This window comes from Nuphar pumila, chromosome 7 (genome assembly GCF_984573655.1).
Source record: "Nuphar pumila chromosome 7, dmNupPumi1.hap1.1, whole genome shotgun sequence".
In the NCBI taxonomy this organism is placed as follows: domain Eukaryota; kingdom Viridiplantae; phylum Streptophyta; class Magnoliopsida; order Nymphaeales; family Nymphaeaceae; genus Nuphar; species Nuphar pumila.
The window spans coordinates 108,532,473-108,661,263 of NC_143255.1; the positions used below are offsets into that span (position 1 = coordinate 108,532,473).

The 128,791-nt window shown below is 36.5% G+C and overlaps 1 protein-coding gene and 1 long non-coding RNA gene across 2 annotated transcripts; both read right to left on the minus strand.

The window, feature by feature from the left end:
- Nucleotides 1-4,366: 4,366 nt before the first annotated feature.
- LOC149832854 (la-related protein 1C-like) lies at nucleotides 4,367-77,832 on the minus strand. Its single transcript, XM_090013318.1, has 6 exons — nucleotides 77,269-77,832; nucleotides 76,623-77,142; nucleotides 76,380-76,545; nucleotides 76,136-76,226; nucleotides 5,124-5,195; nucleotides 4,367-5,032 (listed from the first exon to the last, which is right to left on the minus strand). Exons 1-6 carry the CDS (start codon nucleotides 77,713-77,715, stop codon nucleotides 4,739-4,741), a joined length of 1,590 nt encoding a protein of 529 aa, XP_089869444.1. The 5' UTR covers nucleotides 77,716-77,832; the 3' UTR covers nucleotides 4,367-4,738.
- Nucleotides 77,833-118,042: 40,210 nt separating this feature from the next.
- Nucleotides 118,043-119,367, minus strand: LOC149832855 (uncharacterized). The gene is made up of 2 exons (XR_016433135.1): nucleotides 119,211-119,367; nucleotides 118,043-118,346 (listed from the first exon to the last, which is right to left on the minus strand). It is a non-coding gene; the product is annotated as an uncharacterized LOC149832855 (long non-coding RNA).
- Nucleotides 119,368-128,791: the final 9,424 nt, after the last annotated feature.

Consider the following 128,791-nt stretch of genomic DNA (forward strand, 5'->3'; position numbering starts at 1 on the left):
CTAAATACTTGGGATGTTGGTTGGCAAGATCTCTCTCTCTCTCTCTCTCTCTCTCTATATATATATATATATATATATATATATGAGAAATAGAAACATACAAAATATGCACGGTGCCAAATGAAAAATGATATTGTATTTTTGTTATTTTTTTCAAAATTCTAATACCATAGATACGTTGAGCTTGATTGATTTAACTATAAATGGGCACTTGGATGATGCATTTTGGATGGAAAAAAATAGTATTTAGAGCTTCAAAAATTTATGAAAATTTTTGGTTAATGATTTTTGAGACCATATAAAACCTATCTATTCATGTGAAATGCAATTGCTTCAATAAGTGATTCCTATAAAAACAAGCATAAATCCATTAGCATATTTCATTGAGCATAGTGTTCATTTTGTAGGTTATTATATATATATATATATATGGCTTGGAATGGTTTGACTTGACTGAGGGGGTTGACTCAGAACTCCAAGGACGTGAGCTAGCACTGTCGAGAAAAAGATGGGAGGTTGCAGTTGGACCAATGTGGGTCGGTCAATTTCGTAAGTACTTGGGTTGAATTCGCCATGCTTGCCAGCTAGCCCATTTTTGGTGCCATGAAGCTCACCATTCAAGATCAATGTCGGGCTTGGGGGACACGAGTGACTTGGCCATGTTCAAGAATTTGTGTTGGATGAAAAAGAAGTGTAATTGTAGAGTAAACCGTAACAGTGGACGAGCAGATCGTCCACTGTCGTGTCGGACACTCGCCCGCCACTGATCACCAGCGTGCTAAGCAAAAAAAAAAAATAGAATTTAGCGGTTGCCGTGACTGCTGCTAAATCATGTTTTTTCTGCTAGATCATTAGTGAATATCTATAAGATAAGAAGTTGATCTTAGATAAGACTCTAGGTTTCCCTTGTTCAAAAGATGCAGTTCCCTACGTGACAAGGCCTTTATTTTGTAGTGATTGCACTTGATAAGGATTTGTATCTCTTTGCATAAATACATTAAAGGCCGTGTGATCTTTTCTTGTGTGCATCGTTCTCGTTGTGTGTGGCTCGATTTTATAGTATCAAAGCTTATACCCGGGCAAGCATGGCGCAGTTGACACCCTTATCACATTCAAGCAGTCGATAGAGCTAAGTTCCTTTCTTCCTCTGCTACTTGCTCATACTATTCAAACACTTCTTCAGTACCAAGTTGACCTCAAACAATAATTTACTATGGGAATCACAGTTCATCCCACTATTGAAATCCTATGATTTATATGATCTCATTGACAATTCAAAACCACCACTAGAAAGATTCATTACTCAAGATGGGAAGTAGGTTATTAATTCTGAGTTTGTTACTTGGCAACGTCAAGATCAACTTTTGTTGAGCTAGTTGATCTCTTCATTTACCGAACTTGTGCATACGGTTGGTTTAAGGACCTCCTATGAAGTGTGGGCTGCATTGAAAGGTTCATATGCAGCCCACTTCAGATCACGTATTTTGCAGTTGAAAGATCAACTGCACACGTGGAAGAAAAGTGAGAAAAACATAGATGATTTGTTTCAAACAGCGAGAGCTCTATCACACCAACTCGTTATGGCCAGAAACCAGATTTTGGATGAAGACTTTATTCTATGTATTCTTCCTTCTCTTCCTTCAGAATATGCAGCATTCAGGGTCTTCGTGTCCACTGGGTTTGAGCCTATTACCATAAGTGATCGTCATAGTCTTCTCCTTACAGAAGCACATCTTGTTGAGTCAGTTGACACCGTATAGTTATTTAGACGTGGATGTCTCCTATTAAAAACGTATTCCCTTGGTTTTTTTTTTATGATATTAGTTGGAGGATACTCCACAGGCCTCTCTCTCTCTCTCTCTCTCTCTCTCTCTCTCTCTCTCTCTCTCTCTCTCTCTATATATATATATATATATATATATATATATATCCCAAGTCTGGAGAATCACCAAGTAGATACTCAGGCCTGACAAGGGATTACCCGGCCAAAATGACTGATTTTATTCTCTTAATTGGTCCAGCTAAATCTTGATATCTTTCACCAAGTCTTCACCAAGAACACGGAAAATGTTGGACTCAATGGGAGTCTGAAGTCACTCTCAACATTCATGTTTGGCTCGACTGAAGATGACGCTTCTGAAGTACAGTCACAAGTTCAATATCACAATCTCTGCCAAGAGCCCTTGTCTTATAATGTAGCTGGATTATCCCAAGTTTGAAAGTGACATTTCTAATGTCCAAATACTCCAGCACCACACCACAATCTTAGCTGAGAGGTCTTGGGTTCAGAATCTAACACGATTATCCTCACATTGTGCAGCTGTGTAGCAAAGAAGCTTAGAAAACCAGATAATTCACCTATCCTTATCAAACTCCAGGAGATCATATTATGATTAGATGCTCCATAAAAGAAGATGGTTTCGGTGACCCATCCATGCTCACTAATGGTGGAGATCATAGATCAAGGGATGACAGACTGCAAGGCTCATGGCTTAGAAGTTCAAGCTGCTCCCAATCCTATCCAATGTTGGTCTTTCAAGTGGTAATGGAGAGGAATAGACTTGACAGTTTAATAATATACTATAAACTGATTCCCTTGCTTAAAAGAGATATTCATGGGAGCTCTATTCTTTTGTAACTAGAACTTAGGCCTTCAATAAATGAAGGAATAGATATCATGTGTGAGAGAGGGAGACAACAACAACAACTACGCCTTCATCCTAAAACAATTGGGTTTGGCGATATGAACCAAAAAGAAAATCATTCTGGGTCTTCCACATGAATCCTTCTCCTCCAATCATTTCTATCCAATGCCATGTCCTCAGTGAGGTTCAAAGCATTCATATCCTTTCCTATCATCTTCATCCAAGTCTTCTTAGGCCTACCCCGACCTCTTTTAACTAATATATTTTTCTATTTCTCCATCCTTCTAACTGGAGCATCGAATATGTCCAAACCACCATAAACTATTCTCTCATCTTATTTTCAATGGATGCAACGCCTACCTTCTTACATATCTTCTCTCGTTTTGAATCTTACCTTTTATTGTATTTTCACACATCCATCTAAGCATGCATACGCATCTCAACTACACTCATTTTTTTTAATATGATGTCTTATGAGAGAGGGAGAGAAGAGAGAAATTGCCAAACCCAGAGCACAAGCTGGTAAATAGATAAAGTCCAATGAAGGAGGATGGAAAGATCTGGATGCTCCCAACAGTATCAGTTGCGTACCTTATATTCAGGGACAGCCCCAAACCATGTCTTTCTGTGCATGCACTAAGGCTACAATATGCTTCCCACAGTCATAATTGAAGGGCAATCAAAAGTTTTAACATGGTTCAGAGTTCCCTGCTCTACTCTTTTCTCCTGTTTTCCCTTGGGGTGCATTTGCAATGCACATAAAGAGGGACAACGCAGACAGGCCCGGAGAGATGATCAACAATCCATCTCACGATGAACAACACCATGACAAAGTTTGAGAACAAATAGACGAGATTGACCACAATATCATGTTGCAGAAAAAATTAATATCACGTCTGCTTTGTAAATCTGGATGCAAAGATGGCAAAGAACGCAATGGGTGGAAATTCAGGAAAGGTAGTTACAACCATTAGTAGGGGACCCTTTTCTCATGCCTCGTGATATATGATTAAAGCAGGTCTAAACAGAAAGGTCCCAACTTCATGCTAAAGACTTTCAATTCCACAAACTAGACAAGCTATAACCACCACTCAATGCTCAGCAGCAATATAGAACCCATGAAATAGAATGAACGTGCTTCTACATCTAGGCAAACTGCATAATTGCTTAAAGTAAACAAAAGCCAGAGAATTGGCTTGAATTATTATAGAATCACACTTCAAGTGCACACATCAAACCAATTTACAGTCTGCTTTCAATCATTGTGTTTTATGAAAAAATAATACTGATGATGAAGTTTCAAGGGAATATTAAGTATCAATGTATCTATCTGTTTTCTAATTTTTTTAACAGAGGAATAAAGGGGATAAATGCCCAGGGATGTCTTTAGTGAGAAGATAGACATCTTGCCTCCAAAAAAATCTCCATTCACAGCACTCACCCAAGAAACATCCCAAATTGTTGGAAAAAATGCTCACTTTTCAAACTGCCAATTTTTTTTGCCAAGCAAGCAAAAATAAAGCAGCATGGTTTATGTTGGGAAATCACTTAATATGATCCCATAACACCCCTAACTTGTAGCACCATGCCAAATCAAACTATACAACCCAAAAATCACTCATCACAACCTACGCTCAACCTTCTCTGCTTTTCTTTTTTCCCCTTGTTTTTTCTTTTTTTTTATTTTCCTTTTTTCCTTTTTTTTTTGGGCATGGGAAATCACTTAATACGATTCCATAACACCCTTAACTTCTAGCACCATGCCAAATCAAACTATACAGCCCAAAAATCACTCATCATTTACTCATCACCACCTACGCTCAACCTTCTCTGCTTTTCTTTTTTCCCCTTGTTTTCTCTTTTTTTTTCTTTTTCCTTTTTTCCTTTTTTTTCTTTTGTCATTCCCCTTTCATGGAGGGGTCCAGCTGTCGACTCTGCCTTTTAAGTAAGCTGTATAAAACCTCAACTTTTTACACAAGGCCCAAAATTTTCCATTGCTCCCCCAATAGCATGAGTCTCTTCCCTTTCCTCTGCACTTCATTGTGTGGCATGGACTCAAAGAAGTTGATGACGAAGATCAATGCTGGTTACATTCACTGAAAAGAACCAATGCAGTTAGCTGGAGGCATGCACTGTCCTATCATCTCCCTGCTAGAGGAAAATGACTGGCTAGTGAACTCAGATGATGATCTGCTCAGCAACTCATGATGAGTTTCTCCAGGAGGAACTCCTGAGCCAGTCTGTTGTACATACCCATCTAGTGCAACTCCTCCCATTCGAGCAGCCAAATTATCAATGTTTGAAATAGCAGATACATTGGAAGCTGATGAAGAGTGTGGAGGCAAAATCCAATTGATCCAATCATTCTGCCTCCTTATTTTATCTCCCTACATGCGGATCAATTATAAGTTTATAACCCAATAGGAGCAGTTACCACATCTTACAAACAGATTGTTTTCAAGACCATAACAAGCGTACCTGAATTTCTACCACAGACGAGCCTCTCATGGAATCCAGTATGAATGGAATGTTGTTTGTTAACTGCCTAACCTGCACAGACATGCTAATGAAAAAAAATTCCCTTCCATAGATGACAAATAATATGAGCAGATGAATGGCATTGATGCCCAAATCTCTCAAAATGGATGACAGGCAGAGCGTTGACATAAAAAACTAAACCATCCCAAGTCCAACATAATGGAAAACAAGAATGCTCATGCAAATCAACCATATCATACTTGCAGAAGAAGCAATACATGAAGTCCAAAGAATCAATATGATTAGAAAAGTAATTAACAGTGTGATTAGAAAATTATGTTGGCGTAATTGGTAAATGACATGCCCATGTCAGACAGTGAATGGATCAAACATATGGGGAGATCAAATGGTTATGAGTGCCACAGTTACAGGTCTTTAGTAGTATTATCAATTTATCCTGAAGTTAGTCCAGTGTTAAGCTAGATAAATTCATAAAAAAAGCATAAATGTGGAGATTAAAGAATCACAAGCTCCTCCTCCAGAAGGCATTTCTAAAATTTCTTCTTTCCACAAACATATATATATAATAACAGAATAGTTTAAAGATAGCATGTAAATATAGGGTTTTAGATATCAAAATCATAAATCCAATAAGCACGACCAAATATTAGTCAGTCATCATTATTTAGCATCATTGCATCTAAGAAAAACTGAGTTGCTCCTGTTAGAGAGATATCATGTCCCTTGCTCCATGGTTATCAAACTTTTCTGAGGTATAAAAAACAGAACAGCCAAAAAAGACTAAATTTGTCATTATATTTTTAATTACCATTTTAATAGAAGATATGCCATCATCAGTGAAAAGAGATGTTGGAAATGAGGATAATCCAGTACAGAGCAGGTCAATCAGTAAAACAGCTGCAGGTCATGACTTCTTCAGGAAGCTATCAAATGGCCAAGCTGGCAAGCTCCTTTTTAATTTAGTCAGAATTGGATCAGATCAGATGTACAAGTTCAGATGCCCTACAATTATTGAAGAAATAGTTTAACTTTTAAGGAAAATATTTAAGCTAATTAATCATGTTCCAATAAAATATGAAACTCCCACATTTCAATAGGAGTGAAGGCCCAGAAAGGGTCTGCACACCTGGCTAGGTAGGTTGGCTTAATGCATTCAAGTTGACTTGAAGGTGTCACGAGTTCAATACCAGGGATATGCATCCCTTTGCCTTAAGAGAAGGGCAATGCAACAGGTAGGTGGGCAACGGTGGAGCTGAGGGGCTTTAACTGCTTGGAGGTGGGTCATACTGGCAGAACATAAAACTCTACTAGGCTCCACCACCTAAAAACCGGGTTTTCCCCTCAATAAATATCAAAGAGAGAAAGAGAGAGATACTCAGGTTAGTGTGGATAAATGGGAAAGTTCTAACAAAAAAATATCTGCAATTTTCATAGAAACCAATTTAAATGCTTTTGCAGCTATGCATGAGCTTACGAGATCAATTATGATGGGAGATCAATCGACATCAAGGATCTCTTTTAAGCCCTTTCCTATTTGCTATAGTGATGGATGAGCTTACGAGATCAATTCAAGAAAATGTGCCGTGGTGTATGTTGTTTGCTGATGATATTGTTTTGATTGATGAGTCTAGAGCTGGGGTTAATGCTAGGTTAGAATTATGGAGACAGACATTGGAAGCAAGAGGTTTTAAGTTGAGTAAGAGTAAGACAGAATACATGGAATGTCGATTTAGTAAGCAACGAAATAGAGATGGGAGTGTAGTGAAGCTTGGTGAGCAAGAAATACCGGTAGATGATTCTTTCAAATATTTGAGATCTATCATTCAAAAGTATGGAGAAATTGATGGAGATGTAAATCATAGGATAAAGGTTGGGCGGATGAAATGGAAGAGTGCAACTGGAGTGTTGTGCGATCGTAGAATGCCATTGCGGTTGAAGGGAAAGTTTTATAGGACGACTATTAGGCCCGCTTTATTATATGGTACGGAATGTTGGGCTGCCAAGAGACATCATATTCAAAAAATGAGTGTAGCTGAGATGCGTATGCTGAGATGGATGTGTGGAAATACAATAAAAGATAAGATTCGAAACGAGGAGATACGTAAGAAGGTAGGCGTTGCACCCATTGAAAATAAGATGAGAGAGAATCGTTTACGGTGGTTTGGACATATTCGACGAAGGCCTAATGATGCTCCAGTTAGAAGGATGGAGAAATGGGAAAATATATTAGTTAAAAGAGGTCGGGGTAGGCCTAGGAAGACATGGATGGAGGTGATAGGAAAGGATATGAATGCTTTGAACCTCACCGAGGACATGGCATTGGATAGAAATGAATGGAGGAGAAGGATTCATGTGGAAGACCCAGAATGATTTTCTTTGTTGGTTCATATCGCCGACCCCAATTGTTTTGGGATGAAGGCGTAGTTGTTGTTGTTGTTGTTGTTGCAGCTATGCATGTCTACCCTTTTTTTTTAATGACCAAGGAGAAAACCACCAATTTTCTGGTTGCCAGCAAGTACTATCATTTGCTGAGACCTGCTTCTGGATCACCTCGGTGTAAATAAAGGAGGGTTGGCATTAACAGCAAACAGCTATAAAACTCTAGCCACATTTTATGAATATGATGATACAATAAGAGATGCAGTTGTATCCAGTGTTATTAAAGACGCGCCTCATGGCACAAAAAGCGCGCCTTGCCTCAAGGCGAGGGCCTTTGTGCCTTGAGGCGCAGCATAAAAACGTAAATGCCCTGAGGCATATGCCTCATACGCTTCGAGGTGTATGCCTCGGGGCGAGGTGCGCCTCAAGGTGAGGCGTACATGCCTTAATTTTTTGGTCAAATGGGGGCTTTGACCCCAAAATTAGGGTTAATATATCGAGGGCCCTCATTCTCTGCTCTCTCACATCTCGCTCGTCTCTCACTCAGGCCCTCTCTTGTCTCTCTGCTCGTCTCTCACTCACTCACTCGTCTCGATCTCTCCTCTGTCTCTCTCATCTGTTAGCCTAAGAAGAAGAAGAAAGGTAATTTTTTTACGATGCATTTTGAGTGGGTTGGGGGTAAGGCTGGTAAATGAACCAAACAGCTCATGACTCTGCTTGGTTCGGCTTGTCATGAACTATGTAATATGGGTACTTCATGAACATGCCGATCTGTGTCAACAGAGGTATTGGTACTGGTACTTCAATGGGTATGGTCTGATCAGTTTTGGATTTGACCAATCAAACACAATCCATTACCTAGTTTTTTAATTGTTTGATATTAAGTTATTTTATTGAATATTCTTAGATGTTAGTGTTGTTGTAGTCAGTGGAATACTTTTTATAAACCTTGTGTATGTTCCAAACAAGAGATAACTCTATTATGACCTTATTGACTACATCCAGATGACAATATTTGAATTTGTGGTTTGTAAGCAATACAACCATCCTTAATCCTTGTGGCTTGAACAAGATACAAATGGAAAATGGTAGATTAGTTTTACCATGTTGGCTTATCGTGTTTCGGATGCCAGATTTGGGAAGAGAAACAAAAAAAATGAGGCTTGGAGGAAACCCTTAGACAGAAAAGGTTTGGAAGTTATAATTCAAAAGATACATATATAATGAAAGTTTAGTGAAACTAATGAGGGGGTTGTTATGATTACAAGACTGGGGTGAGGGGAGGAGAAGAGTAATATAACCGAGCATTTGTGGCCGAACTGAGCATGAATAATTGTTGTTCAACTCTGTTAATTCTTGTATAGGTTCATCTATATGGCTTATATAGAATTGAATGAATGCTCATATTAAATACTTACGTAGATCAAGTTGTTGTATTAATGTTACTTTTACATGTTAATCTCATATTTTTCAGTATTTATTTGAGATTTTTTATTTATTGTTGGTTGTTGCTTTATCAATAAAGCATTTTTTATTTATTCATAATTTTAGATATTTTTTATAGTCTTTTTTAAGTTTTCAAAAAAAATTGAGGCTTACACTTTACGCCTCGCCTCAGATTTTGGTGGCCTCAACGCTTTTCACAACATTGGTTGTATAGTATGAGTCAACTGCACCAAAACATATAGTTTTGGATGAAACTTTTTTTTTCAGCCAGTTTTGGACAAATATTTTAGATCAAATAGGGTCATCTTCACACCATTTTCACGTCCAACACACTAAAGAGCTCTTTAACCTCCCATTGTAGGTTCATACCCCCAAAAATAAGGTTCTTAAAATTTGCCCTAAATTGACCCCTACAGGTTCAATTTATACAAGATATATGGGAGTTTTCCCTAATTCAACCTTTGGAAAGCCCTAGTTAACATATGAGGTTCAATTTGCATTTTTAAAGGTGGAAGAGGCAAAAGCAAGAGATAAGAGGTTAGATCTATTATTTTTAACGGAATTGTCAGAAATCTTTTCTTTTTTATCAAAATGAGCTTACAAGACCCAACTTGAGACCATCATGTTCCTATACAAGAAGAATAGATTGGCTATTTGATGCAACTACTGTAAGGACTAAGGACTTTCCTATAATAACTTAGAGAGAATAAGTTGATGATTAGAATGCTATGGACGAGAAGACACAAAACCCCACATAATTTGTGTATGTGTGTGAGGCTAACACACTTCAACCCTTATTGATATGGGATGCCCTAATGTGCAGAATACAAAAAGGCATAAAACTTGTGGAAAATAACAATGATGCCATGTGGTATCTTGTATATACAACAATAGGATTCAAACAATCACTATTATATTACATCGAATGGAAGGAAGATAACTAAAATACCACCAGATTCATTTGAATAAAGCAATCTATGGGTTGAAATAAGGAGCAAGCGATTTCACAGATTTTACCAAGTGGTAAGACGTCGATTGCCCTCTTTTTATATATAAATCAAGGTTTTAAAACCCGTGACTCGAAACTCGACTCGTTCTTTATTGACTCGTGACTCGGACCGGGTTTTGTTAACTTTTGATTTTAAAAGAAAAACAATATATAATTTGTCTGAAACCATGTTTTTGAGTAAACATAGTCTCCAAATGTCTGTAAGAATATAAAAACAACTGCAAAGAGCTATAGAGGTTTGCTTGAATAATTGAATTTGATATCTATACAAGCACTTTGACTAATTCATGATTTGAATTAGAGGATTTGGTCACCATGAGTTCAGTCTGCTACTACCTAAGGTTCCTAAAATGGCCAATCATATATGCTAGCTTGTTATAAAAGTTTTAATTTCCTCTCTAACAAATCCATAAATGTAAAACAGGGATATATGTGCATATTGAAAGTTTACAGAATGCCCAATATCAACATAAATAAGCAATTTTCTCATGTATAAAACTATGCAGGAAATATATTAATGGCACAACTATAAAAAGGCTACTAATCAGTGTTGTTAAAAGCGTTGAGGCGTAGCGAGGCGCTCCACCAAAATCTAAGGCGAGGCGTAAGCTTCGAGGCGCAAAGCGTAAGCCTGAAAAAAAAAATTAACTTAAAAAAAATTATAAAAATTATCTAAAATTATAAATAAATAAGAAGTGCTTTAGGTTCCAGTCATCCATATCACCATTCATGTCTTTAAGACCTCACTGATGCAAGTTGTTTTCATCAAATTGGACCCTGTGTATGTGATCTACATCATCCATTTAGTGAAGATCGGCATTTGAATAGACAAAATCCGACTTATGTGCAAGACTTTTTGCTGATTCAAAAATCAATAACCATTAATAAAAACATGGTTTTTTTGTTAAAGAACACTGTCAAAATAAATTGAAAATCATGTTTTTTTTTTTAAAGAACACTATCAAAAGATTGATTTCTATTAAATCAACCGTGTTGAACACCTCGATAGGGCCAGATTGATCAAAATAACTTAGTACCAATGAGATCCCAGAGGGAGTTATTACCACAGAGGATGATATAGGGATGAGTGGAGCCGGGTTCCCCATAAACGTAGGTTACACGGTTTCACAAAGAACAAATGACAAAAGAAGAAGCTCTGGAAAAACACACAGATCTTCGTCGACCCATCACGGAGAAGAAGAAGCAAAGAAGTTTACCTGTCATTGGAAAACGCAGAGGTCGCCGGAATAGACGGCGGTGGCGGTGAGTTGCTGGCCGATGACGAGTGGTGGCCGGCGGCGAGTGGTGGCTGGTCGCCGATGCCTTCTCAGCAGAGGAAAGAAGAAGGTGGAAGAGGTGGTGGTCGGCGGCGAGTGGTGGTCGGCGGCGAGTGGTGGCCGGCGACAACAGTGGCGGGGGACGAGAGGGGACGGAGTGGAGAGAGAAGGGGCGAGGGCTTTCCCTCGCCCCGAAGCGCCTGTCTTTTTTAAAGACAGGTTCTCGATCTTTCGAGAATACGGGCCCGGATCCGGGTCGAACTCGGGTCCGGGCCATCCGATTTCTTAATGCACGCCTCACTTTGAGGCGCGCCTCACCTCAAGGCGTACGCCTCAAGGCGCATGAGGCGTGCGCTTTTGCGCTTTTTAAGTGCGCCTCAAGGCGAAAAGGCCCTCGCCTCGAGGCGAGGCGCACTTTTTGTGCCTTGAGGCGCGTTTTTAACAACACTGCTACTAATATTTGAATATGTACAATGCTTGTTCACATAACAAATGGATGATGAAACCTAAATGTGACTTCCCATAGGCACAGTTGACCCGCCATATATAGTGAGAATCATTTCTTTAAAATATTTTGCTAGAATAAGATGATAACACAGGGTGAACAGTAGTTCGAACAACATGGCGATTTTATTCTATGGATTTAAATGCTTTTTTATCTTTAAATGATTTTTATTTTCTTTTTTATACAAAAATCTGGGGGTAACCCTTGTTAAAATATATGTACTTATATATTTCGAAACTGTAATTTGAAACTCAAAAAACAAATTTCAAACATCCCAAAACTCACCCGAGTCAGGCCGAGTCAAGCCGAGTCAGGCCGACTCAAGCCGAGTCAGGCCGAGTCAAGCCCGAGTTTTGGTAAACCGAGTTTGCCTTGCCGGGTTGACTCGCTAGAGGGGCGAGCCGAGCCGAGTCAGCCGAGTCAACGAGTTGACTCGGCGAGTTTTAAAACACTGATATAAATAACATGAGAATATATGATATTGTTGTATGTTGCTGACAGATTTATTATGTACAATGGGTCACAAATATCATGTCTTAAGAAGATTTTACATGATAAATTTCAAATGAAAGCCTACAGTGAGCTACATTAACCTCTTGGGGTTGAAGTAGGCAAAAAAGATGATTCTTAGACTTTGACTTACCATACATATGTGTCAGGTTTGATTAAGTGTACAGGGATGACCAACTGCAAACCTATGTAAACTCCCATAGCACTTGACACACACTTAAAGATTAAAGAAATCATTGTCAAAGCCAATATATATATATATATATATATATATATGCAATGTTAATGCACTACAGTACTTGAGCTTTATACAACCAAGATAGTTTATGCATTAAACAAAATATTGAAATTTACACATGCACCAAGAGTTACTCATCTCAATGCTATTGGCAGGAGATTGAGATATATCAAAGGAACATCCACAAAAGGTCCAATATGCAGGCGGTTGTATTCTCCTCAACCTACACAAGAATTCACAATGCCTAGGCGGAAGACCCTTAAAAGGACTAGTCGAGGCCTAGGCGAGACTGTTATATATATATATATATATATATATATATATATATATATATATATATATATATATATATATATATATATATATATATATATATATATATTGTAACCGAAATACCCAGCAAGGGTATTTCGGTCTTTTCTCTGTAATAGGTGTCAGCCCATTAAGGGCTGCCAACCTTTTTCGCCTTTTTTACTTTTTGTTTTTTTATAATTTTTGTTTTTTACTTTTTTTTTTTATAATTTTCATTTTTTACTGTTGGGCCAGCTCCAATATAGCTGTTGGAGCTGCTCCCAACAGTCATAAATATGACCGTTGGGAGCAGCCCAACGGCCATATTGGCTGCCCCCTTTAGCCTCTTGTATTATAAATAGGTTTCATGGCCTTTGTATTATTTCATCTATTTTTCAAGAGAGTTTTCTATGCAATATACTTTCTCATTTGACCCTTGTGTGGGTGGTGTGATGGAACACTTGATTGAGGTGTGTTCTTGCATATTTCATCGGATTTGATCCACTTTATTACATGGTATTAGAGCTTGGGTGTTCCAAAAGCCGTTTTTAGAGAAGATTGTGACAGTATCAAGAGTAGGATCGTGAGCTTGGCAAAATACAACAAATCACAAATTGTTGCATCGGGAAGTGAACCACTTCGGAAAAAAAGTCTTGTATTTTCTTCCTCGTTCTCTTTCTTTTTCTTTCTCACTCTATCCACTTGTTGTAAATGGAGAGAGGGAGGTAATAGTCTCCATTCTCATTCGCCTAAATGACACAAACTATGTGATGTGGGCATCCATAGTAAAACATAAAATATGAAAAAAGGGACTTTGGGGATTGGTTGACGGCACAGAAAAGGAGCCTAAACTCATTCTTACAAAAATCGAGAATGAAAAAGAAGTTGCGCTTCAAGGAGAGGAAATGGTTAAAGCCATTTCCGACTATGAGAAAAGTTGGAAGGAATGGAGGATGGGTCATTCAAAAATTATTGGATGGCTCATCAATAGTGTGGAGATCCACAAGTGTTCTAGTTTGGCGAAGTTTAACTTCGCTAGTGATGCATGAAAATACCTTAAATACATGTATAGTCTTAAGGATATCGCACGTATATGTAACATCCAAAACAAAGTAAGGACTATGACTCAAGAAGAGATGAGCATAAGGGAATACTACAATGCACTCTCTCTCCTTTGGAATGAATTGTCTCTTTTTGAACCAAAGTGGCATTGCCCACAAGATGCTGAACTCCGCAAAAATCAAATCAAAGCGGAGCATTTCTATCAATTCATAAATAGGCTTAGGCCCGAATTTGAAGAAACTAAATTCGCTCTTCTTCATAGAGGAGGGGTCCCTTCCATAGTTGAAACTCTTGAAGAATTGATGATGGAAGAAAATATATTGAAAAAGCCATCCACTTCTAAAGATGAAGAATTCGTGCTTGATATGTCAAAGCCTGGAAATCATACCAAGAGCTATAAACCACCTTATTTTTTAAGAAATGAGAATGATAGAAATCTCAATTATGAAAAAAAGAGTAATCATGATTTTAAAAGGGTGAAAAAATTATTTGTTATCATTGTTATGAACTGAGACACATCAAACCTTTTTGTCCCAAAAGAAAAGAGGATCATAAAGAAGACAAAAGAGTAGCTTCGGTTGAAAGGAGTGAAATGGACGACTCCAAATGCATCGCCTCGCTCTCTTTAACTCAACTAATGGAGGCACTACAACCTATGCTTAAAGCTCAAGCTACTTCTTATTCGGGGACAGTCATATCTACAAGTGACAACCATGGTAAGACCTCTTGGATCCTAGACTCTGGTGCTTCATTTCATATGACCCCTAATGAGTCCATATTGACCGAATGCAAGTTTAATCCAAATGATTCTTGTGTTTCAACTGCCGATGACACATCTCTGGAAATTAAAAGTTTTAGTATTTATCAAAAAACACATATCTTTCACATACCAAACATTAGAGTAGTACCAAAATTAAATTTAAATCTTTTATCGGTTTCTCAAATTGCGAATTATGGTTACAAAATAGTTTTTTCATCTAATGATTGTCTAATACAAGATCTTCAGTCTGGGAAGCCGATTGGGCGAGGCCATAGAAGAGGAGATCTCTATGTCATGGACAATCTTAAATTACCAAAACAACTTTTTTGTAATTTTGTGGAAAAGAAATATATAGAAATTTGGCACAAAAGACTAGGACACCCTAGTGTGACCAAATTATAATTGTTTATATTTCTTTCAAATTGTAAAGAAAAAAAATTGTAGGTGAAGATTGCATTCTTGGCAAAATGAAGTCTTTACCTTTTGGACCAAGACACCTTAAAACTAAGAAATCATTTGAATTAGTGCATTCGGATGTATGGGGACCGGCTCCGGTTGTGTCCAAAGGAGGTGTTTCCTATTATGTTGTGTTTGTAGACGATTATAGTAGACACTCTTGGATATTCTTTCTAAAACACAAATCGAAAGTATTTGATTGTTTTAAAAGATTTCATATTTACATAAAGAATCAATTTAAAACTAATATTCAAATCTTTAGAACTGAATCCGGGGGAGAATTAGTGTCAAAAGAGTTTGAAAATTATCTTGACCTAAATGGGATTGTTCATCAAAAATCGTGTTCATACACTCCTCAACAAAATAAACTTGCCGAAAGGAATCACAGACACATTATTGAGACCACTAGAACACTTCTAGTATCTAGAAATGTTCCAAAAGATTTTGGGTTGAAGCCTCCGTTACGGTAGTATATTTGATAAATAGAATGCCTTCAAAAAATATTGAAAATGTCTCCCCTATTGAAAAACTTTGTAAAATGTATCCTTATTACAAAAGGTTGAGGGTCTTCGGGTGCAAGTGTTTTATTCTTACCAACAAGAATGATAAACTCTCTCCTACAGCAATTTCTTGTGTGTTTTTAGGCTATGCCGAAAACCAAAAAGGATATAGGTGTTACGACATTGAAAGAAACAAATTGTATGTTTATCAAAATGTTACATTCCTTGAAAATGAAAACGGTTTTAGCAAAGAAAAAATCCAAGAGAGTTGTGATTATTCATTCTTCTTTAACCTAGTCAATGATAAGTGTGAATATTCATGAAAGTGAAGATATGCATGAGGCAAATGAGAATGTGAAAAAATCTTGATGATATAGACCTATCTCACAATAATTTACAAACCTATGCTCAATGTACTGAAGGTCACCCACCATGTGCCCTAGAAAGATACTCTCAAAACCAAGAAAAAGATTCTTCTAGCCTTAGAAAATCTATAAGAATTTCAAAAGCTCCTAGTAGATTTGTATGATATGATTCTTTTGAACCAAGGTATAGACAATGCCTAATGGTCATTCACTCGTATTTTGAACCTCAATCATACCATGAGGCTAAACATCATCAAGAATGGGTTAAGGCCATGAACGATGAGTTAGAAGCATTAGAAAAAGCAAAAACTTGGGAAATCCAAACATTACCTAAAGGAAGAAAAAACTATAGGATGCAAATGAGTATACAAGGTAAAAACCAAGTACGATGGAACATTAAAAAGATATAAAGTTAGGTTAGTGGCTAAAGGATACAATCAAGAATATGGGATTGCCCCAGTCGCTCGAATGACCATTGTTAGAACTCTCATTGCTATAGCATCGATTAGGAAATGACCTATATTTCAAATGGATATTAAAAATGCATTTTTAAATAGTAATCTAGATAAAGAGGTGTACATGAAACATCTACCAGGCTTGGCTTTAGCACATGAGAAAACTCTTCGGTTACGTAAGGCCTTATATAGCTTGAAACAAGTCCCCAAAGCTTGGTATGATAGGTTTAGTAATGTGATGACACAACTTCATTTTAAATCTTGCTTTACTGACACTGCATTGTTTGTTAAGTCTTCTAATGCAAGAATGGTGATTCTACTTCTTTACGTAGATAATATGATAATCACATGAGATGATAAGCAGAGAGTTAACCATATCAAAGATATGCTTAAAGCCAACTTTGATATGACAGATCTTGTTTTTTTATGATACTTTCTTGGAATAGAAGTTGCTTACTCACATCGTAGTTATTTTTTGTCACGGACTAAATACGCAGTCGAGATCATTGAAAGAGCGGGACTCTCAGATGAAAAATTGGTCGATACTCCGAAAGTCATAAATGCCAAAATGAAGAAAGATGATAGAGAGCCCTTGTAAGATCCAACGCCCTACAGACAAATAATTGGAGCTTTGTCTTATCTTTCTATTACCCGTCCTGATATATCTCATGTTATTCATTCTACTAGTCAATTTCAGCATGATCCCAATACAGTGCATATGAGCGTTGTAATGAGAATTGTTAGATATATTAAAAAATCTATTAATCTTGGCTTGTTTTTATCAAGCTCCTCACTAGAAATCATTGCATATTTTGATTTTGATTGAGGAGGGAATGTCAATGATAGATGCTCAACCACTAGTTTATGTGTATTTGTAGGTGACTCCCTAATTTCATGTTGATGCAAAAAGAAGCAGAATGTGTCACTCTCCTCCATTGAAGCTGAGTATTGTGTCATGGCAACAACTACGTTTGAGTTAGTGTGGCTAAGACATCTTCTCGAAGACTTGGGGGTTCATATTGCAGAACCTTCAAGATTATGTTGTGACAACAAGAGCGTTGTATACATTGCAAGCAATCATACATTTCATGAAAGGACGAAACACATTGAGATGGATTGTCACTACGTTCGTGAAGAATTCCTGAGAAAGACCATCACATTGCCCTATGTTCCGTCTCCAAGATTTCACTTCTTACTTGGCAAACTCTCGGTTATTCCATCATGAGTTTGAGGGAGGGTGTTAAAATATATATATATATATATATATATATATATATATATATATATATTGTAACCGAAATACCCTTACTAAAATACCCAGTAAGGGTATTTCGGTCTTTTCTCTATAATAGACATCAGCCCATTAGGGGCTGACAACCTTTTTCGCTTTTTTTACTTTTTGTTTTTTTATAATTTTTGTTTTTTACTGTTGGGTCAACTCCAATATAGTTGTTGGAGATGCTCCCAACAGTCATAAATATGACCGTTGGGAGCAGCCCAACAGCCATATTGGCTGCCACCTTTAGCCCTCTTGTATTATAAATAAGCCTCGTAGCCTTTGTATTATTTTATCTTTTTTTCAAGAGAGTTTTCTATGCAATATACTTTCTCATTTGACCCTTGTGCGGGTGGTGTGATTATTCAATCAAGTGTTCCCACTTGATTGAGGTGTGTGTTCTTGCATATTCATCATATTCGATCCACTTCATTACATAGACTAGTCGGCCTAAGTGGGACCAAAAAAATAAAACATCAAGAAAAGCAAAAATATTACAATAAATAGTTAAATTTAGTAACATATGATTATAACTAGGGGTGGGCATCGAGCTGGGCCGGCCCGGACCGCTAATAGACTAGGTCGGCCCGGTCAACAGCCCGGACCATTTACTTTTGGGCCGGGTTTTGGCCCAGTTCTTAATGGGCTCAGGTTTGAAGAGAGGCCCATGACCCGGCCCATTGGCCCAACGCGCCAATGTGAGGAGGGTCGGGTCAGGGCTGGCCTGGGCAGGCCCAAATAAGATGATTCCTATACAAAATATTCCTAGCCAATTGTGTGTGCAATTAATGTGATTTGGTTAAATTAATTATTATTCTCCTAAAATTAGTGCAATTAATTAGGTAATTAAAACTACTTCACAAGTTCCCATGTACCCGAGTTATTATGTGATTTCTAGTTTCCATACAACAACAACAACAACAACTACGCCTTCATCCCAAAACAATTGGCGTCGGCGATATGAACCAACAAAGAAAATCATTATGGGTCTTCCACATGAATCCTTCTCCTCCATTCATTTCTATCCAATGCCATGTCCTCGGTGAGGTTTAAAGTATTCATATCCTTTCTTATCACCTCCATCCATGTCTTCCTAGGCCTACCCCGACCTCTTTTAACTAATATATTTTCCCATTTCTCCATCCTTCTAACTGGAGCATCATTAGGCCTTCGTCGAATATGTCCAAACCACCGTAAACGATTCTCTCTCATCTTATTTTCAATGGGTGCAGCGCCTACCTTCTTACGTATCTCCTCGTTCCGAATCTTATCTTTTATTGTATTTCCACACATCCATCTCAGCATACGCATCTCAGCTACACTCATTTTTTGAATATGATGTCTCTTGGCAGCCCAACATTCTGTACTATATAGTAAAGCGGGCCTAATAGTCGTCCTATAAAACTTTTCCTTCAACCGCAATGGCATTCTACGATCGCACAACACTCCAATTGTACTTTTTCATTTCATCTACCCAACCTTTATCCTATGATTTACATCTCCATCAATTTCTCCATACTTTTGAATGATAGATCCCAAATATTTGAAAGAATCATCCACCGGTATTTCGTGCTCACCAAGCTTCACTACACTCCCATCACTACTTCGTTGCTTACTAAATCGACATTCCATTTATTTTGTCTTACTCTTACTCAACTTAAAACCTCTTGCTTCCAATGTTTGTCTCCATAATTCTAACTTAGCATTAACCCCAGCTCTAGACTCATCAATCAAAACAATATCATCAACAAACAACATACACCACGGCACATTTTCTTGAATTGATCTCGTAAGCTCATCCATCACTATAGCAAATAGGAAAGGGCTTAAAGTAGATCCTTGATGTAACCCAACCGTTATAGGAAAATTGGTCATCACCCTTCCACAAGTGCGGACATTGGTTACTACTCCTTCATACATATCTTTAATTATACTAATGTACTTGAGAGAAACACCTTTCTTCATCATTGTCCACCAGCTATCGTAAGCCTTCTCCAAATCAATAAAAACCATATGCAAATCTTTGTTCCTCTCTCTATTTCTCTCAATAAGTTGTCTAAGAAGATATATAGCTTTCATAGTTGATCTTCCAGGCATAAAACCAAATTGATTCTCCGATATCATGACAATCTTCCTCAACCTAGACTCAATCACCCTCTCCCAAAGTTTCATAGTATGACTCATGAGTTTTATACCACGATAGTTTGTGCAATCTTGTATATCACCCTTATTCTTATATAGAGGCATCAAAGTACTCTTCCTCCACTCATTAGGCATCTTATTTGTCCGCCAAATCTTGTTAAAAAGATTTGTCAACCATTCTAAACCTTTCTCTCCCAAGCATTTCCAAGCCTCGATGGGTATACCATCTGGGCCAACTGCCCTTCTTGATTTCTAGTTTACATAAAAAATTAATTTTACTTTTTTTATATTTTATATTTTTTATTTTTTACAACTCAGGACCATCGGGCCAGTCCGAGCCCGGCCTGCAAATGGACTGGGTCGGGCCAGTTTCTAACAGGCTTGGGCCTAAAATCCTAGCCCAAAACCGACCCATGGCGGGCCAGGTCGGCTTGGCCCATCAAGCCACCCGGCTCGTTGCCCACCCCTAATTATAACTATGAATGAAGTGTTTAATTCAGTATAACATGCCGCAAAATTCATGAAATTGCATAATATTGAACATATACCAAAACCTGGGGCACACCACCAATTACTATATATATATATAGAGAGAGAGAGAGACAATGGGGATTATCCTGCCACTATTTCATTAGGTCACTGTTAGGACCCTCCAAAAATCATAGTTTTTAGATGTGTTTATGATTATTGCTTAATAAAAATAATTAATAAAACATCTTTATGCTCAGACGTGTATTTTAAAGAGGTAAAAAAATCATCGGTTGATATCGTACTAAAATTTCATGATAAATGTTCACATTTTTACATCAAATCAATTTTAAATAAACAATGTTTCTTAATAAATAAGTATTGATAAATACATCTAATGATTCAAATTGAGCATAAAACACCTAAAACTTTGATATTTGGAGGGTCTTAACGGTGACGTAAAGAAAAAGGGAACAGCATGAACCTCGTTCTCATATATATGTATATGTATTTATCTAATTATATATATATCCCCGATAAGGGTAAATCAGTCCTTTCTTATTTTATGCATATTTTTTTATAGAATATGTATGTAATTTTTCTACTTTTATTTCTTTTTTATTTTTTATTTTTATTCTTTTTGCTTTTAGCACATGGAGGGGCCCACACGATATGATCGTTGGGCCCTCCAACGGTCCTAATTATGATCATTGGAGGGGTCCCAACGATCATATTGGGAGCCCCTCCATGGCCTCCCATTTGTATAAATAGGGTGCTCCCCCTTTAGTTTTCTTTAAGCTTTTTGTAAAGCTCTTTGACATTCAATAAAGTTCTTTATTTTTCATGCTTTTGTGCATGTGTATCCATGCCCTTGTGCACGTGCGAGAGTTCTCCTTGTGCCTTTGTGCACACTTCTTGTTTCAAGTATTGTGTTTGTATACACATACTCTCTTATAGAGTTTTCCACATGCTATCAGAGCAAGGTTTTTGAAGAAAGAGGATTGTGTGCTTCTTCACATTGTCGGGTGCCTCGAAAGACGTGCCTTCAATTCATTTTTTTTCTATTGGTGATTGGCGTGAAGACTTTCTTCAATTCATTAGAAGAATACTACAACAAGATCTAAAATCTTATTGTGGTACGTATCTTTGTCTCTCTTCTCTCCTCTCAAATGGGTGAAAAAGATTTTCATTTCTCTCTTTACTTCAAGCTTAATGGCTCAAACTATCATGTTTGGGCCGAAAACATGGAAGCCCGTATAAAAGGAAAAGGGCTTTGGGGTTATATCCAATGCTCAATTTCGGAACCGGATCCTAAAATCACCTTGGTAGAAAGAGGTGAAATTAAGATTCTTGAAGGAGAAGAGAGAACTAAAGCTCTTGAAGAATATAACAAGAAACATGAGTGGGAAATGAAAAATTTCAAGATCCTATCATGGATTTTTTCATCCGTTGAAACAAAAACCAAAGCGAATATTATAAAGTTCAAAAAAGCATTTCAAGCATGGGAATACCTTGAGAAAATGTGCACTTCAAAGGACTTATCCCATAAGTACTACCTCCAAAAAAGGGCTTTGACCCTTCTTCAAGGTTAAATGATCATTAGAGAGTATTTTGCCGAACTCTCCTCTATTTGGTATGAGCTTGTCATGCTCGAACCAAAGTAAATCGGAGAAGCTATAGAGCTTAGACATAAACAACTTGAAGAAGATAAGTTCTTTAATTTTTTGAATGGGTTAAGGCCTGAATTTGAGCAAATTAGATCTGCTCTTCTATCTTCCTTCACTTCTCCCTCTCTTGAAGATGTTGTTACAAAATTGAGTGGAGAAGAAACTTATATGGGCATAAGCAAGCAAAATTCAAGTATTCTTGCAATGCCTTCACATCAAGAAGAAAATGATGGAGTAAATGTCGTTTCTAGGCCGGGAAACAACTTGAAAACATACAAACCTCTTCATTTTAAGAATCAAAATCAAGGATCTAATGGTGGACAAGGCGTAAGAAGGGATTATAGCAAAATCTTATGTCACTTTTGCAAAAAAACGGGGCACATCAAACTAGTTTGTCCCAAATAGAAGAAATTGTTGGCTATAGCAACCACATCCCAACCTCAAAATGAAGAGAGTTCATCTACTTTCACAAATGGAGTTCTCTCTCTATAAATCAAATTATGGAAGCTCTTCAACATCTTCTTAAGGGAGCCATTTCCAGAACCGTCGTGTCTACCTTTTCACCTCCAGGATCACCGGTCCAGAAAGTTGATTAGGGAAGGCTCTAGGAAGAGAGATTTGTACTATGCAATGTTGTGAAAAGCGTTGAGGCGTAGCGAGGCGCTCGACCAAAATCTGAGGTGAGGCGTAAGCCTCGAGGCGTAAAGCGTAAGCCTCAAAGTTTTTTTTTTAACTTAAAAAAACTATAAAAAATATCTAAAATTATAAATAAATCTTTATTGATGAAGCAACAACCAACAGGAAATAAAAAATCTTAAATAAATACTAAAAAAAATATGAGATTAACATGTAAAAGTAACATTAATGCAACAACTTAATCTATTAAGTATCTAAAAAATAAAACATGGCCATTCATTAAATTAAAAATCATTTCACTTTCTACAACTGCATGCTTTCTTGAATTAAAAAAAAATAAAAAATTTAAAAAAAAAAGATAAACATCGTACATCTGCGCATGAACTGCAGCATAGAATATCAGTAAGCATCCTTGTGGACAAAAAACAAACGAATTATTCTTTTCTAAAAAGAATCAAAATTGCTTTGGAACTTAACACATAGATCACTTTCTGTCAATGTGCTTAACACAGAAATTCAAAACTGTCATTAGGCTTAATGCATCTATATCTTGTCATGGAACTTAACATAAATAAATTTTTGTCAATATCCTTAATACAAAAATTCATCAAAACCGAAAACATGCAATCAATCAAATAAATCTAAGTTGAAAAATGAAATCCTATGTAATCAACATAGAATACTTTGTTTGTTGGGACCCAAGAATGCCAAAAATAAGAATGCACGAGAACTGTTTGTTGAAGTGTGCTACTCTTGGTTCTTTCTTATACCAGGTCTTTCTGACCCAGTTTAAACAAATTGAAATATTATGAACTGTATTTTGCAGTTGCTATTACTTCAAAAATAAGTCTGACACATTAGAGGAAGCTGAGAGAGCAATGTTGGCGACATATTGTGAGAGAGCAGATGTAAAAGATGGGCAGACAATTCTGGATATTGGTTGTGGCTGGGGATCTCTTTCTATATACATTGCTCAGAAATACAATAATACCCATGTCACTGGAATTTGTAACTCTGAATTGATGCAGGCCTTCATTTGGTATGGTGTTACTGAAACCAGGAAAGGCAAATAGTTGAATGAGCACTGGTCACCTCCCCAATAGATAGAGGTGGACTGGGCATCACCAGGTTAGATGTCTTGAACAGAGCCCTGCTGGCAGACTGGGGGTGGGTGTGATGCACTGAAGACAAGATCTGGCATTGGGTGGTTTCCAAACATGCCTTATTAAGTGTTGAGACTTCCCCTAGAGCTCACATGTTTTCATGGTTGGTCTCTCTTGACAACCCACTTTAACCTTAAAAAGAGACATTCATGTGGCCAGCAAATGCATTATGTGTGAACACGAGGAAGAAGACTATGCAGAGCTCCTACCTTAACCGGCGTTTGGGGCTGTTGTTGTTGCGAGAAGGAGGTCGCCGGCGACGGTGGTCCTGCTGTCGTGCACGAAAACGAGAGGGAGATGGGAGGCAGAGGGAGATAGGAGGTGCGAAAAAAATAAAAACACATAAAAGGGGTCGGTAGGGCTTTGTTTAAGCCCTATTTTTTTGGTCGAATGAGGGTTTTGACCCTCATTTGACCAAATAAATCGAGGCGTGTGCGCCTCAGTCCGAGGCGCGTCTCGCCTCAAGGCGTGCGCCTCAAGGCCTATGAGGCGCACGTCTCAAGGGTATTGTGCCTTATGCCTGTGCCTTAAGGCACAAAGCCCCTCGCCTTAAGGCGAGGCACGCTTTTTGCGCCTTGAGGCGCATTTTTAATAACACTGGTACAATGTGAACTCTTTTAAAATACCTAAAAACATTTTTTGTAATGTTGCCCGACATAAAGATGTTTGGCGCAAAAGGCATGGACATCCCAACATCACCAAGTTATCCTATTTACATTTTATCAAAAATCTTTATAAAAGTACTTTCTCCTGTAATAATTGCATTCTTGAAAAGATGAGAAGTATGCCCTTTGAATAAAGATCTACGTTTTTCACTAAACCTTTTGAAATTGTTCATTCGAATGTTTCAAGACCGGCACCCGTTGTATCAAAGAGAAGCTTTAATATTATGTGATTTTTGTGGATAATTTCTCTCAATATTGTTGGATATATTTTCTTAAACATAAGCATAAGTTTTTGCATGTTTTAAATCATAGCATATGATGATTAAGAATCAATTTAATAGCAATCAAAAGATATTTAAGACCAATTCCGGAGGTGAATATCTCTCCAAATGAATTTAAGAGGTATCTTGAATACTACGGTATTATTCACCGAAGAGCGCAACAAAATGGATTGGCCGAAAGAAAACATACGCATATCATTAAAACCACTAGAACCTTACTTATATCCCAAAGCATTCCAAAAAGTTTTTGGGCCAAGGCAGCTATTGCATCCGTTTATCTTATTAATTGTCTTTCATCCAAAAATTTAAATAAAATAGATTAAGAATTTTTGGATGTAAATGTTTTGTTCTTACGGACAAAAATGATAAACTCTCACCAAAAGCCATATCTTGTGCTTTTCTTAGTTATTCGAAAACACAAAAAGGGTTTCGATGTTATGATACTAAGAATGATAAATTATATGTCTCAAGGAATGTGATGTTTTTGAAAAATGATAGTGGTTTTGATAAAAAAAAATGAACCGCATTTAGAAAAAGTCGACTACTCCTTCCTATTTGACTTATTATCTAGAGATGATATTTCTAGCGATGATGAATTAACATGTAATAGTGATAATGAATTGGATAAAAACAACAATGATTCCAACCCCTCTACCACCCATCATCAAGAAGAAAGGACATCTAGAGATCCTATCACTTATATACATAGAGATAGAGGTACTTTTAAAAGTGCGATTGAACAATATAGTGAACCCATTGAATCTACCTCCACATATGATATAAAACCTAGGATAACTGAAAGAACTAGGAAAATTCCCTCTAGATTCGTATCCTTTGATTCATTCTCACCTAAATATCGAGCTTGCCTTAGTACCATTCATTCATATTTTGAACCAAAAAACTTTGAAGAAGCCAAAAAGTGTGTCGAATGGAGAGAAACCATGGAGAATGAGCTCAAAGCCCTTAGGAAAGCTAACACATGGGAATTTCAAATTCAAACCCTTCCTAATGGAAAGAAAATAGGATGCAGATGGGTATTCAAAGTCAAAACCAAGAGTTATGGATCTCTTGAAAGATATAAAGTTCGCTTAGTAGCTAAAAGGTATAGTCAAGAATATGGGATTGACTATGAAGAGACATTTGCTCCAGTAGCACGTATCGTCACTGTCAGATGTCTTACCACCATTGCTTCAATTAAAAAATGAAATGTTTTCCAAATGGACGTTAAAATTTCTTTTTTAAATGAGGATCTTAATGAAAAAGTTTATATGGATGATTCACCAGGTATGGAAATCCCTAAAAGTTAAGTTCTCTGTCTTCAAAAAAACTTTTTATGGTTTGAAACAAGCTCCCAAGGCTTGGTATGATAGATTTAAAAATGTAATGTTAGAAAATGACTTTTCTTCATGTTATATTGATATTGCATTGTTTGTCAAGAAATTTGATGCAGGAATTGTTATATTGTTATTATATGTTGATGACATGTTGATATGAGGTGATGATACGAAAGGAATAAAAAAAAATTTAAATCCACATTGACAACAAAATTTGAAATGTCAGACTTGGGATTTCTGACATATTTCTTGGGAATTGAGGTTGTCTATTCTCACTGAGGCTATTTTTTATCTCAAACTAAACTTGTTTGTGAGATTATTGACAGAACAAGAATCACAGATGACAAGGTCAGGGAGACTCCTGAAATAGTGGGTTCAAAGATGAAGATTGATGATGGAATTCTTTTAAAAGATCCCACCCCTTACAAGCAACTAGTTGGATCATTAACATATCTCAACATTACCAGACCTGATATCTCTCATGCAGTGCATGTTGCCAGTCAATTTCAACATGCCCTTACTACAGAATCCTTTAGTAGGAAAATCCTTGGTTTCCTGGAGATGCAAGAAACAACAGAAAGTATCTCTCTCATCCACCAAAGCTCAGTATAGAGCCACGACAACCACTACCATGAAAATTTTTTGAATTCGAAGACTGCTGGAAGATATGAATATACGAGTTCAAGGGCCCACAAAACTTTGTAATAATAAAAGTGCAATCTATATTGCCAAAAATCACACATTTCATGAGCGCACGAAGCATATTGAGATGGATTGTCACTATGTTCGTGAAGAATACTTAAGAATTATAGATTGCCCTTATGTAACACAGAATATCAACTGACAGACTTCTTCACCAAGGCATTGTGTTCTCCAAGATTTAACTTTCTTCTTGGCAAACTTTCGGTTATGTCACCCTAAGTTTGAGGGGGGGGTGTTAAATTGTATCATATCTTTTATATATGTATTTATATATAGAGAGAGATACATATACATATATATCTCGTATATATATGTATATATATATTTTTATATTTATACATGATAAGGGTAAATCAGTCCTTTCTCCTTATTTTATGCATATTCTTTTTTATAGAATATGTATGTAATTTTTTTACTTTTATTTTTTTTTTTAATTCGTTTTGCTTTTAGCACATGGAGGTGCCCACACGATATGATCGTTGGGCCCTCCAACGGTCCTAATTATGACCGTTGGAGGGGTCCCAACGATCATATTGTGAAATGAAATGGGGATCTTCGAAACACGAGCTTAGATTCACAAGGGCAAGTGTCAAGAATGACACTAAAGCATAACCCTTAAAAAGGGTATAACTGGAAACAAAATAAAAATAAAAATGTATTCTTTATTGATATGAAAAACCAATTGCTTAAGAAGCATTGGAATAAAATACAAGAGGGGTTGCACCCCTTTATATACACAGCTGGAAGATGACTCAATAGAGTTGTTGGACACAGTCCAACAGCTCTATTTAGAGATGTTGGAATGTGTCAGTCCAACAACTCTATTGCTAGTCAAGTCTGGACAGGACTTGACTAGCAACAGTCATTCTAGTTCAAACTGAACTAGATGACATAAAGACAAAAAAAAAATAAAGAAAAAAAATTACAGAAAAGAAAGAAATGAAAAATGTATTTATATATATATATAATAATATAATATTGTTATATATATATACAGTTTTACATTTTAACACTCCCCCTCAAACTTACGGTACAATGGGCGAAAGTTTGTCTAGGAGAAAGTGAAATCGGGGAGCAGCGAAAGGCTTTGTAAAGAAGTCTGCTAACTGATATTCTGAAGTGACATATGGCAGATCAATTATCCCGTGTGGATATTCCTCTCTGACGTAGTGACAATCCATTTCGATGTGTTTGGTGCGTTCGTGGAATGTTCCGTTACTAGCAATGTAGATCGCACTTTTGTTGTCACAACACATTTGTGAAGCCTTTGTTGCTTCAGCTCTCATGTCATCAAGCAGTCGTCGGAGCCAAACTACTTTCATGGTCCTGGTTGTCATGGCTCTGTATTCAGCTTCGATGGATGAGAGAGATACCTTCTGCTGCTTTTTACACCTCCACGAGATCAATGATTCCCCTAAAAAGACACAAAAGTCAGTGGTTGAGTGTCTGTTATTGGGATCACCTCCCCAATCAGCATCAGTATATGCAATTAAATCAAGAGAAGAGGAGGAAGATAAGAAAAGTCCTCGTGAAAGAGAGGACTTGATGTATCTGATAATACACATGACTGCTCCCATATGAACAGAAGTATGAGCATGTTGAAATTGACTTGCTGTGTGAACAGCATGTGCTATATCTGGTCTGGTAATGGATAAATAGGAAAGTGCCCCGACAAGCTGTCTGTAAGGAGTAGGGTCTGCAAAAAGTTCTCCATCATCAATCTTCATTTTAACATTAACAACTTCTGGAGTGTCAACTTTCTTATCATCAGTAATATCAGACCTGAAAACAATATCAAAAGCAAATTTAGTCTGAGATAATAAATATCCTCTAGGAGAATAAGCAACTTCAATGCCTAAAAAATATCTCAAGCCCAAATCAGTCATTTCAAAATGAGATTTAAGAAGTGTTTTGATTGTTTCAACTCCCTGTTTATCACTTCCGGTGATGATCATATCATCCATATAGAGAAGAAGCACAATGATCCCTGCATCAGAATTCTTAATAAACAAAGCAGTGTCAGTCAAACAGAATTGAAAACCAATATCAATCATAACACGACTAAACCTATCATACCAAGCTTTTGGTGCTTGTTTAAGTCCATAAAGAGCTTTTTCTAAGCGAAGGACTTTACCCTTAGGAATACTTAGACCAGGAGGGGGGTCCATGTATACTTCTTCAACTAGCTCTTTATTTAAAAAAGCATTTTTGACATCCATTTGAAAAATAGATCATTTTTTGATAGAAGCTAAGGCAATTAAGGTTCGGACAGTTGTCATACGAGCCACCGGATCAAAGGTTTCTTCATAATCAATCTCATATTCTTGGGCATAACCTTTGACTACTAAACGAGCTTTATATCTTTCAAGAGTATCATCGCTCTTGGTTTTAATTTTATAAACCCATCGACATCCTATAGTTTTCTTCCCTGGAGGAAGATCTTGAATATTCCATGTAGAAGTCTTTTCAAGTGCATCTAATTCAGCTTTCATGGCTTCTATCCATTTGATATCATTTTTTGCTTGAAAATATGTGGATGGTTCTTCATATGAGTGAATTAATGCAATAATTGCCCTATATGTGGGTGAGAAAGACTCGTATGATACAAACTTTTCTGGAGGCCTCGAGACTCGAGATGATTGTCTAGTTGGAATGTTAGAATATTTTTCAAGTGCACATGGAGGATTAGACTCTTGTCGCCTGGAATATTGAATACTAGCTATGTCACATGGGTGCGGGTGCGGGTGCGGGTGCGACACGGGTGCGGCGCAATTCCAAAAAATTTGGACACGGGGACTCGTATATATATATATATATATATATATATATATATATATATATATATATATATTAAAAATATATATTATAAATATATATAATTATATATAACAATAAATTAACGCATAAATATTGTAAATTTTAAAGCAAAAATAAAAAAGCAATTCTTAACAACACAAACTTACCAAAATATAACACATAAAGAAGCTTGTGAGTGTGATAAACAACAAAACTTATCATAAATCTGCCTCATCGTCTGAATTAGAGGAAAGAACAGGATCGAGGTAGTCCATGTTGAGAGTATGTAAATTATGTTCTCCCTCCAAGTCAAAATCTTCTGGATTTACATCTCAATTCTTGGATGGTCCACAACTGCATCAAAAAATGACTATATTAGTATCTAACTTAAAACTTTGAATGTAAATATTTAAATACAAACTTTGAATACAAAAAAAAAAGTACCTATACTCTTCTTTGGTACGGCGAGAAATTAATCGTAGATTTGAGTGAACATAAACCAAATCCTCTGCTCTTTTACTAGTGAGTTTGTTTCTTTTAATGTTGTGAATTTGAGCATATGTACTCCAATTTCTTTCACAACAATATGATGTAGCAGGTTGGGATAACAACTTCATTGCAAGACGTTGCAGATTTGGTGTCTCTGATCCATATGTTGCCCACCAATTAAGGGGATCTTTCTCGTCTCTTGCCACAAGTGCTGCTAAAGAATCAAATCTCCCAGTAGAAAACTTGCCAAACTCACTATTTATAACCTTAAACATATGAGGATCATTAAAAAGTCTTCCCAAATATTGTGAAAATCTCTACAAAAAGAGATTGTGTGTAACACCACAATACAAGAAATACAAAGAGTGCACAAAGGCACAAAGGAGAACACTCACAAGTGCACGAAGGCACGGATACACATGCACAACAGCATGAAACAAAATGAACTTCAATTCATAAGTTCCCAAGAGGGGCTTTACAATATTGCATATGCACTCACAAAAAAGAATATGTTTACAAGGGCCACTAAGGCCTATTTATAATGCAAAAAGAAGCCACAGGTGCAGCTCAATATGACTGTTGGAGCTGCACCCAACGGTCACATTTGTGACTGTTGGGGTAGCTCCAACAGCTATATGGAGTTGTCCCTTTCACAACAGTCAAAAAGAAAAAAAAAGTGTAAAAAGCAAAAGTAAATAAAAAAAGAAAAAGTACAAATGTTATCTCATTAGGGTGGCTGACACCTATTGAGTAAAAGGACTGAAATACCCCTAATGGGTATTTCAGTTTACAGTTAAAAGAGACATAATATTTTAACACTCCCCCTCAAACTTAGGGTGTCACGACCGAAAGTTTGCCAAGAAGAAAGTTAAATCTTGGAGAACACAGCGCCTTAGTGAAGAAGTCTGCCAGTTGATATTCTGATATAACATAAGGAAGGTCAATGGTTTTTCTTAAATATTCTTCACGAACATAGTGGCAGTCCATCTCGATATGCTTCGTGCGCTCATGAAATGTGTGATTTTTGACAATGTAGATTGCACTTTTATTATCACAACATAATTTTGTGGGCCCTTGAACTTGAATATTCATATCTTCCAACAAGTTGCGAATCCAAACAATCTCCATGGTAGTAGATGCCATGGCTCTATACTCAGCTTCGGTGGATGAAAGCGATACTTTTTGTTGCTTCTTGCATCTCCAAGAGATTAATGATTCACCTAAAAAAATACAAAAACCAGTGGTGGAGTGACGGTTATTTGTGTCACCTCCCCAATCAGAGTCAGTATAAGCAATTAAACTTAATTCAGACGTAGAAGATAGAAATACTCCCTTGTTTACTGTACCCTTTATGTATCTGATGATGCGAAGGATGTCGCTCATATGGACTGTAGTAGGTGCATGTTGAAATTGACTAGCAACATGTACTGCATGAGAAATATCAGGCCTGGTAATGCTGAGATACGTTAGGGATCCAACCAGTTGCCGGTAAGGTGTGGGATCTTTTAAGATAATCCCATCATCAATCTTCATCTTCGAACCTACTATTTCAGGAGTTTCGCAGACCTTGTCATCTGTGATCCCAAAAAATATGTCAGAAATCCTAAGTCTGACATTTCAAATTTTGAAGTCAAAATAGATTTAATGCTCTTGATTCCTTTGATATCATCACCTGTTATTAACATATCATCAACATATAACAATAATATAACAATCCCTGCATCAGATTTCTTAACAAACAATGCAATGTCTGTATAGCATGAAGTGAAACCATTTTCAGTCATTACATTGTTAAATTTATCGTGCCAAGCCTTGGGTGCTTGTTTCAGTCCATAAAGAGCTTTACGAAGACGAAGAACTTTATTTTTAGGGATTTCCATACCAGGTGGAGCATCCATGTAAACTTCTTCATTAAGATCTTCATTTAAAAAGACATTTTTGACATCCATTTGGTAAATATTTCATTTTCGAATTGAAGCAATAGTGATAAGACATCTGACAGTAACCATACGAGCTACTGGAGCAAATGTCTCTTCATAGTCAATCCCATATTCTTGACTATACCCTTTAGCTACAAGACGAGCCTTATACCTTTCAAGAGAACCATCACTCTTAGTCTTGACCTTGAACACCCATCGACATCCTATAGTTTTCTTGCCATTGGGAAGAGATTGAAATTCCCAAGTGTTAGCTTTCTTAAGAGCTTTGAGTTCACTCTCCATGGCTTCTCTCCATTCAGTACATTGTTTGGCTTCTCCAAAATTTTTTGGTTCAAAATAAGAGTGAATGGCACTCAAACAAGCTCGATATTTAGGAGAGAAAGAATCAAAAGATACGAATCTAGAGGGAGTCCTTCTAGTTCTTTCAGTTCTCCTAGGATGAGAATCATGAGTGGAAATAGTCTCACTAGGTTCACTATATAGTTCAATAGCACTCCTAAAGGTGCTTCTATCTTTATGTGAATAAGTGATGGGTTCTCTAGATACATTTTCTTCTTGAGGGGTAGAAGGGTTAGAGTTATTGTTGATCACAACCATTTCATTTTCACTATTATATGTTGATTCATCATCACTAGAGATATCATCATCCTTAGATAAAAGGTCAAAAAGAAAGGACAAATCGGCATTTTCTAAATGAGATTCATTTTTTTCAAAACCACTATCATTTTCCAAAAAAGTTATATTCCTTGAAACATATAATTTATCATTCTTAGAGTCATAACATCGAAATCCTTTTTGAGTTTCCGAATAACCAAGGAAAGCACAAGGAATGGCTTTTGGTGAGAGTTTATCATTTTTATCGGTAAGAACAAAGCACTTACAACAAAAAACTCTCAACCTATTATAATCAGGTTCTTTTTCATATAGAATCTCAAAGGGAGAAATTTTATCTAAATTTTTGGATGGAAGTCGGTTGATAAGATAGACGGAAGCAAGAGCCACTTCGGCCCAAAAAATTTTAGGAATATTTTGGGAAATGAGAAGGGTTCTAGTGGTTTCAATGATATGCCTATGCTTTCTTTCGGCCAAACCATTTTGTTGTAGGGTCTTAGGACACGATCTTTAACGGACAATGCCACAATCCTCAAGATATTTCTTAAACTCATTAGAGAGATATTCACCTCCGGAATCGGTCCTAAATATCTTTAAATTACTATTAAATTGATTTTTAATCATCATATGATATGTTTTAAAACATGAAAAAACTTCATGCTTATGTTTGAGAAAATGTATCCAACAATATCCTGAGAAATCATCTACAAAAATCACATAGTAAGCAAAACCACCTTTGGATATGACAGGTGTCGGTCCCCAAACATCCGAGTGAATAATTTCAAAAGGTTTAGTACTAAACATAGTTCTTGGTTCAAAAGGTATACTTCTCATTTTTCCAAGAATACAATCATTACAAGATAAAGTATTTTTACAAAGATCTTTAACAAAATGTAGATAGGATAACTTGGTAATGTTGGGATGACCAAGTCTCTTGTGCCAAACATTTATGTCTTTATGTTGGGCCACATTACAAAAGGTGTTTTTAGGAATTTGAAGAAAGTCCACATAGTACAAGTCTCCTTTCCTAGAGCCTTCCCCAATCAATCTCCCGGACCGGTGATCCTGTATTAAACATTTATTAGATGAGAATTGAATGTTACACCCAAGGTCCGTGAGTTGAGAAACGGAAAGCAAGTTTAAATTTAATTTTGGTATAAGTCTAATTTTTGGAATAAAGAAGTTTTGGGTTTTAAAATTTCCAATTCCCTTAATTTCTAGAGAAGTACCATCCGCGGTCGAAACAAAAGAAGGTGACACATTTTTAGAATACTCGGAAAGAGATGAAATGTTTGGGGTCATATGAAAGGATGCACCCGAATCTAAGAGCCAAGAAGTTTTACCTGGAGGAGAAGAGGGGGATACAGCGGCACCGGAAATAGCTCCCTTTAGAAGAGGTTGAAGAGCCTCCACAATTTGATTGAGAGATAGAGCTTCTTTTGAAGATTCCTCTTTGGATGGTTGAGATGTAGTTGCCATTGCTAGAAGTTTCTTCCATTTTGGGCAAACTGGTTTGATATGACCCGGTTCTTTGCAAAAGTGACACGAGATTTTGCTATAATCTCTTCTTCCTCCTTGATTTTGATTCTTAAAATGAGGAGGTCTATATGTTCTTAAATTGTTACCGGGTCTAGAAACGGCATTAACACCATCACATTCTTCTTGATTTGTGGACATTGCAAGCACACTAGGATTTTGCTTGCTAATGCTCATACGGGTTTCCTCTCCACTTAATTTAGTTAAGACATCTTCAAGAGAAGGAGAGGTAAAAGAGGATAGGAGAGAAGATCTTATTTGCTCAAACTCGGGCCTTAGCCCATTCAAAAAATTGAAGAATCAGTCTTCTTCTAATTACTTATGACGAAGCTCTATGGCTTCTCCACTCCACTTGGGTTCAAGCATGGCAAGCTCATCCCAAATTGAAGAGAGTTCCGCAAAATACTCTCTTATAGACATATCACCTTGAACAAGAGTTAACGCTCTCTTTTGAAGATAATACTTATGGGACAAGTCCCTAGAAGTATACATCTTCTCAAGATACTCCCACGCTTGAGAAGCCTTTTTAAACTTTATAATGTTGGCATTAATCCTTGTCTCAACGGAAGAGAAAATCCAAGACAAGATCTTAAAATTCTTCATTTCCCATTGCTCACGTTTCCTACTATATTCCTCAAGAGCATTAGTTCTTTCATCTCCCTCATGGATTTTGATTTCTCCTTCTTTAACCAAAGTAATTTTAGGCTCGGGTTCCGGAATCGAGCCTTGAATGTAACCCCAAAGCCCTTTCCCTTTGATGTGAGCTTCCATATTTCCGGCCCACACATGATAATTTGAGTCATTTAGCTTGAAACCAAGAGAAAAATGGGAGTCTTTCTCACCCATTAGAGAGGAAAGAAGAAAGAAAAGAATACGTACCACAATAAGATTTTAAATCTTTCTTGTTGTAGTAATCTTCTAAAATATTGAATGAAGAAGAGCCTCCACTCCAATCACCAAAAAGTTGAAGGCACGTTTTTCGAGGCACTTGATATTGAGAAGAATCACACCAATTTCTTTCTCCAAACAACCTTGATCTGATACCATGTGAAAATCTCTACAAAAAGAGATTGTGTGTAACACCACAATACAAGAAATACAAAGAGTGCACAAAGGCACAAAGGAGAACACTCACAAGTGCACGAAGGCACGGATACACATGCACAACAGCATGAAACAAAATGAACTTCAATTCATAAGTTCCCAAGAGGGGCTTTACAATATTGCATATGCACTCACAAAAAAGAATATGTTTACAAGGGCCACTAAGGCCTATTTATAATGCAAAAAGAAGCCACAGGTGCAGCTCAATATGACTGTTGGAGCTGCACCCAACGGTCACATTTGTGACTGTTGGGGCAGCTCCAACAGCTATATGGAGCTGTCCCTTTCACAACAGTCAAAAAGAAAAAAAAAAGTGTAAAAAGCAAAAGTAAATAAAAAAAGAAAAAGTACAAATGTTATCTCATTAGGGTGGCTGACACTTATTCAGTAAAAGGACTGAAATACCCCTGATGGGTATTTCAGTTTACAGTTAAAAGAGACATAATATTTTAACAAATATATCATTCTATTTCTTGATATCTCAGGATCTTCATTTGGAGAAACACGACCAACACCTGCTGTCAACCATTTTTTTGCATAGTATTTTGGATTGAGAGAGTGTGTCATGCAATGCAAAGGTGTATTGCTTTTATCCCATCTTCTCACTAAAACTGAATGTACATGATTGTAAAATTCTGAATCATCAAGTGCAATATCTTTTTTCTCATGTTTAAAAATGATACTTTGAACTTTTTCAATCATATTGTCTCAGATTTCATAAATTCTATGAAGCATGGGTACATCTCTGTCAATTTCTCTCAACATTTCCCAAATAGGCTTTGTAAATTCAACAAAATATGTAATTTTATCCCACCAAAAATCATCACAGATGCATTTTTTGATAGCTTGAGCCTTGACATTATCTTCAGTACGATAAAAATCTCAATCTTGATCAGCAACCATCACCATCAATGCATTCTTGAGTTGCTTAATTCTTTTTATCATAACAATGAGAGAAGCAAAACGAGTTTCAGCAACTTTCAGTAACTTGAGATCAGAATGCCTATTAAATATAGAAAGGGCATGATGATGGTTTACAACAAAATTTCTAATATTTCGAACATCATGTTCTATTTCCTCAATCCATAAGCACATTTCATGTGCATGTGCATCATCTTTTGATGGATTGCATATACTCTTAAGTATCAAATTTAAACTATGTGCTGCACAAGGAGTCCAAAAAATATGTGAATATGTATCTTCACTTACCAAATTAATTCCTGCACGACTGCAAACTGAAGCATTGTCAGTAATGATTTGCACCACACTTTCTTCACCCACTTCTTTTATCACTACGACAAATAATCTCTTTAAATATTCAGCATCTTTATACTCTCCAGATGCATCAACAGTCTTCAAAAAGATTGGCCCATTAAGTGAGTAAGCAATGAAGTTTATCAGTGGTCGCCTTTGTATATCAGTCCACCCATCAGAAACAATCGACACTCCATGTCGTTTCCATGCAAATTTTTGAGTCTCTAACAAGTCTTCAATTCTATTTTTTCCTCTGCAAGAATGATTGTTCTTAGTTTTTCTGAACTAGGAGGCACATAACCACTCAAATTGCAATTAGCCAAAGATGTAATCATATCTTTCCAGTATGCACTTTTAGCTAAATTAAAAGGAATTGAGCTCGAGTAAAAGAATCGACCAATCTTTTTATCAATTTCTGCTCTTGCCATGTTTTTGAATGACGTTTGTATTGTTTTATTGCTTTCTATCTTTCTTTTCTTTAAAAGCTCTTCTTGTATATCACTAGCAGTAGGAAAAGACAAATTAATCGAATCGCTTCTCATCTCTGCAATTTTCTTCTTTTCAGCTTCCTCTTGTTCTTTTTTTAATTGCTTTAACATGTCTTTGTCAACCCCAGAACATGCCTTAATTCCTTGACCACGAATATGCAAAAGATATGCTTTCACACGCGTATAAGAACCTGTGAAAACAGTCTTACATAGATTACAATGAAACTGCACATTCCCACCACCACCACTACTAGCTTTTACCGATTTTGTCACAAGCCTCCAAAGTGGTTGAGAAACTTCTAATTCAGGGTTAGAACTTGAACCAAATGTATTGACACTACCGCTAGAACTCGCCATTATATCTGAAAAGTGAAAACTGAAAAGAAAATAAGTAAATAAAATAAAGTTGATAAATACTTCAAAATAATAGTAATAGGAGCTACCCCCTATCTAACGCAAAAAAGGAGGGGCAGGGCAAGCCCCTGCTGAACCTTATCCGTGCCAGGGGCTTCGCCCTTGCCAAAAAGCCAAAGGCAGCAGGGGAAACAAGGAGGGGCCGAGCCTCTCCTCGTTTTCCTTTTGTTCGACAGGGGTAAGAAGGAGTGGGGGAAGGAGGGGGCTCGGCTGACAGAAGAGGGGCTCGGCCCTCCCTGCACCCTCTGCTCGCAGAAGAGGGGCTCGGCCCCTCCCTTTGCCTTCGATTCACAGAAGAGGGGCTCGGCCCCTCGTTTCCCTTCTGTCCGGCGTGGCAAGGCTCGGCCTGTCAGTCGAGCCCCCTCCTTCCCCCACTCTTTCTTACCCCTGTTGTTCGGCGTGGCAAGGCTCGGCCTGTCAGCCGAGCCCTCTCCTTCCCCCACTCCTACTTTCTACACCTGCAATAAAAGGGAAACGAGGAGGGGTTGAGCCCCTCCTCTATGAATCGGACACACAGGGAGGGGTCGAGCCCCTCTTCTGCGAGTAGAGGGTGCAGAGAGGGGGGGGGCGAGCCCCTCTTCTGCGAGCAGAGGGTGAAGGGAGGGGGGGCGAGCCCCTCTTCTGCGAGCAGAGGGTACGAGGGGAGGGGCCTGCCTGTCATAAGCGAAACGAGGAGGGGCCAAGCCCCTCCTTTGTGAATAGGAGGCACAGAGAGGGGCCGAGCCCCTCTTTTGCGAGCAGAGGGTGCAAGGGAGGCTGCGAGCAGAGGGAGGGTTGATCAACATACCTGTTGAGTGTTGACGGAGGGAGGGGGAGACGGTGGTTGCCTGTGTGTACCGTCGCCGGAGTCTGGATCGCCGGCGTGGGTGTAGGAGAAAGCTGCAGGGGCTGAAGGGGAGAAGCAAAATCGAGAGGGTAAGCCCCTCCCCCTGTCGATAAACCCCTTTTAGGGTTCGGCTGCAAAAGAAATTTGGATCTGGGTCGGGTCCGGCCCGACCCGACTAGATCCAAAATGTAATTTAAAAGTCGAAATGGACATTTTTGGACTCGGTCAAAGTTGACCGAGTCCAAAATGTGGACGGACTCGGCCTGGACTCGTTGACCGAGTCCGGGCTGAGTCCGAGTCCGCACCCGTGTCAGGGCGTGTCGACTCGGGTGCGGCACCTCCTTAGCCGAGTCCGTGTGACATAGAATACTAGTATCTCTATGAACTTCATTTTCAACATTAAGATCAATAATTCTTTGATCATCATCAAAGTTACAATCAAGGTCATATTCATCAGATGTTGATGTTAGATCTAGCAAAAAGGAGTACTCAGTGACGTCTTTTAATTTTCTAAAATCAAAGAAGCTCTCCTTTTCAAGAAAGGAAACATTTCTAGACACATATAGTTTATTATTTTTGAAGTCAAAACATCTATAACCTTTCTGATTTTCAGCATATCCTAAAAAGGCACAGGGAATCGCACGAGGGGAAAGTTTATCATTTTTGTCAGTAAATATGAAACATTTGCACCCAAATATTCTTAGTCTAGAGTAGTCTGGAGAAATATTCATAAGTTTTTCAATGGGAGTGATATTTTGTAACGAAGAAGATGGCATCCTATTAATGAGATAGGTGGCAGTTAAGGCAGCTTCTGCCCAAAAGTCTTTCGAGACTTGATTTGTTATTAATAAAGTCCTAGTGATTTCTATAATATGACGATGTTTTCGTCCTGCCAGTCCATTTTGTTGAGGTGTATAAGGACAAGATCTTTGATGTGTGATGCCATGCAATTTAAGATAATTTTGAAAATCTGTGGATAAAAACTCTCCTCCTGAATCTGTGCGAAAAAAAGTAATATCATTTTGAAACTTGTTTTTAACCATATTATGAAAAGTTTGAAAGTATGAAAATACTTCAGACTTATGTTTGAGAAAGTACATCCGCGTATGTCGGGAGAAATCATCGACAAAAATAACATAGTAAACAAATCCTCCTTTAGAAATTACTGGTGCAGGACCCCAAACATCTGAGTGTATTAATTCAAGTGGTTTTGAATAGAAAAAGGTTCTGTTTTGAAATGGTAATCTTTTCATTTTGCCGAGAATACAATCTTTACAATCAAATGATTCAGAGTTACAAAATTTTCCTAGATTTGAAAAATGTTGGATTTTGGCTATATGTGGGTGACCAAGTCTCTTATGCCACAGTTTCAACTCTATTTTTTGAATATTATAACAAAAAGCTTTCTTCGGCATTTCCAAAAAAAAAACATGTAATAGAGTCCTCCTTCTCTATGGCCTTCCCCAATCAGCTTGCCTGACTGGCGATCCTGTACCCAACAACCATAAGAAGAAAAAGAAATATTACACCCATAATCAGAAAATTTGAGATACAGATAAAAGATTTAAATTTAATTTGGGAACATGTCTAATTTCTGGAATAGAAAATTTCTTTGTTTTATAAATTTTTTCGAAATTTTTTATTCCTTCTATTTCAAGAGAAGTCCCATCAGCAGTAAACACTTTTGACACACTTGTTTTATTTTTAACACATTTGGATAGACTTTGATTATTTGGGGTCATATGAAAAGATGCACCAAAGTCAAGGAGCCAAGAAATTTTACCTAGATCAGAAAAAGATGAGGTTGTTGCGCCGGTTGAAGCTTCAGCTGAGGAAGAGGCACCTTTGATGAGAGGCTGAAGAATCTCCATTAGTTGGGCCAGGGAAACTGGTGCATCCTGATCTTTAGGCTCTGATCCAGCAATTGCAGCTTTTTTTTCTCTCAGCTCCTTAAGTTTGGGACATTGTAGCCTGTAGTGTCCCGGTTCATGACAGTGATGACAAATAACTTTCTTTTTATCATAGTCACCATTTTGTCGGTTAAAGTGAGGAGGCCTATATGATCGAACATGATTCCCTGGTCTAGACACGGCTAAAACGGAATCATCTTCAATTTTTAAAGAACCTTTCTGGAGACGATTTTATTCCATTGTTAACTCTTCAATAGTTTCAACAATAGAAGGAATTTTTCCCAGGTGAAGTAGGGTCGATTTAGTGGTTTCAAATTCCGGCCTTAATCCAGTGATAAACTGGTAAAAATATCCAGCATCGAGTTGTTTCTGACGAAGCTCGATGTCTTCGGCACAATGCCACTTTGGTTCTAAAAGGGAAAGTTCTTCCCAAAGTTCGGACAATGCATTGTAATATTCACGAATAGTTTTGTCTCCTTGTGTCATCATTCGAACTTTTTCTTGGAGGTTGCATACGTGTGCAATATCTTTAAGGGAATACATATTCTTAAGGTATTCTCATGCCTTATCGGCATGATCAAATTTGGCAAGACTTGAGCATTTTTTAATGTCAACGCTATTGATAAGTCATGACATTATCTTCGCATGAGATATTCTCCATTCTTTCCATTTCTTCTCGTATGAGGCAATAGCCTTGATTTTCTCTTCTTCCGATAGAGGGACCTCTTTATCTCCCTCCTTTTTAGTAAGAGATAGCTTAGGTTCCGAATCGGAACCATCCACAATCCCCCATAGGCCTTTTCCCCATATATGGTGCTTCATGATTGAAGCCCATGTTACATAGTTCGTATCGCTTAGTTTCATAGGCATGATGGTGACTTTATCATTGTCATCCATCGATTACAAGGAGAGAAAGAATAGGGATAGAAGAGAAACAAGAAGGAAAATAAAAAAGAAAGAAAAAAAATAATACCAGATGTGAAATCTTCCCCAATGAAGTGATAAAACACTTCTCTTCAAGTGGTGAACACTTTTGCAAACGAGCACGGAAACCGAAGCAGCTTTTCCTCAAGATTTAGTACTTCTGCGGCTCTAATACCATGAAATGGGAATCTTCGAAACACGAGCTTAGATTCACAAGGGCAAGTGTCAAGAATGACACTAAAGCATAACCCTTAAAAAGGGTATAACTGGAAACAAAATAAAAATAAAAATGTATTCTTTATTGATATGAAAAACCAACTGCTTAAGAAGCATTGAAATAAAATACAAGAGGGGTTGCACCCCTTTATATACACAGCTGAAAGAGGACTCAATAGAGTTGTTGGACACAGTCCAACAGCTCTTATAGAGTTGTTGGACTGTGTCAGTCCAACAGCTCTATTGCTAGTCAAGTTTGGACAGGACTTGACTAGCAACAGTCATTCTAGTTCAAACTGAACTAGATGACATAAAGACAAAAAATAAAAATAAAGGAAAAAAAATTACAGAAAAAAAAGAAATGAAAAATGTATTTATATATATATATAATAATTTAATATTATTATATATATGTACAATTTTACATTTTAACAGGGAGCCCCTCCATGGCCTCCCATTTGTATAAATAGGGGTGCTCCCCCTTTAGTTTTCTTTAAGCTTTTTGTAAAGCTCTTTGACATTCAATAAAGAAGTCTTTATTTTTCATGCTTTCCGTGCCTTTGTGCACTTGTGAGAGTTCTCCCTGTGCCTTTGTGCACACTTCTTGTTTCAAGTATTGTGTTTGTATACACTGTTAAAATGTATCATTCAATCTTTGTAATCTTATATATATTTTATATATATAAAGGATGATATATATACATATATGGTATATATGCATATGTATCTTCCTAATTATATATATAAAATATATATTTCTCTATTATTAGGCATAGGGGTAGTTTAGTCATTTTCCCTTTTTACGCATATTCCATTTGGAATATGTTTGTAATTTTATTTTTGTTTTTTTTTTTATTTTTTCATTTTTGTGGTTTGCGCCACCTAGGGAGGCTCCCCAAAGAGTCGTTGGGGAGCCCCCAACGGTCACAAATGTGATCGTTGGGGGCTCCCGACGACTCCTTTGGGAGCCCCCTATGTGGCTCCTCTCTTGTTATAAATAGGGGTCTCCCCCTTGTAATTTATTCACTCCTTTTGGAGGAGCTTTTGCTCCATGTAATGGGTGTTACACCCTTCCTCTCTTCAATAATATCAACTTATGCCTTATAGGCATTTTTGCCCCTTTGTGGGTTTATGTGTTAGCACATTATGTGCTTGTGTTTTCCCCTTTAGTGAGTATATTCGCACTTTATGTGCATGTGTATTGGTTCATTATTGAACCTAATATATTCAAAGTTGTTTCCTTACATGGTATCAAAGCAAGGTTGGGATCGAGTTGCTCTTTGTTGCATTGGGAAGCGTGTTATTTAAGAAATTTTAAAGAAGAATGGTGAAGTTCTCATTTCTCTCTTTTGCTTCTTAAAATTATTTGGTATGCATTATATTTCTTTAAGTATTATGCATTATGAAGAATTAGATATGTTTTTGCATATGTGTTTCTCTCTTTTGCTTCTTAAAATATTTGGTATGCATTATATTTCTTTAAATATTGAGCATTATAAAGAATTAGATATGTTTTTGCATATGTGTTCTCCATGTCATTATAAGTTTGGATTCTTAACAATTCCATTGAACTTTTTATATTATTCTCTTTCGTATGTCTTTTCTTGAAAAATAAGTTTTTTAAAGAAAGTTATGTTAGAAGTAAAATGTTTGTGAGAGATGTAGCATTGCTCACATACTCTCATCATAATTATTTCATATTAAAGGTATGTGTTTACCCTCTAAAATGTCCTATATGGGGGTTTTTTAATAACATGTGTCTTTGAAAAATGATGTTTTATTTTCCTACCTAATCAGTTCTTTTTCATACGAGCAATGTTTGATTAAGAAGGCATTTTTATAATATCGGTTGAATTAAGTTTTAAAAATGATCTCATAAAATATGGTTATTCTCTTTTCATTCTTCAATTCAACTTCAAGAATATGTTTTATTATAAGATTTATGGTCTTCATTAATGTTGCATACTTATTACATATGTTATAAATATTTCATGTTGTGTTTATTTAAAACATATTCATGCCATTGGTTATAATCTATTAAGTCATATAATATTATGAATTTTTGTTTATAGATTTATGCCATAACGCAATCCTAGTATTCTCTTTGGGATTTTCTCCACAACAAGATTTCATGATTGTTATGAGCTTCTTTTTAATAGTGGTTTTTTATGAGATTTTTTAAATATTACCATCTTTGTGAAAGCTTGAGAGTCTCAAGCATTTGCTCCTTTTATAAAATACATGCATTATTGCATGTTTGCTATTATTATGCTTTTTGCGTATTTTGTTCAAGTGTTGTGAGAGTGTCTTCGTACACTTCTTTTATAAAGTATTCATGCTTGTATGCGTATTGTCTATTCATAGACATTTTCACATGGTACTCTCTTTTCAATAAAGAGATGATATATATTGCCTTCCTTAGGGCTTGTTTTGTCCCTTAGTGGACTTGTGAGATTGTTTCTTTTATCATTATAAGTGCTTCTGCAATATCTTGTTGCATGCCTTAAATTTGCTCATTTAAGATTATTGTCATTCTACATCTTGGTATGCATATAATTGCAATTTATAAAAGCTTGATTCGATTCTTGGATTATTCCAAATCCGTCCTCACACATGACATTGCTTAAATATTTCATGTTGTGCTTATTAAGTCTTTTGATAATGATCATGATTGAACATAATTTCGTATTTATGCAAAATTATTATAAGGCATATTGTTGTGATTAATTATGTTGGACCTTTGAATCGGCCCTCTTTGTAAAATCACATATTTGGAAAATGATTTTCCTAAGTGTTCATTGCCTTTTTATGACATTTATTTTTATCCATCACAAGTTATATGATGCATCAATCCTTTTTGTATGCCCTTATTGTTACATTAGAGATGATTGTTGAGGTGAGTTAAGGACACCTTGTGTTATGTCATTTTAGATTGTCCAATTACCATATTAATGATGGTTGTTGAGGTGAGTTATGGGCACCTTGGGACTCTAGAATGATTTGTTATATGATCTCTAATTATGAATGTGTTACTCGTTTTCTTTTGGTCATTGATCTTATGGATGCTCTTATTTATATATAAATGTGATGGATATATGGTGTTTTGGAACCTTAAATGTTTTAAGGTATATTTAATTCAAGGGTGTTGGGGATTATTGCCCAACCTTTTATTGCTTATGAATCTTATGAGTGCATTTGCACATTTGTGATTTAGTGTTTTGTGCTTATGTGCACAAGTGTTCTAAGTGTTCTTGTTGTGCGTATGTGCACATATTTATTTTCAAAATATTGTCCAAGGTTTTATTTATATGTTTGTCATTACAAGTTTTATTGCCTCAAAAGTCTTCTCCTCTTATACCTCTTATCTAAGTGTCATCATATGTAGACAAGACATATTATTACACCATGGTGTGTTGGTAGCCCTTTGTTGGCTTTGTTCTCTTGGTCTAGTAGTTGAACACACTTGTCTTGAGTGTTATTATATGTAGACAAGGCACGTTGATTCACACCATGGTGTGTGATCTTTAGTCCATGTTGGCATTTGTGTCCTTGTTCTAGTCGCTGAGATGTATGTCCATGGTTGGATTCTTTCACTCATTTCAAGTGTCATTTTATGTAGACAAGAGATGTATTGTGTTTTAGCCCATGGTTGGCTTGATACTCTTGTTCTAGTAGCTGAAGATACTTTGTCTTGAGTGTATTTTTACGTAGACAAGAGATGCTTTTGGTCCATGTTGGCGTGTATTCTCTTGGTCTTATCGTTGATGCATTCATTTCAAGTATTATTACATGTAGACAAGAGGTTCTTTTTCACACCTTTTTTGTGTGTTCTTGGCCTTTAATGGCATTATATTTATGTTCTTGATCTAGTAGCTTATACACTTGATTTATGGGTTTTGGAGGACTAATGAGGTAGTTGCTTGTAATGGATGAATTATTGTTGAAATTTGTGAAATTTCATTCATATTTTGTCTTTTAAAGATACAAGTGAATCATATCATTAATATGCATATTTTAAAATCAAATTGATTTTTTGGTCACCTTTTATATTTGATATGCAAAATGAGTTTTTGTAATTGCAATCATTTGAGTGAGATGTTCCTAAATGTGTAAGGTTCTCTACTCAAATAACTCTCATTATTTTGCCTCTTAAGTGGACTTAAAACCTTTTGAACTTTTGTGTTTTATACATTTTTTTTTATGCTCTTGAGCATTTCCCTCTTGAAATCATTTTCAAAGGACTTGCTAAAATCAATAACACTTGTCTTTCTATCCTATCGGCTCATGTAATATTACTTGACTAAAGTATGATTGGAGCATGATCATTAATGACTCTTTTAGGTGTTGATTCATTTCATGATATTGTATGCATATGCTCATTATGGCCTTTTGCCCCTCATTCAATAAATTATGTGCAACTTATGCCTCTTCGTAGGCTTCTTGTGGTGTCCCTTGTGGACCATTATGTTATTCCTCGTTATGAGGTTATGTTTGTCCAATGTTGGACTTTATGAATGCATTATGCATTCTTGTAATTCGTTTCCGCTCCCTCTTCAACATGGTATATGATTATGAAAAATTGGTTTTCTAAAATCATTTTGCATACATAAATAATTATCTTGTTTCATCAAATCTTGTGATGAATTATGCATAGAATATCTTTTTGCACCATTACTTTTGGATGAATTATATGATATGATTTTTTGGTTAATTTATCTTATTTGAAATATTTCACTTGATTAAAGTGCAAAGATATCTTTTACTTGGACCTCTTCTTGATGTGTTCCACAGGATCTTGAAGATGAGAGGAAAAGAAGTACCTTGAATAGATCATGAAAGGTGCTCATCGTTAAAGACTTTGGAGGAAGACATTTGCAAATTTCAATGGCTTTCGGACTGAAGGCTCTTAAAGCCTTGAGATTCTTCCTCTTGCATTCTTCAATCTTTTCGTTCCCCCACGCAAAGTTTGAGGGGGGGTGTTAAAATGTATCATTCAATCTTTGTAATCTTATATATATTTTATATGTATAAAGGATGATACATATACATATATGGTATATATGCATATGTATCTTCCTAATTATATATATAAAATATATATTTCTCTATTATTAGGCATAGGGGTAGTTTAGTCATTTCCCCTTTTTACGCATATTCCATTTGGAATATGTTTGTAATTTTATTTTTATTTTTGCTTTTTTATTTTTTCATTTTTGTGGTTTGCACCACCTAGGGAGGCTCCCCAAAGAGTCGTTGGGGGCTCCCAACGACTCCTTTGGGAGCCCCCTATGTGGCTCCTCTCTTGTTATAAATAAGGGTCTCCCCCTTGTAATTTATTCACTCCTTTTGGAGGAGCTTTTGCTCCATGTAATGGGTGTTACACCCTTCCTCTCTTCAATAATATTAACTTATGCCTTATAGGCATTTTTGCCCCTTTGTGGGTTTATGTGTTAGCACATTATGTGCTTGTGTTTTCCCTTTTAGTGGGTATATTCGCACTTTATGTGCATGTGTATTGGTTCATTATTGAACCTAATATATTCAAAGTCGTTTCCTTACATACACATATTCTCTTTATAGAGTTTTTCACAACCCATCTGCTGCTACAACATTTCATAGGGATACTCCAACTTAATCCCATATCATGTCCCCTTGTATTCTATTCTTAATAGAAAATTTCACAAAAATGGCATGTGACGCAGCGGTTTTGCAATCACTACCCTGGCAGCATAAAACTCTTGAGGGCTTACCACCGAGGTGGTATCCCATGTGGTAAGCGGGTCCTATGCCAAGCTGAAAGCTAGAATCCCTCTGCCTCATGGGGCTTAAGAGATGGTTAGGGTCTGCCTAACCCCAGCTTGCCTTAAAAAAAAACAAAAGAAAAAAAAAACTCTGAACTTTCTCACCCCAGAGAGTCGCCATGCTTGGCTTGTGTAAAGGGGTTGCAGTCGTGTGAGAGAGCGTGAGAGAAGAGATGGAGAGAATCGAGATAGAGAGAGTGAGAGGAGAGCGTACCTGAACAGATTCATCGTCGGACGTCGGTGGAGGAGGTCACCGGAATTTTTGGAAGTCGTCGAAAGTCGATGGTCGAAAACTCGAGAGAGAGAGAGAGAGAGGGAGGAGTCAGATGATAGGTGAAAAACAAAACCCTAAGCCCCTTTCGGGCTTGTGTTTTCATGGGTTTTGTACAATGTCCATTTTGCCCTTATTAAGAAAATGTTTCCTTTAAATTTTTTGTTTTTCACGTGTTAATTTTTTTTTTTTTTAAAAAGGGCAAACTCGTCTTTCATGTGTTAAGCGTCCGAAACACGTCCCCTTTTAAAGGGGGACGTGTCCCCCTTTAAGGAGAAGTGTGTACCCCTTTAAAGGGAAGAGCATACCCCTTTAAAGGGGGACGCGCTTCCTAAATTGAACATGTGCTTCCCCACGCATTTCGAAAGCATCGCGTTTCGCACTTCCGAAGCGCGTCTCGGTTAAGCGCACTTCCCCTAGTCCATAGGCGTTTCCGATAACTCTGGTTAGAACTGTGTTTGTATGTAAAGGTAAAATGGTCAGATGTGTTTTGTATTATATTGTGATATGCTGAATGTATTAAGGGTAAATCAGTCTTTTGTCGCACCCTAATATAATGTTTATATGTTGATTAATGAAAACAGAATCCACAAGGAAAAATCGTGGGATTCTTGGCTGCACACCTTGTCTTCTTCCTCTCTCACGTGTATGCAAACCTCGGTGAAGGCAGACTTTTACTCACTTCTAAAACATCTCCATATTAATAGTATTCTTGATGACATTCCAACTATGTTCACTAATGCAAACCTCAATAAAAAATACCATTCAAATAGATCAGATAAGCATCTGTATTTTGGCTTGTAAATGGGTTGTCAGTAGTAAGATAAGGAAATTCAGCAAAGAGATGCAAATCAGGACACAGTTGATCTTTCTCAGGGAAAAAAAGATAAGCACAAAAGATATCAAGTGATCACAGGTGAACGGAAAGAAGGGAAAAAAAAGGAGTTGATTTTTATGAGGCTCCACAGTGATAATAGTTATTGGAGTCAACATTCTGGCATACAGAAGAAAGCAGCATAGTGATGTTGGACAGAGCCAATTTAGCCATCAGTTTCCTAATTGCATAAAGAAGATAGGTCTACAAAACCTTTGGCTTGTCCTAACAGGGTGCCCCACCCGCGACGATGCAGCGCGATGTGGGTGCGGGTGTGGCACCTGATGCGGTCAACATAACCCTGGGTGCGGTTGACCTCATCCAGGGTTATATTTGTCCAAAATGGACTCAGTCAACTCTGACTGATTCCATTTTGGACCATTAAAAAAAATTAAGAGGGGAGGGGGGGTTAGAGCATGACTCTCTCTCCTCCTACCCTGACCCCGATCCCTCCTCTCCTTCTCTTCCGGCAGCAGCAGCAATCCCTGACTCCTCCTCTTCCGATGGCGGAGACCCTCCTCGACCCCTCTTCGCCTGCTCTTCTGACGGCGGCAACGACCACAAAGGTACCTCTTTCTCTCTCCTCCTTTTCTTCCTTCTATTCTACTCTTCCAAACCCTCCTCGACCCCTCTTCGCCTGCTCTTCTGACGGCGGCAACAACCACAAAGGTACCTCTTTCTCTCTCCTCCTTTTCTTCCTTCTATTCTACTCTTCCGACGGCGGTGAAAATGTTTAGAACACTTAGCTTGAAACTTTCTAGAGGGTCAAAATAAACTCAAGTGTGGGGTCGAAGTCTAATTCATAGACTTATATTCCATGTAGGAAAATTCAAGAGTCCAGAAGCTGGGTAAATTTGAATGCAAATAGGATTTTAATTTCTAGAGTAATCTAAGATGAGTCTCTTAATCCTTTGAGGCCTATCAATAGAAATTTGGTTTGCTCTTCTAATCAACCCATTCTATGAATAGAGAGAGTTCCTTTGAGCTATTTGCTCCTCTCCTTGTGGATTTAAGGATTCCTTTATGCGATTTGTTCCTTCTCTTCTTTCCTTGTAAACTCAAAGGATCATCCTCCTTCCCTTGTGAATTCAAGGAGTGCCTTGTGCATTCAAGACAAAGTTTTAAAAGAGAAACTTGTGGATTCAAGACTAAGTCTTTAAAGATGACATTGTTTTTCTCCCGCACTTCCAGCTACATCAAGATGTTGATAAGAGTAATCTATTGCATCCATCTCTAGTCCAACTCCCTCTAATGTAGCATTAGAAGTTGCTAGGTGTGAAGTTAAGAGAAGAGAAGCAGAAATTGGAAGTGAAAATACAAACAGGAGAGAAGAAAAGGATGCTCAGGAAAAGCTAGATGAACAAGTGAGTGTAGCAATTATGACTCCTAAATGCATAGTTGAGGAAGTGAATGTTGAAAATTAGAAGATGATTTTTATGATGCATGCAGTCCTTCCAAGGCCGCAAATTCAATTTATTTTAAAGTGGCAACATCATGCTTAGTAATGACTCTAGGTATAAAATGACCTCATATCATGATTTGAGACGAAAGCTTCTTGATGCAAATGTGAAGAAATGAAGAATTATGGTGAAAAAAACAGGCATTATAATAAAATAGATGGACAGACAAGTAATAGGACAATGACCTTAACCATTTTTGTTGTATATTGTCAAATATAAACATTGTTTTTAAAATCAATTAATTTGCCACATTTGTTTAATACAATGGATGAATGATCTCGTGTTTGTCTGCTACAACTTGTGACTAAGGGAGAGGATTATAAATTTTATTTTACATTTTCATATTGACAAGTATGATTCAAAGCAATGTTTTGAATAGCGTTGAGGCGTAGATAGGCGTAAGATCCACTCATGAAGCGAGGCATAAGCCTCGAGGTGTAAGCTTCATAAAAAATATTAAAAATTTGACCAGATAAAAAATAAAAGTAAAGATGCACCATTTATGTACTATTATTGAATAATTGGATACTAAGTGGAGAATCTAAACTAAATTATAAAATAAATTCCAAGCAATAACTACAATGCAATAATTAAACTCATCCAGCAAAGAAGATGTGATTATTTAACCAAGGAACAAGAGACAATTAGTATAAATGCAACATAAAGAAATATGTGTGAATTGTGAAGTAAAAACTAATAAAATATTAGCAACTAGAGTTATTAAACATAATAGTTAATGCACTTTTAAAAATTAAAAGTGCAACAAAATTCACAATGTTTAAGTTACCGGTGATATACATTCAATATCATTATGAGAAATAAAACTAAAAAAACCAAAAACTCGAATAAAACTTTCCCATGACCCTATCCTCCATCAAGCTCCTCTTGTGTCTCATCATCATCAATCTCTATGTCATCATTTGAGTCATCCACATAAACCGGTTATTCTTCATCTTCATTCTCTGTTTTTACATTATCTGCACTCTCTTCTTTCACATCAATTGCTTGTTTCCTTTTTCCTTGAACAATAAATGATGCATCAAATTATGTGCAAAATACAAATAATAAAACAAATATTTATGTGCAAGAAAGTGAAATAACAAGTTTACCTTGATCGCTTGATAATGATGATGTCTTCCCCTTATTAGACTACGTTTGTGACCCTTGATGCTTTGTCACCTCTTTAATAGGTACATGTTCAATCGTACTTATATCAAATTTTGGGTTTAACCATGAATCATCTAATCAATTAAGACTTTCTGACAACACAGAGTCTTCCTTCTCTGTTATCCATTCAGCATCAGAGTCAACATTATCTAAATGTATAGTCTTTTATAGCTCCCCACTTGATGTGCTTTTATTTTAGCTTCATATTATACATAACAAAAACTAATGCATTCATTTTTTCTTGCTCTAGCCTATTTCTACGTTTTGTATGCACCTGTGACAATATAATTTCAAATCATGAATGATCATTAATTATATATTTAAAAGTTAAAACTACAAATGTGTTATGAAAACAATATACATGCCAATGAGAAAGTGCTCCAATTGTGCTCACAACCCGATGCACTACATGTCAGATTTAAAACCCAAATTGCAAAATTCTTAAACTCGGGAGCCTCATGGCCAAAAGAGATCCACCAATCAGTTTCATTCAAAAATAATATGAAAATAAAAAAGAATAATACGAATTGCATTCTTAAGATAAACCAAACAAATAAATTACAAAAAAAGCCAAAATAGTTGCAAATTTACCAAGACTTTTATCTTTTCTTGTTCTCATTTGTCATTTCTCGGACAAATGACCATTTTGCATTCGTATATGAATCTACTTGCCTAGAAATCTTCATTTGAACTCTACTATACACCATTAATTTTTCAATACAATCACAGAACCCATTCATAATCTCTTCGTCTACATTGAAATTGTCATCATAATGAAAATATGGATTCAAAAAGTAGCCTGATGTGTGCGAAGGTTTATGAAGTTGCACATTCCATCTTCGATCAATTATATTCCTTTATATGGGCTTGTACTTTTTTTCAATACGATCAAAAGGTTAGAAGTAATCTGTTCATTTTCCCTATCCATTGCCATATACAAAAAAGCCCATTGGAGGTCGGTCATCTCCATCTACTAATCTTAAAACTTTTACAGGAGGCATTGTTGCTTTGATTGCATATGTCACTGCACTCCAAAATTTGTGATCTTCAACAATAATGTGAAATACTTTTTTAGCTTCAGGTTTTTTAAAGTAATGATCAAAATTCTGGAGATGAGAGCATAAGCTTCAACTATTTCTTGTGACATGCAATGCTATGAAGGGTGATATATGATGTTGCAAAACGCGTAATTGCAGGGCATAGAAGATCCTTAATTGTGTGTTTTCTCATCTAGTTGAGCACTCATGCATGATTATATATGTATCTTGTAATATATTTTATATTTGCTATTATTCTCTTAAAAATGTTCATTTTGCGAATATCTTCAAGCATTAGATCCAAACAATCTGAAGCACATGGCGTCCAATAAAGTGGTTTATCTTTTTGCAACATGTTCCCAACAGTTACATAATTTGGTGTATTATCTGTGTGATGATTTACACCACATCTTTTGTACCAACCTATTTCACAACCTCTTCAAATAATTTACAAAGATTTGTAATTGTCTTTTGCATTGAGCTGGCATCCAAGGACTTCAAGAATATTGTTCCATATAAGCTATTAACAAAAAGTTAATTTTAATCCCTACCCATGAATCCAACCACCATGCATGATGCTACAATCAACCTTAGGTCATGATTTTTTTAATTCTTTCAACAACTAGTGTGTGTGCTCCACTTTATCTTTCAATATTCATTTCCTCATCTCATGATAAAAAGGTGACTTAAATCTTCGACCACAGTTTGCGACTGCTTCTAACATAAGGTCAAAATATAGACTATGAAAGCTAATGCATTTGCATAAAAAAACCTACCTATAGCACGACACACATCATTCTTCTCTTCTTTCTTAAAATCACTATTGATTGTATATTGTCGTGCTTTCTTGCTCACAAACTAATCTATTGGACCAATTGCACTTGTCTTTCCACTATCAACAACTTTCATTTCATTGTTGGTTGTTGATGATGTTGAACCATAATTTATTCCACTCATTCTAATTTCAAATAATTTTTGTTTCTTCTTATTTTTAACCTCTCAATACTCTTGTAAAAGCCTACGCAAGTTTCTTTATCGCTCACATTAGGACAAGCATAACATAGTTGTGCCTCGAGGCACCAAAGGTTGTGCCTCGCCTCAAGGCATGCCTTTTTTCCCTCGAGGCATGCTTTTAACAACACTAACTTGATGTGTTATTATCTGAATCATAATTGTCAATATAAAAATGTGAAATAAAATTATAATCCTCTCCCTTAGCCACAAGTTGTAGTGAACAAACACGAGATTATTCATCCATTGTTTAGACAAATGTGGCAAATTTTGATGTCATTCTTTGAATCAGTGTTGTTAAAGGTGCACCTTGAGGCGAGGCGAGGCCCTTGGTGCCTCGAGGTGCAACAATGTTGCACAAGGCAAGTGCCTCAAGCCGAGGCAAGGCGCACCTTGAGGATGAGGCACACTCCTCTTTAAAAGAAAAAGTGGGAGGCCTGATAGGGCTCTCTCTCTCAGTAGAGGAAGAAGAAGCTTGGAAGAGGAAGAAGGTTGGTACTCGGTACGTACCCTCTCTCTCCCTCCTTCGTCTCTTATGTTCTTCTCCTCCTCCTCCTCCTCCTCCTCCTCCTCCTCCTCCCTTTTCTTTTTCTTCTTCTCCTTCTCCTTCTCCTTCTCTGTCGATGTTTTTCCTCTTCTCCTTATTCTTCTTCCTCTGACAATGTTTTTCTTCTCTTTTTATTCTTCTCCTCCTCTTTCTTCCTCTGATGATGTTCTTCTTCTGTCCTTCTACACCTCCTCCATCTTCCTCTGATTGTTCTTCTTTTGTTCCTCCTTCTTATGTCGATCTTCTTCTCCTTCTTCATTTGTTCTTCTTCTCCTCCTTTCTCCCCCCTTCTTGTTCTGATATTTTTCTTCAAAAAAATACTTTCTCAATACAATTAATTAATTTATTTATATATACAATAATTTAGTAATTCATTGATTTGTTGCTTATTTGTGCTTTATACTAGTGGCATGATATCTGTATTATGTAATTATATTTACTATGTATGGTGTATAGCATTATGTTGTAGAGTCGTCATTGCTAGTTGTGATTTTCTTGAATATTGTTTATTAAATTTGATATATTTTCAATTTATTATTTTTTCAATTCAAAAAATAGCACCTAAAGACTCGACATGGGAACATTGAAGTAAAGTTTTAAATCCCACCAATGACAAGAGCCTCATAGGGCATATACAATGCAAATGTTGTTCAAAAGTAACTAAGGGTGGGGTTGCAAGGTTAAAACATCATTTGGTTGGCACAAGGCAAATAGTTCAGTCTTGTCCTAATATGAGTGATGAAGTAAGGAACTTCTTCCGTAGGCTTTTACAAGAATATAAAGAGATTAAAAACAAGAAGAAAGAAAAATTATTTGAAATTGGAAAGAGTGGAAAATATTATGGTTCAGCATAAGCAACCAATAATGAAATGGAAGTTATTGACAGTGGAAAAAAAAGTGCAATTGGTCTAATGGATAAGTTTGTAAGCAAAGAAGCACGATAATCTCCAATCAATAGTGCTTTTAAGAAATGGTGAATTATGTGTGTCGTGCTATAGGTAGGTTTTTTTTATGCAAATGCATTAGTTTTCATAGTCTATATTTTGACCTTATGTTGGAGACAGTCGCAAACTGTGGTCGAAGATTTAAGTCACCTTTTATCATGAGACGAGGACATGAATATTAAAAGATAAAGTAGAGCACACACATCAGTCGTTGAAGGAATTAAAAAAAATCATGACCTAAGGTTGGTTGTAGCATCATGCATGGTGGTTGGAAAGATGGAAAGAGATTAAAAATAATTTTTTGTTAATAACTCATATGAAACAATATTCTTGCAGTCTTTGGATGTAGGTCAATGCAAAAGACGGTTACAAATCTTTGTAAATTATTTGAAGAGGTTGGTGAAGAAAATATGGTGCAAATCATTACAAATAATACACCACATTATGTAATTGTTGAAACATATTGCAAAAAGATAAACCACTTTATTGGACGCCATGTGCTACACATTGTTTGGATCTAATGCTTGAAGATATTCGGAAAATAAGCATTTTTAAGAGTACAATAGAAAATGCAAAATATATCACAATATACATATATAATCATGCATGGGTGCTCAACTAGATGAGAAAACACACAAATAAGGATCTTCTATGCCATGCAATTACACATTTTGCAACATCATATATCACCCTTCATATCATTGTGTGTCGCAAAAAATAGTTGAAGGTTATGTTCTCATCTCCAAAATTTCGATCAAGTCATTACTTTTAAAAAACTGAAGCTAAAAAAGTATTTCTCATTATTGTTGAAGATCACAAATTTTGGAGTGCAGTGACATGCAATCAAAGCAACAATGCCTCTTGTAAAAGTTTTAAGATTAGTAGATGGAGATGACCGACCTCCAATGGGCTTTTTTGTATAAGGCAATGGATAGGAAAAATGAACAAATTACTTCTAACCTTTTGATCGTATTAAAAAAAAGTACAAGCCCATAGAGAGGAATATAATTGATCGAAGATGGAATGTGCAACTTCATAAACTTTCGCACACATCAGGCTACTTTTTGAATCCATATTTTCATTATGATGACAATTTCAATGTAGACGAAGAGATTATGAATGGGTTCTGTGATTGTATTGAAAAATTAATGGTATATAGTAGAGTTCAAATGAAGATTTTTAGGCAAGTAGATTCATATACGAATGCAAAAGGGTCATTTGTCCGAGAAATGACAAATGAGAACAAGAAAAGATAAAAGTCTTGGTAAATTTGCAACTATTTTGGTTTTTTTTGTAATTTATGTGTTTGGTTTATCTTAAGAATGCAATTCTTTTTAGTCTTTTCATTTTTATGTTATTTTCGAATGAAACTGATTGGTGGAACTCTTTTGGCCATGAGACTCCCAAGTTGAAGAATTTTGAAATTCGGGTTTTAAATCTGACATGTAGTGCATCGGGTTGTGAGCGCAATTGGAGCACTTTCTCATTGGCATGTAGATTGTTTTCATAACACATTTATAATTTTAACTTTTAAATATATAATTAAAGATCATTCATGATTTGAAATTATATTGTCAAAGTGCACACAAAACATAGAAATAGGGTAGAGCAAGAAAAAATGAATGCATTAGTTTTTGTTATGTATATTATGAAGCTAAAAGAGAGGTACATCAAGAAGGGAACTACAAGAGACACTATACATTTAGATAATGTTGACTATGGGGTTGAATGGATGGCAGAGAAGGAAAACTCTGTATTCTCAGAAAGTCCTAATTGGTTGGAGGACTTTGATATAAGTGCAATTGAACATGTACCTATTAAAGAGGTGACAAAGCATCAAGGGTCATAAAGGAAGTCTAATAAGAAGAAGGCATCATCATTATCATGCGATCAAGGTAAACTTGTTATTTCATTTTCTTGCCCATAAATATTTGTTTTATATTTGTATTTTGCACATAATTTGATGCATCATTTATTGTTAAAGGAAAACAAGTAGTTGATGTTGAAGAAGAGAGTATGATGGAGATGAAGACAAATTAATTTATATAGATGACTCAGATGATGACTTAAAGATTGATGATGATGATGAGACACAAGAGCTTGATGGAGGATAGGGACATCGGAAACTTTTATTAGAGTTTTTGGTCTTTTAGTTTTGTTTCTCATATAGATATTGAATGTATATGACCTGTAACTTAAACCTTGTGAATTTTGTTGTACTTTTAATTTGAAAAAGTGCATTAACTATTGTGTTTAATAACTCTAGTTGTTGATATTTTATTAGTTTTGCTTCACAATTCACATATTTATTTCTTTATATTATATTAATACTAACTGTCTCTTGTTCATTGGTTAAATAATCACATCTTTTTTGGATCAGTTAAAATTATTGTGTTATAGTCGTTGCTTGGAATTCGTTTTATAATTTAGTTTAGATTATCCACTTAATATCCAATTATTCATTAATAATATATAAATGATGCATCTTTATTTTTGTTTTTTATTTGGTCAATTTTTTAATATTTTTTATAAAGCTTAAGCCTTATGCCCCACTTCATGAGCGGGTCTTATGCCTCGCTACGCCTCAACGATATTCACAACATTGTATCAAATAATTACTATAAATACATCATTGCTAGAGGCAACTACAAAAGCTATCAGTACAATGCATAGAGAACAATTTGGTCCCATTAGCTTAGAAAATGTTTATATATTAAATGAACATGTTCAAGAAGAGTTTGGTCTGTTGAATTAAAAATGTAAAATGGAACAGAACAGCAGAGGTCGATGATGAAGAAAACTAATATGTTGACAATGATCTTAAGAAGCATGAGGCACACGAAGTTGATGATGATAATGTTGAATTTATTTAAAAGAAAACTTTATTTTATTTGGAAATTTAGATTGTAAAACTTAAACTTATGTTATGAGTTTGCTTTATTTAATTTGCTACTTGGATAATTTGCATTTTTTTCTATTAGTTGTGAAACTCATTATTAACTTGTTATATTGATTTGATATTTTAGGTGATTGCTCATTGCTCTTCACTTTCTGTTATTGACTTTTATTTTATAGTTTGTAGTCTTAATTATAGCAATATGAAATTATTGGTAGTTGTTGTTACTACTAGTAGCAGTAGTAGCATGCAGCATATTATATATGATCAAATACCATAAATTAGGATAGTATGAAATTTTTATACATTTATTCAATTTGGTTCACAATCACCATTATTAGTAACTTTTTCTTGTTTTCTTTTTCTAATGTTTTTAAGTGTGCACTTTTTGCCATACTTGTGATAACTTACAGTCTTAATTGTCAAAGGCGGTGCCTAGGCGCAACCCCACCGCCTGGGCTTTTGGGTTTGGACAGTGGGGCCCTTTTTTACCGCCTAGGCTGAGTCCACTTGGGCTTAAAGCCTATGTTTGTCCATTTTTTTTACTTGGTTGACCACTTGTTCAACCGTGCCAAAAGAGAGGTATAAAAAGGAGAAGGGCATAGCCCATCCCAATTTTTGCTCTCTCTCGCACCCTTTCGTTCTCCCTCTTGGTTTGTTGCAGCAAGAAGGTATGCACCTCTCTCTCATTTTTGCACTCTCTTTGTTTCTCGCTCTCTCTATTTCTCACTCTCTTTCTCTCGGTTTCTCACTCACTCACTCTCTGTTTCTCGCTTGTCACCTGGGTACGGGTGCAAGTGCAGGTACAAGTATGGATATGGAGGGTACGACACGGCAATTCCAAAAAATGTGGGTACAAGGACACGACTATGTATATATATATTAAATATCACATAAATACAAAATAAATTCAAGATAAACTGAATATATTCTAAATATATATGCCATATCTAAAATATATATTATATACTAAAAATATAATTATAAATTATAAATTGAATAGAAACTTGTATCATTGTATGTACGGAGGCTAAAATGATGTGTCCAGGTGTCGACACAGGTACGGAGGGCAAAATGAAGTGTTCAGGTACCATAGTCTCTCTCTCTCTCTCTCTCTCTCTCTCTCTCTCTCTCTCTCTCTCTCTCTCTCTCTCTGTGTACGATGTCTCCATCCCTCTCTTGCTTTTCTTCTTCTCTTCCCTCCCCCCTTTTTTCCTTTTTTTTCCCCTTTTTTCTTCTTTGTGTTTTCCTTCCTTTTAGTAGACTTGTATTTGTGCTTGTGCACGTTGCATTCTGCTTGTTTCATTGCATGGTATCAGAGCCGAAAGGCCTTCGAACAAGTTGTTTGTGGTGATCAAGAGATCGTGTGCTTGTGAAGATTGTGGTGGATGTGCCTTTACCAATCTTTCTCTTTATCTATTTTTTCTTTCTTTTCTCTCATCTTCAATATGAAGCAAGATTCTAAGATAGATCTCTCCTTAAAACTTAATGGTATAAATTATATGATGTAGGCCACCGTTATGGAAAACAAATTCAAAGAAAAACAAACTTTGGGGTTATGTGATGGGCACGGTTCCTGAGCCTCAACTAAATCTCACCAAGTTTGAGGAAGATCAAGGAAAGCCTCTTGAAGGAGATGATTGTGCTAAAGCCATTCATGACTATCTATGTCACATGGGTGTGGGTACGGGTGCAGAGCAATTTTAAAAATTTTGGACACGGGGACACGGCTATATATATATGTATATATATTTTTAAAAATATATATATATAACAATAATAAGACTCAGTCAAATTTGTGCCCATTAGGAGACATGACTATATATATATATAGATCAATTTTTTTTTAGTTTTTATACGTCTTTTGCCCTAAAATGGACAAAAAGAGACTCGATCAAAGTTGACCGAGTCCAAAATGTGGACGGACTCAACCCCGGTGCGTTGACCAAGTCCGACACTTGGTTGACTGTGTCCGCCACATGTTCGAAGCAGCACCCGTGTCGGGGCAAGTCGATGCGGGTGCGTCGACCTTAAAGTCGAGTCAGTGTGACTTAGATGACTATGAATCCAAAGTAGAAGATTGAGAGAGTAACAATGCGAAGATTCTTGCATGGTTTATGAATAATGATGATATTAAAATATGTATCAACATTGCCAAATTTAGAAAGACAAATGAGGCTTGATCGTTAAGAAAGGCATGTATACACAAAAAGATCTTGCAAGACAATACTTCTTGCAATAAAACGTTATAACCACCAAGCAAGGGGATATGAGTGTCCGAGATTACTTTAGTGTTTTATCTCATCTATGGGATGAGCTAACACTTCTTGAACCCAAATGGTTTGCCACCAAAGATGTGGAACTAAGGCGTGAACAAATGAAAAAAGAATATTTTTTTAATTTTTGCATGGTCTACGCCCCGAGTATGAACAAGTATGATCCTCCCTTCTACATGTATCTTCTCCATTACCTCTTGAAGATGTTGCCTAAATTTGCCAAGAAGAAATTTCTCTTCATATGTCAAGAGAGGGAGATGAAGTGTTTGTGGTATCTAGGCCTGACAACAATGTAAGGACCTACAAGCCCCCACACTTTGGGAGCCAAAATAATGGAGGTGATAGAAAGATTATTTATCACTTTTGTAATAAGCCAAATCATATTAAACCAGTTTGTCCGAAGCTTAAAAACAAGGTGGCTTCCATTGGAGAATTCACACCTAAGAAGGAAGATACAAGTAAAAATGGAAGAGATCTTAAAGATACTATTTCTCAACCAACAGAAGTACTTCAACAAATTCTCAAGTCTTCATCTACATCGAGTACCGTCATTGCTTCTTTTTCACTAGGTATGTGCTCCTGGATTCTTGATTTGAGGGCCTCCTTTCATATGACTCATGAAAATACTCTTTTCAATATATGCACTAACTCAAATTTATCTTATGTTTCTACCGTCGACGAGACTTCTTTAAAAATTAAAAGTACTGGAACCTTGGACACAAAAATCTCTTTAAAAAATTTGTTCCAAAAATTAGAATTATTCCTAAACTTAACCTAAATCTTTTTTCGGTTTCTCAAATTTTTTACCATAGATGTGAAATCTCCTTCTCATCTAACGGTTGTTTTGTGAAGGATCTTTGGTTAAGGAAGTTGATTGGGCAAGGCTATAGAAGAGGAGATCTTCACTACATAGATTTTTTGTCTCTTTTATCTAAGTCATTTTGTATTTATGTCCCGGAGAAAGATATAGAAACTTGGCATAAAAGACTTGGACATCCAAGTTTTTCAAAGATGTATCTTTTCACATTTGCGAAAACCTTTTGGAATGAAAAAGATATTGCTTGTAAAGATTGTTTTATTGAAAAAATGAAGTCTATTACTTTTCCACATAGAACTTTTGTTTCAAAAATACCTTTTGAGTTAGTACACTCATCGTATAGGGACCTTCTTTGGTCATATCAAAGGGTGGTTATTCATATTATGTTGTATTAATTTATGATTTTACGAGGTATGCTTCGGTCTACTTCCTTAACTTTAAGTTGAATGTTTTCTCTTTGTTTAAAGAATTTCACATGATGATCAAAATCAATTTCAAAGTGAAATTTTCATTCTTAGATCCGATTTGAGTGAAGAATACATGTCAAATGATCTTCAAAATTATTTAAAGAAAAATAGAATTTGTCATTAAAGATTTTGCCCTAGAACTCCTCAACAAAATGGGTTGGTGGAAATAAAACCTTACTCATTTCTAAAGATATTCTTAAAAAAATTGGGCCAAAGTCATTTTGACTTCAACATATTTAATAAATAGAATTCCATCTTTATCTTTGCAAAATGTTTCCACATTTGAAAAAATGTTTAAAATAACCGATTTCAGAGGATTATGGATTTTTTGTTGTAAATACTTTGTGCTTTCTAACAAAAATAATAAACCATCACCAATGGCCATTGAATGTGTTTTTATGAGGTACGGAGAAAATCAAAAAAAGTTATTGATGTTTTGATCCTAAAAACAATAAACTTTATGTAAACCTTTTAGAAAATGAAAATGGTTTTGATAAACAGAATAATAAAGAAGTAGACAATGTTTTTTTGTTTGATTTCTTGCCAAGGCAAGAAGTTGATAAATGTGAATCAAATGATTGTGAATTGAATCATAATGATAGTTTTATTTGTGAGCATTCCTTGGATAATGATGTTCTTGATGAAAATCATAATAGTAGTAGCATTTTGTAATCATCTCCTAATAATGACAATTTAGTTGATAATTCTTCTCAAAATATACAAGTCTATACCCGACATGAGCAAAGAAACCAACCATGTGCTTATGAAAAATATTCTCAAGATCCCCCCCCCATAGATGAAACACTCAAGCAAGATTTAGTGGACCCAACACTTAGGATATCTAATAGAATTTTTATTCCACCAAATAGGTTTGTATCCTATTAATCTTTTTCACCGAATTATAGAGTTTGATTGCTAACTCTTCATTCTTATCACGAGTCATTTCACTATAATGAAGCCAAAAATTGTCCCTATTGGATTGAAACTATGAATGTTGAGTTGGAAGCTCTTGTAAGGCTCATACTTGGAGATAGTGAATTTACCTTTAGGAAAGAAACATATAAAATGTAGATGGGTATTTAAGGTTAAAACTAAATGTGATAGAACTCTAGAGAGATACAAAACTAGGTTAGTTGCCAAAAGTTATTCACAAGAATATGAGATTGATTACAAAGAGATCTTTGCACCTGAAACTAGGATGACTAGTGTTAGAATCCTAATAGTTGTCGTGTCCATTCAAAAATGGCATATGTATCAATTAGATGTAAAAATGATTTTCTCAATAGAGAACTTAGTGAGAAATTCACATTGATGCTCCGCCAAGGTTTGGTATTGAAAAGGGAAAAACTCTAAAACTAAGAAAAGCTTTATGTGGTCTTAAAAAAGCCCTTAAGGATGACAGATTTAGTATAGTTATAATTAATTTGGGTTTTCAATCATGTTGTACTGACACTGCTTTTTTTGTCAAGAATAATTGTATAAATATTTTTATATTGTTATTGTATGTAGATGATACAAAAATTACAGGAAATGACAAAAAGGGAGTTTGAAATTAAAACTATTTTAAAGATAAATTTTGATATATCTAATAGGTTTCTTGAAGTACTTTTTAGGTATTGAAGTAGCTTACTCACCCAGAGGCTATGTTAATGAAGCTTGTCGCTGACATTTATATTAACTCAGGGATTTCAAATGACAAAAAGGTGGAGACTCTTGAGGTTGTCAATGCAAAATTGAGACTTAAAGATAGAACATTACTTTAAGATCCTACTCTGTATCGACAACTGATCGGATCCCTCACCTACCTATCTATCACCAGACCGGATAAAGAACATGCAGTTCATGTAGCCAATCAATTCCAGCATGCTCCAACTACTGTGCACATGAGTGCAATGTTAAGGATTGTTAGATACACTAAAAACTCAATAACTAAGGGACTCTTCTTATCATCTTCCTCTTCTTTAGATTTACTTACCAATATTGATGTTGTGATGTTGATTGATAAGGAAATCCTAATGATAGGATCTCAATCACGGTGTTTCTGTATTTTTTTAGGTGGTTCTTTGATCTCTTGGAGATGCTCAGCAGAAGGTCACATTATCCTCTATCGAAGCTGAGTATCGTGTAATGACTACGAGAGCAATGGAGCTAGTGTCGCTAAAGAATCTTCTCAAAAACATGGGAGTTGTCATCTGTAAACCCTTGAAGTTGTGGTGCGATAATAAGAGTGCAATACACATTGCAAGCAATCACACCTTCCATGAGCGTATAAAGCACATTGAAATGGATGGTCATTATGTACATGATAAATATCTGACAGGATCCATAGAGTTGCCGCATGTTACGTCCGAGTACCAACTTGCCAATTTTTTCACCAAAGCACTTCCTGCACCTAAGTTTATTTTTCTCCTAAACAAACTTTTGGTGATCACACTGTAAGTTTGAGGGAGAGTGTTAAAATGTATATATATACAGTTTTATATATATATATATATATATATATATATTAATGTAATTTGTATTGCCCTTCAAGGGTATTTTGGTCATTTCACTCGTGTAATAGGGACTGTCCACTAAGGACAGCGTTGTCTTTTTACTGTATTTATTTTCTAATATTTATTTTTGTCCTTTTCATTTAGTGTAAGGGCTCTATGATCTTTTGACCATAGAGTCATTGGGAGCTCCCCAAGGCCCATATGGTTGCATATATTAGGGGGTTTCCCCCTTCCTTTGTATTATGCTTGTCCTAAATATTTGTTATCCAATAAGATTTATATTTTTAAACTCTTTGTGTCTCTTTTGACTCTTTTGAAGCCTTTGTATACACTTTGTGCTTGTGTAGTGCCTTAGTGCTTTTGTATTTTCCCTTAGTGGACTTGTATTTGTGCCAGTGCAGTTGTTGCATTGTTGCTTTCTGCTTGTTTCATTACAAACACCTTGTTTATAATAAGGCCATGAAGCAACAATATTGAATAAATGGAACACTAACTCGTGAAAAGTTAAGATGTTCTTTTTGTTCTATTAACATCTGAAGAACGGAAGAGCAGGATATTCATGGAAAGAAGATTGTTTTGATGTACTGCAAATGTGCATATTATGACTAACCCATCGGAGCAGGGTGATCTTACTCCAGTCTGACGAGCAACATCTTTTATGTCGGATTGGAATAGGTCCATTATGTTGCCTGTCTTAGAATTTTGTAATTCTGCAAGGTTTTTCACAATGAATTTTGATGATAGTCTTAAGCTTGGTTTTTGGTCCAGTTTAATCCTTTGGCAGCAGTAATTACTTTCTCATTGGTTTATGTTAATGTTGCCTAGAACTGCTTGGATGTCCTTGAAACACTTTTTTTTGTTTAAAATTTTAAAAGTTCAGGGTGAAAACATATGGCCATGAAATTTGGACAGGGCATTTTTTTCCCTATATTAAACATTGATGTTGTAAGCATAACAGATGTTTTTAATTGTATTCATTTTTGCTACATAAAATAAGCACATTTAACCTGATTGGCACTAGAGTCATCTTAACTATTTCCCACTCATTGAAACTTTATGTCGATTGTATTCAAAGTCTGGGAAATTGAATTTCTTTCCGATGGTTTCAGCATTTTGGACATAACTTCTCTTCTTCTGCTTTCTAGTTGGCTTGATATTGTCATTTTTGTCAATATTGTTGTAACTTCTAGCATAATTGCCAAAAAATGGTATTAAAAAGGTGGTAGGCGGAGCCTAGGCAGTGAGCCCCTAAAAAGACTAGGCAAGGCCTAGTGACACTGGTTGGTACCCCAATTAAAAAATTAAAAAATATACACAAAATATGTAAAGTTGTAAACAATTCATATTTACAACATAAAATCAATCAACAATAAGCAATAGGCAAAACCCAACATGTCGTTGAACACTGTAAAGCAATTATATTAAATAACATGCTCAAAAAATTAAGAATAAATAAACAATTGAATAAACAAACCATACAACTAACAATGTGAATAAACAATATACAAAAAATAAAATCATGTATACAAAAAAATTAACAATAGACATAAAATAAGCAATAGACAAATAAGAAGAAGAAATGAACAATTGAATAAACAAACCATGCAACTAAGAACTGGCAATGTAAATAAAAGGCAACTACATCATTTAAACACAATTAAAGCCTTAACAATATTAAATTCACATACAAGTGATACTAAAATGTCAAAAGTCATAACTGAACTACAGATAGTTCATGATAACTAAAAAACATCACATTTTAACTAACATCTTATATATATATATATATAAAACTCAGAAACAGTTAATCAAAAACATAACTTAGAAACAGTCAACCAGAAATATAATTCAGAAACAGTCAACCACACACACACATATATATGAAACACAGAATATATATAATATACATATTATAATAACTGAAATACAGAATATATATAATATATATACACACACAAGATTATTAGTTATATATAACTGAAAAACATAAACTATAGAAAAAAAGGAAAAAGGAAGAAAAAACAAGAAAAAAAACATGAACATTATACATATATTATATATATAGTTTAAATAGTTATAGATATAATGAAATAATACAAAAGCACTAAGGCACTACACAAGCACAAAGTGCATACAAGGGCTTCAGAGAGCCAAAAGAGAAACACACAGAGTTTAAAAATATAAATCTTATTGGATAACAAATGCTTAGGACAAGCATAATACAAAGGAATGAGGAAACCCCTTATATATACAGTCATAAAGGCCTAGGAGAGCTCCCAAGTAGGGATGCACAACAAATAGAGCCGGCTCGGACTCGGCTCGGTTAACCTCGGCTTGTGCCATAAATGAGCCAAGCTTGTACTAGCTCTGAGGCTTGGACCGAGCAAATGAGCCGATCCTGATCAGCCTACCAAGCTCGATAAGGCTCGGTTCGTTTTATGGGTATTTCAGACTAGACCCGCCCCTTCTCAAGCCCCACCCCTTTCTCTCTCTCTCTCTCTTCTCCTTTCCCCTTTCTCGCTCTCTCTCTCTCTCTTCCCCTTTCTCTCTTCTCCTTCTCGAGCCCCATCCCCTTCTCTCTCTCTCTCTCTCTCTCTCTCTCTCTCTCTCTCTCTCTCTCTCTCTCTCTCTCTCTCTCTCTCTCTCTCTCTCTCTCTCACACACACACTCTCTCTCTCTCTCTCTCTCTCACACACACACACACAATGCCACCATCGTCCGGCTGCTCTTCCGCTACCGGCTCACCGCTTCACCATTGCCCAGGCAATCACTGACGAGTTGTTAAAGCCTGACGAGACATGAGAGCCCCTGTAGGAGCGGCCTGAACCCTAACATGAAACATTGGATCTTCGTCGAAACCCTCAACCTCTCTAGTTGCACCGGTCGGAAGATCTTCAAGTTTTACGAGTGGGTCGAAAATCGACCGAGCTTCCTCAACGAGGCGTCGTTTGCAATCATCGCGAACTTCCTCAGTCGCCGGAGGGACTTCAAGGTGGTGTTGTCGCGTCAGTGGGTATGGTGTCTTTGCCAAATGAGCCTGGGCAGAGCTCGAGCAGCTCAGTCTGTTGTGCTTAGTGTGAAACACTGACCCGAGCTAGGTTAAGGCTCAGGACGAGCTTGTACATCTTTTTTTTTTTTGTAGGGGGGGGGGGGGACCGAGATTGTACATGCCAAACCCGGCCGTGTGCATCCTGCGAAACACTGACCCGGGACAAGCTCGGCTTGGGCTCACATGAGCCGATCCTGAACACAAGTAGTTCAAGCTTGAACCGAGCTTGTACATGCCAAGCTCGGCTCGTGTGCATCCTTACTCCCAAGAGTCGTTGGGAGCTATCCCAACAACTCCATGGTCAAAAGACCACGAAGCCCTTGCACTAAATGAAAAAGACAAAATCAATATAGTAAAAAGACAGTATTGTCCCTAGTGGACAGTCCCTATTACATCAGTGAAATAGCCAAAATTCCCTAGAGGGGCAATACAAATTACATTAAGAGATATAGTTATAACTGTATATGTATTCATTTTAAGAGTGTTCACCCGGCTTCCACTACTGCTACCACCAACACTATGTGCATGTATGTAATAGACAGAAGCTAGAATATGAAATTTTGATGACCAAGCCAGAATATTTCAATTTATTTATACAATTCCAAATAATACTTCAATTCTTAAAAAATGGTAACTAGATAACAAGATAAATAGAACAGAATGATTTACAATAATTAAATTCGTGTTTTTCATTTTTAACATGCCAAAAAATGGAAATGTTGGGTAAATAAAATACATGTGAAAACAGAAAAGGTTAACCAATGGTTATATTTAATGGATAAAGAAGGGAAAATACCTTCGAAATGGAGAGATACATCTCAAAGTAAAGGAAGGAGCAAAAAGAAGAAATGATGCTTTTGTAGGCATGCACACCAATAATGGATTAGGAAGGAAGGAACCAAATGGATCGCTTAATAAACACATGTTTTCAAAAGAACAAAAAGCATAAAAAGGTGAAATGGAAAAGAAGAAAAATCAAATGTATGCTTCAAAATCAAAAGAACAGCACCAGGTGCCAGACATTAGGGATGGTAGTGGAACAAGGTCTTCAACCCCGTCCCAACTCAAAATAGTGACCACTATCCCCGGTCCATCCCTGTGACAAGGGAGACTTTGGACCTCCACCTCCGCCCCGTTTCAAATTTACCATCTCCGCCCCCATCTCCCGCCCCCATTGTCATTCCCGCATCTCACCAAATTTACCATCCTCGCCTCCTACTGATGTGTTGGTTAGAAGGAAGAGTAGAGGAAGCAGAAGGAGAGGTCGACTCGCCAAGAGGGTCGAATTGTCACGCGGAGCTGCACGATGAGTCTTGTGAGGAGGCTGAAAGGGTCGATCGTGGCGACCGGAAGGAGGAAGGAGAATTGAAGAAGCCAAAAGGGTTGTTTTAGGCTTTAGGGTTAGAAATTTACTATTAGGAATATATATATATATATATATGAGTTATATGTAATTTTATTAAATAACTAAAAATATTTTAATCATTTTACTAACGGGGATTGGGTGTAAGAAAATGCAATCCACAAAAAATACCTCTCAACAAGTTCTCACAATGAGATTACAAGAACCGCAATGGTTCACAAAGAGAGCATCAACACCAAACATACACCATACCCGAAAGAGGGTATTCACAACAAAAATAGAAAAAATAAACTTTTATTAAACTTGGGATAAAATCCCACACTCAAGAGCATGATCTGTACAAGGGGAATAACCCCATATTTATAGAGGTAATGAGAGGAGCCTCAAGGGAGTAGTGGAGTCCAACGGCTCCCTTGGAGCTGCACCTTTTTGACTTGATCAAAAAGGCCTTTTTGACTAGTCAAAAAGGTGAAGCCTATGAGAGTCCTAAAATGGGGATTTAAGTTAGTTCTAGTTGGGTTTTAACTAGAACTAATCAAACTAAAAACTAACTGGAAAAAAAGAAAAATATTGCAAGGGATTACATGAGCTACCTATGAGATACATGAGCTGCCTATGAGATTACATATGAGATATGAGATTACATATTTTAACATTGGGGACAGTGCGGGGTGGGGGGAAGTGTAAGTCCATCCCTGCCTCCATTCCCGCACAGGTTTTTATTTTCACCTCCATCCATGATCCATTCCTCATTTAATGACCTCTATCCCCGCCTCAAACAGGGTGGATTCGGATGGATCCCCGATTCCCCTCGGTCCACTTCCATCCCTACCTGACATATTGATTGTATTGTTCAAGATTTAAGTTGCCTTAGAAAAAAATAAGGCACCTTTATTGACATTATTTTAAATGGCATTAACTAAACTTTTGGTGCCCCTAGAATTTCAACCTTGCCCACGAACTTTTCAATGACACACAAAAACAATGTCTAATAGGACCAGCACTTGATAGCCAATTCTTCTTTAAAGATGAAGCTCCCTGCTCATATTTCTCAATCACAGAAATTCAAGAGTTGATGTGTTGCTCTTCCTACTCCCAAACAAGTTGGGGTTGCACTTCGTTACATACACATACATACATACAATCATCTGCAAATGTAAAAACTAGTTTCAAGCAGTCACATATATTGGTCCCAGCTATAATTCAAAATGGAAAAATCTCGGGATAATATTGGTTTTTCAACAGATTATGGGAAAATCTTAAATTTTAAGAAATGAAAAATTAGAAACACTAAAAATTGAATAGGTTTTTTCAGGCAATTAAATACAACAAACAACAACTACGCCTTCATCCCAAAACGATTGGGGTCGGCGATATGAACCAAAAAAGACGTATGCATCCTTCTCCTCCAATCATTTCTATCCAATGCCATGTCTTCGGTGAGGTTCAAAGCATTCATATCATTTCCTATCACCTCCATCCATGTGTTACTAGGCCTACCCCGACCTCTTTAACTAATATATTTTTCTATTTCTCCATCCTTCTAACTGGAGCATCATTAGGCCTTCGCCGAATATGTCCAAACCACCGTAAACGATTCTCTCTCATCTTATTTTCAATGGGTGCAATGCCTACCTTCTTACGTATCTCCTCGTTCTGAATCTTATCTTTTGGCAGCCCAACATTCTGTACCATATAGTAAAGTGGGCCTAATAGTCGTCCTATAAAACTTTTCCTTCAACCGCAATGGCATTCTACGATCGCACAACACTCCAGTTGCACTCTTCCATTTCATCCACCCAACCTTTATCGTATGATTTACATCTCCATCAATTTCTCCATACTTTTGAATGATAGATCCCAAATATTTGAAACAATCATCCACCGGTATTTCTTGCTCACCAAGCTTCACTACACTCCCATCACTACTTCGTTGCTTACTAAACCGACATTCCATATATTCTGTCTTACTCTTACTCAACTTAAAACCTCTTGCTTCCAATGTCTGTCTCCATAATTCTAACTTAGCATTAACCCCAGCTCTAGACTCATCAATCAAAACAATATCATTGTTTGATGATATTGTTTTGATTGATGAGTCTAGAGCTGGGGTTAATGCTAAGTTAGAATTATGGAGACAGACATTGGAAGCAAGAGGTTTTAAGTTGAGTAAGAGTAAGACAGAATATATGGAATAAGAAAAAAAAATTGAGGCAAGTAAAGAAAAGGTTTTAAAATGTAAAGAAGCTAAAGAATAATAAATTCATATAAGAGTAAGGAATTCAATAAGTGATTCATATGAATCAATAATGTTGCTTTCATGGAGTTTGACTGTTATTAATACAGCTATAAAAATTATTTCAGTGCAATGACCACTCCGAGTGCTACTTAACCCATGCCTTTGATAAGCAAAAAATCTCAAATATTTTCAGTCATGGTAACATATGTGGCAGTACACGTATGTGCATGTAATGTGCATATGTGTAGAAGTGCAAGGCCTACATACACAGATTCATGCACGCGTACATACTTTATTAGGTGCATAACTATGTCACAGGGATTCGGCTAGCAGGGTGCCGCACCGGGTGAGGTCAACCCGACCTTGGGTGCGTTGACCGCACCCAGGGTCATTTCGGTCCATTTTTCGGATTTTTTTTTTAAATTTTCCCTATGAAATGGGCTGCAGAATTTAAAAAAAAAAATCTTGGGCCGGGGGGGGGGGCGCTTCCGCGCAGCGGGACCCACGCCGGGGGGAACCCCCGGACCCCCCTTATATATATATATATATATATATATATATATATATATATATATATATATTATTTACATTTTTTCCCCTGCCGCACCCCCGCACCCGCACCCATGTGACATAGGTGCATAAACTGTTAAAATGTATCTCTCTTTATGTAAATATTTACATATATATATATAAAGAGAGATACATATACATATATACATGATGTATATATGTATATGTATCTATCTTTATATATATATATATGTAAATATATATGTTTCCTTTTTTTCTTGTAAAACCCGCAAGGGTATTTTAGTCATTTCCCTTCCTTTTGCGCATATTCATAATTATGAATATGTTGTAATATTTTTTGTATTTTTACTTTTCTTCCTTTTCTTTTTTCTTTTCACTTTTTATTTCTTTAATTTTTGTTTTTTTGTTGACTCAAAGTCAACTTGGAGGGGGCTCAACACTAGTTGTTGAGCCTCTCCAACGGTTAGAATTCTAACCGTTGGAGAGGCTCCAACAGCTAGTGGAGCCCCTCCAAGGCTCCTTTTCCTCTTATAAATAGGGGAGTTCCCCCTTTGTAAAACTCACTTCTTGGAGCTTTTGTTCTCCATTCTTGTCAATAAAATTCTTTATATTTTGTATGCCTTTGTGCATTTGAGTTTCTTTATTGTACCTTCGTGTACATTTGTTCTAAGTGTTCTTGTGCATTTGTGCACATTGGTGGTGTTGTGCTTATCGCATACTTTATCTTCTTTTTGAGATATTTTCACATGGTATCAGAGCTAGGCTTAAAGGAAAAGAAGATCGTGTTTTTTTCTCTCTTCGTTGGAGTACCTCGTAAAGCGTGCCATTAAGTTGTGGTGGTTGAAGTGAAGACTCGGTTCCTCATTCTATATTTTAGAAGCTTCCTACATCAAGAAGGGACTCATTTTGCATTGTGGTACGCATTTATTTCTCTTTGTATCCTCTCTAATGGGCGAAAAGGATTCACACTTCTCTCTTGGCTTCAAATTAAATGGAACGAATTATCATGTATGGGCCGGGAATATGGAGGCCCATATAAAAGGAAAGGGTCTTTGGAGATATGTTCAAGGAACTATTCCCGAACCCGAACCTAAAATTACTAGCTTTAAGAGAGGGGAGATCAAGGTTCTTGAGGGAGAAGAAAGAGAAAAGGCTTTTGAAGATTACAATAAGAAGCATGAAGAGTGGGAAATGAAAAATTACAAAATACTCTCATGGTTCTTCTTTTCGGTTGAGACCAAAATTAATGCCAACATTCTTAAGTTCAAAAAGGCATATCAAGTATGGGAATATCTTGAAAGAATGTATACTTCAAGAGATTTGTCCCATAAATACTATCTCCAAAAGAAGGCTTTAACCCTTCAACAAGGAGAAATGTCCGTTAGAGAGTATTTCGCCGAGTTATCCACTATTTGGGATGAGCTTGCCCTCCAAGAACCTAAATGGAGTGGTGAGGCTATTGAATTGAGGGTCAAACAATTAGAAGATGATCATTTCTTTAACTTTTTAAATGGGCTTAGACCCGAGTTTGAACAAACTAGATCCTCTCTCTTATCTTCTTTCTCTTCCCCTCCATTGGAAGATGTGCTTACCAAATTAAGTGGAGAAGAAACTAGATTGGGAATGAATAAAACCAATCTAAGTGTGTTGGTCGTTCCCTCTAAAGATGAGGATGAGGGTGCTTATGCCGTCTCAAGACCGGAGAATAATGTTAAAACCTACAAACCCCCTCATTTTAACAAAAATCAAGGAGGAAGAGAAAATGGTGGGCATTATGGAAGAAGAGATTATAGTAAGATCATATGCCATTTTTTCAAAGAACTGGGTCACATTAAACCGGTATGCCCTAAATGGAAGAAGATGGTGGCTATGTCTACTACTTTCCAATTAACCAAGGAGGAAGGTCCATCAACTTCCAACCATGCTACTTTGTCTCTCAATCAAATCATGGAAGCTCTTCAACCACTCCTCAAGGGATCCGTTTCCGGAGCCGTCATGACCACCTTCTCTCCTCTCGGTAAGACTCTTTGGCTCTTAGACTCGGGTGCATCCTTTCATATGACTCCAAATGTTTTTGCACTTTCTAAATACTCAAAAAATTTGTCACCCTCTTTTGTCTCCACCGCGAATGGGGCTTCTCTTGAAATAAAAGGAATTGGTGATTTTGAAAGACAAGGTTTTTTTATTCCTAAAGTTAGATTTATACCAAAACTAAATTTAAATTTGCTTTCCGTCTCTCAACTATCGGATCATGGGTGTGATATCAAATTCTCATCAAATAAATGTTGGATACAGGATCGCCGGTCCGGGAAGTTGATTGGGGAAGGCTCTAAGAAGGGAGATCTTTATCTCATGGAATTTCTTCAAATTCCAAAAACCTCTTTTTGTAATGTTGCCTAACATAAAGATATAAATGTTTGGCATAAACGCCTTGGGCATCCAAATATTGTCAAGCTTTCTTATTTACATTTTGCTAAAACCTTATGCAAAGACAATTTCAATTGTAATGATTGTATTCTTGGTAAAATGAGAAGCTTACCTTTTGGACAAAGAACTATGTTTTCAACTAAGCCTTTCAAAATTGTGCATTCGGATGTTTGGGGACCGGCACCCATTGTGTCTAAGGGAGGTTTTTCGTATTATATTATTTATGTGGATGATTTCTCAAGGTATAGTTGAATATACTTCCTCAAACATAAACATGAGGTTTTCTCTACTTTTAAGGTTTTTCACATGTTAATACAAAATCAATTCAATAGTAAATTACAAATTCTTAGAACCGATTACGGGGGAGAATATCTCTCAAATGATTTTAAAAGTTATATTGAAAATAATGGAATTGTTCATCAAAGGTCTTGTCCCAAAACTCCTCAACAAAATGGGTTGGCCGAACGAAAACATAGACACATAATTGAAACTACAAGAACTTTGCTAATTTCTCAAAAAATTTCAAAAAGCTTTTGGGTCGAAGCAGCTCTTGCATCGGTTTATCTCATCAACCGACTTCCATCCAAAAACTTGAATCAAATATCTCCATATGAAATCTTGTATAAAAAAGAACCCGATTACAATAGGTTAAGAATTTTTTGTTGTAAATGTTTTGTTCTCACCAATAAGAATGATAAATTATCTCCCAAAGCTATTCCTTGTGCGTTTTTGGGATATTCGGAAACCCAAAAAGGTTTTAGGTGTTATGATATTAAAAATGATAAACTATATGTTTCAAGAAATGTAACCTTTTTAGAAAACATAAGTGGTTTTGAAGAACACAAAACTCATGAAGATAATATCGATTGCTCTTTTTTGTTTGAACTATTATCTAGAAATGAAGATTTTTTTAGCGATGATGAATTAAATGAGAATGAGGATATAAGTGAAAGTATTCCTCAAACCATTCATGATGAAGAAGAAATGATAAATGAACCAATTACCTATACACATAGAGATAAAAGCACTTTTAGAAGTGCAATAGAGAAATATAGTGACCTTAGTGAATCTTCCAACCACTCTCGAAGAACTGAAAGATCTAGGAAAAAAACTTCTAGATTTATATCCTATGAGTCTTTTTCTCGAAAGCATAGGGCATGTCTTAGTGCCATTCACTCATATCAAGAACCTAGAAATTTTAAAGAAGCTAAGGAAATGATAGAGTGGAGGGATGCCATGGACAACGAACTTAGAGCCCTCAACAAAGCCAAAACGTGGGTTTTTCAATGTCTTCCAGAAGGAAAGAAAACAATAGGATGTAGATGGGTTTTTAAAGTCAAAACCAAGAGTGATGGCACTCTCGAAAGATATAAAGTCCGTCTTGTCGCAAAAGGATATAGTCAAGAATACGGCATCGATTACGAAGAAACCTTTGCTCCTGTTGCACGAATGGTTACTGTAAGGTGTTTGATCACCATTGCATCTATTAAAAAATGAAATATTTACCAAATGGATGTTAAAAATGCCTTTCTAAATGGGGACCTTAATGAAGAAGTCTACATGGATGCTCCTCCTGGTATGAATGTACCAAAGGGAAAAGTCCTTCGTTTGCAAAAAGCGCTTTATGGTTTAAAACAAGCCCTAAGGCAACCGCGCAGCGGGACCCACACCGGGGGGAACCCCCGGACCGCCCTTATATATATATATATATATATATATATATATATATATATATATATATATATATATATATATATATATATATATATATATATATATATATATATATATATATATATATATATATATAATCTACTCATCTATATATATATATATATATATATTATTTATTTACATTTTTGCCCCTGTCGCACCCCCACACCCGCACCCATGTGACATAGGTGCATAAACATACATACATACATACGATTTGTGGGATACACATATATATGGATTGCAAATGTAAAAACCAGTTTCCAGGAATAGGTGACATCACAGGCCTTGTGCTTATTGTAATGCATAGGCAGGCATTCGTGGATGTGTGTGTGTATCCATGTAGTTACGCATGTTCATGTGTCTGTGTATTGTTTGTGTGTGTGTGTGTGTGTGTGATGTGTGGAAGTGCAAGGCCGCTCACTTGTTAGAGTTGAAAGGAAAAGATGAGTAGATTAAGAAGATTTAACCTGAAATTTTGGACAAATTAACATGGATGAAGTACATGTGTGTAATAATGAACTATACAATTATATATATAATTAAAATGTGAAGAAATTAGCTCCTACTGCAATAACTACCATGATTGTTGTAATCTAACTTCAAAAATAAAACTGACATCAACATCATCTCACTGCATGAAGTATGTATCCCCATACTCCAAATACATATATAAATAAAAATATCCAACTAGATAATGACAACAGCTACTTACTACTTCAAAATCATTCACAAAGTGTGACCCTAATCACATTAGAAAGTCATTAGCAGTTTCCTGTACATGATTTTACTTATTTCAGTCTTATATACCTACCATTAAGAAGCTTTGTTGAAAATTGCCCAAACCCAAATTCAGCATTAACATCCCTTGATAAACTCGCAAATAGCTAGTCTTGATAAAGCGTGGCAACGTTTCTTTTAGTGAAAGTGAAGAGGGGACTTATCTCTGAGTAAGCCTATCTAATAAGGTAAAAATGAATGAAAACAAAACAAAGTGAAGTATCACATGTAAAATTGCTCAACTTGCATAAGATCAGAATTGTGGACAACATTTTTAAGTTAGAATAAACTGATTGGACTAATTCATGCAAAAAAAAATGCATCACTGATTCCTTGACACCTAGCAAGTATTTCTTCATCCAATTTATTTCCACAAAAATGCCTAGTCACGAATGCTTGCATTATTATAAAGATTTGGAGAAAAGAATCAGCAACTAGTTAATAATAAAACCAATAAAATTGAGAGCAAGGGAATTTTAGAATAAATTACACAGCTAATAACTTTAAGCATATATCTATGACTGCATAACCCACACAAAAGCATGTAAGCTAACATTACACTGCAAGAGAAGTGAAAAAACCCAATATCCTCATGCACCAACTAAGCCTCCAAAACATAAGCACATTTACCTTGAGTGGTTGTTGGAGGAAGAATTACAAATTCATTATAAGTGTAGTATTGAGGTCCACGACATCAAAAATTAAATCATTAAGTCTCAAAACCACTCACTCGATTGAAATTTGCAATCACAGAGATATGAACCCATCCTTGCTCATCCATGTTCTTCCGCAAATATATATCTTTACATAAATTGTCAGCGCTGCAGCAGATCAAAAGTATCAACAGGACAAAGAAAATCTCATAGCAATCAACATATTCAAACATCCTCTTCTCTGCCGCTAGCAAAAAGAAACCTAAAAATACTGAATCCTAACAGTGATTCACAGTAATCAAGTAGCTTTAATAAAATTACCTGAAGTAATACTCTATCTGCTTAACTAACATTGGACACAATTGAGGATCCAGTGCTGGGAAGAACACAGCAGGTGGTGGTGGTGGTGGAGTATGTGTTATGAACGGCATGCCCCGAATGGACTCAGTGGGAGATGTCTGCACGAGATATAGCTGAGGGACGATATCTAAAAGCAAAGCACAAGCAATCAGAAAACACAACCCACATGCCACATTGCAAAAACAGGGAGAACACAGAGCTCACCAGGACAGACCACCGGGCTCGCATAACCTCGACGCAGGTTCATAAACGGGGTAGTAGCAGGCTGTCGGATAAAATTCCGCGGACCAAACCTCTGCGGATGATGAACATCCCGTCCACCATAACCTCGATTCGAACTCCACTCGTAATTTGTCTGTTCCTGGTCACGGGCATTGCCCCTGTTAGCGTAATTGTTATTATGGCGGGGGTTATCGGCCCGTTGGTGAGGTCCATTCCCCCTCCTAAACGAATTCCTTGAATGCTCGTTGCCGTTGTGGCCCTGAGAACCAGACCCCCTCGATCCCGACTCCCAATTGTTCTTCTGCGAGGGATCTTTGAGGCTCTGTTCCTGTCTATCGGAGGTATTGTCAGACGATTCTGCCCCGGAAAATGTGATGCCGCCGTTTGCATTATTACTACGTCTGTTTAGAGATTTCTGTCGATTTGGGACCATATGATTCTGGGTATGATTTGTGTTTGCGTTTAGATCCGGTTTCAGTGGAGATTGTGGCATTACGGGAGCCTAATAGAGATATCAATGGAAAAAAAAAAAGAGAAAACACCAGAAATCGTTCATCAACGAAATCCCAGCAATAATTCGCATGCATGCAAGAGGGAACCGACAGCAGAAGGGGAGAAAAAAAACAACCTGAGAAACCGACGATCCATCCGCGGCCGGCCTCGGCGAATCGGCGGTTTTCGAAGGAACCCTGGTTGATTCCGATAGCGCCGGCCAGGAGGCCGCCCCCATGATAGGTCCAACATCCACCGGCGATCCGATCCCATTGGAGGGCTTGTTCCAGGCGTGCTTCGTCACCGACGGGGAGCCCTCGTTTGCCTCGTCCGTCGGCTTACGCGGCGAGGCGACGACGGAGACGGCGGTGGGGCTGCCCGTCTCAGACGCCGGCTTGTGCGGCGAACGATCGGAATCCGGCGAGCCATTGGCGTCTTGCGGCGAAGGCGAGGAGAGATTAGCGGAGGCGGAATCGGGATCGCCTCGGACGATCTGAGACCAGGGGCCTCGCGGGGGCGCTTGGCCGGGGAATCCCGGCGTCCTCGCCGGAAAATTGGATGGAGAGTCGGTGGCAGCGGCCATCTGAGGGGTCTGAGGGTGTCTGCAGGGAATAATGCAAAGACTGGGAAGGTTCCCCAAAGAATGTGGGAAACCAAAATAAGGAGCAAGAAGAAGGCAAAATATGGGACGGGTTATTGGTGGGTGTTTGCAGGAAGGGCAATGGGAAGCAGTAAGGAAAATAGTATAAGAGTTTCAGCACTGCATGCTTACAAATATTGCAAAGGTGGTAGTTCAATGAGGAGGACCCAATTAGGGATGTAAACGGTTCGGGTTTCGGATCTCAAAATATATTAAGCTCTATTTGGGAACCGGTGTTGGAGGAATTTGCACGAAATACAAAAACTGGACTTCAGGGAAATGGATTTTAAATGAGTTGTTTCAACTCCTCCCGATCCATCATCAAGTTTGGTTGTAGGCTAGTGTAGTTGTAAGTAGAGATGGGCAGTGAATAGGGCAGCCTGGCTCAGCCCATCATGGGCTGCGGTTCGGCTTGACCTGAATCAAGCCGAAACAGATTGGGCCGCGGTAGTGTACATTCATATGTATAATATTTTTTTTAGATATATAACATAATATATATTTTATGTATAATATAATATGTATGTTATATATAATATAATAAGCCCGGCTTGACCCAATTAGGCCCACGAGTGGACTGTGGGCTTAGGTTTTTTCAACGGTCAGCTCAAACTTGACCGTTGGCTCAACCCATCAATTTATGAGTTGAGCTTTGACCATGCTGGTTAGCCCGGTCCATTAGTGGGCCACTCGTAGTTGTTAGCCTCATAAGTACACCATTATTGCAGTTAATAATGAGGTAAAAATAGGTGAATATAAGATTTAATGAGATAAATGAGGTAAAATTTTTGAACCATCAAAAGTTTAGAAATCCATAGGAACCCTTATGATTCAAGGAGTCTCTGACACCCTCTCAACTCCTCTCATACCCTTCTCACAAACAAAGCCTTAAAGAGTCCAGTCGGGTCGGGTTTGGATTCGAGACAGCCAAATTTTATAAATTACTCTTCTCCAATCCCACCCACTTGCAACCCTAACTCAATGACCAAAATTATTTCTCTCTCTCTCTCTCTCTCTCTCTCTCTCTCTCTCTCTCTCTCTCTCCAAATTTTTTAGGGAAATAGCACTCTCTCTCCAAAAATTATTAGAGAAATGGGTCTCTCTCAAGCAAAAAAAAAAAATACACAAATAGGTCTCTCTCTTTTTCATGATGGTCCCCTCTCTATACTTAACAGTGAGATTCTGGTTTTTGGTTTCCAAATCCAACTGTTACTGGACCACCAGCGCTCAACCCCACGTTGATTGGCAAATGACCAGTTTTTTTGGTTTTGTTTAGATTGCTAGGGTTGCGCAATGAGCCCAGCAAGCTTGGCATGGGCTCAAACTCATCCGACTATATCAATAAGCCCGTCTTCAAGTGCAAGCCCAGGCTTGGTATGTATAAACGAGCTGAGTTTGATCCGTGTTGATGGGCCTGATCATGCTCGATAACCTCGTTTAACTAATCCTATTGAGTTTTATCAAGTAGTTAGTTACACATTTGTGGGGGTCGACTTTCACATTTAGGGACTCCTATTGAATCCTTAGATGGCGCCATTTGTGATGTGTTGGGTGGTTCTATATTTGACTCCATATTTGATGATGTGTCACTCTTATAAGGCTCTACATTTGTTGATGAACCACCCTTATCAGGATGTGGAACTTTATCAGAAGATGCCATATTAGATACCTCAAGAAGTTTCATATTTGATGCCACATTTGTTGCAACTGGTTTTAGATCCAAGTCTAGATCCATAACTTTAACAACCCCCCCCCTGCCACCCCCCGCGGCGAGTAATAGCTTTGCACTACAACAAAATTGTTAATTAGCGACGGAAATTTGCGACGGATTTTTTTCGTCGCAAATTAGCGACAAATTAGCTAGAGAAAACTTTTTCATGAATCCGTCGCTAGTTAGCGACGGATTAGCGATGAAGGTTGTTTCATCGCTAATTAGCGATAGATTAACGACAACAATTTTTCGTCGCTAATTCTCAATATAAGAAAACCATTTTAGCGAGGGATTTAGAGAGGGAATTTTTCCGTCGCTAATCCGTCGCTAATTAGCGACGGATTAGAGACGGAAAAATTCCCTCTCTAAATCCCTCGCTAATTTTCGATTTAAACCGAGCGCGAAATTTTTCCTCTCTCCTCGTTCGAAATTTAAATCGACCGCGCGATTTAAACCGCTCTCTCCCCGTCGAAAAGCGCGCTGGAGAGCATGACGGCGATGCCGGCGGACGGCGACGCCGGCGGACGGCGACGACGGAGGACGGCGACGATGGAGGACGGCGACGACGGAGGACGGCGACGACGGAGGACGGCAACGCCGGAGGACGACGATGATGGAGGACGACGACGACGGAGGACGGCGACGATGGAGGACGGCGCCGACTTCGAAGGACACAGTTTCATGGAGGACGGCGATGACTTCGGAGGACGGCGATGACTTCGGAGGACGCCGTTTCACGGAGGACGGCGACACCAGAGGACGGTGACGACGTCGGAGGACAGCGACGGTGACGACGTCGGAGGACGGCGACGGTGACGACGTCGGAGGACGGCAACGGTGACGACGGAGGACGGCGACGAGTTCGGAGGACGCCGTTTCACGGTGGATGGCGACGAGGCTGAGCGATTGTTGGAGGAAGGCGACGTTGGTTCACGGAGGACGGCGATGCCAGAGAGCACCGGTTCACGGAGGATGATACAAGTCTGTGAAATCCCTGTCGGGTGCGGTATAAGTCCGGCTTATTGCTGCCGGAATACCGCCCGACAGGGATCAATTTTTTTTTATTTTTTTTTTTAAATTTAGCGACAGATTAGCGACGGATAATGCCCGTCGCTAATCTGTCGCAAATTTGCGACGAAATTAATGACAAATAAGTTTTTTCGCCAATTAGCGAGCAAAAATTCGCGATGGCCTCTATCCATCGCTAATCCGTCGCTAAGCCGTCGCTAAACTGTTTAGCGACGGATTTAGGTCGTCGCTAATCCACAGGTTTCTTGTAGTGTTGTAAGAATATATGCAATTTGATTAGTGAACAAAATGTGCCTAACAACTGGTTGTTTTTTGTGGATACCATCTTGAACAAAGTGGATGTCAATTTTCACATGCTTGCTTCATTGATGGAAAGGCAAGATTAGCAGCCATATATGTAGCACTAACATTATCACACTATAAAACTAGGATGGACTTGGAAGGGATACTCAGTTCATGAAGTAGGAACTGAATCTAGATTAGTTCAGTGGTAATATTGGCAATTGCACTATATTCAGCCTCGGTGTTGGATCTAACGCTTCTTAGAGCTCCATGAAAGTAAATTGGTTTAAAGGAAAACTTCATAACCTCTAGTTGACTTTTGATCATCAGGGTACCATGCCCAGTCTGCATCAGAAAACATGGACAGAGATAGGTATGTGGTTGGTCTTGTGAGCCATCAAAACTGGATAGTTTCTTTGATATATCTTCGGATATTTTTTATTGTTGTTCAGTGACCTATAGTGGGTCTAGTCATAAACAGAAAGACCTTGTTAACTGAATATGCTAAGTCTGGTATGGATAGAGTCAAGTACTATAGTGCTCCAATAATGCTCTTGAATAATGTTGGATCATAAAAACTTGATCCAAATCCAGTAAAGTGTTTGAGATGGAGACAAAGGAGTATGAATAGGTTTTGCACCAACCATACGTGCATGACTAAGAAAGTCAACAATGTATTTTAGTTGTGATAGCATAGGACCCTGTGAAGTAGGAATTCTCTATACCTAAAAAAAATAGAGATCTCCAAGATCTTTGACAGCAAATGCATGTTTGAGTTTGGAAATAGAATTGTTTGTCAACAAAATATCATCCACATATACTAACAAAAAACAACTAATTTGTCTCTCTTCAATATAAATAAGGATGTGACTTAAATAAGATTTGAAAGATTGATTTGAGAAGTGAAGAAGATATTTGAAGAATTATTTAAAAAAAAATTACTTGGGTTCGAGAAAAGAACGTTCGAAAATATGATATAATTTTAGCCTAAATGATGAAATGAATTAAAGAATTTGAAATTGAATTTGAAAAACATATTTCATTCTTTAAGTGAATTAAAATAAGATTGAAGATATAATACATCCGTGATTATGGTCATTGAATATATTATATAGTAATCATATTTAAATTCAAGTGAAGAATAAAATACCTTGTAGTGTCTTTATAGAGTTTAAAATGAAATTAACTCTCAATATATCCTGACTAAGGCCATTGATATATATTTTGAGTTAATTTTAAGTTAAACTTTGATAAAGGAAAAATATTTAGAAAATATGATGATTTTTAAAAAAGATCCAGTATGGATCCAATGTTATTCCATAAAAGATGAAAACCCTAAGTTTTGTTCACATCCTGACTATGGCCGTTGATGTAAATCATCAACTTAGAATTTGATCACCTTCTATTAGAATGGTGCATGTGTCATTCGTGTTCCCATTTGTGAATTTTTTAAATAAAAGAAAAAAAATGAGATAAAACAAGCAATTTCTAAGGTATATACATGCTCATACATTCTAATCTAAGACTGGAAATATAAAATTCTCATTTATAATCTAGCTATTACAATCTTGATCTTGAATGAGAATCGAAATCCCAGAGCTAAGAAGGAAAAACAAGTTTTTTATATGATTCCTGCGAAAACCTCAAGTTAGCACAAGGTAAAAGAAGCTCAGAGAAGGAAAATCTGTAAAATTTGTGTTGAATCCAAAAAAATGTAAATGATGAAAGGGTTCATATATACACCTATATGCTATGCATGTGAGGATGCCTATATGATTTAATATGTATATCCAAGAAATGCATATGAGCATGCATGCTTAAGGCTAATCATAAGTGGATGATGAGGATGCTAATGCATCTTATGGGCAGTGAGGGAAGAACTGCTATGGATGGAAAATCACATATATATATATATATATATATGTATGTATGTATGTATATATGCACATTATGTTATACACGGAAATGAGAATAGTGTAATATAGAAAATGTAGGGAGGTGCTGATATATACGTGATCAGCTTCTGGTAAGAAGGTATAGTGAGTGAATATAATGTACACAAGGTGGTTGAATATGAAAGTGAATAGTGCTGAGTGGAGGGGATGGTGCTGAAGGTGCCAGTGGTGAGGGCAGTAAAAAAAAATGTTGGTGGTTGGCAGCTGGAACTGGGCATGATGCTATGACGTATTGTTGCAAACAAGATTGTAGCAGGTACAGCCGAATCCACCTTTTCATCTTATGAAAGCCACCCCATCAAATGAACCGATACTAAGTATTGAAATCCCAATACCAGCACTATATGCAATCAGTTGTTGGACTGACAATCAGCTCTTGATCTGGGATGTGAGCATCCAGGGGATTCGCCCATTCTCTCAGAAGTACTTGTCGCCTCATGGCTACTCATAGAGGGGGGAGTTCCAAAGGAAGAAAGAGTTCATTGTGTATCTGTTCTAGAACTGGTGGTACATTTAGATACCACATCTCCGATTCTCCACAATGGATTGCATTTGTAGAAATCCAGAGGAGTCCAAACCTAAGCAATGTACCCATGTAAGTCAGTAGGTTTGCCATAGCTGTGACTATAGGAACAAGTGCCAAAACACCTATTCTAATGGCCCAAAACAAACCGACCCCTGGGGACCATATATTCTGCTGTCAAACACATCTGGAGGGTTTTCTCCTCCTTCTTTATCGACTTCACTTGTGAATGACATCAGGGCTATTGGAACTGTTAAGGAAGTTGCCGGTGGAACAAATCAATTCTCTATGGTTGGTGAAGTTGTCATTGGATCATGAGTTTGCAACATGGTCGTGGCAACATCACCACTAGGTGTCTAAGCACCAATTGCATTTATTGCTATAACAGTAACTGCTCCCAGAAATTTCCTATATTCAGAAGATGATACTAGCTTCCACAACAACAATGTAAGATCATCTAGTATTGAACTAACTAAATAAAAAAAAATGACCAAACCAATCGCCTTCAGGTAGAGCATGAGTGTGAGTGTAGGTACAATGGCTGATAATAAGATGGAGTGTATGAGTGTTGGTGTGAATGCAGTTGGTGATGATGTGTTGTGAATCGAACTATTGTGCAGATACGCAATACATGAAATAAGAAATGACTCTAACGGGGTAAATGTGGCTGATATAGATGATAGACTGAAATATAAATGATGTATGCATATACCTGAGGATTTAGCAAATCCAAATGATGGTTGTGAATGACAATTATGAATTTGATCGGGATGGAGAATATAAATCAAAATAAGCAAATGTTATATCGAATGATGCCATAACATGAAAAGATTGGAGACCAAATAAAACCAAATGAAATATCATACAAATCAGGGGATGTCGATGAAAGAGATGGTATTGAAACAGGAAACTTACAGGTGAAACATAGATGCTATCGATGGGGATAGAAGAAGGGAAAAGAAAAAGAAAGAAGAAGAGACAACACAAAAAAAGAATACAAGTTACAACCACTTTTTAGAAACCTCCTTCCAAGATCCATTGTTGATTTCATGGGAGTCAGAAGCGAGGAGCCTCCTTGGTTCCAAAGATACCAATTTCGGTTTGGAATCTACAGGGCATCCGTCAGCACTTTGCATCAGAATTCATGGACCATGGTAGTAGTTCTGGTGTGGGGTTGTAAAACTCGTATGAATGGTGAATAGGCATGCCGTGAACAGGATAGATACAGATGATGGCGTTGCAACCAAAATAATGAGAAATCAATGAAATAAAAATACCCAGATGAAGAAAAGAAAGAAAAAAAATGCACCACAGAGAATAAAAAATGGAGCATGAGAACAGATGATAATGCAATTTTTCTTAAAAAAAAAATGATCAATCGGAATGCAGAAGACACCATATGAAAATGAAGTAATACACTTAAGATGATGATGATCGAAACGTACAGACGAATTGTCAAAATATCGTGATGGTCTGAATGATCAAACGCTTAAAAGAACTGCAGATAAAAAAAATAATATATACAGACGAGATGATCCAGATCTAACGCTAATCCTGATTTCACTCTGTTATGATTTTACATTAGTCATGATTAAAGGTCGATAAATAAAAAAAAACAAACTCTACTAATGCGCATTCAGAACATGATTCTCGCCCATTCAGCAAACCCACCTCTGATCAAAGCATAGCGGGATGGATCCATTAAGGGGGAATTCTGTGTTAATGCAGAGGAAGACATAACACTACATACTATGATGCTAAAAGGATGAAAATGAAAGGAAAATGAAACAGATGCCATTTGCTAAAAAAAATAATAAATAAAACTAAAACAACGATGAATGAAATGCCATAACATCTTGATTCCAAAATTGGAATCCCACGAAATGCCAACATCCCGTTACAACCAATAGGAAATGGAAATTCATAACGAAAGGTAATACAAAAAAATAAAAAAAATGGACAATGAAGGAGATGTAACCCCGGTGAGGGTGAAATTTTATTGCAAATGCAAGTCAGAGCTGCGATAAGCAGACTGATACTGCAGTATATTGCTTCAATAAAAGGAAAAGAAAGAAAGAAAGAAAAGAAAAAAAAAACTGAAAATCAAAGAAGAAGGGGAGTAAAAGTGAATTCTCACCTTGTTCACACAAATTCTGAAGGAGAGAGTTCAGATGAAGGCTAAGGAGAGCAACCGAGCAATGGATGATGATGGTTCTTTCTTGATCTCGCTGCAGAGATGATCTCCTTGCCTCAGCTAATTCTGAGAAACCAAGAGGAGGGTGGCTGAGACTCTGCTATAGGATTTACTTCAAAATGGTGAAGAAAAGGGAATAAAGGAGAGGAAGAGGGGGGAAAAGAAGGAGGAAGCGTGGAGGGATTCAGAGAAGGGAAGAAGCGATTAGAAAGATGCAGGGGAGGGTTGAAGATGGATCCTTCGAAGACCCCCTGTGCCTCCTGTTTTATAACAGGAGGCCGTTAGGCTTCTTTCAAAGGAGGTCCTCCTTGATTTCGTGATTTTCAAAAAGGTAGGCCTTCCATGTTTTCAAAATTTCCAAACAGGGGTTCTCTTACCATCTTTTTCAAAAAGGGTATTTAAAAGCTATTTTATTTTTATATATTTATTTTTTCGATTTTCTTTTTCTATTTTTTTGCTCTTTTTGTGTTTTCTGTATTTTTTGTGTTTTTAAAATAAAATTCTAAAAACTAAAGGATTTTAAACTAATTTTGTGAAAAATTTAAAAATATTTACAAGAGAAGTGTTTTCTGAAAATTCAGGGTTTGAATTTTTGAAAATTCCTTCAGAAAACGGGTTCAGATCCAAGGTTTTGAGAAAGTATTTGAGTTTTTGGATCTCGAATTAAGGAATACAACGCGGTGGATCCAAACGGATATCAGATGAACTGTCTGAGCCTTTCAAAATTTATTTTGGTAATTTTGAGAATTTGGTTTAAAAATTAGATAACGAAGCTCAGATTTGGATTTTAGACACTGGATCCGGATCCAAAATCGAGAAAAAAAATGGATTTGATTTTAGTAAATCCGAGAAATAAACTGGAATTTTGATAAAAAAAATGACTCAATTATTTAGAAAATGGAGGCCAAGGGCAAAAAAAGAATATTTACAACATTTTGAAAAATTTGGGGTGTTTACAGCGAGGATGAAGGTTAAAATCAAAACTCGTGTAGAGATGAAGTCAAGGATAGAGGGAAGAATTTTGAGACGGGGTGGGGGTGGAGACCTTGTCCCTTGCCTCCACCCTAGTCCACTACCATCCCTACTCCCATAGCAAAAATTTGTATGCAGTTAACTTAGTACTTAGAAAGTACAGTAGACTGATAGGAGCAAGTAACATAGGAAGGTAAACATAACTTATATGAGAAGAGGCTGCTGAGAACAATCCTGCCATTGTTCTTCAACGTGAGTTGTGATCCTAGGACGACTAAGGTAAAATCTTAGTGTTGGCTCTGATACCATAAAAGAGCTAAGGGAAAGACAATTACAAATCAAGAGATAGAGAGAGAGTGAATGAGAGTTAACATGGTTCAATGCAACAACACATATGTCCACGAAGAGTTGCTCACACACACTCGACAACACGTGTGTAAGAGTTTCCGCTATTTATAATACGTTTATATTTAATGTGGGAATCACGTTTTAGGACTCCCACTTTATTAAGTAGTTGGTTACACATTTGGGGACTCCTGCATTATCTTTAGGTGGCATCATTTGTGATGTGTTGGGTGGTTTCTGTAAGGTTGTATGCCCATAAGTGACTGTTGGAGGCCATTCCAACAATCACAATACAAGAGACATGTCCCTTGGAGGATGAAGGGATTTTTCCTAGGGTTGTGTCTCAAAACTTGAACCCTTTCATGTCCATAAATGCAGTATGAAAGCATACATAATATACACAAAAAGAAAAGTAATAGTTCTGGTTACTAAGATCATTTGGTCATAAGGGTTGAGAGTTCAGACTCCCTGGCAATTTTGAGCGTAACAGCTAAGTTTTCATCCCGCTACAATTTTGGCTCCATGCAAGGTTGCTCCCCAACATTGGTACCAGAGCGCGGGTTGCACAAGTTTGATAAAGACCTCTCACGATGCTGCCAGAAGCGGCCTGTGTGTGCGGGTGTGTTGACACAGGAATCGATCACCGGTGACACCAGACTGGAACACCTTTTTCAAGGCAGGGACTCATCACGGAAAAAGCGGCACATAAAGAAAATAAAAACAAACAAACAAACAAACAAACAAGAGGTCAGTTCTATTTTCTGATTTAGACAAATCGGTGAACCAAGGGTTCCCGATTTGCATAAACTCGAAAAAAAAGGCAAAAGTATTTGGCACTCTTGTTTTTTTTTTTCGAGTAGAGAAAAGAAGAAGGGTAGCAGTGTGATGCTGACCGGACCACCCATTTTCATGGCAGGGTCACAATGCCAAAAAAAAAAAACAGGAGAAGAGGAAGAGGTTTTGGTTGCTGCCCTCTTCACTCTTTCTTTTTGGCACCCACCCTCTCATCGAAGAGAAATTGCAGCAGCAAAGGGCGGATTGTTGAGATTTGTCGTCAAGGTGTCTGTAGTAGTATTCTTGTCAATTTTTGCTTTCGAGCCCTCAAAACCCTTGCTGGCGGAGGTCTTTAGACAAGCGACCATCGATCACCCAGTCAGTTATGGCATCTTGCCACCGATTGAAAGCCAATGCGGTGTGTGATCACTGAACAGGCCAAAGGAAGACACTGGAGGTGGGCGCCGTGAGCTGTCGCCTGACCGACGCCTTAGTCTATCTGCAATGACAAACAAAAATGAGAAAAAAAAAGGAGAAGGGGGAAAAGGTAGTGCTTACCTGTGCATCGTCGGACAGGTCAGAGGAACCTCTTTCGAAAAAAACAACACCGCTCTGATGGGCAGCGGCAAAATCCCCTCCTTTCTCAGAACATAACTTTTTTAAAAAAATGAAATGAAACCCTAATCGAGTTTCCTTTGTTTAACACATAAAGCTTATTAAAAAAAATAGACTAAACTTGAAATTTATTGTAATTTCAGAAAACAGTAACCAATTTTTCTGAAATTACAGAAAAGCGGTTCCATTCTTTAATGTTAAACTCAGAAAATTTCATAATTACTAAAAGGTACTGATCTTTTTTTAAATTACAGAAAGAGGGTTGAATCTTTCTGTTTAATTCAATAAAATTTATTTTGAGGTTTCTGTTTCTGTTTTTGCTTAAAAAGGCTCCTGCCTTTCTGGAAATTGCAAAAAAGAGGTTTATCCTTTTTGATAAACTCAAAAAGTTACAAAAATAAGTTTCTGTGATTTTGGTTTACATAGAACCTATCACATTACTTTCTTAAAATTGCAGAAAAGTGGTTCTAGATTTCAGAAAACCACCTGCTACTTATTTTTGTCAAAAGTGCTTAAATTTAGCAATTTTTGTGAGTTTTTTGCATACTTAAAGATCGTATTGCATGATAAACTAGTTTAGAAGGATCAAAATTAGTTATATTTAAAAATATTAGTTGGAATATACTTTATTAATTCTAATATTTGTTTATAATTAAGAAAATGACAAATCGAATAGTCATAGCTGAGTTGTCCAAAATTGAAAAACTCAATAGGATGAATTTTGGAATGTAGAGAAGAAAAATAAAATATCTATTGACACATGACAAGACCCTATACATATTGATCAATGCAAAATATTTATTAACTGATAAATCGACTGAAGAAGAGAAGAAAACTCATAACAAGTTTATTGAAGATGATCAACTTGCTCGAGTAACTCTTCTAACATTTATGCAAGATGATCCCATTCAAGTATTTGAAGATTTTGACACTGCAAAGAGAATGATGGAAGAAGTCAGGAAAAAGTATGATATGACTTCAGAAACTCACATTCAACTTCTTCTAGAGCAGTACAACTCTTGCAGGATGAAAAAGTCAGACAACGTGGTCAATCATGTGAATCGAATGCTGGTAATAACTAAGGACTTAGATATAACAAGAAATGATATTCTCAAGCGCATGCAAATCTCCACCATATTAAATAGTCTTCCTTCAACATAAAAGATGGTGTCGATTGCCATGAGGTTAAACCAGTAAAGTCTTACTCTAATAGATCTCTCTCTGCAATCAGTTCTTGAGCAAGAGCATATGTCAAAAGACAAAAAAAAAGTTATGAATACTCAAGAGTCTTTCTCAGCAAACTATCACAAGTTTAAGCCTAAAGGCACAATCTTCAAGAAATTTTAGAAGAATAAATTCAACAAGAAGCGTCTAGTGCAAACAAAAAACTCTAAGACTGCAATCAGAGGAACATGTTTCTCTTATAAAAAAGTTGAGCATTTTAAAAATACTTGTCCAAATAGAACCAAGAAAGAGAATCCAAGAAAGCAGGTAAATGGAGAACGATAATTAGTGTGCACTGTATCTAAATTATTAATCACAAATAGTGATCTTTTAGGATGGTGGATTGATTTAGGAGTGACGTGACATGTGTCTAAGACAAAAGAAAGGCATGTGGAAATGAAGGAGTTAAAGCTTGAAGATCATAAGGTGTATATAGGAAATAACACCTATAGTGATGTGGTTGGGATAGGGACCTATAGGCTTTAGGTAGAAGCGACCAGTCTACTACTAACAAATGTACTTTATGTATCTTCCATGAGAATAAATCTTTTAGCAGTGAGAAATTTTGCTAAAAAGGGCTTCAAAATCCACTTTCGGGGTGATAAGGTCACTATTGAGAAAGATAAAAAAGTGAAGCTCAGGGGTCGCTATGATTCTGACCATGGTCTTTTTCGTCTTAATGTAACTCCTTTTATAAGTAATACAATGAATATTTCTGGTTATATTGATTGTGAATTTAATGTTAATGCTTATTTATAGCATTTAAGGTTAGGGCATGTAAATATCAATAAAAAAAAAATAAAATAATTCGCATAGAATTATTACCATCTCTTCAAAATAGATAATTTGAAAATTGTAAATCATGCATATCAGGGAAAATGATAAAAAATATTTTTCTAAGGGAAGTAGGTCATGTGATTTGTTAGTTCTGGTACACACATATATTTATGGACCTTTAACCATAGAAACACATGAAAGAAAATTGCATTTCATCATATTTATAAATGATTACTCTAGGTATGGATACATATACCTAATTTCTAAGAAATCCGAAACTCTAGAAAAATGTAATGCATATAAACATGAAGTTGAAGGATTACTAGGAAGAAAAATCCAAGTTATTAGATCTGATAATGGAGGTGAATATAATTCTGATGAGTTTAAGACCTTTTGCATTGATAATAATATAACTCATCATACAACTATGCCTTATACACCACAACAAAATAGTGTAGCAGAATGAAGGAATAGAACCTTAATGGATATGACAAGATCCATGTTAGCACTTGTAGATCTTTCCAAGAAATTCTGAAGAGAAGCAATTTACACTGTCATGTATATCCTTAATAAAGTTTCTTCTAAGGTTGTAGAGCTTACTCCCCATGAATTATGGACTGGTAGAAAGTCAGACTTGAGTCATTTATGAAAGTGGGGGGTCACCTGCTGATGTGTTGGTTCCTAGTCAAATGAGAGACAAGTTAGATAGTAAAATTATTAAATGCATCTTCATGAGATACCCAAAGAGATATCGACTATATAATCCTGAAAAAAGATTTATAGAGAGTAGAGAGGTAGAATTCTTGGAAACTCAAGAAAGCATTTTTTATCCTGAAGATGATGATATCTTTCTAGATATCATAAATGATCCTGGGATACCCATTAAAGAGTTAGAGCATAACAATTCAATTGTGAATAATGAACAAACTTCACAACCAGTAACTGGACAGAAAAGAACAAGAACTTCTCCATCCTATTTGAATGATTATTATACATTCTTGAGTAATGAATTATGTTATTTTATGGATTTGAATGAAACTCTTGATAACTTGAGTTTTGAAGATGCATTTGCTTCTAATGAGTCTGAACTCTAGAATGAAGCAATGAAAGGTGAGTTGGACTCCATAGAAAAGAATAGAGTTTGAAAACTAGCTACTTTGCCTAATGGATATAGGGCGATTGGTAGCAACTGGGTTCTCAAAGAAAAACTCAAGACAGATGAATTTATTGATAGATTTAAGGCAAGATTAGTAGTAAAGTGTTATACTCAATGAGAAGAGATTGATTATGAAGAAACTTACTCTCTTGTTGCCAAACTGACATCTATTCACATTATTTTGGAATTAGTAGTTTATTTTGATCTTGACCTATATCAAATGGATATGAAAATGGCCTTTTTAAATGGTGAATTAAATAAAATTATTTTCATGCTGCAACCAGAAGGTTTTGAAATTAAAGGTCAAGAAGATAAAGTATACAAGTTAATTAAATCCTTTTATGAACTTATGCAGTCACCAAGACAGTGGTATTTGACTTTTTATAATGCTATAATCAAATTGGGTTATGAGGCAAATAGTCTGGATCACTGTGTATATGCCAAGAAAAGTGAGAGTAAGTTTACTGTGTTATTCCTCTATGTTGATGATATATTAATTATAGGAAATGACATATACATGATATATATGACTAAATCATGGTTAAGTTCTCCATTTGAAATGAAGGATATGGGTGAAGCTTCATATATCCTTGAAGTTAAAATCCACAGAGATAGAAAATTGAGATTGCTATGTCTGAGTCAAGGAAAATATCTTGATCATATTCTAAAAAAAATTAGAATGGAAAGTACCAAGGCAAAAGGTACTCCTGTAGTAAAAGGTCAAAAGCTAAGTAAGAATGATTGTCCAAAGGAAGTACAAGAAAAGTTGAGTGTTCTCTATGCTCAGGCAATTGGAAGCCTGATGTATGCAATGCTTTGTACTAGACCTGACTTAAGCTTTACTGTAAGTCTAGTAAGTAGATATCAAAGTAATCATGGGCTCTCTCACTAGGAAGTAGTGAAGAGAATTTTTCGATATCTAAAGGGAACTAAGAAATTTAAGTTATGCTATCAGGTTATGTATTTTTGTTTAGAGGCGGGCAATTTCATGGTCATGCAAGAAACAAGGGTGCGTGACACAACATACCTAGGAAGCTAAGTATATTGCCTGTAACATGGTAGCCACATTTGGTGTATGGATAAATCATTTATTAAATGAGGACATTCCAAAAGATCCAGTTCAACTATATTGTGACAATAAAACAACTATAAAACTAATACAAACATGAGATGATAGCTTTAAAAGTAAGCATATTAAAGTCAAATATCAATATATTCATAATATGCTTATGAAAAATAAAATAACAGTGAACTATATTCCTTCAAGTGATATGGTAGTAGACTCGTTAACCAAAGCAACCACTCAGGATGTTTTCATAAGACATGTAAGTCGGATGAGACTCAGATATGTCTAAGTGGTAAATGAGTAAAAATTACTCAGAAAGTGTGTATGCAAGGTTCCGGTTGAGAACAAACATATAAACACAATGAGAGTAAAGATTACACAGAAAGTGTGTATGCAAGATTTTAGTTGAGAACAAGCATATAAACACAATGAGAGTAAATATTACTTAGAAAGTATGTATGTAAGGTTCCAGTTGAGAATAAGCATATAAACAAAGGGTGAGTAAAGATTACTTGGAAAGTATGTATGCAAGGTTCCTCTTGAGAACAAGCATATAAACACAGGAAGTCCCCTATGGGCAAGTGGGAGATGTAAGGTCGTATGGCCATAAGTGACTGTTGGAGGCCATTCCAACAATCACAATACATGAAACATGTCTCTTGGGGGATGAAGGAATTTTTCCTAAGGTTGTGTCCCAAAACTTGAACCCTTTCATGTCTATAAATATAATATGAAAACATACACAAAAAGAAAAGTAACAGTTCTGGTTACTAAGAGCATTTGGTGAAAAGGGTTGAGAGTTTGGAGTCACTGACAATTTTGAGCATAACAGTGAAGTCTTCATCCAACTGCAATTTTGGCCACGTGCAAGGTCGCTTCCCAACAGTTTCACATTTGGGGACTCCTGCCTTATCCTTAGGTGGCGCCATTTGTGATGTATTGGGTGGTTCCATATTTGGAGACTCCTGCCTTATCTTTAGGTGGCGCCATTTGTGATGTGTTGGGTGGTTCCACATTTGATTTCATATTTGATGATATGTCACTCTTATAATGCTCCACATTTGTTTATGAACCACCCTTATCAGGATGTAGAACTTTATCAAGAGACTCCACATTAGATACCTCAAGAAGTTTCACATTTGATGCTGTGATAGAATCTGCAGTAGACTTATGGTGTGGCGCCACATGTGGCTTCACATTTGGTGTTGCAATTGGTTTTGGATTCAAGTCTGGATCCATGGGATTGTTTATAGCAAAGATGATGTTAGATAAGGGTGGACAGTAAATTGTTATATGCATGTGAACGATGTGTTCACAATGTCATTTTGATATTGGTATGGTGTCGAGTAAAAAGGCATCTGATGATCATGAGCACTCAAGTTGGCAAGTTCCTAATTCTTTTTATAGTTGTTTTTATTGAAGATTGGAGATGAAATAAATTATTTCCATTTGCTGATTAATTTCTTCGGGTAGAAGCTTGATAAGCTTTGTTTATTAGGTTATTTGGATGAAATAAATGAGCCAGTATATCTCAAAATTAGTGTTGCAAACAACCTAGATCACTTTTGAGTCTTTTATGTTTCTTGGAAATTCTTGCTGAATTCATTGACAACAACAAATTACGTATATTGGTGGGTAGTAAATCATGCTTAATTTGTAATGACTGAATATTTATAAATTATTAAATGAAACACAATTTCGAGCATGGTAAATCAGCTTAAAAGTGTAATGTTGGGTTAGTACTATTTAAATATTGAGTTGCTTGATTATAGGGTCACAAACGGTTGGGATTCAAGATGGGGCTTTTGCAAATTTTGGTTGTTTCATAGTCCATCGGATCCAACTCCCCAATATATTTTCTTACCCGGAATCCGAACCATTTACATGATTGAATCAGATATTGAGACCATTTACAGTCATATAGCATTTTAATTATTTAGTGTTGTACTGCTTTATGAGAGAGAGAGAGAGAGAGAGAGAGAGAGAGAGAGAGAGAGAGAGAGAGAGAGAGATGGTCCTAATCTTGAGGGTAAATACTGACCTAAGCCCCTTCATTCACAACCAAGGTCAAAGTCGAGATAAAAGCTAAGAACAGGAAGCACCAATGACATGTTCTTAGTGGAACAAACCATTTAGGAAAAGGGACTGGCAATTGGGGTCTCCTACTTTTGGTTGCTCACAAAAAAGCAAAAAAAAAAAAAAAAGGATGATTACTACCCTTGCTTGGACTCAACTCAACTCACATCACATCCTAGGGTCGTGTCAATGCTTGTGGTTACATGGTTCCTTTTATCCAATGTTGTCTGTATCAGAGTCACACCTGTATAGTTTGGCCAACGATTCAGGTGTATCGGCAGATACCGATACTCAGGGGCCGAGCCAAGAATCTAATTTAGGGTGGGTGCAGACACATTGTAAAGGATCTGTCCCACTTGGTCAAGCAGGTTAAAGCAAAAGAGAGAGAGATCATTTATGCTAATTAATTAAAAAAAACATTAATATTTTAACCAAAATCAAATATTTGTTGTTCATGAATTTCTACTTAATGCTAATTAAAAAAACACAAAAACTTTAAAACCATAACTAAACATCTATGCTAGTATAAAAACCCTAATTCTTAAAAAAACATCATAAATTATGCATTTATGCTAATTGATAAAAAAACCCTTAATATTCTAATTAAAATCAAGCATTCATTATTCATAAACTCATGTTTAATAGTAATTAAAAAAAGACAAAAAAAACTAAAACAAAATCTCAACATTTATGTCATTAAAAATAAATAAATCAAATTCCTAAATTCTAACAAACATCACTCGTAGATATACTAATTAAAAAAATTAAAACCCTAAAATTATAAATAAAATTAAGCATAAAATCATGGAATTATGTTTAATGTTGATTGAGAAAGAACACAAAAAATACCTAATTAAATATTCATGTTATTTGAATAATAAAAAAAAACTTAAACCCTAACAAAAATAAAAAATTTAGGGGTTTGAGAAGTGATAATTAAAATCAAACATTCATTAATAGAATTATGCTTAAAGATAATTTAAAAAAAGTTTATGAAAAAAAACCCTAAAACCTTAATTAAACACTCATGTTATTTGCAAGAATCCAAATCAATAACCTAAATCCTAAAAAAAGTATACATTTATGCTAATTAAAAATTCCTTAATATTCTAATAAAAATCACGCATTCATTACATTTCTAATGACAATAAAAAATATAGTAAACCCTAAAAACTTAATTAAGCGTTCATGTTGTTTAAAATGTAAACTAATTCAATTACCTAAATCCTAAAAAACATCATGTATTATGCTAATTGAATAAAAAAGTAAATATAACTCCTAAAATCAAAACAATCTCTTATTTATAATTTGAAAAAAAAATAGAAAGAAATAAAGAGGAAGAATATGACCTAGTGGCCAGCTGGTGTATGTAAAAGAGGAAGAAGAGGTTGCCAGAGGTCCACCCAGCCCGATGGTGGCAAGAGAGAGAGAGAGAGAGAGAGAGAGAGAGACCGTGGGGTCACGGGAAGGGCCGGAGGGCAAGGGAGGGTCAAAGGGCGAGAAAGAGAGAGAGAGAATGGAGGCCTATGTGGGGTCACAGGGAGGGCTGGAGGGTGAGAAAGAGAGAAAAAGAGAGGGAGAGGGTATGGCCTTTTAGGTTGAGGCCGTCAGGCACCGGTGCCCACCCTGACCCGGGTCAGGGTGGACACTGCCTGCATACCTTGCGGGTCAGGGTGCCCACCATACCTTGCTGGTCAGGGTGCCCACCTGACCCATATCCCTTAAGGGATTTTTGTGGGTCAAGGTGGGCACGTGCCCACCCTCCCCACAATGTGGCTCCGCCCCTGCCGATCAAGTGTATCACTCTGAATCATCCAAAAAATATTTAAAAAATATCATGTGTCAATTAAAATGCAACACATGTTAAAACTAATAAAATAATATTTAAAAATTAATTTTAAGTTATTTTTTATATTTATTAAAAAAATAACCGATTGAGGTCAGTATCGTATTGATTTTCTGGTGATACGATAAGTATTGACCGACACAAGCCGATACACACTCGATACTGACAACATTAATGCTATGGGGGAAGTTGTGTGTGTGTGTGTGTGAGAGAGATGTTTGAGTTGATAATCATAACATGTTTCTTACATATTCTATAGTAAACAAGGGCTGATTTAGTTGGTGAATCCAACACACAAAAGTTGGATAATTATTGTTCCATATTCCAAAAATCATAGTTCTTACTTCTTACCATAATGTTGTCCACTTATCAATCATTAAATTCTTCTTGGAAGATTTTTACCGTTTAATCAATTTATTTATTAGAAATATATAAAGGAATAAATATGATTAAAAAAAGTAATATGCTGTCCAGGTACCCGTCCTGACCTGGATTTTTTATCAAGTACCCAACCCGACCCAAGTATTTTATATGTATTTTCAGTACAAATAATTTTCAGAAATTATCTAGGTCTGGGTTTGGGATTCTATTGTCATGATTCGGCAAAACCCGAACCCGATCATTAACCCGTCCCTACAAGGAATCACATTGTATTTGTCATTTTTTTTTTCGACATAGAAAGCTGGGGTTAGGCAGACCCCTACCAGTTATACAACCATACCATTTGGGTTTCGAACTTGCAACGTCCCAACACAAGGTCACGTGCACAAACAAAATCTTATCAAACAGATGTTTGAGTGTGCATGATTTTGATACTCGGTAACAATTGTGCAGCATATAATCTTGCTAAACTAGGTGCATCAAACTTGTAGCTTCGTCTTCTTCTTAAAAACAAGGATGCATCTAGAGTAACTCGTATTTGAAAAGACAAACCAACTGAGTGGTTTCCATCAACCGCAGACATGTAATTTCCTTTTCTATTAATAGGGATCTACCAGACCTCAACCTGGTTATATATAAAAAAAAAAGTTGCAAGGCTTATGATTTAGGTGGGTTTTGATTTGGTATCCTTCTCCCTTCATTTTTTTGTTTTTATTATTTTTTGTTTATCCGAAAAACTATTTGATATTTAAATTGTCAACAGCCTCAACATCCTCATACCACAACAAATTGGCTCAACTTCTTTTTTTGGTAGCAAAGAGCAGACACACACACATGATGCTTGCCATGGTCAATTGTAAATAATTGATTTATTAAGCCTCTCTTTTTTCTCTTTTTTGTCATATATAACATTGTATGTGATCTAGATGCACACATTTTAGTGGGGATTGTCTTTTGAATGGCCAGAATCCAATATATATATAGGAAAAGTGGTAGCTGCATGATCACTTTTCTAACATGACCAAAATGAATTCGTCCACGCAAGGTTCCGCCAACCAATACCTTTAGCGGCAACAAAAGTCGCCACTAAAAGTGTTGTAATGAGACTTTTACCAGCGACTTTTGTCACCGCCAAAAGCCTTAACGCAGAAAACCTTCCGTTGACGCTCGGAAGAAGTTCGTTTTGGTCATGTTCAAAAGTGATCATGCAGCTCTCTCTCTCTCTCTCTATATATATATATATATATATAATTTCTGATTATCCACAGATCAACAATTAATCTGAATGCATTGAATTTTTTTCTTGGGCTCAAAAGAACATGTCTTCCGTGGGAAAAACATGATTCAAGAGTCAATTCCTACTAACTCAATTATGTTGAACGTGTCTATGAGGTTAGATTGAGTCAAAACAACTTGTACAATGAGATTCCAACCAAATTGCAGGTACAATCGACTGTAGCATATACATAAAAGCATTACAAAATATTCAAGGTGTCAGGATTTTGTCAAGAGTTTTCCAGAGACTTTCAGAAACATCCTAATGTTTGTGTCCGTGATTCTTACATTGCCAGGGTACAGGGTGAAACCAAACAAAACAGGTCACTTCAGGTTCAATCCACGGATTTTGTGAGGACAAAAGCAAAGTAACAAACCTTGCTACTTCTAATCAACTCCTAAACAAAGGCATGTACTGCACGTTAGAATGTTTGCTTCCTTTTTCTTTTTATGTTGGAAGAGGGTGGGAAAAAGACGAGAGAGATTGGTGCTTACAAACATTAAAATATTCCAAACATGATGAAGCACACAAGCACATGCAGATACGCCCCACGTTCCTCAACGACATTTTCAACTTGCCCTCAAGGCAATCAAGCAACGGTCAACTACTGGCACCTAGGGATGTAAACGGCTTCAACCGGATACCCGACCCAAATCCTAGTCATTTAAGCGGGTTTGGTAGTCAAATCTGGATCTGTTTGATAATTGGATTCGGGTTTGGTATTCAGTTTTGCATTCAAATCCAAACCCGAATCTGACTAAAACCCAAATCCAACTAAAAACCTGACCCGATTTAGTGTAAATACTGGGTTTTAAGCTAATCGGATCTGACTTTGGTTTTATCTTTTTCCATCTGAATCCAAATCTGACTCTCAACCCAATTAGGCCAAACCCGGTAAGTTGGACTTGGTAATGCCCAGATCTGACCCGAATCTGAAGTGTTTACATCCCTACTGGCACTAACGCTGAACTCTTCTTATCCCCACCACCACCAATATGGCTTTGTTTGGAAGCCAGAAGGAGATGGGGATTCATTGAATCCTCTATCCTAGCTGTTATTTGGGAGACCAAAATGGGAAGATGGGATTAAAAATAACGGAAAATGACTGTACTGTCATTAGAAAATGGCACACTTCCTGAAATGCCAACCAATTTGACAAAATTGCCCACATATCCAAAACCACTGATTCTTGACTTTTTATGACATTTTTGCTCTTTAATAAATATGGTACGATCGTCACAATTTTTTTAATGTCCCTCAAAATGTGCGAACCACCTTTAACTAAACACTTCTGACGTTCATTCACAAATATGGTACAACTTCGCAAATAATATTTACAAATGCTACCCAAAATGTGCGAAGCTTGTTTAACGATTACACAACATCCACAAATAATGTTTGTGAATGTCCTAAAAATATGTGAACCTCCTTTAACTAAATAGTCCATATGTACGTCTGCTGCAAATACAATACGACCTTCGCAAATTATTTGTGTGAATGTCTCAAAAATGTGTGATTCTCCTTTAACTAAATATAACTAGGATGTGAATGTCCTAACCTTCACATGAGAATGTCGTCATATATTTGTGGATGTACTCCTGACGATCTCGTGATAATTTATGAACATCTTCTTTATATGCAAAACTTTTTACCTCATTTACGGATGTACCGAACATTCACATATTTGACATGAGATTTGCAAATTTTCTCAATCCTTTACTGTGAATGTCCTTCTTTTTGCAAATATTCATGCAATCATTAAATATGATACTTTGTTTCTTCAAAAGGGATGGTTCACATTTTATGGCTATTTTTGCATAAACTAAGTTTTTTGTGATCTCATACCCATGGTCCCCAATGTTTCCTAAGGCAAATTTTGTTGGAGGCTATTTTTTGACAATTCTTAACACTATTCTTTGCTCTCATTCACATGGTAGCACTTCAACGGCTACCTTCTTAGTGTTTGAGACATTATCGACAACAAGATATTCCAATTAGTATATCTTTAACAACTAAATCAGTTATTTTTTAAATTTTTTGGCATGAATCAGTTATTTTTTGAAATATTAACATGAATCGATTATTTTGTTAAAAATTATATAGTTCTCAAGTTATCTTTTCATGTTCAATAGCCAATTATATTTTTTTGCTTGTTTAATTTTATTTTCATGTGTCTTTGTTTCCTTAATTTGGCATGCGTTCATTTTCATGTGGTTGTTTATATGATGTGTTTATGAGATTTACACTACAAAAAATTGGTTGCTTACCCTTGATCATTAAATTTGTTGAATATATTTATTTATGATAAGTGATTGATGGATTTTGGACATCTTCATGCTTATGAGCATGTGCTTTTTTATAGAACCCCTTATAGAAAAATTCATAATAGATGATATCTCGTGCCTTTTTTTTGTGCTTCCAATTTCATCACTATGGACATATATTTTATTACAAAGTGTAACTTTTATGTGAAACATGAATAACTAATCTTGCTTCATTGTAAATGGTTTATGTTTGTTCATTTTGCATGCTTTCAATATTTTAATGTAAAGAGTTGTTGCCTATCTTGTTTCTTTTATTTCAACAAGAGTAATTCTCACTTAACAATGAACTCTTTGAGATTTTTCTTAATATATAACAGGATCGCCGACTCACTGGCTATAACTCATGTCAAGCAAAAAGATATAGAATATTGTTAGTTGTTATGAACATGAATTGTATATGGATTATCAGTTTCTCTATTTTATTTTATAAAAAAATCTTTATTTATTTTTTATAAAATGATGGTTGAAGTGTCTATCATTGATGCAATAACACCTATACCAACACCTACTGATGGAACAAAATAAATAGAAGAACAAAGAAATTACCCATTGATTGGTATATCCTATTATGGAGTATGAAGGAGGCTTAACACATGGATAAAGAGGGAACCTGCTTTGCACCCAAAAGTATGGTTGTCTGACATATTCTACAATAAATGCAACATCAATAAGTGAAAGCTTAAAAATCTGCGCTCAAATAAGAATCAACTAATACCTTAAGTGGCAGCAAGAACAACAACTAAAGTTGTTGAAGCAAAAGAAAAGGTTGATGAGTTTGTGACAAAAATCATGTCTCTCATCTTGGAACCATCTAAGGAGGGGGATTCATCTGTGCAACCAGTGGTGAAGAAGTTTAATTAGCCATTAATTGAGTCTAAAGTTGTTACTGACCTCAATGCCGACTAAAGGAACCATGAGATGTGGCCACTTGTGGTGGCAGTGGTGAGATGGAGAGCAAAAGTGCAGATACCATGAGGGTAGGAAGGGCAGAGGAGAAGGAGAGTGAGGGTCCTTTGGTAGATAAGGATCCTCAACAAAATAAAGAGGTTGGTGGAGAGGGCACAAGAGGATCCTCGAAGGACTGATATGGAGACATCAGAGAAGGATCCTCAAGCGTCTGAGAAGGTGGAAGACCAGCCCTTGGAGGAGCAAGTGCATGCTCTGAGAAAGCGATCACAACAACAAACATGGTCCAATGCTTGTGGACATGTACTTTCTTCATTTGTTATTGTGTGAAATATGTTTGTAAGATATTTGCAATCAATTTCAATGTTACATTCAATCATTCATTAAATTGTCATATATATTTGTATTGATTTATGCAATTTAATATTTAAAATGTTATATGTGTGTGTGAAGCATGCATGTAAGATCACTATTTTGAATAAGCAATTCATTGATTAATTTGTCATATATATGTGAAACATATTTAAAAAAAAACTAGTTTAAGTATAGACATACATTTATTAAATTATTATATATGTGTGGGTAAAGCACAATTATAAGACAACTAGTTTGATTATAACAATTCAATATTTAAAATGTTATATATGTGTGAACGTGTGTGTGTAAAGTATGTTTGTAATATAACTAATTTGATTCTTGCAGTCCAATCTTTAAAATGTTATATATATATATATATATATATATATATATATATATATATATATATATATATATATATATATATATGTGTGTGTGTGTGTGTGTGTGTGTGTGTGTGTGTGTGTGTGTGAAGTATGTTTGTAAAATAACTACTTTGAATATTGCAAGTCATTGATTAATTTGAGTTTGAATTTCAAATAAATTTTACATTGTAAATTTTAAACTTCAAACAAAATTTGAGTTATAATCATTGGCTTGGGTCAGAATTTAAATAAAGAAAATGAACTCAAATTCAATTTTGAATTTATATTTGATTTTAGGTTATGAGTTAGATTGAATTTAAATCTGTATTTAAATTTAGTTTTTAAATTTAAAATTTGAAATTGAGTTTGAATTTCAAATTGAATTTTCCGCTTAGATTATAATTTGAACTGTAAGGGTACATTTGAATTGTAATTTTAGATTTGAATTTTAAATTTTCATTTAAAATTGAATTATGACTTTAAATTTGAATTTGTATTTAGCTTTTAAATTAAGAATTTGAGTTTAAACTTGAGTTTGAATTGGGATTTTGAGTTTGAATTTGAATTTAAATTTAAATTTCAATTTCAATTATGAGTTTGGATTTAAATTTGAATACTAAACTTTGAAATATGAATTTAAATTTAAGTTGAGTGGGTTTATGTTTGAGTTCTTAATTTTAATTTTTATATTTAAAATTTAATTTTAAATTCAAGTTTGGATTTTATTTTAATTATTGATGTAGATTATAATTTAAAGTTCAAGTTAAAATTGAATTATGAGTTTGGATTTGAAATTGAAATTGAATTTTACAAAATAGATTTCTAGATTATGAACTTTGTATTTTGAAAAGTTTTCTACTTAAATTTGGATTTTAAATTTTAAGCTTTGAATTTAGACTTTTAACTATTTTGAGTTTCAATTTGAATTTCAAATGAATTTTACATTGCAAATTTTAAACTTCAAACAAAATTTGAATTGTGAGTTTAGATTTAAATTATAATTATGGGCTTCAATCAGAATTTAAATAATGAATATGAATTCAAATTCATTTTTTAATTTATATTTGATTTTGGGTTATGAGTTTAGATTTTTATATGAAACTTGAACTTAAATTTGTATTTTATATGGGTTTGGATTTAAATTCAATTTTGAATTTGAATTTCGAGTTGGATGTAAATTTGAATTTCAATTATGTGCTTGGTTTTGAATTTGAAATATGAATTTATATTAAAATTTTATTTTTAAGTTTATGTTTTCCTATGAATTTAAATATATTTATAATTCAAAATAAGAGTTTGGATTTGAAATTGAATTCTAATTTAATTTTTTAGGATTGTGTATTGGAATTGATTTGTGTTTTTCTGTGAATTTAAGTTTGAATTGTTTTTTAATTTAATTGTGAAGCATGTTTGTAATATTAAAATTTAATGATTAATTTGTCATATATGTGTGTGAATTGAATTTGAGTGTTATATTTAATAAATAAATTATGATATTTGACTGATTCTATAAAAAAATTATTGTAATTGCAGGATCTGCAACTCCAAGAGTGGGAGGATCCAACAAGCCTTATGCATCAATTCTACTGGTTTCAAGCACATGAGTGGTTATTAACACTATCTGAGGAAGTGAATGGCTGACTAGATCAGATGCATTTTTCAAAATTCTTGGAGCTCAAACCATAAAAAATTTAACATACGTAAATTCCATAGTGCAGTTCTAGAATCTGGCAATCAACACATTTAAGTTCTTCGATACTGAGATGACCATCACCTTGAAATACATGGCACACATCACCAGACTGAAGTTAAATTAGAAGCTAATGAATATATCTCAATTTGAAAATTTTAAGCACTATTGTCAAGTTTTATTAGAAGCCCCCAAGATGCATTTAAAGGTGAAAGGTTGAAGTTGTTATAGTTGATGAACAAATATGACAACAATAAGGCAAGAAGAATGAATGATAAGTTAGCTTGTGTTGGACAGAAGGTCAGTCATAGGATAGGTGAGTAATTAAGATCATTTTTACTCTACTTTTTTAGCACATGTGTATTCATCGACACTGGTGTAAAGTCGATCCATGCATCATATATGCAATTAGTGCACAACTTAGATCACATCAATAAATGTGCACATAGAGCAGCTTGCACACTTTTATGCAAGTTTGAGTCAAGTGCAACATGGAAGAAAATGCTTGGTCGACATATTAGTTTTGTTGAAGATATGAATATTAATTAGATTTCATTGATATAAAAATTTGATTTTGTTATTTTATGTACTAATTTGTGTATTAATCCTTATAGGTTTAGATATGGGTGCACATATCCATTGAAAGACCTCTTAGACATAAAATTTATAGTAAATTCATCCACAAGTTAGTTACAACAAATTTTATAATAACTATACAATATTTACATATTTTGCATAACTTTGCTAGTATCATCCATAAGCTAACTATACAGTAAATTTTATATAAAGAAAATAATATACAATACAAATTTATTATTAGTCACATGTTAATCTCACTATTAAATTTATAAAACATCAGACCATATATCAACAATGACTCATTAAATCTCATATTTCCTTCATCTCAACTTCCTCATCAAGGTCCTCCGATGCCTCCTCCTTGGCTTTCTTTTGTTTGTTGTCATATGCCTTTTGTTTGGCCTCTAGACCTTTTGTGGTAGTTGGCTTTGCTTTCCTTGCTTTTGTTTTGTATTGCGGTCCTTTTTACTTATTTGTCTCATCTTTTGCCTTTTTTTGGGCTTCCGCTTTTTGCATCTCCTTCTTCTTCCTCGATTTCTCGTAGTATGTAACCATACACACATTGCAAAATGTTGCAGCAACCTAAAAAAAAGGTTATTAGCAAACAATAAGTTAGCTTATATTCAAAAAACACAACAAAACATGACATAATCTCTCTCTCTTTTCCTATATACTTATACCTTCTCCCTCTGTTGGTGGATGACCTATTAGCTTTACCATCACCATGTGGATGAGTTGCACCATTGTTGGAGTTATTGCAGCTAGAGCGGTGTCTGGAGGTACCTCAATCTGTGTTTGGGGCTATGTTTCAGTGTGGACAACTTTCTTGTTCGTGTGTGTGGTAGCCGGGAATCCGTGTTGATATGTGCGAGTTGCGCATAGTGCGTTTAGTGGACTTATATCTGTTGGATATAGCGATTCAAGGTAGGTGCTTGATTTCTCATTCGTATGTAGTGAGCATGCTAGGACTGCAAGTAGTTTTGTAGTGATTTTTGTAGAAAAGCATGCTTTGAATGTTTTGATGCATTTTTGTAGAATAGCATGCTTATAATCATGATTAGAATGCATTTAAATTGTTGGAAATTTGGTTGTTGATGTGTTTAGCATTTTGAAACACCCCTAGATGTGTTGGAATTGAGTTTCGTTGGAGTTAGGTGCTTTGAATCCCGAATTTTTGGAGTTTCAAAAGTGTAGGACCAAACTAAAAATGCTTAGGGGTCGACTCATGTGTTTCTGGGGTTGACTCCTATGCATTTTCACGTTCTGGTTAGTCCGAGAGTCGACTCCTATAGAACAAGCATCGATACCTCCATGCATGTTCTGTTTAGTGTTGTTGTGAGACAAAAGAGTTGACTCTATTTGTGATTGAGTTGACTCCTAAAAAAAGATTTGACTCTTTTGTGTAAGAGTTGACTCTTACATCAGAAGAGTCAACTCATTTATGCAGTGAGTTGACTTCAGGAGTGAAGAGTCAACTCTTGAAATAGAACAGTCAACTCTTGAGTCAAGAGAGTCGACTCATGGGCATTGTTTATGCTCAGTTTTGCTCATAGTCAACTCTTTAGTGGATTTTGCGATAAGTATATATAATATGTGCACTTTTTTTATTGTTATGCTTGGGTTTTGTTAAAACCAACCCAAAGCATATGTGCATTGGTTGGTTGGACCAATACTACTGTATCTTTGCTCAACACTCATGTTTTTCATGGATTTTTAACTTAACTATGTATTTTGATAAGTCTTTCCTCGAGTTATGTTTTAAGAACAAAGAGATGCTTTTGTCGCTATTGAAAAAAGTGTATATGCAAATCTGTATTAGTTGTTATTGCATAAAGTGTTCACAAACTAACTTTATATAACAATTTTATGAATTAATTTTTTTTAGCTCTCTTGTTTTCTAAGTGTTTATAAATATGATTTTGTTCATGTTAGATAAATAAAAAATTTTGTAGCTCATTTCTTATTGCAATGTATGTTTAAAAATCTGGTTTTGTATCCAATATGTGAATCAAAACTCTAATTTAACTTGATAGTTGTTTGCAAGAGTGTTTTATCTTAAATCAAGATTGTTGTTTGTAAGAAAAACTCATGTTTTAAAGATAATTTTTTTAGAAACTGAATGTGCAGCAGATTTCATACGAGAATGAATGTTTGAGCATGTTTCTTGGTTTTACATGCTTCTAGTGGTGGTAATGTTTAGGCTTTTATGTAAAATCTATGATGGAAATGAATATTGGTTTGAAATATATATGCTTTAGCTTATGCATTCAAAGTTCGTATTCATGTTCTGAATGTTTAAGAATTTGTTTTATGCTTGAGATTTTATAAACAATATATGTTGGATCTTTTATTCTAACCCCCTGCATGTTGGGCTGGAGTAATTATGGTAGAACCACCTTTTTGGTGGCGTTAGCTCATAAATAGATTTGTGAGAGCTATCTGATTTTGCAAAGGGTAGAAGTCGACCCCTACTGTTTGCAGAAGGTTGGGCAGACCCAAGGGCCGACTCCTACTTCTGGGTGTCAACTCCTCTCTCTCTAGACATGATCGACTCTTGTTTTTAAAACAAGAGTCGACTCTTATTTATGAAGAGTCGACCCATTTCCAAATGAGTCGGCCCCTGTTTAGAGGAGTTGACTCTTGCTTTGGAAGAGTTGGATCTCTTAGAGAGTCGACTCTCTTCAAAAGGAGCATTGACTCAAGTTCCTATTTGAGTTGACTCTTTTCAATATAGTCGACCCTTGTAGACCAAGAGTGGACCCTTGCAGTGGGAGAGTCGACTCTTTCTTAAGAGAGTTGACCCTTGCATCGTGTGAGTCAACTCCTGGGAGTTGTATTTTATTTGTTTTGCCTGTGAGTCAACTCATGTGCCCCAAAATGAGGTATATTGATGTTTTAAGCTCGGATAAAGGTTTTTAAACATGTGATTCAAGTAAATCATCTCGAGAACAGGTAGGTAGACTTATGTTTGCTATATTTTTAGCTTTATGCACTTATGTGTTGGATGGTTTAAGGAGAGATGTGATTTGCATAAGTGTGTTAGTATGCATGCATGAGAAGGTTATACATGTATAAGTTCATGCTCTCTTTCTTTTAGTTTAGCTGATAAGAATGGTTATAAGTATATGACAGCATGACATTGTGTGGTTTAAGCATGCATGGTCTTGTTTGGCTCATATTTGCAAGGGTTGCAATATGAAGTGGTGGTGCTAATATGGGCACTACATATTTGTATGCATGACATGATGTGTATTGGGGTATAAGAGTGACATTATACGTGCATGGGTATTTGCAAAAAAAGAATACATATTGCATAATAAAGTTATTTATAGTTGGTTGGGCAAAGCTCAGGGTACTGGTGTGGGTACCTAGGAAACTTGCATTAATGCACACGAACTAAATTTTAAACAAGTTACACAGAGATTAAAGGTTACATCCTGAAAGATGAGGTGACCTATAATTGGACTTGCTCGTTGAGCGAGTTAGTACCAACCATGTGAGATGATGAGTTGCCGATGGAGTGCTCTCAATGATAGCAGGTTTGTACCTGTGTACCTGTCTTGGTCACAGTGGGTTGACCGGTCTCCAACCACGATGGCTTAGAGGATGAGGACTCCTTATGAAAGATGCCGAGTTGTGTACGCTAGCAGTTGTGCACTACGATTTTTTTAAGGAAAGGAATTCCTTATGGAGGAGGCCAAGCTATGTATGATAGTGGTAGTGCACTACGACTTTTTCAAGAAAAGGAATCTTTGACGATGGGTTCTGGACTTTTCATGCAGGTGTAACTATGTGCTCTTGGGGTTAATAAAATAATAAAATTACCTATGTTTGAAAATACACTCCCATGTAGAATCGATGAGCATATAACATCTCAAGCAGTGGTGCCCTTTGGACACATTTAACTAATATCGAAACAAGTAATTGCATTTGCATCATATAGAAAGCACAAAAAAAACTAAATTAAGAAAATAATTAAAATATGTGCATGCATTTAGGATCGTGCATGTCTTCGTCGGTGTGAGCTATTGTTGGTGTTTTTTTCTAGAGTTAGAGGATGTGTTCATGTGTTGAGTTTTCCCACAAAGGGATGTTTGTACACTTATAGTTGTACCTTAGACCTTTGGTAGGTCTTGTTTGCTTGTATACATTTACGTGTTCACTATTGCGAGATGAGAGATCAAATTACTTATTGAGACAATGATTAGTCTCACTCTTGCTTACTTTCTCTTTTTCAAGTACCCATGGGTAGGTGTGCTTGATGGCGATGAATATGATGATCGAGTATCTCTAGAGGTGGATCATGAACTCTTTTAGTCTTAAGACCGCTGTGTATTTTGAGACTTTCACGTGTTCTAAATTTTGATATTTTGTATATGCATATTTGTAGTTTATCAAATTTTGTAAATGGGTTGTATATGGATGAACTTTCTTTTGAATAATAAAGTAAAAAATAACACCTATAGACACTTACTGGAACAACGACTACTTCAATCACTCTCTGATCGACCACCTGGAACCTGCAATTGTAATTATTAAAAAAGGAGGCGAGTCTACAACTCAGTAAAAAGTATTTATAAGCAATTGAGGACTTTGACTTACAATTGTAGTGTGCTCTAAGCCCTTAATCTTAGTTTAGTTTTACATCACATAACACACATATTTGTTTCTTTTAAATTCCCCTATTAGTCTTTTCAAAACTCATAAACTAGCACCCACTTGATGCTAACCACTCTACTAAATTGGCTATAATGGTAATAGCTTACTATGGGCGTAGCAACCCGTGTACAATACCCCAATTCTATGGTATTGGCCAAACTATGAACCACTCTTTGTGATCCCACGAGAGTCACGAGGCACTACAATGTAAGCGAACTCACCGATAGCTAGCCGAAGAGTCATACTAGAGAGTTATCCCTACCCCCCAAGGTTCGCGGTTCATGCTACATCCTGGTCTGCCTAGAGTCCCAATTGTTGTGTGAAATATAATCCATAGAATACATTAATGTCAACACACATTTGTGAACATACATGAAGAGTATTTAGTTACAGGATGTTTACAGGTTTTCTTCATGAAGGTCATAATATATTTGCACAAATTGTACTTTAATTGTGGATGTTGAATCAGAGTGCGAACGTCAAGGACATTCACAACAGGTGACTGTGAGTGTCAACGCACATTTGTGAAGCTCCTTGAGGACTATTTACTTAAGTGAGGTTCATAGGGTATCTTCACAAAGGTTGTATTATATTTGCGAATGTCATACTATATTTATGAATGTTCTCATAATCTTCTTTTTATTGAAAGGTTGCAAACATCCTACAACGTACCTATATATTGCGTGAGCCTAAGCAGATGCGTATGTGCAAAAGGCAAAAATGTCCTAAAAAAGTTGAGAATCAAAGATTTTGGATATGCTGAAGATTTTGTCAAATTGGTAGGTATTTCAGGATGAGCACAAATAACATATCATCTCTTCATTTCAACTACATCCTCGCAAGAATGAAGTTAATTACTTTACTCCTGTCATCCCATTTGGATTAAGATAAACTTTTCTTCTTGGGTAATTGATAGCTAAGCACAACCAAAAAGAGTAGATCACAAACTATCCTTTAGCTATTGAAGGAAGATTCTAAAAAAAAAAGACCAGAAAGACTTATTGGATGAATAAACTTTTCTCATGTAAAATATATAGTTAATGAGCCGAGATTGTTCCTCCATCAATCTAATGTATGCCTTTATTCCATGTATTAGCATTTCTATGGATGATGATTTTTATTTATTTTACAGACGTCAATAAAGTAGGGAATCTAAGTGTGTCAGAAAGGGTATTGGTTTTCCCCGGTGTTATTATGAAATGAGAGGCATGAAAATCCAATTCTAGCTAAGTTCTGAAATATTGTTATGCTATTTAAGCAACCTCATTAAAATTTTCTTGCACTTTTGTTTGGAATAAGATTCTCGTTTTGTCACTATTTTGAGTTTCTACAAGGTCAAAGCTGGGTGTTTGAGATTTGAGGTTTCTTCTGTCATTTTTTATTTCTTCTAATCCAGAGTGAGCTGATTTCTTGATCCAAGAGATCGAGAATGTGTTTGAGGTTCTAAGTGTGCTTGAGGAGAAGAAGACCTTGTTTGGGTCTTATCATTTGATTGGTGACGATGCGAAATGGTGGAAGACCACCAAGAAGATTCGCTTCATTGGAGTCACCATTATCCCTTGAGAAGAGTTCAAAGCAGCTTTCTTGAAGACCTACTTTCTCGATTTTGTTAGGGATAAGAAGGCCCAAAAGTTCTTAGAGCTGAAGCAGGGTAGCTCTACTCTGTTAGAGTATTATTACCTAGAGCATTATTGTCTTAATACCTTTCTGATGGATTAGGCTTGGGCACTGAAGTTTGGTTGAGGGATTTGTGATGGGCTTCGTAGCAAGGTTTTTGTTAGATGACCTCAGACTTTACTTGAGGTGATTGAGGCAATGAACATCCTAGACGAGGACTGAAAGTCCTTATAGAAGAGTCAAACTAGAACAGATCCACAACCACCATCATCAACATAAGGAATGAAGGATTCCCAGAAATCCTTCAAGAAGCATTTCCAGAAGAACCAATAGAAGGACTAGGGGCCAATCCATATATGAGGCAGTGAAGGTCTAGGGTTAGACAATAACAACAACAACAAAGGCAATCTGCTGGAAGATGTCAAAAGTGTCAATAAGACCAAGCAGGCCAACCTTGTCCCTATGAGACTGGAGCATGCTTGCATCATAGCCAAAAGGACCACTATATCAGATTTTGTTTGTAGCCTTTGCAACAACGACCATTGACACCATAAATTTGGCATTAGCCAACTCTGCAACAACCATAGAATCAACTAGTTCTGCAACAAAAGAGGACCACAGGTTATGTTTACACGACTATTGTAGAGGAGGCATGCCCGAATCACCAAGTCATCAAAGGTACTCTAACTATTATCGATTTTTCTACACGAGTCCTATTTGATTCTGGTGGGACCCACTCCTTCGTGTCGATTGAATTTGCTAAGATGTTAGACAAGCCAACCATATAGATGGATAGTTATGCGGTGATAACCACACTGTTAGGAGAGAAGACCTGTTGTGTATTGCAACTTCTGAAGGCTGTTGTTTTGATTGAGGGTCTAATGTTTTTGGCAAACCTTATCCTCCTTGAGATGACTAACTTTGATGTCATTCTTGGGATGGATTGACTTTGTGAATACTTCATCAGTTTGGAGTGTCATGGGTGTAGGGTCCCGTTGGAGAGACCCAACCAACCCATAGTGGAGTTATCAAAGTGTATGAATTTGTGCTTCAGATACTCCAAAAACTATGCTCATGAATCCTTTGACTCATTATATATAACTGTAAAAGCTATCAAAAAAATCTCACCACAAGAATTAATATTATGAGCCAACAACAATATACCCATGTATTTTTCTTTTGGAGATGTATTATCTACCATAAGAACTGGAGAATAGTTTTTTAAAAAAACATCGATGAATGAACAAAAGGATAATAGCATGTACTTAAATCAATATCTCCTATAAGTCTCAATGATTTCTACAGTTTCAAAATTCGTTGTCTTTAAATGATTCAAATAGGCAGAAAGCATCTTAAAAGAGTCTTCATATGAACCATATAGTTCATCCATTGTGCATTCACGTTCATGTCATGCTTATTTGTGAATAACACCTACAATCCACGCAACAGATAATTTTTTTACCCGAAGGTTGCCCAATAATCTCTTTCATACTTCTTCACTTGAAAAAATGTTGCTTTATACAACTTTGTGAAATGGATCTTTCAAAGGCAATCGCCCATAGTTTGTGATTTCTTTCTCATGCATATGACAATCACTCTATTATTATAGCTCTTTAAGAATTTTATTTTATAGTTATTCCTGATCATATGATCTTTTAAAAACTCATGATAATACTTTAAATCATTAAACCTTGACCAATAATAATATCTTCATTATTTGAGTTTGTTGTTAGCTACTAAAAAGATTCATGATGATTAAGCTTTTTGTTATGCAACTCGTCAATCAACTGAGATGCTTTTGCTTCTATGATTTTTAATTGCTCTTCATTGTATGAGAATATATTAAACGAGAACCTATTTAACCATGTCTCATTAGTATAAAACAGATTTTTTTTTACTGTCCAATAAATGCTCATATAGTCTGCACAACATACCAAGGGTTTGACTTTCCAATCACCATTTGTGTATGATTTTCATCCCCCATTAATTGTCCCATGTCATCAGTGTCTTGGTCCTCTCGTATCATTTTTTATTCATCCTCATTTGATATGGTATAGTCATCAACATCATCTAATTCTTCATTGTCAACGTGATCACTGCTACGACTAATTAATTGTTTGGATGCATAAACTAGATAAAACATTATCTTATTTATGAATTCATTTGCTTTCATGCATGCAACATTTTCGTATTTTCAAATTTTGTAATTAACCATAAAAATAACACATTCATCTTTACACCTACATCTCAAGCATAAATTACGAATCTTAACAACTTGTACCTAGTTACATCATTTGCCCTGGAAGGTTGGCTGTTATCCAAATTATTGTGATGAAGATCAATAGCACTGGTTTGTTGACATAGTTTCACATCATCTGCAGTGAGATTCTGATCATGTACAACATCAATTGCTCATAGAAGTTCTTCATTGCTTTCACATTGAACTTCCATATCTCTAATTGGTTTGGGCAACTACATGCCCTCCACATGCATATTAAGAACATTAATATCATTCACTGTTTGAGACAGTTGAATGTTCACTAAAGGACTAAGCTCGATATATAGTGCATGAGATAAATGCACACTTTTCACAAGATTCTCATCATTCACATCATCAAATGTTTCTTGTACATCACTTTCAACTACATTTTGTTTAACTTTGCGAACACTAAAGTAAATATTATCATTAAATAACATTGATTATATATTATTATCATCTAAAACATCTATCTGTATTTGTTGGCTATCTACGTTTGAAGAATAATTATACCAAAGGCTCGATAACACTTTCACATATATGGTTTTACAAGACATTAAAGTCATAAATTTCTTAAAACTATTATTTTTTGTGATCACTATAGATCTCTAATTAGGGTAATCAAACCTACGATAGTATACTTTAACCCTTTCAAACTCCATCATTAAATACATACACCAACCATACAACATATTATTCATCTAATAGAAATAACATGTGATAAAAATGTTATCCATATATCCTTCATACATTCAATTAACAAAACTACCTACAATAACCGCTATGAAAATCAAGTACCTACAAAAACCTTGACCCGTATTGAATGTTTATGCATAGTCAACCCCAATCCCATCATACTAATTGAATGTTTGTACATAGTCAACCCTAATCCCATTACCTCATGACAAAACCATCAAATATTAAATAAAGGACAAGAAAATAAATATAATTAATCTACAACACTAACAAATATATATCTATGAAAAAACCCTAAAAACAGTAAACCCTAAACAAAAAATCTGATGTCAAATATTAAATAAAACACAAATAAACATACATAAATCTTCTATGGCAACAACCAAATACAAATACTACAAGGTCGTATTAAATATATATCTACGAAAAAATTTAAGAATGCAAGAAAACAATATATATATACATATATATGGAACTCACTTTTTAACCAAACTAAAAGATCGAAAAGTTGATCAAAAGGATGTTGCAACCTCGTTGAAATGCTACAAGATGATTTCACAGGAGTCACCGCAAAGGAGAAAGGAAAATGTGTTAAGATTCTAATGAGAAACAAAAAAAATGATTGCAATGACTTTATATATAAATCAGAAAGCATGCGAAGGTACGAACATTCACAACTGGTGTTTGCGTATGTCAGTAGACATTTGTGGATGTATGCGAGGAGTATTTAGTTAAAGGATGCTTGTAGGTTTTGTTTGTGAATGTTGTACTATATTTGTGAATGTAGTACTATATTTGTAGAGGTTGAATAAGAGTGTGAATATCGAGGACATTTAAAATAGGTGATTGCGAATGTCAGCACACATTTGTGAATGTACGTGAAGAGTATTTAGTTACATGATGTTTGCAAGGTTTTTTTGCGAAGGTCATAATATAGTTGTGCAGGTTGTTGAATGAGAGTGCGAATGTCGGGGACATTCACAACAGTTGACTGTGAATGTCAATGCACATTTGCGGAGCTCCTTGAGGTCTATTTACTTAAGTGAGGTTCGCAAGGTATCTTCGTGAATGCCATACTATATTTGCGAATGTTGTACTATATTTGCAGATGTTCTCAGAATCTCCTTTTTATTAAAAGGTTGTGAACTTCCTACAATGTACCTATATATCGTGCAAACCTAAGCAGGTTCTCATGTGCAAAAGATAAATATCCTAAAAAAGTTGAGAATCAACGATTTTGGATATGCCAGAGATTTTGTCAAATTGGTAGGTATTTTAGAAAGTGTGCAAATAACATCTCACCTCTTCATTTCAACTACATCCTTCCGGTTTGGATTAAGATAAACTTTTCTTCTTCGGTAATTAATAGCTCAGCACAGCCAAAAAGAGTAGATCACAAACTATCCTTCAGCCATTGAAGGAAGGTTCTGAAAAAAAAGACCATAAAGACTTATTGAATGAATAATCTTTTCTCATGTAAAATATGTAGTTAATGATCTAATGCATGCCTTTATTCCTTGTATTATCATTTCTATGGATAATGGTTTTTATTTATTTTATAGATGTCAATAAAGTAGGGAATCTAAGTGTGTCAAAAAGGGTATTGGTTTTCCCCGGTATTATTAAGAAATGAGAGGCATGGAAATCCATTTCTAGCTAAGTTCTGAAACATTGTTATGTTATTTAAGCAACCTCATTAAAATTTTCCTGCACTTTTGTTTGGAATAAGATTTTCATTTTGTCACTATTTTGAGTTTCCGCAAGGTCAAAGCTGGGCCTACCGGTCGGTAGGCAGGAAGGACCTCAAGGGTTTTACCAACAGGAGGCCAGCTAATGGGAGGTTGTGGATTTATTTTTTTGGGGGAGAAGGAGGTGATGGTGGGGCTAGGGATGCACACGAGCTGAGCCTATGTTGTTCAAACTTGGCTCGCACAGAAACACCCTTGTTCAAGCTCGGAGCCAAGCTGAAACAGCCTTGTCCAGACTTGGCTCGGTTCCTAGATCGGGCCGAACTTTACTTGAGTTTTAAAAAAAATTTATTATTCACTCTTAAAGAGGTGGCATTTGATCCCCAACCTCTTCAGGCTAGCCATTTTTTACTATTATGAAAAAATAAATTATACATGTTCTAAAAATACAGGCTAGGTTATTGTAAAACATGACAAGTTATACTTGCAGCAGATTTGATATACCATGACCCTTTTTTAGAAAAGTCCAAAGCCTGCACGTTAGAGAAACACTGACTATTCTTTACTTTTAAAAACATATTTTACATACTCTTTTAACGAGCTTAATGGAGCCTTTTGAGCTTTATTGAGTTTAATGGCTTGATCAAGCTCAGCACGTTTATGTAGATCGAGCCTGGACTTGTGTACAAGCTCTGCTCATTTACTTTCATGGACGAGCTCGAGTTGAGTTTAAACAAGCCGAGCCAAACTTTACTTCAGTTTAAAAAAAAAATTATCATTCACTTTTGAAGAGGTGGGATTTGATCACCAACCTCTTCAAAATGTGTAGGCTGGCCATTTTTTTAAATTATGAAGAAAACAATTATACATATTCTAAAAACACAGGCTAGGTTATTGTAAAACGTGAAAAGTTATACTTGCAACAGATTTGATACCATGACATTTTTTAGAAAAGTCCAAAGTCTGCACGTTAGAGAGACACTGACTATTGCTTATACTTTTAAAAACATATTTTGTATATATTATTTTTATGATTCAGCTGGTTTATGTAGATCGAGCCTGGACTTGTGTACAAGCTCTGCTCATTTACTTTCACAGACGAGCTTGAGCTAGCTTGGTTCCTTGTGCATCCCTAAGTGGGGCTTCCCTTGGAATATCCAAAAAAACAAAAAGATCATTTTTACGAGCATTGGTATCTTTGTTGAGCTTAATCAACACCTTGTAATTTGCCAATATTTTAACGATAAGTTTTTTTGTAAGTTCAATAGCAATTTTAACGATAACTTGATAAGATGGTTACCAAGAGCTATGTGTTGGTATGTCAGGAACTCAGACTAAGCGTTACTAGACCAAAACAAGTATCATTACCAAAATAAACACAATAGCATCTATGATAATAACTAGGACTGGACAAAGGTCCGGGACCGGCTAGCCCAGCCCAGATTTCAGACGGGCTTGACCAGCCATTGACAGGCTGGGGTCTGGTCAAGCCTATCACATCAACTGGCCAGACCAGGTTTAAGCCCCATTCTGGTCCGACCCGAGCTTAAGGCCAGGCCCATGGCCTGCCAGTTAGGCCCATGTGAGCTTAAATTTTATATATATTCGTGTGGCTCGGGTGGGTCAGGCCCAGGCTGAGCCTAAGCCCAGTTTGGGTCAGGTTCTAGTTCAAAAATCAGGCCCAAGCCCAACCCAAACAGGTCGGGCTACTGGTTGTCCAGCGCTAATAACACTATAAGAAAATCGTGGATTAGCGACAGACTATATCTATCGCTAATTTGTCGCTAAGCCATCGCTAAGCCATCGCTAAACTGTTTAGCGATGGATAGCACCCATCGTGAATTTTTGCTCGCTAATTAGTGAAAAAATTTATTTGTCGTTACTTTCGTCGCTAATTTGCGATAGATTAGCGACAGACATTATCCGTCGCTAAATTTTAAAAACAAAAATAAAAAAAAAGTGATCCTTGTCGGGCGGTATTTCGGCAGCAATAAGCCGGACTTGTACCGCACCCGACAGGCATTGCACAGAACGACAACTCTGCCTCATCGCCGAACTTGTACCGTCCTCCATGAACCGGTGCTCTCCGGCGTCGCCGTCCTCCGTGAACCGACGTGCTCTCCGGCGTCAGTGTCCTCTAACGATCGCTATGCCTCATTGTCATCCTCCGTGAACCGGCGTCGCCGTCCTCCGTGAATCGGCATGCTCTCTGGCGTCACCGTCCTCCGTGAACTGGCATGCTCTCTGGCGTCGCCGTCCTCCGTGAACCCGCATGCATGCTCTCTGGCGTCACCGTCCTCCGTGAACCAGTGTGCTCGCCGATGTCATCGTCCTCCGAAAAAGTTGGTTTAAATCGAGCGAGGCCGGTTTAAATTTCGAACGGGGAGAGGGAAAATTTCGCGCTCGATTTAAATCGAAAATTAGTGACGGATTTAGCGAGAGAATTGTTCTGTCGCTAATTAGCGTTGGATTATCAACGGAAAAATTCTCTCGCTAAAATATTTTTCTTGTATTGAGAATTAGCGACAAAAAAATTGGTGTCGCTAATCCGTCGCTAAGTAGCGACTGTTTAGCGATGAAAGTTTTTCATCACACTACAATAAAGCAGTAGATTAGCGACGACCACATTCCGTCGCTAATCTGTCGCTAACCATGTTAGCGACGGATTAGCGACAACGCGGCGACAGTATGCTTACGTCGCGAATATTTCGACGCTAACTGGCGACGGAATAATTCCGTCGCCAAGTCTGTCGCTAATTGCGACGGAATAACGAGCGCTATATTCCGTCGCCAATCCGCCGGTACTAAACGGCGACCACGGCGTGGCGACGGATTTAATTCCGTCGCTAAGCCGTCGCTAGATTAATATGAATAGCGACGGAATCATCCGTCGCTAATCCGTCGCAAAAACGAAAAAAAATCAAAAAAAATTTATTTAAAAATTAATTACCGAGAACTGTACAATTTATATTTCCTGTACAATTTATATTTCCTGTAAATAAAAAACAAACCACACAAAAAAATTCATATAACAAGTATCTATAATAATTAATCGTTCCACCTTAAAACTAAGAAGTTTAATTATTTACAATTCAACAATTACAATTAGGAAAAATAAAAAAAATAGAACTTCTTCAACACAGTCCTCTAATCATCGCCAAGATTTTGTGCGTCTTCTTGTTCATTGTCTTTATCTGTCCCTTCAGCTCCACTACCCTGATTATCGCTAGCAGCCTACACAAGAAAAGAACAGTCAGTATTGATAAACAAAATATAATGAAATAAATTACACACTATATGTGATTCTATCATGTGCTCATGTGTGATCTAAGGCAATAAAAAAACTCTATATGTGATTCTATCATGCTCATATGTGTGCTAAGGCAGTCAAAAAATTGAATATGTGATTATAGCATGTTCATATGTGTTCTAAGGCATATAAAAAAACTCTATATGTGATTCTACCATGCTCAGATGTGCTTTAAGGCAGGCAAAAAACTATATATGTGATTCGATCATGCTCGTATGTGTGCTAAGGCAGTAAAAAAATTGAATATGTGAATATAGCATGCTCATATGTGCTCTAAGGCAGGCAAAGCCAAAAATTTTATATGTGATTCTATCATAAATGATATATAACATGTTCATATGTGTTCTAAGGCAGTTAAAAAACTCTATATGTTATTATAGCATGTTCATATGTGTGCTAAGGCAGTCAAAAAACAGAATATGTGATTATAATATGCTCATATGTGTTCTTAGGCAGTAAAAAAACTGAATATGTGATTATAGCATGCTTATGTGTTCTAATGCAATCAAAAAAACTTTATATGTGATTCTATCATGCTCATATGTGCTCTAAGATAGACAAAAAGTTAAATATATATATATATATATATATATATATATATATATATATATATATATATATATGTGATTCTATCATGCTCATATGTGTGCTAAGGCAGTAAAAAAATTGAATATGTGATTATAGCATGTTCATATGTGTTCTAAGGCATCTAGAAAAACTCTATATGTGATTCTACCATGCTCAGATGTGCTTTAAGACAGTAAAAAAAACTATATATGTGATTATACCTGAGAGGGACCTGGAATCGAAGATCCCCTATCCTGAACAGCGGCCTTGATCTCATTTCGGAGAAAGGGGGCGACGGTGTATTGGAAGTAGTTATTCAGTGATTCATTAATGATCTCGCGTACATCATCACCGGAAAGAATAGTCGGCTGCTTGGAGCTTATGTCGGCGCAAGAAGTTGGTGAGCCGTAACTGGAAGAACCAATAACTGGTGAAGTGTTCATATTACTCCCAAACCCGAACACGCAACCTTTTTTGGGTTCACCTGCTGCAGTCACCCATGCTGTAGGATCAAATGATGGATGCTGAGTAGCGTCTTCGCCATATCGCTCTACCATTTGTTGCTCATATGCCTCCTACAAAATAATGTTTAAAGTATTCATTAATAATTAATGATAACATTATGATGACTTGCATATATATTGCAATGATTATTAATAGAATTAATACATACCGTTGTCGTTCTCGCCTTCTCTGATACGAAGACTCCCGTGGTCTTCCATTTATGTGTTTCTACAAACACATCCTTATATGGTACACTGCCTCCTTTTTCTGCTTCCTGCGAAGTTAAATGACAAAAGATTTAGTACACAAATTTGCAACAATACTTATAAAATTAATATTATATATTGATGAGTTACCATTTTCTTTAGGTGGCTCCTAAATGTCTTAGATCCACCTGTGTGTAGATGGGCTTCGGGCATCTTCGATCGATTTTGTGAAGCCTTCGCAGAGCGATTTTTAAATGCATCTCCCGCCCACATATCGCACATTTCATCCCAGTAATCTCTTCTGATAGTAATAGGACCATGGCCCTTCCACAGTAATGGATCATCTACTACGCCAGATGCTTTTTTTGCTGCAGTCTTCATAGTGTGCAGCATGTCTGCAAATCGATTGGCAGCCACCTTCTGCCACACCTTCCTTGCATCATTTTCTTCCACCGTAGTTGCAAAGCGATTCGAAGCCTACAAATATTTTCAGAAAGTTAGTAGACATTGCTTAAATAAATTAAATATGAAACACATTAACTATGAGGAACAACTGTATACCATGAATGAGGACCACAATCTGTCTGATGAGTACGATCAAAGTGCTTCCAAGCTTCAGCGTCAACAGGATGCGTGATCTTGTTTTCATCGTGTCGAACTTTATTTGCATGCCATCTCATGTGTTTAGCTGTCTTTGAAGACATATACAATCGCTGCAATCTAGGAGTTATAGGAAAGTAGCGGAGCGACTTGTATGAAACTTCCTTTGATCTCGTGCTACCATTGCCTCTTGTCTTTGGCTTGAACCGAGGATGCCCACATGACGGGCATGATATGTCGTTTTCCTGCTCCTTGAAATACAACATGCAGTGATTTGGACAAGCATCAATCTTTTTGTAACCCATACCTAGAGCGTTGACCATAACTTTCGCACGATAGAAATTTTGTGGCAATTTCTCATCTTTAGGCAACATACTCTTCACAATAATGCACAAACGGTCAAAACATGATTGACTCAAATTATACTCGGACTTCAAATTCATTAGTTGAAGAACTGCAGACAAGATAGTGTGACTCTCACAACCGTTCCAAAGTGGCTCATCAGCATCTTTAAGTAAATCATAAAATCTACTAGCTGCATCGTTTGGTGATTCTTCATCTACGACAGTTCTTACATCACTAGAACTCATAGCAGAACCCAGTTCTGTTCCTGCAACATCAAATATCAAATTCGTATATGGATTATCGTGCACCACATTCACCCGTGCATCAAAATCGTTTCTAAATTCTTCTCCATGAAACGCCCAGTTCTGATAATCACTCACAAAACCCTTCCTGTATAGGTGATGTCTAACGCCATGAGGTTCTACAAATCGATTATTCTTACAAATCTTGCAGGGACACCTAATCCGACCTGTGGGATCTACCGTACTGACACTCGCCGTTGCAAATTCAATAAAACTATCGACACCATCCATATATTCATGCGATAACTCATTGTCCACTATCCTACGGTACATCCATTCACGGTTTGCAGTCATTCTGTCGTATGATGTTACGAATAGTATCCTAACGAATTAAGAAAAAAACAATCAGAATGCGACGATGAAGAAAATATCAAATTTATCATGCAATATACTATGTCAAACAATAACAAGAATTTTGATGCATGCATTGATAACTTAATATTTTCATGTGCAAACTATTAATGACATGATACAATCATTTGAAGCATGCTTTTATTATAAAATTTCACATGGAAGTCAAAATCAAATTGAAAGTAACTACATGCAAGCATGGATACAATTACATCAAACATTGCAATACATCATAATCATTCATATCAAATAAATGGCAAACATGTACCTGCAGCAAACACACTTCAATATCTCACTAACTACTACCATGCTTAGCATGGACTCCGTACTCCAAAAATAAGAACACTTCCATATTTCTACATTAAAATCATGCTCAGCATGATCTCCGAACTCCAACAAAGCAGTCCTAGATATCAACAACTAAGTGAGTGTGTGAACAATAAAGTGTTGCATTCAATAAATTAAATAACATGTGATACGTTTGCATCACTTACTCACCACGGGTATTTACCCGATTTGCATTGTTTTTGTCATTTACTTACCACAGGTGGCCGAGCACGAGTTGGTTCCGTTGAAAAATCTGCACAAAAACAAAACAAATTAAGTAACAAACTAACTAATCATGAAACAAGATGAAACACTAACTAAAAAAATTAAAACAAATTAAAACAACTCTAACTAATTGAAAGAAGAGAAAAGAAAAATAGTATATATGTTAAGCCAAATCTAACTAGAAGATGCTAATTTAACAAACCAGCTATAACATGTTGAACCAGTCGACTAACATAAAGTCATAGACAATTTCTAATCTGAACTACTTAACAAAGGAATAGTAAATCAATCAATTAGTTTACTAGAAAAGATGTGAACTCCGTTTAACCACCACTATCATAAAGAATTCAAATAGCCCTAATCTAACTAACTGATTGTTAGAACATTAAATACCAATCTATCTAAGAAAAATATAATTATAAAAAACTAATAGATTGAAATACTCTAACTAACCAGATTTCAAGAAAACAAATTGAAGTAAAACTAACTACCAGTAGACATTAACAAACTAACAAATTGATAAAAATTTATGAACTACTCTAACTAGAACAAACTAACAAATTGATAAAAATTTATGAAATACTCTAACTAACCACAATTGATTAAATCTCAACCTAGCCAGTTGATTTCGATTTGAATTTTTTTTTATAATTAATTTTTTTTTGAATTTTAAATCTCAACCTAGCCAGTTAAACCACCTGCCTTTCCGGCAGGGAAGGGGGTTAAACCCCCTGCCGGAAAGGCAGTTCCGGCATGGGGGGTTGACCCCCTGCCGTGCCTTTACGGCAGGGGGGGTCGACCCCCTGCGTTTTCGGCAGGGGGTCGACCACCCATGCCTTTCCGGCAGGGGGTCGACCCCCCTGCCGGAAAGCACGGGGAGCGGTGGCTGGCGAGGTCGCCGGTGGCCGGCGCAGTCGACAGCAGAGAGGGGGAGACCTGGAGCGAAGCTCGGGGGCCACTGGGTCGCCGGAACTCAGAGCGGAGGCGAAGAGGTGGCTGCAGGGAGGATCGTCGGTCGTCGGCGGCTGAGGACGCCGGTTGCGAGTCGCCGGTGAAGGGGAGACAACACCTCCCGGCAGCAGCCACAGAGGAACAACAGGGAGGAGGAAGAGGTCGGCGGCGGGTCGCCGGTGCTCGGAGTCCCTGGAGCAGCCGCTAGCCAAGCAGGGAGGTCGGCAGCGAGGATCGTCGGCGAGGCGGCGGCGGCGGCGGTCGGACGGTGGCGAGAGCCGACGGGCGGCGGGAGGGAGAGGGCGGTGGGCGGGAGCAATACAGCGAAACAGGAAAAAGAGAAAGAGGGATGGGATTAGGGATTTACGCGATATTTAGCGACGGCTTAGCGACGGAAACATTCCGTCGCTAAGCCGTCGCTAAATCAAAATACAAAAACCGCGACGAAATATATACTGTCGCTAATCCATCGCTAATTAGCGACGGATTAGCGACGACAGAGTTCCCTCTCTAAATCCATCGCTAAAATGGTGTTATTGTAATAAAAAGTAGCGACAAAAAATTTAGTCGCTAAGTAGCGACAGATTAGCGATAAAATTTGTTTCTTCGCTAATCCGTCGCGAATTAGCGACAGATTCTATCTCTAGCTAATCTGTCGCTAATTAGCGACGGAAAAAATCCGTCGCTAATTTCCGTCGCTAATTAACAATTTTCTTGTAGTGTCACTAATCCGTCGCTACTTAGCGACGGATTCATGAAGAAAGTTTTCTCTAGCTAATCTGTCACAAATTTGTGACGAAAAAAATCCGTCGCAAATTTCCGTCTCTAATTAACATTTTTCTTGTAGTGTAATAACCACAACAATTATAGGAAACCCTCTTTGGCACATCGTGAAGGCAATCTCTTTTGTTAGGATTGGCTTTTACACTTTGAATCATAGCCAACCAAGAAAATCCAAAAGAAGTTTTGCACTTCTTTTCTAGAAAAAAGTTGCGGATGGGATATAAATTGAGAAAAAAAATCCAAAAGAAAATTTGAAGCCGAAAAATCATGACGTGCTTTTGTAAGATACAGGGATTACTGTAAATTCTGTAAGTCATTAAATCTTAGAATTGCAATCCCAAATAATATAAGCATAGTGAATTCATTTTCATACTGATGCATCCCACATTGCCAACATCTGAACATTAACATCGAATGCTTTATCTTTATCCAAACAGACATGTGATTAAAGGTGTTAATTGTCCTCTTCTATACCAAAAGGAGAAAAAAAAAACTCGTGCATTTGGATGGTCTCAAAGATTCCATGTGTGTGTGTGTGAGAGAGAGAGAGAGAGGGAGGGGTTGTTCATCTTAAAATCCAGCATCATGGAAGGAAGAAAACCAAATGATCATTTCTTCTGTGAATCCTTCCCCTTCGATCCAACCAGCCTCATTACTAACGGGGTACCGGCAAAGAGGGCACGTCTTCTGGCACAATTGCAGCCATCTATCAACACAAACCTTGTGAAACAAAACCCTCCTTCAATCTTGACAAACACACACAACACTCCATTCCAATGGATGGATGTTGTTCACTAGATGCAACTCCAATGATGCCTTCCAATGAACCATTGAAACTCAATCTAGCTTCAATGCCCATGATCCCCAAAAACGAAATGTATAACATCATTCATAGCTGGTAATGCAACAGGAGAATTTCATAGGCTGATGGTCTTAAGTTGTATTCTGTTTTTGACAGAAAAACTGATTTAATAGAACCGGTTGGTTGGCCTTTGCTTGGTTACTAAGGATGGTGGTTAGTTTGGAGCTTACAATTCTGACGCATTGGCAGCAGAAGTTACACCTATATGTGATTAAACCACTGACCTTTTTCTTCCTGTAAACCGAGCAGGCCTTCATCTTTCAGCAATTTATGGTTGAATAGGGTAAACATTTTCCAATAAGGAAAAGAAAAATCGAGGTTATGTTTAGTAGAAGCATCAATTTTTTTCCACATAGGCGACTAAATATGTACATTCAAAAAAATCTATTCATCACCAAGTATATGATAACGCTAGGAAGAAAATAACACCAATAATGATTGTGATGGTTTAGTATTATAGGAATTGAAATAATGTGGCAGTACACGTTTCGCCGTTGTTGCATTGCCAGGAGACCTTTCCAACCGGCAATCTCAAGGCATGGAGGTCTTGTGCACTAAGTTAATGTAATTTGCCATTACTCTAGAAAAATAGTTAATCAGGAAATGTCAAAATCTAAGTTTACAAATAACAGGAAAAAGAAAAGTCACATATAAAAAAGATCATAAACACCAGAAAACATTTCCCATTACTTTGATTTTAGCGATCTGGGAAAAGCAAGTTAGGAAGAATTTGCCACAAAGATATCTTAAGAAATCATTGGTAAATGCAACACAGATTTCTATGACAATTCTGGGATGGCTTAGCAGAGACAAAACTACATAAGGATGGTATAGGATGACGGGTATCTAACAATGAAGCCACATCGGAGCCCCCCAGACCGGGGGTGGTTAAAAGTCAATATGTACAGTATGCACAGACACATATGGAAGATTGGTTATACAGTTAAGGATCATCAAGGGTCATTTCAAATGGCTGGCTGGATATGTTATTCGGGACAGGTGGAGGAAAGGGAATGGAAAGGGTGGATTGAGATTTTGGAAACTATTCCTCAACATAACAAAATTTGTATAGAAACATCCCAGAAGGATGTGAAATACTGAGCTGTTAGGATTGTTGAAGGGAGAGGAAGACTGAATGAGATCAGCTTGAAATTAGCAGGCCTATTCACCAGTTTTGACAATCAAAATTCAGACTATTAGAAAATCCCAAAATGGGGTGGCAAGGTAACTTGCACAAATAGCAACGATGGAGCAGAATCGAGTTTGGAAGGACAAGCCTCCGGACTGGATACCCCTTTTTTTGTAAGTTGTACAGATTTTTTTTTGATAGGCAAGCTGGGTTAGGCAGACCCCTACCAGTTAAATCAATCAATTTTATCACATATCCGCAGGGGTGGAGAACTAATCAGGTGGTTTATCCTTCCACATCTTATCAGTTATCACTCAAGCCAACACTCATCCTAGCAAGACTCTGCGCTGCGAAGTTAGTCCTTGCCGACTAGATGACAACGAAAATCCTTCAAATTTGAATAGCATGTTAGCCACCTCGCTATTCATCCTCCTTGGAATTCCCCTACCTTCAAGCAATCTATTTGTTGCTCCAACAATATCCCTTCTTGATGATTCAACAATGACCTCTCTGTAGGGAACCATCTTCAATATGTTCATCCAAGCTACCCATTCATTCTGCAAGTCCTGGTGATATCTACATATCCACCCCAAAGCAATCGGTTGGCCCAACCCATCCTGTATAGTAAATCCCACTCTCCAAGAGTAGATATATAGATGTACAGTTTTTTGAGAGGAATATACTGGTAGGGGGGTCGGCAAAATCCCAGCTTGACTATCGAAAAAAAAAATGGAGCCAACATCATCTCACTTCAACAGGTACACAGTCAGGGATGATATGGGAATTGACCAAGGAGGAGATCTGGAACAATAAGATGCCACACCATTTACAGTTTCAACAAATTGCTGCTGAAGTCCTGACTCCCTAGGAACATGAAAATAATGGGCAGAATATGATCCAAGGGTTAGTTTGGCTGGATTAAGTTTGTTCAAATCAAGCATTTACCATGATAAGATTTCTTGATTCAGTACAAGAAGTTGTGCATTAGTACATGAGCTAACTCAAGAAAGCGCACCAATGAGCTAAGTTGTTGAGAGCTAAGTCACAGGGACTCGGCAAAGCAGGTGCCGCACCCGCATCGACGTGATGCGACGCGGGTGCGTGTGCGGCACCCAGTGCGGTCAACACGACCCTGTGGGCGGTCAATGCACCCAGGGTCATTTTCGTTCAATTTTTTAACATAAAAAAAATCTGATGTCCGATGAAAAGGGGCTGCGAAAGAGGATTAGGGAAAAATCCTCTCCTCTCCTCTCCAGCGCATCTCCGCTCTCTTGCTCGCCTCCTCTCCTCCTAACGTCTCGCAAGGGAGCCCGACGCCACCTCCTCCTCTCCCTCATCACATGTACCCTCTCTCTCTCTCTCTCTTGTTGGGTCAGTAGGGGAGGGGCCGAGCCCTGCTCCCTCTCACTCTCTTGTTGGGTCGGCATGGGAGGGTCCGAGCCCCCTCCCTACTCCCTCTGATTTCAGGGGAGGGGTCGAGCCCCTCCCAAGAAAAAATTTCTTTCGAGGGGCGCTGCCCCCCTACAACCCCCAGCCAGGAGCAGCCCCTCTTGGACCCCCGCCGGGGGGGGGGGGGTGCCCTTGAACCCCCCAGTAAGGACAAAAACTATGAATCAGGCTCCACCATTCATCATTGGACTCCGTATTATAAATCTTGATTGTCTGCATAATTGATTTTAATATATATATTTTTTTTTGTGTTTTTAGGACAAAAATGACGAATAAAGGGAAAGGACTTGCATCATCTTCATCCCCATATGTGAGTTATGCTGCTAGTTTTGTTGATAGTTATAATGAGAGTGATGATGTAGGGCCACTATGGGTACATGTAGATAAGCTTGCAAAAATTGGAGAAAGAGATTGTGAAAACAAGAGATTTCGATGAAAGCTCTGTGAAAGAGATTTTGTTGGGTCTTACACAAGAGTGAAGGCTCATTTGTTGAAGATACCAGGACATGACATTTCAGGATGCAGAAAAGTTGATGAGGCAATGCGAAGACAAAACAAGAAGAATATGAGAAGAGAAAGACAATGAGTGATTCATGTGCAATTAGTGTAGCATTTAAAAGCTACCAAAAAAATGCTAAAAAAAAAGAAAAGTCAATGTAGGAGGTAGAGGAACGATACAAGCATTATTCAATACATATAGAAGGGAGGATATGGATAAAAAAGTAGGAAGGTATTTTTATTCTAGTTCACTCCCATTTAATGCGGCTAGAAATTCTTATTGGAACAATTTAGTAACATCTTTAGCAAATTATAATTTGAGTGGCTATGTGCCTCCAAGCTCAGAAAAATACGAACCACACTTCTTGCAGAAGAGAGGGCAAATATGGAGAGGTTGCTGGAGATTAAAAAATATTTATGAGAGCAAAATGGAGTTTCTATTGTTTCTGATGGATGTACATATATTCAAAGGCATCCATTGATCAATTTCATTGCTTGTTCGCTTAGTGACCCAATATTCTTGAAAGCAGTTGATGCATCTGGGGAATATAAAAATGCAGAGTATTTGAAAGGGTTGTTTATAGAAGTCATAAAAGAAATGGGTGATCAAAAAATAATACAAATCAGTACAGACAATGCTCCAGTTTGTAAAAGTGCAACGTTGAGTTTCGAGAGTGAGTACCCTCATATTTTTTGGACTCCCTATGTAGCACACAGCTTAAATCTGGCCCTAAAGAGCATTTGCAACCCCAAAGAAGAAGAAAATTCACAAGCATATGTTTTATGTTCATGGATTGAAGATTTAGAAAGAAATGTCAAAAGCATTAAAAATTTTGTTGTTAACCACCATCGTGCTAATGCTATATTTAATAAGCATTCTGACATAAAATTGTTGAAGGTCACTGAAACACGTTTTACGTCCATCATTGTGATGGTGAAGAGGATTAAAAAGTAAAAAATGCTTTAGTTAACATGGTTACTGGTGAAAATTGGACATTCTATCGTGTTGATGATGATATCAAGGCTCAAGAAATTAAGAAATTCATGCTTGATGATGAGTTTTGAGACAGAGTGGTATACTTCCTTCAATTTACAGTGAAATACGCAGGAGCTGCAGCCATGTACATTGTTTCAAAGAAGCTTAAAAGGAGGCATAACATTACTGATAAACGTGCAACTCTATATGAAGCGGCAGAAACATGGGTAGATGCTCTTGATGGAAGGGACTGTCTTGGTGTGTCCATTTCCTCATGGATTTTCTTCTCTTTTG

Bases quoted from the DNA above. Each gene is read 5' to 3' on its own strand.
- LOC149832854 (XM_090013318.1), bottom strand. From the start codon at position 77,715: ATGGCCGCTGCCACCGACTCTCCATCCAATTTTCCGGCGAGGACGCCG. The intron at 76,546-76,622 runs GTGAGCTCTGTG...CTTTGCTTTTAG, and splicing joins GAGCCCGGTGGTCTGTCCTG to ATATCGTCCCTCAGCTATAT. The intron at 5,033-5,123 runs GTACGCTTGTTA...ATCCGCATGTAG, and splicing joins CGTCTGTGGTAGAAATTCAG to GGAGATAAAATAAGGAGGCA.